This window comes from Furipterus horrens, unplaced genomic scaffold, assembly GCF_987537825.1.
Source record: "Furipterus horrens unplaced genomic scaffold, mFurHor1.1.pri manual_scaffold_13, whole genome shotgun sequence".
NCBI classification, from domain to species: Eukaryota; Metazoa; Chordata; class Mammalia; order Chiroptera; family Furipteridae; genus Furipterus; species Furipterus horrens.
The window spans coordinates 59,760,292-59,904,470 of NW_028327183.1; the positions used below are offsets into that span (position 1 = coordinate 59,760,292).

Genomic DNA, 144,179 nt, shown 5'->3' on the forward strand with positions numbered 1-144,179 from the left:
TCTGCTGCATGGGCAACAGCAGACCCTCCATATTACCCTGCCCAGGCTCTGTAGCTTCAGGGTCATCACAAGATGTCGATTCAACACGGGAGGAGACAGATACCATGTCACTCCCGAGTCGGACTGCACAGCCATTCTCGCCGGTGCAGATAGACTCTTAAGAAGCTACACCATAGTCTCTCGAGACGGACGGCTGCCGACGACGATTTATTTTTTATGATATTATTTTAATTATTCATAGAGAGAGTCAAAGAGCAGGAGACAGACAGGGAGAGAGACATCAAATAGTTGCATCTTGCACACCCCAAACCAGAGACAGCCCGCTACCCTGGCATGTGCCCAGACTGGGAATCAAACCAGCAATCTTTTGGTTTGCAGTTCAGCAAAAATCCACTGAGCCATGCCAGCCAGAAGAAAACAAGTCTGTGACTTGGTTGATAGCATTGTACCAATATTAATTTACTAGTTTTGATTATTTCATGGCTACTCTTTAACATCATGGGAACTAAAGTTAAAGGCTATATAAGTACATTCCTATAAATATATGAAAAGGACATATACGAATAGAAACTTTATTATGTTTGCAACTCTTCTATAAAGTTACGGTTATTTCAAAATTAACAAAAAAAATTATATGTCAAAAAATTTCCCTCAGGCTGAATGAAGCCTCTGACAAAAATACCAGCTGGTACACTGATACAGATGGACACCTAGAACACTCATCTAGTGAGGAAAGCCTCTTGTACAATGGGCCCACACTGCATAACTAAATTCAGTATTTTTGGGGACCCACTCATATTCTCAGGGTCTGTGAGTCATGGTGCCAACTTATCCACTTGTTTTAGGTCTGCCTAATCTGTCCCCTCCAGATTTCTTCTACAAAATGTGTAGAGTATTGTTGCTACCATTGCTGAGCAAGCACACCAAACCTCTCTGTTTAATATCTTTGCTCCCCAGTTAAAAAAGATGAAGCATATTAACTTTTTCAATGAATCTTTGTCTGTAAAGCCACTGTTGGATATGCATTTCTGACCTTTTCAAAGCATGATCTGTGAAAGGATCTCTAGAAGTATTTTAATAACGTACCTGCATGACTGTGGGTATAAAATCTTTGGGTAGGACTTAGTGAGACACCAAGGCACACTTGGAAAACTCGTCCATAAAAGGTTGAAAAACACAAGGAGCAATGTAACCAAGCATGTAAAGGCTGGATATGAAGTTAGAGTTCAATAAGAGATCAAGCTGTGCCTGCAAATGAACTGACACCTGATGCCGCTTAGGGGGCCTTAGCTGAGACATGGGGTTATTCTCCTTAACATGGCCTGCACAGCCTTTAGTATATAGGTCGCATCTTAAAATGTGTACTTGTTTCTCTCCAGTAACAGGGAAAATCAGTTTGACTTACGACTAGCGAGCAATAGGTGACCATGAAAATGCAATGACAACAAAATAACGCTCACGTGTCAGGTAATTAACAAGGGCTGCTCAGGGGTGATCCCTCTGTTGAAAATGGACAATCACTCACATTTAGAAGGGCTTTAAAAATTCAGCACTAATCCAAGACATTATATTGACAGCAGTAAGGAGGAAATGACAAGGGAAAGGAGGTCCACTTTCAGAGTGTCCACACAGGCCACCTGGTTCCCTTCAATGGATTGTGTTGTTTAGGAACATATCCTAACAGCAGAGTGCCAATTATCACCAAGGATGCTGGGGCCTCACCCTCTTCTCTGAAAAAGCCCATAAGCATAACAATGCTAACTGGGTCCTGCACAGACCCAATCTGATTTGGCCCATTGGCTCATCTTGAGCAAACAGGAGTAAGAATCTCAGTTGTGTCCAGAGTGTACCTGAAAATGGAATGAGTTTATGTTCAGAAGGACATTTCCTGCCGAAAGATCTCTGGTGCAGACACGGGAGGCTGGAAAGGAGGATGTGGCTCCGGAACAAGGTCAGGGCTGCAGGGAGTAGATGGTGAGCACCTCTGTCTGCTCCAGCCAGTCCTGGACAGAGTACAGGATCAGGGGACACTGAGTTCCTTGTATGAAGAAGAGGTGAGACCTCCACCAGGGAGATAATAAAACTAGAGGTCTCTAGTATCTCTTCTGAATACGACCCAGGTATCACATCCATTGTCCTCAATACTGCGCAGACACGTCAGGGAATGTACCAAAAACACCTGAAGGGTAAAAATGAGGCTTCACATCGACCACAGTGGATACAATCGAAGCCCCTCATGCACAAGATAAGTGAACATGCAGAAAGACAAGGACAAGGCTTAATTTGTCATGGTAGATTGCCTCCAGGTCTGAAGCCAGACTCATGAGTTTGAATCCAGCCTCTTAATCCTGATATTTCTCTGTGACTTTGAAAAACCCCCTTCCTCTTCCCAATTCTAATTTCCCCAGGTATATATAAGTTCCTAATCCCCAAGGTGCTGTTAGCATTAAAAAAAAAAAAAAGTCAGAAACCAAATCCTAGATTAGTATTTGTAAGGGTTCGGTGAATTTCATTAACTCTACCTTTTTAAGGGCCAGAGTTAGTGCCTTCATTAATTTCATATCAGTCACTGAATTGAGTTTTGGAGACATTTATTGTCATACAGAGATGCTCCAATGGGAGATTTATACTCAGAATAAGGAACCCTGAAACCATCTTCTCCATGGGTTGAAGTCTGTGTGGACTCTAGCAGATATGGCAAATCTGAAAAGATCCATTTATTTTCACAAACACTTCAGGCAGGTTTGACGGGTTTGTGGCTTTGAAAAGGCACCCACAGGTGATATCTGTTGGTATAGCAACTACGTTTGAAATGAGCACCAAGGTTGGGTTTGTTAGCACACTCGGTGACTTCCGTCGTCAGCAACGGTCCGTCTCGAGAGACGATGGCGTAGCTTCTTGAGAGTCTATCTGCACCGCCGAGAATGGCTGTGCAGTCCGACTCGGGAGTGACAATCCCTGCCACACTTGTTACAGGTGAAGGCAGATGGCCGTTGTTGCTGCTGTTGACGCTGCTTCTGCCTCGATCTTTTCTGGACCCCCTCCTCGTTGCGCGCAGCCTCTGCGCGTGACGCACCTTGCCTGACCGCGAGCCTCCAGGCTAGGCGGTCGTCTGCTTGAACTTCCCATGTGTTGAGATTGATGGAGCATTGTGTCATGTCCTTTTTGCAGATGTCTTTGAACCGCAGTTTTGGGCGCCCTGTCATCCTCTTGCCTTCTGCTAGCTCGCCGTAGAGGAGGTCTTTGGGAATACGGCCTGCATCCATTCTTTTGACATGGCCGAGCCACCTGAGGCATCTCTCACTAAGAACTGCATGCAAACTGCTCATGTTGGCTCGCTTCAGCACCTCGGTGTTGGGGACCTTATCCTGCCAGGCGACATGCAGGACGCGTCGCAGGCACCTCATGTGGAAGCTGTTGAGTTTCCTTTCGTGCCTTGCGTAGGTGGTCCACGTCTCGCTGCCATAGAGGAGAGTGCTGAGTACGCAGGCTTGGTAGATGCGCAGTCTGGTTTTCTCAGTGAGGCTGGAATTGTTCCACGCTCGCCGGTTCAGTTTGGCCATAACTGTGGCTGCCCTGGCGATTCTCCGGTTGACCTCCAAGTCGACTGACAGAGAGCTCGAGATGGTGGACCCGAGGTAAGTGAAGTCGTTGACAACCTCCAGGGTGTATCCGTCGATGGTGATGCATGGGGGAGTCCCCGTGCCTTGAGCCATAACGTTTGTCTTCGTCAGGCTGATGGCTAGTCCGAACTCCTTGCATGCGTGGGAAAGGCAAGTGACTAGCTGCTGGAGTCCCTCTTCGGAGTGTGATGTCAAAGCTGCGTCGTCGGCGAAGAGCATCTCACGGATGAGCACCTCTTTGACTTTGGTCTTGGCTCAAAGACGGGCCAGGTTGTAGAGCTTGCCATCGGATCTGGTGTGAATGAAGACACCCTCGCTGCAGTCCTTAAAGGCGTATTGGAGGAGCATGGAGAAGAAGATTCCGAACAGCGTAGGCGCGAGGACGCAGCCCTGTTTTACTCCGCTGCTGACTGGGAAGGCCTCAGAGGTTGCGCCGTTGTAGGACACCGTGCTGTGCATGTTGTCGTGAAAGGACGTGACCACAGCAAGCAGATGTGGTGGACAGTCAATCTTCCGTAGCAAGCTGAAGAGACCGCTTCGACTGACCGGATCAAACGCCTTCGTGAGGTCGATAAAGGCGAGGTAGAGTGGTTTATGCTGCTCGTGACACTTCTCCTGCAGCTGGCGTAGGGAGAAGATCATGTCCACTGTTGATCGGCCAGCTCTGGAGCCACACTGGGGCTCTGGGTAGACGCGGGAAGCAAGGGTCTGCAGGCAGGCAAGAGCGACCCGGGCGAATACTTTGCCGACGACGCTGAGGAGAGAGATGCCCCGATAGTTGTTGCAGTCGCTGCGGTCTCCTTTGTTCTTGTACATGGTGATAATGTTGGTGTCTCTCATATCCTGGGGGATGTAACCCTCCTTCCAGCAGAGACAGAGTAGATGGTGGAGCGGCTGAGCACCAGGAAGCGACGGAATCCCTCCAGAAATCCTAAAGAGCGGGAAACTCGGTGACTTAGGCAGTGAAATTTCACCAAGAAAATGCAGAGCCATATTTTATTCCTTTCCATGTAAAGAGATGGACTAAATGCATGAGAGGCAGGACTCCTGGTGAAAGGGTGGGACTTTTTAATTGGGTGATAAAGGGTGGTCGGTTTGCCTCTGGGTAATCTTGGCAATAAGTTATAAAACTGGAAGTTTGATTCTGATTGTGCAAGGCTCAGTTTCTTCTGGTGTTATCTTTGGGTTTAGTTTTTGGGCATTTGGGTCTGGCACGTTCTGTTTGTATAAGTTTCTAAAACACCAGCATGGGGGAGGTTTTCCGTAAACTCTCTAGTCTTTAGAAGAGACTCAGAAAACTAACAGTTTAATCTCCTTAACTGGGTCAAGAAATGGATAGGTAACTCTGGTAAAGAGGTCCTAACAGGCGGCTTTTTGTCCTTTCTGGATGAGGGTTGTTCCTTTTAAATAAAAGTATTTCATTCTGTCCTGGCTGGTGTGATTCAGTAGATTGAGTACAGGCGAGAGAGGCAAATAGACTCTGGTTTGATTCCCAGTCAGGGCACATGCCTGGGTTGTGGGCCAGGCCTCCAATTGGAGGCCAGTGAGAGGCAACCATTGATGTTTCTCCCTCTCTCTTTCTCCAATGTGTGAGTGAAAAATCAATTCTTTGCCTCTCACACTCCCCTCACTGGGGACCTGTTCCATAAACCAGGCACGTAAACTGACCAGGGATTGAATCTGCAGCCTTTCAGATTGGGGGACAACACTCAACCCACTGTGTACTGCAGCCAAGGCAAGGTACTTTAGGTCCCTATTTTACGTGCGAAAATACAGAGGCCCATAGAGTGTACCACTTTTCTGTAATCTTAACTATGGTCAATAAGATTTAAAACTAGGTTGCATAGCCCAAGGTATGAGAAGTCTAATCACTGATTTCTTCTCTTGGGCTTCCGAGAGGGCTTTCAGGCTCAACAAAAACCTGTCCAAACTCATACCACCTGGTGAAACTACAAGTCCTGCAGCAGTCAGCAAACCACAGGTGACAGACCATAAATATGGGTGAATGATAAAAAGCAAGACTTATATTACTAAATGTTTGAATTTACAGAAGCGATAGAACGTGTTATTAATGCAGATTCTTCTTTCAAGTGTATATGTACCCAGCACATTGTGTACAGCATGAAAATACAAATAATTTTGATGTTTTGTTCTATTGAAAAATTCATTCCAAAAACATTATTCGCTAAAGTAAAAATAACCTGTTATTCAAGAAGTGAATATCGGTGACATTACAACATAGATGATTCTTTTGTCACTGTCCTATTCATTACATGAGAGTAGCCCAAATTAATGAAAGGATAGTTAAATTATGTGAGTGCGCAGTTTAATAAAAACATACCAGTAGTATGTTTTTATATCCTCTACAAATGCTCATCATAAACCTTTGGAAAAATGCAACAACAGAGAAAGCATAACAAATACATGAAAAGGGCTAAAAGTATACAAATTAGACGAACACCACAGACTTTAAGAATGCATAGAGGCACAATTTAGATCATATTGGTTTAAATCTACAAAATTTAAACATTAAACATCTAAGACTTGTGAATACATTAAACTAAACTCACACGCTTCCTCAAAAGTTTTCATCAGTTTCACTACACTGAAAAATTAGATTTCCTAAAATCTATTTACACAGTGAGAATTCTCAAATGTCAAAAGGGAACAGACTTATGGCTAAAGATTTCCCAAGTTCACATGATGCCTGAAGCTTTCAAGCAGTGTGAGATATGATTAAGATGGACTTCGATCTGAGATAAGTCTTTCCACATTTGATATCTCCAAAGGTCTATGTCCGGTGTAAAGTCTCTGATAGTATGAAAGGAGAAAGACTCAGAAAAAAATTTCTCCCATTCCCTGTACTCATAATGCCATTCACTGAGTAAAATTCAATATAATTAAGGCTACTGCTAGAAAAAAAAAATCTCATATTGCATGCATATACAAAAGCTTTCTCCTGTGTGACTTGTCAAAAGATAACAAAAGCAATGGATAGAAAATAATTCTCAAATCTTAAGTTATAAGAACTTAGACATTATATTATTTAATGACAAAGAAGGCAATAGTCAGGTACAAGCAGTTTCATTTTCCCAGCACTCAAAATATACTTTACAGTACTGACTCAACCATACTAGGAAAAATGACTGATACAAAAAGAATTTCCCACATTCATTGCAAATACATATATTTCTCTAGTGCGAACTCTCTGAGGACAGGTCCAGGACAACCAGAGATAAAGTCTTTCCATTTATACTGCACTCACAATGCGTTTGTCCAGTGTGAAGCCTCTAAGGATAACGAAGGCTACTGACAAAATGAAATTTTACACATTCCCTGAAGCCACAAAACTTTTCTCCTGTGTGTAGTCTCTCACAACAATGAAGGTTAATACTACAGGGAAAATATTTCCAACATTTGTGTTACTTTGCTTTGAAGACTTTGAAGGTAAAGAAAGTGACTGCTGCAGGTAAAGGATTACGCATATTCAAGCACTCATAAGACCTTTATCCAGTGTGAACACTTTGAAGACAATGAGAAGCAGAGTTCCAGGTACAAGATTTCCCTCATTAACTGCACTTAGAAGTCCTTTTTCCAGTGTGAACTCTGTGATGCCGGCAGAGATGAGAACTACTGGTAAAAGACTTCCCACATTCACCACACTCATAAGGCCTTTCCCCAGTGTGAACTCTCTGATGATAACGGAGGGCGGGGCTACTAGTAAAAGATTTTCCACATTGAGTGCACTTATAAGGCCTTTCGCCAGTGTGAACTCTATGATGAAGATGGAGGGCAGAGCTATTGGTAAAAGATTTTCCACATTCACTGCACTCGTATGGCCTTTCTACAGTGTGAACTCTCTGATGACAACGAAGGGCAGGACTACTGATAAAAGATTTTCCACATTCACTGCAATCATGAGGCCTTTCCCCAGTGTGAACACGCTGATGAACACGGAGGTAAGAGCTACTGGTAAAAAATTTCCCACATTCATCACACTTACAAAACCTTTCTCCAGTGTGAAGTCTGTGGTGATAACGGAGGGCTGAGATATGGATAAAAGATTTTTTACATTCACTGCACTCATGAGGCCTTTCCCCAGTGTGAACACGCTGATGAACACGGAGGTAAGAGCTACTGGTAAAAAATTTCCCACATTCATCACACTTACAAAACCTTTCTCCAGTGTGAACTCTGTGATGATAACGGAGGGCCGAGATAGAGGTAAAAGATTTTCTACATTTACTGCACTCATAAGGCCTTTCTCCAGTGTGAAGTTTCTGATGAACACGGAGGGAACAACTTTGGTTAAAAGATTTTCCACATTCGGTGCACTCGTAAGGCCTTTCTCCAGTGTGAAGTCTTTGATGTTCACTAAGGTTATACCTACTAGTGAAAGATTTTCCACATTCAGTGCACTCATAAGGCCTCTCTCCAGTGTGAACTCTCTGATGAACCTGAAGGGATGAGCTACGGGTAAAAGATTTTCCACATTCAGTGCACTCATAAGGCCTTTCTCCAGTGTGAACTTTCTGATGAACACGGAGGGAAGAACTTAGGTTAAAAGATTTTCCACATTCGGTGCACTTGTAAGGCCTTTCTCCAGTGTGAAGTCTTTGATGTTCACTAAGGTTAGACCTATTAGTGAAAGATTTTCCACATTCAGTGCACTCATAAGGCCTCTCTCCAGTGTGAACTCTCTGATGAACCTGAAGGGATGAGCTACGGGTAAAAGATTTTCCACATTCAGTGCACTCATAAGGCCTCTCTCCAGTGTGAACTCTCTGATGAACCTGAAGGGATGAGCTACGGGTAAAAGACTTTCCACATTCAGTGCACTTGTAAGGTCTTTCTCCAGTGTGAACTCTGTGATGTACCTGAAGCGAAGATCTATTGGTAAAAGATTTCCCACATTCACAACATACAAAGCACGTACTTCCAGTAAGGACTCTCTGGTCCTCAACAAGTGCATCGTCACATTCAATGGCTTTCGTGCGTTCTCTGGTGGTGTAATATTGTTTTCTACTTTGAAAACTCATTCCAGGCTTAGAGATTTCCTTTGCTCTGTGCATCGTATGAGTAGCCAGTTCCTCATTATGTCCAGAGCTGTTGAGAAAGCATTTTCCAACATGAGTGGAGGTACAAGGCTTCCGTGACACATGGAAATTGTAAGTTTTTGCAAGGGAAATTCTGTCCACACTGCTTATGAAACAATTTTTTGTTTTGTCCTCCTCCTGGTGCTGATGACTCTGTGCACTGAGATAAAATGGTTCTGCACATGCCCCACACCTCAGCAGTGTCGGGCTCTGTTGTGTTCCCTGCTGCTCAACCAAGAGGAAAACGTCTCTCAAGATGGGCCCACAACGGTCACAGGGGTGGCTCTTCTGGACACACAGCACTGACTTGGGATTCTTAATGTGCGATTCCCTTCCAGAAATATCCTGTCCAATGGGTGTCTCCACAGCCTCTGCTCCACAGCAGCAACCTGAACAGATACAAACACTAGTAAATACATAGTGACCTATAGGGAGGGGGTCTTCTCATCACAAATTTGCATGTGTAACATCTGACATGCACCTACATGGTCATTTCCCAGACTAATGAGATAGACTGTGAGAAAGGCCCTCGGTTCAGTAAATAATGGGCACCTCACTAAATGAAAGATATTAGGATAGAATGGGACACAAGGAAGAGAGGCGGGTCGTACAAGTTGTCCTCAGATAATAGCTGCCTAAAAAACCAGTCTTGCTTGTGACGTAAGACTGTGTAGAGGAATGGGAATGTGCCTCAAACCATCAACATCAACCGCAGCACAGCAGATGCTGTGCAGGTTTTGCATAGAAATTCTTGTGCACTTCAAGTCCAAACAGGTACTGATCAAAACTGGAGAGCACACCAAAGAGACTCCTCAGAGAAATGGTTGTGTCGTAGATGTTGAGAGGCAGAGATTATCCATGGCTAGAACTCAGAGCTCAAATGAAAACTACTGAGAGTAAAAACTGGCAATGTGCCAACACTGGTAAAGGACAAGTAGATAAAGGTATGGCCACTACCAATAATGATAAATACATTTAAAGAGAACTGGTTCCTCATTACTTGGAATAAAATTCTCCCCAATTTCCCTTCGCCAATGCCAGACACCCTCTGTGAACATCCTGTCAGGTCATACACACGGGACTTTACCACTTCCTTCCCAGTTCAGCAGTTATGTGCAATACAGATGATAGAACTCCAAAGAGAAAGCAGAAGACATGATAACCAGCACTGTCATAGAAGAACTGAGTACAAACCAATAAAATGGAAAAGATCTATGTTGTGATGACAGCCAGACAGCATTAATAAAAAATACAAATATTCAACCCCCTTCAAGAATAATCACACAATTATCCATGATAAAGAGCATCTCTTAAGGAAAGCGGGAGAGGCTTAAGAGAACAGTTATCACAAAGTGCTACAAAGTGGTGTATAATACAGAGAACTACACAGAAGAAGAGAGGGAAAGTAGCTTTAGCAAACGTGTTGAGTTTTTAAATACAGAATACTTGTCCCAGAGAGTGCCGTGTGCTACCATTGACTCTAGTGGCCTGTTTTGTGCCACCAAAGACTTATTAGAAATGGAAAGAAAAAAAGAAACTTGCAGCTGAAATAAAGGCATATTAAATACAAACAGAAAAATGTCGGAAAGTGAAAAACTTTCTGGAAAGCCAGTAATGTCATCAAGTTCACATACTAAAATACTTCATTGGTGCAGTGTGCTTCAATTAACTCTAAAGTATAGGATACATAAAGTGTATTACTAATAACAGTAGTGAGAATTTGTGAAATGATGAACAATATATAAAGATGTGAACTATGACATCAAAACGTATATAGGGGTGGTGTGGAAGAGGAAAGACTATAATTTTTCCATGCAACTGAACCTTTTTTTGGATACAATGAACTATTAAGAGTATGAGTAGTTTTGTAGAAGTCTAATAAAAACAAACCACAAGCACATTTCCTATAGAAGGGACAAACAAAAGAGAATGGAATCAAATCACACAGAAAAGACAGCAAGATATGAAAACAAAGAAAGAAGTACAAAAGAGCAGAAAACTATGACAAGGTGGCAACAGTAGGTCCTTAAAGAAATTCTCCAATCAAAAGACAGAGAGTAGCTGTAGGGATAAAAAGCACAAGACATAAAAGCATTCAAGACTTTGCTTCAGGCCATTGTTATCAGTTTAGCACAAATAAATGCATGAAAACTCTCACGATGGGTGAAAGAGTGAAGGAATTAGAAAGTACAAATTGGAAGTTACAGAATACTCATGGGGATGTAAAGTACAGGCTAGTAATTATGTATGTCAGATGGATGTGAGATTTATTGAGATGTATAGTGTTTAATTATGAAACTAATATAACGTACTTCATCAGTATTTAAAATTAAAAAATTTTTTCAAAAAAATAAATAGTCCACACTGGTGTGGCTAAGTGGACTGAGTGCCACCCTACAAAACCAAAGGTTGCTGGTTCAATTCCCAGTCAGGGCACATCCCTGGGTTCCAGGACAGGTGCCATTTGGAGGTAGGCGAGAGGCTACCAATCTATTTATCTATCGTACCTTGATATTCTTCTCCCTCCCTTTCTCCATTAGTCCTTTCTAAAAGTGAATAAAATCTTTCAATTAATGAATTAATTAATTGAGGTCATGCAGGACTTATCCTGTTTTCAGAAATCAAAAACAAAATTATCCCCAGCTAGTGTGGCTCAATGGACTGAGCGCCAACATGTTAACCAAAGGGTTGCTGGTTTGATCCTCAATCAGGGAGCATGTCTGGGTTGTAGGCCAGGTTCCCAGTTGGGGCATACGAGAGGCAACCACACATTGATGTTTCTCTCCTCTTTCTCCCTTGCTTCTCCTCTTTAAACAATCAAACCAAAAATAAATAAATAAACCTCCCACAAGACACAATATATGCTGCTTCCAAGACACTCAGTAATCTTTATGGACATAAATATGCTGAAAATAAAGAGATGTTAAAAATATCCCATGCTAATAACACCAAAGACTTCAGGAAGATAACAATTTAATTACTATGCACACAACCACTGAGCACGTAAGTAACATTGAGCAAAAAACATAAGATCTGAAGGTAGAAAACACAATGCACTGTACTAGGGACATCAAATATTCCCCTTTCAGAATGGGTAGATCAGCCCGTTCTAAAGAAATCAGGAGTTATTCATGTTTGAGAAGACTACAGTATTCCCTACTTATTGCGGGTATTACGTTCTAGGCACCCCCGCGATAGGTGAAAATCTGCAGAGTAGGAGCCTTACATTTATTTTACTATTTATATATATTTTAAGGCTTTATAAACCCTTCCCTCACACTTATAAACCGTTCCCAGTCCCTTATTAACCTTTCCCACTCCCTCATTGACCTTTTCCACACTTTTATTAACGCTACTTATATTCTTAAACATATTCTTAAACATACATTTATTTTACTATTTATATATATTTTAAGGCTTTATAAACCCTTCCCTCACACTTATAAACCGTTCCCAGTCCCTTATTAACCTTTCCCACTCCCTCATTGACCTTTTCCACACTTTTATTAACACTACTTATATTCTTAAACATATTCTACTCTTACACCTACGTAAATTTACCAACATACGTAGACAGTATCGCAAATTCCGTGATATAGCAAAAAATCCACGATAAATAAATATATTTTCTAAAATCTCGACAATAAGTGAACCGCAATATAGAGAGGACCACTGAATTGAGAAAACAGAACTAATGAATATATGCATAATATTTGCTACAACACTGATCAAGTGGCTTATTAATTTGAGCACTGTCCCAAGCAAGACTACAGGTTTGATCCCCTTCTAAAGGTACAAACTAGAGGCAACCAACAGATGCTTCTCTCTCACATTGATGTTTCTCTTTCTCACTTTCTTCTTCTAATAATCAATAAAAATACTCTACAGTGAGAATAAAATATATATCTGTAGAAATGGTCAACAGGTATACAAAAAATGCTTTTTCTCATTAATCAATGAGAAATGCATTAGGCTTGTGGCAACACTACTGACCTCAGATCCTTCCCTGTGAGGCTTCAGTTCAGCAGGTGCTGGGGCTGCAGGGAGAGGAGCGGGCAGTGCAAGCAAACCAGCCCTGCCAAGACCAGGACCGGCCCAGAGAACTGGGAAAGCGGGCAGTGCCCACAGTCCACATGTGAGAACAGAGGGCACCCTTGGGAACACAAGGCAAAAAGGACCCCTGGACATAATCAAGGGTCAGCTTGTTCGTGGGAAGAGACTGTCCAGCAAAGCAGTGAGGACGAGGGAGATGTGTCTTACCCATGACCTTAGCAGTCCTGAGCCCGGTCACATAATAGGCCCCATAGTAACGCCCGGTGTTCTGAACAGGACAAGAAACACCATGCTAGCATAGGAGCAGGGAAGCCCTTTAAGTTCTATGTATCATTTTCATTGCGTGGGACAGAAAGCCTTTGAAACTGTGTAATCATGCCAGGGCCTGGTTGGCAGGCAGGAGGGGCTCCACAGGGGCCAAAGAAGAAGTTTCATAAAACAACTTTCATTAACTGCCTGTCTGTGATCACTCTCTCTTTTAGCAGGGGGTCCCTAGGGCTTAGAGAAAGAGCTCATAAATGTATCTGCTTTAACTGCCTCCTGAGAGGTTTCTGTTTTGCAACAAGATGGCAAAATATGGACGGGAGCAAAATGAGAATTTGAGCTAATACTGCCCCCCGCACCCCAAAACTCTACATGCCTAAATTAAGGTAATCAAGTCCCGACCCGGGAGAGAAAACTGACACAACCTTTACCTGACAATCAATACGTAACTCCCTTACTCCATCCCTCCAGGAAAAGCGTCTCAGGAAAAAGGACCTGATGCTTTTTGCCACCCTTGCTGTTGCCGCACTGAACCTATGCCTCTCATCCCCACCTCGGCAAGGCCCCATCTCTGACCTGAGAATGTATCACTATAAACTCTCCTGCATGCTAGTAGATTGCTAATCTGTAATTCATTGCTGTATCAGAAAAAAATAACCCGTCTCTCCCAGAAAAAGCCTAAGACTGCTGTTCATTGCTCCCTGGGTACAAGTCTGGTCAGGACCCTTAGGACTTAGAATAGAAACAAAGCAATCCTGAGAAAATGGGAGCGCAGGAGTGCCCAAGAACAGGGCACTGGGAGAGACGGTCTTACCCAGCGAAGATATAAGAGCGTAGTTCTCCAGCATCACATTCAGGTACAGCGATCTCTGAGCTTCACCAAGAAGACACCATTCTGTCCTGGAGAAACACACGGCGACATCCTCAAAGGTCACAACAACCTGACAGAATTAACACAAATAAATCTGGAAAAGTCTTTCTTAGGCACAGCATTCCCACAATGCCCCACACGCAACCCACTGCAGGGCCCACTATACAGAAAAAGCAGCAGCCCTTGGTGCCTGAGCTGCCTGCTGTCTCACCACAGTTTGATTAATCACTCAGATCACCCTCAGTAAAAGCTGGTGGGGTAAGAGAAAGTGGGGCAGGTTAATGCCATCTAATCTCAGGGCGGAGGCTGCAGGTTCCCATTCTTCCTGCTAAGATATTTCACTGAGTCTCCCACTTCATGACTCAAAGGACAGCCAAATACGGTGTTATGTTGTTTGACCCTTAGATCTGTACACCAGGTTCCCAGGACCACCAGCTCACACTGCCTCTAGCTGTGCATAATTGGGTGATGTTTACCTGCTTCACAGACTCAAAACCAAGTTGACACCTTCAGCTCTGCCATCTTTGCCTACAGGCACAAATGCTCTCCCCATTTTGTTTTACTCCATCCTCAAACATTCAGCAGATTACTAGACTCATGTTTCAGCTGCTCACAGGTTTCCACTCACTGCTTTTTGAAACTTTTAAAAGTGTGAACCAAACAAACCATCTGATATTCCTAGAGAGAATTAACCTACCACCATCTTCCCCAGTCCAGCTGATGGAGCCTCCACGGCTTCAGCTGCTACAACCAAAAACGCTCGGGTGGTTTTGAACCCTTTATCTCTCCCAGCTGCACAATCTAAATCTCTAGGACAGCTGGTGTGGCTCAGTGGACTAAGTGTCAGCCTGAGAACCAAAGGGTTTCTGGTTCTATTCCCGGTCAGGGCACACAGTTCTGGGTTGTAGGCTGGGGTCCTCGGTGGGGAATGTGCAAGAGGAAACCACACATTGATGTGTTTCTCCCTTTCGTTCCCCCTCCCTTCCACTCTCTGTAAAAAAATTAATAAAGAAAATATATATTATTTTAAATCTCAAACTCTTTGTGTCCATCTTCAATAAAATGATGGGGAATAGGAGTGAAGGTAATGGAAGAGGGTGAGGAGGAAAAACAGTAATTGAAAAAAATACACACACACAAAAAAAGGTCCAACAATCCAACCTTTTCTTCTACCTCTGAGGCCCAACTCTGGTTCACCATCTCTCATAGGATGACAGAATTTACCTGGTCCTGGGCTCTATGCCTCCTGTTTTACTCCCATAATCTGTTTCCCACTAGCTGCAAAATGGAGCCTGTTAAGCCCAGGAGAGATCAACTCCTTTCTTTTAGCAAGTGCCTCATTATATGCTTGAACCAAATTCTCATTTGACCGTTTTACAAGTCTGATTTTTAACCCCTTTTTCCTTGTTTTTCACAAACACAAAAGGTAACTGAGGTAACTATTCCCAATTCTGTGGAACCTCGAAGCATTTGGAAGTGCTTGAGTCTCTCCCTAGATAATCTTCCATAACTATTCCCACTGGTAGCCAGTGTGGATGAAAAAGAATAGGGGCCCCACCCTGGCTGGTGTGCCTCCGTGGATTGAGTTCCAGCCTGCTAACCTAGGGGTAGATGGTTCCATTCCCTGTCAGGGCACATGCCTGGGTTGCAGGCCAGGTCCCCAGTTGAGGGCATGTGAGAGGCATCCAATTGTTTCTCTCACACATCTACGTATTTCTCCCTTTCTTTCTCCCTCCTATCATAAATAAATAATCTTTTAAAAAATGCAGGTGGTGGGGTTGTTAGAGAGCAGGGTCCCCCAAATTCTCCATAGCCCATGGTTTGGGGATGGGAGATGGAACTCAGTGGAACACAGACATTTTCCAGAAATACTTAATTTTTCAATGCAAATTCCACAGAGAGAGGAGGGGCTTGGACCATAGAATAGTGACAAAAATGTTACGTGTCCTGTCCAAAATTCTACAAGTGACCGTGACTGGTCGCCACATACTGTGTCACAGGCTGTGGTCAGGCATTTAAAAATAAGGCAACAGACATTAAGGGAGGGAGCCATGAGGGTTGAAAGAGAAACGAAGCATCTCACGAACCAGTCTTAAGGTCAGGTGGGAAAGAAGGGGCCACATGTTTCTGCATTAAGAGCTGAAAAACACAACACAGGCAAAACCTCTCTAATCAGGCACAACTTACTGGGAGCTGCCGGTAAAGCTGAACTGTGTCTGGGAAATACAAAACCCGAGACTCCTAGTTTCCTAGAGCAAAATTGTTTCTCTGACTTTTCTATTCTAAAACTAACTACTTTGGCAGGGAAGGCCAGAACTCTGTGTCTCAGTGTTTTAAAGAAAGTAAGACTTAAGGAAAACAATCCGCCATTAATCGAAATCTGTATACGCTTTAAAAAAACAACTCCTTTTCCTTTTCGCCAAACTACGGTATTCAGAGTTATGCTTTTTGGTGGTGGGAAATCATGCCTCTCATAACTGAACAGCCTGTGGGCTCTGTTTCAGGGGCCACATGCTAACCCTGATCAGTTTGGGGAAGTCCATCATGATGGCCTCACAAACTGAGAGACCGAGAATACCCAGAGATATACGGTCAGAAATTAAAACTTCCCACTAAAAGCTATTCATGGACAGGATTCTTGTCCTAGGCCAGTAACTTCTGTGAGGAAGGTCAATTTTTACCTTAACTGAGTCCATCTATCTATTTTTGCACTTAAGTTAACATACTTTGGAATGTCAGGATAATTTCCTTTTTTCTTACCTCTCTGGGGACATCCTCTGCACCAGAACAGAGACCAAACAACCCCTTATTGTTCTTATTATTGTCTTAAGTAATTAAATATTTAACTATCCTATATCCACCAATGTAAAAGGGCATTTTTAATTTTTATCTAATATCAGACTTTCCTTTTCTTTTCTCCTATCTCACTAACCTATCACCAATGGAGTACAAGTTCCCCCTTCTGTCTTCCCTTTTCTCTGAGAGACACAATAAAGGCTAAAACTGCCATTTTATGAAGCATTATTTCACTGCATTGAGATTGTTTCCTGGCAGTCATCATCAGTTTGGCTAAAATAAACAGTAAAAACAGTTTCTGCAGTTGGACTGTTTCTTTCGTTGACACCACACATGGGAGCACCTGGATATTACCTGTGACCTGCACTCAAGTCTGTGGTATCCACAGGGTCCTCACACCCCAGAGCGGGGAAACCATCAAGGAAAGAGTCTTACGTCACCATAAGTTAGTGTCACCACCAGGGAGGGGCTGGGACACCCTGTCCTTCCTCGTCTAGTTCCATAATGGTTTTCCACTTCAGAACCTCCGGGAACACGCAGGCACCCACCTGCACCTCCAGCTCAGCGGGTCTCAGCTGTATCCCGGCCCCGCCCTGCGGTCTGGGGACCTCAGGTAAGAGTCTGTCCTCAGTGGGGCCTCTCACCAGCCCTCTGACCTGGAACGAGGGCCCCTCTCCCTGAGCCTCTCTCTCTCATCACCGGACCCCAGCAGGTTTCTGTCTCAGCAGGATGGAAAAGCCTTGGAAACCCAGACACAGCACGTGGCCCCTCTCGGTCACGGCCTTCCCTGGCAACGCCTCCCCCTGCTCCACCTCAGACTGTTTAAGGCCGATGCAGGGCGGCCGCCAGGACTGCGCGTCCTTCAGGGTCAGCGGCACCTGCGCGTCCTTCCACGGCGGCCCCTCAGCCCGTCACCCACCTCACCCCGTGACACCCTTGTCACCCACGGCGCCTCACGACCCGGAAGCGGTGGCCTCGGCTGCAGGACAGGACGGGCACCGCGCACCCGGGTGCGGGGCTCGGTGGGGGAGGGGAGGGCCCGGGACGCGCACTCACCTCAGCCCGGCGCCTCAGTGCGGCCCCCGCCGCCGGACGCTGTGGGCGGACCGGGCCGGAAGCGACGGGCGAGGCGGGGGCGCAGGGCACCGCGGTCCCCATCCCGGAGCAGGGGCAGGTCACCTGAGCGGAGACACGGAGACTCACAATCGCGTTTATACCGCGGCGACAACGGGTATCTCCATTAAACCACTGACCGGTGAGACGATCCTGAGTTAAGGTAAAATGCCAGCCACTGGGCGACGGAAGTCCCGCCCACAAGCGCTCCGCCCTAACGGAAATGCCTTTTCTGAGCCTCCATTGGCTCAGCCCTGAACAGCCTTCTGGGTACCGTGGTTCCTACTGTCCGAACGCTACAAAGTGGTTTCCCACCTGATTGCATGAGGAAATACCGAGGTTCACCAGGGAAAGTCCTGAGAAATAAGACGTCCTGGTCCAAAAGAGAGCTTGAAAATGACAAAAGATGTCGTCTGTTCCTGGTGAAGGGTCTTTCGTGCCTGTAGATGAACGTGCATCATCTCTGCAACTCCATAGTCAGTCATAGTAAAAGGAGGTATTCCTGCATTACAGGGTCGAAAAAAAATTCATAAATGACCTAATTACACCATCACATATATGACAGAGGTAACACAAGAATGTAAGACAAACGTTTGATACAAAAAATTACAAAGAATATAAACCGAAATGGAAGATTATTGTTTAGTTATAAAAATCAATTAAGAAAAATACTTATTTGAAAAAGTGGTAAATTTTCATTGTGACAGTTATCTGTTATTCAAATTTCAAAATGATACTGTAATTATCATAGGACATATTTAAGATCAGAGGAGACATGCTTCTTGCATTCCTAATGGAATACAGTGAACCTATGTATAAATTATATTTAGAATAAATAATGTACATATTCATACTCATCCTTTGTGTACCTCAAAGACATAAAAAGCGCATTAAATCTTAAAATCATCAAAAAATAGGGACATATATGTGCAATAATATTAAAAATGAAAAATACAGATTAGGCCAGCATTGCTCAGTGGATTGAGCAGGACAACAAAGAGGGGATTGATGGGGTGAGAGGAGAGAGTCGGGTGAGGGGGACAAAATGTAGGAGAAAAGAAATTGGGAAAACTGTAATAGAATAAACAATAAAAAAATAAATGCAATGTAGAGCCTAAATCAGATCCTGGAACAGAAAGTGGACATTAGTTGAAATCGGGTGATATCCTAATAAAGTCGGTTTATTTATTTTTTATGATATTATTTTAATTATTCATAGAGAGAGTCAAAGAGCAGGAGACAGACAGGGAGAGAGACATCAAATAGTTGCATCTTGCACACCCCAAACCAGAGACAGCCCGCTACCCTGGCATGTGCCCAGACTGGGAATCAAACCAGCAATCTTTTGGTTTGCAGTTCAGCAAAAATCCACTGAGCCATGCCAGCCAGAAGAAAACAAGTCTGTGACTTGGTTGATAGCATTGTACCAATATTAATTTACTAGTTTTGATTATTTCATGGCTACTCTTTAACATCATGGGAACTAAAGTTAAAGGCTATATAAGTACATTCCTATAAATATATGAAAAGGACATATACGAATAGAAACTTTATTATGTTTGCAACTCTTCTATACAGTTACGGTTATTTCAAAATTAACAAAAAAATTATATGTCAAAAAATTTCCCTCAGGCTGAATGAAGCCTCTGACAAAAATACCAGCTGGTACACTGATACAGATGGACACCTAGAACACTCACCTAGTGAGGAAAGCCTCTTGTACAAGGGGCCCACACTGCATAACTAAATTCAGTATTTTTGGGGTCCCACTCATATTCTCAGGGTCTGTGAGTCATGGTGCCAACTTATCCACTTGTTTTAGGTCTGCCTAATCTGTCCCCTCCAGATTTCTTCTACAAAATGTGTAGAGTATTGTTGCTACCATTGCTGAGCAAACACACCAAACCTCTCTGTTTAATATCTTTGCTCCCCAGTTAAGAAAGATGAAGCATATTAACTTTTTCAATGAATCTTTGTCTGTAAAGCCACTGTTGGATATGCATTTCTGACCTTTTCAAAGCATGATCTGCGAAAGGATCTCTAGAAGTATTTTAATAACGTGCCTGCATGACTGTGGGTATAAAATCTTTGGGTAGGACTTAGTGAGACACCAAGGCACACTTGGAAAACTCGTCCATAAAAGGTTGAAAAACACAAGGAGCAATGTAACCAAGCATGTAAAGGCTGGATATGAAGTTAGAGTTCAATAAGAGATCAAGCTGTGCCTGCAAATGAACTGACACCTGATGCCGCTTAGGGGGCCTTAGCTGTGACATGGGGTTATTCTCCTTAACATGGCCTGCACAGCCTTTAGTATATAGGTCGCATCTTAAAATGTGTACTTGTTTCTCTCCAGTAACAGGGAAAATCAGTTTGACTTACGACTAGCGAGCAATAGCTGACCATGAAAATGCAATGCCATCAAAATAACGCTCACGTGTCAGGTAATTAACAAGGGCTGCTCAGGGGTGATCCCTCTGTTGAAAATGGACAATCACTCACATTTAGAAGGGCTTTAAAAATTCAGCACTAATCCAAGACATTATATTGACAGCAGTAAGGAGGAAATGACAAGGGAAAGGAGGTCCGCTTTCAGAGTGTCCACACAGGCCACCTGGTTCCCTTCAATGGATTGTGTTGTTTAGGAACATATCCTAACAGCAGAGTGCCAATTATCACCAAGGATGCTGGGGCCTCACCCTCTTCTCTGAAAAAGCCCATAAGCATAACAATGCTAACTGGGTCCTGCACAGACCCAATCTGATTTGGCCCATTGGCTCATCTTGAGCAAACAGGAGTAAGAATCTCAGTTGTGTCCAGAGTGTACCTGAAAATGGAATGAGTTTATGTTCACAAGGACATTTCCTGCCGAAAGATCTCTGGTGCAGACACGGGAGGCTGGAAAGGAGGATGTGGCTCCGGAACAAGGTCAGGGCTGCAGGGAGTAGATGGTGAGCACCTCTGTCTGCTCCAGCCAGTCCTGGACAGAGTACAGGATCAGGGGACACTGAGTTCCTTGTATGAAGAAGAGGTGAGACCTCCACCAGGGAGATAATAAAACTAGAGGTCTCTAGTATCTCTTCTGAATACGACCCAGGTATCACATCCATTGTCCTCAATACTGCACAGACACGTCAGGGAATGTACCAGAAACACCTGAAGGGTAAAAATGAGGCTTCACATCGACCACAGTGGATACAATCGAAGCCCCTCATGCACAAGATAAGTGAACATGCAGAAAGACAAGGACAAGTCTTAATTTGTCATGGTAGATTGCCTCCAGGTCTGAAGCCAGACTCATGAGTTTGAATCCAGCCTCTTAATCCTGATATTTCTCTGTGACTTTGAAAAACCCCCTTCCTCTTCCCAATTCTAATTTCCCCAGGTATATATAAGTTCCTAATCCCCAAGGTGCTGTTAGCATTAAAAAAAAAAAAAAGTCAGAAACCAAATCCTAGATTAGTATTTGTAAGGGTTCGGTGAATTTCATTAACTCTACCTTTTTAAGGGCCAGAGTTAGTGCCTTCATTAATTTCATATCAGTCACTGAATTGAGTTTTGGAGACATTTATTGTCATACAGAGATGCTCCAATGGGAGATTTATACTCAGAATAAGGAACCCTGAAACCATCTTCTCCATGGGTTGAAGTCTGTGTGGACTCTAGCAGATATGGCAAATCTGAAAAGATCCATTTATTTTCACAAACACTTCAGGCAGGTTTGACGGGTTTGTGGCTTTGAAAAGGCACCCACAGGTGATATCTGTTGGTATAGCAACTACGTTTGAAATGAGCACCAAGGTTGGGTTTGTTAGCACACTCGGTGACTTCCGTCGTCAGCAACGGTCCGTCTCGAGAGACGATGGCGTAGCTTCTTGAGAGTCTATCTGCACCGCCGAGAATGGCTGTGCAGTCCGACTCGGGAGTGACAATCCCTGCCACACTTGTTACAGGTGAAGGCAGATGGCCGTTGTTGCTGCTGTTGACGCTGCTTCCGCCTCGATCTTTTCTGGACCCCCTCCTCGTTGCGCGCAGCCTCTGCGCGTGACGCACCTTGCCTGACCGCGAGCCTCCAGGCTAGGCGGTCGTCTGCTTGAACTTCCCATGTGTTGAGATTGATGGAGCATTGTGTCATGTCCTTTTTGCAGATGTCTTTGAACCGCAGTTTTGGGCGCCCTGTCATCCTCTTGCCTTCTGCTAGCTCGCCGTAGAGGAGGTCTTTGGGAATACGGCCTGCATCCATTCTTTTGACATGGCCGAGCCACCTGAGGCATCTCTCACTAAGAACTGCATGCAAACTGCTCATGTTGGCTCGCTTCAGCACCTCGGTGTTGGGGACCTTATCCTGCCAGGCGACATGCAGGACGCGTCGCAGGCACCTCATGTGGAAGCTGTTGAGTTTCCTTTCGTGCCTTGCGTAGGTGGTCCACGTCTCGCTGCCATAGAGGAGAGTGCTGAGTACGCAGGCTTGGTAGATGCGCAGTCTGGTTTTCTCAGTGAGGCTGGAATTGTTCCACGCTCGCCGGTTCAGTTTGGCCATAACTGTGGCTGCCCTGGCGATTCTCCGGTTGACCTCCAAGTCGACTGACAGAGAGCTCGAGATGGTGGACCCGAGGTAAGTGAAGTCGTTGACAACCTCCAGGGTGTATCCGTCGATGGTGATGCATGGGGGAGTCCCCGTGCCTTGAGCCATAACGTTTGTCTTCGTCAGGCTGATGGCTAGTCCGAACTCCTTGCATGCGTGGGAAAGGCAAGTGACTAGCTGCTGGAGTCCCTCTTCGGAGTGTGATGTCAAAGCTGCGTCGTCGGCGAAGAGCATCTCACGGATGAGCACCTCTTTGACTTTGGTCTTGGCTCAAAGACGGGCCAGGTTGTAGAGCTTGCCATCGGATCTGGTGTGAATGAAGACACCCTCGCTGCAGTCCTTAAAGGCGTATTGGAGGAGCATGGAGAAGAAGATTCCGAACAGCGTAGGCGCGAGGACGCAGCCCTGTTTTACTCCGCTGCTGACTGGGAAGGCCTCAGAGGTTGCGCCGTTGTAGGACACCGTGCTGTGCATGTTGTCGTGAAAGGACGTGACCACAGCAAGCAGATGTGGTGGACAGTCAATCTTCCGTAGCAAGCTGAAGAGACCGCTTCGACTGACCGGATCAAACGCCTTCGTGAGGTCGATAAAGGCGAGGTAGAGTGGTTTATGCTGCTCGTGACACTTCTCCTGCAGCTGGCGTAGGGAGAAGATCATGTCCACTGTTGATCGGCCAGCTCTGGAGCCACACTGGGGCTCTGGGTAGACGCGGGAAGCAAGGGTCTGCAGGCAGGCAAGAGCGACCCGGGCGAATACTTTGCCGACGACGCTGAGGAGAGAGATGCCCCGATAGTTGTTGCAGTCGCTGCGGTCTCCTTTGTTCTTGTACATGGTGATAATGTTGGTGTCTCTCATATCCTGGGGGATGTAACCCTCCTTCCAGCAGAGACAGAGTAGATGGTGGAGCGGCTGAGCACCAGGAAGCGACGGAATCCCTCCAGAAATCCTAAAGAGCGGGAAACTCGGTGACTTAGGCAGTGAAATTTCACCAAGAAAATGCAGAGCCATATTTTATTCCTTTCCATGTAAAGAGATGGACTAAATGCATGAGAGGCAGGACTCCTGGTGAAAGGGTGGGACTTTTTAATTGGGTGATAAAGGGTGGTCGGTTTGCCTCTGGGTAATCTTGGCAATAAGTTATAAAACTGGAAGTTTGATTCTGATTGTGCAAGGCTCAGTTTCTTCTGGTGTTATCTTTGGGTTTAGTTTTTGGGCATTTGGGTCTGGCACGTTCTGTTTGTATAAGTTTCTAAAACACCAGCATGGGGGAGGTTTTCCGTAAACTCTCTAGTCTTTAGAAGAGACTCAGAAAACTAACAGTTTAATCTCCTTAACTGGGTCAAGAAATGGATAGGTAACTCTGGTAAAGAGGTCCTAACAGGCGGCTTTTTGTCCTTTCTGGATGAGGGTTGTTCCTTTTAAATAAAAGTATTTCATTCTGTCCTGGCTGGTGTGATTCAGTAGATTGAGTACAGGCGAGAGAGGCAAATAGACTCTGGTTTGATTCCCAGTCAGGGCACATGCCTGGGTTGTGGGCCAGGCCTCCAATTGGAGGCCAGTGAGAGGCAACCATTGATGTTTCTCCCTCTCTCTTTCTCCAATGTGTGAGTGAAAAATCAATTCTTTGCCTCTCACACTCCCCTCACTGGGGACCTGTTCCATAAACCAGGCACGTAAACTGACCAGGGATTGAATCTGCAGCCTTTCAGATTGGGGGACAACACTCAACCCACTGTGTACTGCAGCCAAGGCAAGGTACTTTAGGTCCCTATTTTACGTGCGAAAATACAGAGGCCCATAGAGTGTACCACTTTTCTGTAATCTTAACTATGGTCAATAAGATTTAAAACTAGGTTGCATAGCCCAAGGTATGAGAAGTCTAATCACTGATTTCTTCTCTTGGGCTTCCGAGAGGGCTTTCAGGCTCAACAAAAACCTGTCCAAACTCATACCACCTGGTGAAACTACAAGTCCTGCAGCAGTCAGCAAACCACAGGTGACAGACCATAAATATGGGTGAATGATAAAAAGCAAGACTTATATTACTAAATGTTTGAATTTACAGAAGCGATAGAACGTGTTATTAATGCAGATTCTTCTTTCAAGTGTATATGTACCCAGCACATTGTGTACAGCATGAAAATACAAATAATTTTGATGTTTTGTTCTATTGAAAAATTCATTCCAAAAACATTATTCGCTAAAGTAAAAATAACCTGTTATTCAAGAAGTGAATATCGGTGACATTACAACATAGATGATTCTTTTGTCACTGTCCTATTCATTACATGAGAGTAGCCCAAATTAATGAAAGGATAGTTAAATTATGTGAGTGCGCAGTTTAATAAAAACATACCAGTAGTATGTTTTTATATCCTCTACAAATGCTCATCATAAACCTTTGGAAAAATGCAACAACAGAGAAAGCATAACAAATACATGAAAAGGGCTAAAAGTATACAAATTAGACGAACACCACAGACTTTAAGAATGCATAGAGGCACAATTTAGATCATATTGGTTTAAATCTACAAAATTTAAACATTAAACATCTAAGACTTGTGAATACATTAAACTAAACTCACACGCTTCCTCAAAAGTTTTCATCAGTTTCACTACACTGAAAAATTAGATTTCCTAAAATCTATTTACACAGTGAGAATTCTCAAATGTCAAAAGGGAACAGACTTATGGCTAAAGATTTCCCAAGTTCACATGATGCCTGAAGCTTTCAAGCAGTGTGAGATATGATTAAGATGGACTTCGATCTGAGATAAGTCTTTCCACATTTGATATCTCCAAAGGTCTATGTCCGGTGTAAAGTCTCTGATAGTATGAAAGGAGAAAGACTCAGAAAAAAATTTCTCCCATTCCCTGTACTCATAATGCCATTCACTGAGTAAAATTCAATATAATTAAGGCTACTGCTAGAAAAAAAAAATCTCATATTGCATGCATATACAAAAGCTTTCTCCTGTGTGACTTGTCAAAAGATAACAAAAGCAATGGATAGAAAATAATTCTCAAATCTTAAGTTATAAGAACTTAGACATTATATTATTTAATGACAAAGAAGGCAATAGTCAGGTACAAGCAGTTTCATTTTCCCAGCACTCAAAATATACTTTACAGTACTGACTCAACCATACTAGGAAAAATGACTGATACAAAAAGAATTTCCCACATTCATTGCAAATACATATATTTCTCTAGTGCGAACTCTCTGAGGACAGGTCCAGGACAACCAGAGATAAAGTCTTTCCATTTATACTGCACTCACAATGCGTTTGTCCAGTGTGAAGCCTCTAAGGATAACGAAGGCTACTGACAAAATGAAATTTTACACATTCCCTGAAGCCACAAAACTTTTCTCCTGTGTGTAGTCTCTCACAACAATGAAGGTTAATACTACAGGGAAAATATTTCCAACATTTGTGTTACTTTGCTTTGAAGACTTTGAAGGTAAAGAAAGTGACTGCTGCAGGTAAAGGATTACGCATATTCAAGCACTCATAAGACCTTTATCCAGTGTGAACACTTTGAAGACAATGAGAAGCAGAGTTCCAGGTACAAGATTTCCCTCATTAACTGCACTTAGAAGTCCTTTTTCCAGTGTGAACTCTGTGATGCCGGCAGAGATGAGAACTACTGGTAAAAGACTTCCCACATTCACCACACTCATAAGGCCTTTCCCCAGTGTGAACTCTCTGATGATAACGGAGGGCGGGGCTACTAGTAAAAGATTTTCCACATTGAGTGCACTTATAAGGCCTTTCGCCAGTGTGAACTCTATGATGAAGATGGAGGGCAGAGCTATTGGTAAAAGATTTTCCACATTCACTGCACTCGTATGGCCTTTCTACAGTGTGAACTCTCTGATGACAACGAAGGGCAGGACTACTGATAAAAGATTTTCCACATTCACTGCAATCATGAGGCCTTTCCCCAGTGTGAACACGCTGATGAACACGGAGGTAAGAGCTACTGGTAAAAAATTTCCCACATTCATCACACTTACAAAACCTTTCTCCAGTGTGAAGTCTGTGGTGATAACGGAGGGCTGAGATATGGATAAAAGATTTTTTACATTCACTGCACTCATGAGGCCTTTCCCCAGTGTGAACACGCTGATGAACACGGAGGTAAGAGCTACTGGTAAAAAATTTCCCACATTCATCACACTTACAAAACCTTTCTCCAGTGTGAACTCTGTGATGATAACGGAGGGCCGAGATAGAGGTAAAAGATTTTCTACATTTACTGCACTCATAAGGCCTTTCTCCAGTGTGAAGTTTCTGATGAACACGGAGGGAACAACTTTGGTTAAAAGATTTTCCACATTCGGTGCACTCGTAAGGCCTTTCTCCAGTGTGAAGTCTTTGATGTTCACTAAGGTTATACCTACTAGTGAAAGATTTTCCACATTCAGTGCACTCATAAGGCCTCTCTCCAGTGTGAACTCTCTGATGAACCTGAAGGGATGAGCTACGGGTAAAAGATTTTCCACATTCAGTGCACTCATAAGGCCTTTCTCCAGTGTGAACTTTCTGATGAACACGGAGGGAAGAACTTAGGTTAAAAGATTTTCCACATTCGGTGCACTTGTAAGGCCTTTCTCCAGTGTGAAGTCTTTGATGTTCACTAAGGTTAGACCTATTAGTGAAAGATTTTCCACATTCAGTGCACTCATAAGGCCTCTCTCCAGTGTGAACTCTCTGATGAACCTGAAGGGATGAGCTACGGGTAAAAGATTTTCCACATTCAGTGCACTCATAAGGCCTCTCTCCAGTGTGAACTCTCTGATGAACCTGAAGGGATGAGCTACGGGTAAAAGACTTTCCACATTCAGTGCACTTGTAAGGTCTTTCTCCAGTGTGAACTCTGTGATGTACCTGAAGCGAAGATCTATTGGTAAAAGATTTCCCACATTCACAACATACAAAGCACGTACTTCCAGTAAGGACTCTCTGGTCCTCAACAAGTGCATCGTCACATTCAATGGCTTTCGTGCGTTCTCTGGTGGTGTAATATTGTTTTCTACTTTGAAAACTCATTCCAGGCTTAGAGATTTCCTTTGCTCTGTGCATCGTATGAGTAGCCAGTTCCTCATTATGTCCAGAGCTGTTGAGAAAGCATTTTCCAACATGAGTGGAGGTACAAGGCTTCCGTGACACATGGAAATTGTAAGTTTTTGCAAGGGAAATTCTGTCCACACTGCTTATGAAACAATTTTTTGTTTTGTCCTCCTCCTGGTGCTGATGACTCTGTGCACTGAGATAAAATGGTTCTGCACATGCCCCACACCTCAGCAGTGTCGGGCTCTGTTGTGTTCCCTGCTGCTCAACCAAGAGGAAAACGTCTCTCAAGATGGGCCCACAACGGTCACAGGGGTGGCTCTTCTGGACACACAGCACTGACTTGGGATTCTTAATGTGCGATTCCCTTCCAGAAATATCCTGTCCAATGGGTGTCTCCACAGCCTCTGCTCCACAGCAGCAACCTGAACAGATACAAACACTAGTAAATACATAGTGACCTATAGGGAGGGGGTCTTCTCATCACAAATTTGCATGTGTAACATCTGACATGCACCTACATGGTCATTTCCCAGACTAATGAGATAGACTGTGAGAAAGGCCCTCGGTTCAGTAAATAATGGGCACCTCACTAAATGAAAGATATTAGGATAGAATGGGACACAAGGAAGAGAGGCGGGTCGTACAAGTTGTCCTCAGATAATAGCTGCCTAAAAAACCAGTCTTGCTTGTGACGTAAGACTGTGTAGAGGAATGGGAATGTGCCTCAAACCATCAACATCAACCGCAGCACAGCAGATGCTGTGCAGGTTTTGCATAGAAATTCTTGTGCACTTCAAGTCCAAACAGGTACTGATCAAAACTGGAGAGCACACCAAAGAGACTCCTCAGAGAAATGGTTGTGTCGTAGATGTTGAGAGGCAGAGATTATCCATGGCTAGAACTCAGAGCTCAAATGAAAACTACTGAGAGTAAAAACTGGCAATGTGCCAACACTGGTAAAGGACAAGTAGATAAAGGTATGGCCACTACCAATAATGATAAATACATTTAAAGAGAACTGGTTCCTCATTACTTGGAATAAAATTCTCCCCAATTTCCCTTCGCCAATGCCAGACACCCTCTGTGAACATCCTGTCAGGTCATACACACGGGACTTTACCACTTCCTTCCCAGTTCAGCAGTTATGTGCAATACAGATGATAGAACTCCAAAGAGAAAGCAGAAGACATGATAACCAGCACTGTCATAGAAGAACTGAGTACAAACCAATAAAATGGAAAAGATCTATGTTGTGATGACAGCCAGACAGCATTAATAAAAAATACAAATATTCAACCCCCTTCAAGAATAATCACACAATTATCCATGATAAAGAGCATCTCTTAAGGAAAGCGGGAGAGGCTTAAGAGAACAGTTATCACAAAGTGCTACAAAGTGGTGTATAATACAGAGAACTACACAGAAGAAGAGAGGGAAAGTAGCTTTAGCAAACGTGTTGAGTTTTTAAATACAGAATACTTGTCCCAGAGAGTGCCGTGTGCTACCATTGACTCTAGTGGCCTGTTTTGTGCCACCAAAGACTTATTAGAAATGGAAAGAAAAAAAGAAACTTGCAGCTGAAATAAAGGCATATTAAATACAAACAGAAAAATGTCGGAAAGTGAAAAACTTTCTGGAAAGCCAGTAATGTCATCAAGTTCACATACTAAAATACTTCATTGGTGCAGTGTGCTTCAATTAACTCTAAAGTATAGGATACATAAAGTGTATTACTAATAACAGTAGTGAGAATTTGTGAAATGATGAACAATATATAAAGATGTGAACTATGACATCAAAACGTATATAGGGGTGGTGTGGAAGAGGAAAGACTATAATTTTTCCATGCAACTGAACCTTTTTTTGGATACAATGAACTATTAAGAGTATGAGTAGTTTTGTAGAAGTCTAATAAAAACAAACCACAAGCACATTTCCTATAGAAGGGACAAACAAAAGAGAATGGAATCAAATCACACAGAAAAGACAGCAAGATATGAAAACAAAGAAAGAAGTACAAAAGAGCAGAAAACTATGACAAGGTGGCAACAGTAGGTCCTTAAAGAAATTCTCCAATCAAAAGACAGAGAGTAGCTGTAGGGATAAAAAGCACAAGACATAAAAGCATTCAAGACTTTGCTTCAGGCCATTGTTATCAGTTTAGCACAAATAAATGCATGAAAACTCTCACGATGGGTGAAAGAGTGAAGGAATTAGAAAGTACAAATTGGAAGTTACAGAATACTCATGGGGATGTAAAGTACAGGCTAGTAATTATGTATGTCAGATGGATGTGAGATTTATTGAGATGTATAGTGTTTAATTATGAAACTAATATAACGTACTTCATCAGTATTTAAAATTAAAAAATTTTTTCAAAAAAATAAATAGTCCACACTGGTGTGGCTAAGTGGACTGAGTGCCACCCTACAAAACCAAAGGTTGCTGGTTCAATTCCCAGTCAGGGCACATCCCTGGGTTCCAGGACAGGTGCCATTTGGAGGTAGGCGAGAGGCTACCAATCTATTTATCTATCGTACCTTGATATTCTTCTCCCTCCCTTTCTCCATTAGTCCTTTCTAAAAGTGAATAAAATCTTTCAATTAATGAATTAATTAATTGAGGTCATGCAGGACTTATCCTGTTTTCAGAAATCAAAAACAAAATTATCCCCAGCTAGTGTGGCTCAATGGACTGAGCGCCAACATGTTAACCAAAGGGTTGCTGGTTTGATCCTCAATCAGGGAGCATGTCTGGGTTGTAGGCCAGGTTCCCAGTTGGGGCATACGAGAGGCAACCACACATTGATGTTTCTCTCCTCTTTCTCCCTTGCTTCTCCTCTTTAAACAATCAAACCAAAAATAAATAAATAAACCTCCCACAAGACACAATATATGCTGCTTCCAAGACACTCAGTAATCTTTATGGACATAAATATGCTGAAAATAAAGAGATGTTAAAAATATCCCATGCTAATAACACCAAAGACTTCAGGAAGATAACAATTTAATTACTATGCACACAACCACTGAGCACGTAAGTAACATTGAGCAAAAAACATAAGATCTGAAGGTAGAAAACACAATGCACTGTACTAGGGACATCAAATATTCCCCTTTCAGAATGGGTAGATCAGCCCGTTCTAAAGAAATCAGGAGTTATTCATGTTTGAGAAGACTACAGTATTCCCTACTTATTGCGGGTATTACGTTCTAGGCACCCCCGCGATAGGTGAAAATCTGCAGAGTAGGAGCCTTACATTTATTTTACTATTTATATATATTTTAAGGCTTTATAAACCCTTCCCTCACACTTATAAACCGTTCCCAGTCCCTTATTAACCTTTCCCACTCCCTCATTGACCTTTTCCACACTTTTATTAACGCTACTTATATTCTTAAACATATTCTTAAACATACATTTATTTTACTATTTATATATATTTTAAGGCTTTATAAACCCTTCCCTCACACTTATAAACCGTTCCCAGTCCCTTATTAACCTTTCCCACTCCCTCATTGACCTTTTCCACACTTTTATTAACACTACTTATATTCTTAAACATATTCTACTCTTACACCTACGTAAATTTACCAACATACGTAGACAGTATCGCAAATTCCGTGATATAGCAAAAAATCCACGATAAATAAATATATTTTCTAAAATCTCGACAATAAGTGAACCGCAATATAGAGAGGACCACTGAATTGAGAAAACAGAACTAATGAATATATGCATAATATTTGCTACAACACTGATCAAGTGGCTTATTAATTTGAGCACTGTCCCAAGCAAGACTACAGGTTTGATCCCCTTCTAAAGGTACAAACTAGAGGCAACCAACAGATGCTTCTCTCTCACATTGATGTTTCTCTTTCTCACTTTCTTCTTCTAATAATCAATAAAAATACTCTACAGTGAGAATAAAATATATATCTGTAGAAATGGTCAACAGGTATACAAAAAATGCTTTTTCTCATTAATCAATGAGAAATGCATTAGGCTTGTGGCAACACTACTGACCTCAGATCCTTCCCTGTGAGGCTTCAGTTCAGCAGGTGCTGGGGCTGCAGGGAGAGGAGCGGGCAGTGCAAGCAAACCAGCCCTGCCAAGACCAGGACCGGCCCAGAGAACTGGGAAAGCGGGCAGTGCCCACAGTCCACATGTGAGAACAGAGGGCACCCTTGGGAACACAAGGCAAAAAGGACCCCTGGACATAATCAAGGGTCAGCTTGTTCGTGGGAAGAGACTGTCCAGCAAAGCAGTGAGGACGAGGGAGATGTGTCTTACCCATGACCTTAGCAGTCCTGAGCCCGGTCACATAATAGGCCCCATAGTAACGCCCGGTGTTCTGAACAGGACAAGAAACACCATGCTAGCATAGGAGCAGGGAAGCCCTTTAAGTTCTATGTATCATTTTCATTGCGTGGGACAGAAAGCCTTTGAAACTGTGTAATCATGCCAGGGCCTGGTTGGCAGGCAGGAGGGGCTCCACAGGGGCCAAAGAAGAAGTTTCATAAAACAACTTTCATTAACTGCCTGTCTGTGATCACTCTCTCTTTTAGCAGGGGGTCCCTAGGGCTTAGAGAAAGAGCTCATAAATGTATCTGCTTTAACTGCCTCCTGAGAGGTTTCTGTTTTGCAACAAGATGGCAAAATATGGACGGGAGCAAAATGAGAATTTGAGCTAATACTGCCCCCCGCACCCCAAAACTCTACATGCCTAAATTAAGGTAATCAAGTCCCGACCCGGGAGAGAAAACTGACACAACCTTTACCTGACAATCAATACGTAACTCCCTTACTCCATCCCTCCAGGAAAAGCGTCTCAGGAAAAAGGACCTGATGCTTTTTGCCACCCTTGCTGTTGCCGCACTGAACCTATGCCTCTCATCCCCACCTCGGCAAGGCCCCATCTCTGACCTGAGAATGTATCACTATAAACTCTCCTGCATGCTAGTAGATTGCTAATCTGTAATTCATTGCTGTATCAGAAAAAAATAACCCGTCTCTCCCAGAAAAAGCCTAAGACTGCTGTTCATTGCTCCCTGGGTACAAGTCTGGTCAGGACCCTTAGGACTTAGAATAGAAACAAAGCAATCCTGAGAAAATGGGAGCGCAGGAGTGCCCAAGAACAGGGCACTGGGAGAGACGGTCTTACCCAGCGAAGATATAAGAGCGTAGTTCTCCAGCATCACATTCAGGTACAGCGATCTCTGAGCTTCACCAAGAAGACACCATTCTGTCCTGGAGAAACACACGGCGACATCCTCAAAGGTCACAACAACCTGACAGAATTAACACAAATAAATCTGGAAAAGTCTTTCTTAGGCACAGCATTCCCACAATGCCCCACACGCAACCCACTGCAGGGCCCACTATACAGAAAAAGCAGCAGCCCTTGGTGCCTGAGCTGCCTGCTGTCTCACCACAGTTTGATTAATCACTCAGATCACCCTCAGTAAAAGCTGGTGGGGTAAGAGAAAGTGGGGCAGGTTAATGCCATCTAATCTCAGGGCGGAGGCTGCAGGTTCCCATTCTTCCTGCTAAGATATTTCACTGAGTCTCCCACTTCATGACTCAAAGGACAGCCAAATACGGTGTTATGTTGTTTGACCCTTAGATCTGTACACCAGGTTCCCAGGACCACCAGCTCACACTGCCTCTAGCTGTGCATAATTGGGTGATGTTTACCTGCTTCACAGACTCAAAACCAAGTTGACACCTTCAGCTCTGCCATCTTTGCCTACAGGCACAAATGCTCTCCCCATTTTGTTTTACTCCATCCTCAAACATTCAGCAGATTACTAGACTCATGTTTCAGCTGCTCACAGGTTTCCACTCACTGCTTTTTGAAACTTTTAAAAGTGTGAACCAAACAAACCATCTGATATTCCTAGAGAGAATTAACCTACCACCATCTTCCCCAGTCCAGCTGATGGAGCCTCCACGGCTTCAGCTGCTACAACCAAAAACGCTCGGGTGGTTTTGAACCCTTTATCTCTCCCAGCTGCACAATCTAAATCTCTAGGACAGCTGGTGTGGCTCAGTGGACTAAGTGTCAGCCTGAGAACCAAAGGGTTTCTGGTTCTATTCCCGGTCAGGGCACACAGTTCTGGGTTGTAGGCTGGGGTCCTCGGTGGGGAATGTGCAAGAGGAAACCACACATTGATGTGTTTCTCCCTTTCGTTCCCCCTCCCTTCCACTCTCTGTAAAAAAATTAATAAAGAAAATATATATTATTTTAAATCTCAAACTCTTTGTGTCCATCTTCAATAAAATGATGGGGAATAGGAGTGAAGGTAATGGAAGAGGGTGAGGAGGAAAAACAGTAATTGAAAAAAATACACACACACAAAAAAAGGTCCAACAATCCAACCTTTTCTTCTACCTCTGAGGCCCAACTCTGGTTCACCATCTCTCATAGGATGACAGAATTTACCTGGTCCTGGGCTCTATGCCTCCTGTTTTACTCCCATAATCTGTTTCCCACTAGCTGCAAAATGGAGCCTGTTAAGCCCAGGAGAGATCAACTCCTTTCTTTTAGCAAGTGCCTCATTATATGCTTGAACCAAATTCTCATTTGACCGTTTTACAAGTCTGATTTTTAACCCCTTTTTCCTTGTTTTTCACAAACACAAAAGGTAACTGAGGTAACTATTCCCAATTCTGTGGAACCTCGAAGCATTTGGAAGTGCTTGAGTCTCTCCCTAGATAATCTTCCATAACTATTCCCACTGGTAGCCAGTGTGGATGAAAAAGAATAGGGGCCCCACCCTGGCTGGTGTGCCTCCGTGGATTGAGTTCCAGCCTGCTAACCTAGGGGTAGATGGTTCCATTCCCTGTCAGGGCACATGCCTGGGTTGCAGGCCAGGTCCCCAGTTGAGGGCATGTGAGAGGCATCCAATTGTTTCTCTCACACATCTACGTATTTCTCCCTTTCTTTCTCCCTCCTATCATAAATAAATAATCTTTTAAAAAATGCAGGTGGTGGGGTTGTTAGAGAGCAGGGTCCCCCAAATTCTCCATAGCCCATGGTTTGGGGATGGGAGATGGAACTCAGTGGAACACAGACATTTTCCAGAAATACTTAATTTTTCAATGCAAATTCCACAGAGAGAGGAGGGGCTTGGACCATAGAATAGTGACAAAAATGTTACGTGTCCTGTCCAAAATTCTACAAGTGACCGTGACTGGTCGCCACATACTGTGTCACAGGCTGTGGTCAGGCATTTAAAAATAAGGCAACAGACATTAAGGGAGGGAGCCATGAGGGTTGAAAGAGAAACGAAGCATCTCACGAACCAGTCTTAAGGTCAGGTGGGAAAGAAGGGGCCACATGTTTCTGCATTAAGAGCTGAAAAACACAACACAGGCAAAACCTCTCTAATCAGGCACAACTTACTGGGAGCTGCCGGTAAAGCTGAACTGTGTCTGGGAAATACAAAACCCGAGACTCCTAGTTTCCTAGAGCAAAATTGTTTCTCTGACTTTTCTATTCTAAAACTAACTACTTTGGCAGGGAAGGCCAGAACTCTGTGTCTCAGTGTTTTAAAGAAAGTAAGACTTAAGGAAAACAATCCGCCATTAATCGAAATCTGTATACGCTTTAAAAAAACAACTCCTTTTCCTTTTCGCCAAACTACGGTATTCAGAGTTATGCTTTTTGGTGGTGGGAAATCATGCCTCTCATAACTGAACAGCCTGTGGGCTCTGTTTCAGGGGCCACATGCTAACCCTGATCAGTTTGGGGAAGTCCATCATGATGGCCTCACAAACTGAGAGACCGAGAATACCCAGAGATATACGGTCAGAAATTAAAACTTCCCACTAAAAGCTATTCATGGACAGGATTCTTGTCCTAGGCCAGTAACTTCTGTGAGGAAGGTCAATTTTTACCTTAACTGAGTCCATCTATCTATTTTTGCACTTAAGTTAACATACTTTGGAATGTCAGGATAATTTCCTTTTTTCTTACCTCTCTGGGGACATCCTCTGCACCAGAACAGAGACCAAACAACCCCTTATTGTTCTTATTATTGTCTTAAGTAATTAAATATTTAACTATCCTATATCCACCAATGTAAAAGGGCATTTTTAATTTTTATCTAATATCAGACTTTCCTTTTCTTTTCTCCTATCTCACTAACCTATCACCAATGGAGTACAAGTTCCCCCTTCTGTCTTCCCTTTTCTCTGAGAGACACAATAAAGGCTAAAACTGCCATTTTATGAAGCATTATTTCACTGCATTGAGATTGTTTCCTGGCAGTCATCATCAGTTTGGCTAAAATAAACAGTAAAAACAGTTTCTGCAGTTGGACTGTTTCTTTCGTTGACACCACACATGGGAGCACCTTGATATTACCTGTGACCTGCACTCAAGTCTGTGGTATCCACAGGGTCCTCACACCCCAGAGCGGGGAAACCATCAAGGAAAGAGTCTTACGTCACCATAAGTTAGTGTCACCACCAGGGAGGGGCTGGGACACCCTGTCCTTCCTCGTCTAGTTCCATAATGGTTTTCCACTTCAGAACCTGCGGGAACACGCAGGCACCCACCTGCACCTCCAGCTCAGCGGGTCTCAGCTGTATCCCGGCCCCGCCCTGCGGTCTGGGGACCTCAGGTAAGAGTCTGTCCTCAGTGGGGCCTCTCACCAGCCCTCTGACCTGGAACGAGGGCCCCTCTCCCTGAGCCTCTCTCTCTCATCACCGGACCCCAGCAGGTTTCTGTCTCAGCAGGATGGAAAAGCCTTGGAAACCCAGACACAGCACGTGGCCCCTCTCGGTCACGGCCTTCCCTGGCAACGCCTCCCCCTGCTCCACCTCAGACTGTTTAAGGCCGATGCAGGGCGGCCGCCAGGACTGCGCGTCCTTCAGGGTCAGCGGCACCTGCGCGTCCTTCCACGGCGGCCCCTCAGCCCGTCACCCACCTCACCCCGTGACACCCTTGTCACCCACGGCGCCTCACGACCCGGAAGCGGTGGCCTCGGCTGCAGGACAGGACGGGCACCGCGCACCCGGGTGCGGGGCTCGGTGGGGGAGGGGAGGGCCCGGGACGCGCACTCACCTCAGCCCGGCGCCTCAGTGCGGCCCCCGCCGCCGGACGCTGTGGGCGGACCGGGCCGGAAGCGACGGGCGAGGCGGGGGCGCAGGGCACCGCGGTCCCCATCCCGGAGCAGGGGCAGGTCACCTGAGCGGAGACACGGAGACTCACAATCGCGTTTATACCGCGGCGACAACGGGTATCTCCATTAAACCACTGACCGGTGAGACGATCCTGAGTTAAGGTAAAATGCCAGCCACTGGGCGACGGAAGTCCCGCCCACAAGCGCTCCGCCCTAACGGAAATGCCTTTTCTGAGCCTCCATTGGCTCAGCCCTGAACAGCCTTCTGGGTACCGTGGTTCCTACTGTCCGAACGCTACAAAGTGGTTTCCCACCTGATTGCATGAGGAAATACCGAGGTTCACCAGGGAAAGTCCTGAGAAATAAGACGTCCTGGTCCAAAAGAGAGCTTGAAAATGACAAAAGATGTCGTCTGTTCCTGGTGAAGGGTCTTTCGTGCCTGTAGATGAACGTGCATCATCTCTGCAACTCCATAGTCAGTCATAGTAAAAGGAGGTATTCCTGCATTACAGGGTCGAAAAAAAATTCATAAATGACCTAATTACACCATCACATATATGACAGAGGTAACACAAGAATGTAAGACAAACGTTTGATACAAAAAATTACAAAGAATATAAACCGAAATGGAAGATTATTGTTTAGTTATAAAAATCAATTAAGAAAAATACTTATTTGAAAAAGTGGTAAATTTTCATTGTGACAGTTATCTGTTATTCAAATTTCAAAATGATACTGTAATTATCATAGGACATATTTAAGATCAGAGGAGACATGCTTCTTGCATTCCTAATGGAATACAGTGAACCTATGTATAAATTATATTTAGAATAAATAATGTACATATTCATACTCATCCTTTGTGTACCTCAAAGACATAAAAAGCGCATTAAATCTTAAAATCATCAAAAAATAGGGACATATATGTGCAATAATATTAAAAATGAAAAATACAGATTAGGCCAGCATTGCTCAGTGGATTGAGCAGGACAACAAAGAGGGGATTGATGGGGTGAGAGGAGAGAGTCGGGTGAGGGGGACAAAATGTAGGAGAAAAGAAATTGGGAAAACTGTAATAGAATAAACAATAAAAAAATAAATGCAATGTAGAGCCTAAATCAGATCCTGGAACAGAAAGTGGACATTAGTTGAAATCGGGTGATATCCTAATAAAGTCGGTTTATTTATTTTTTATGATATTATTTTAATTATTCATAGAGAGAGTCAAAGAGCAGGAGACAGACAGGGAGAGAGACATCAAATAGTTGCATCTTGCACACCCCAAACCAGAGACAGCCCGCTACCCTGGCATGTGCCCAGACTGGGAATCAAACCAGCAATCTTTTGGTTTGCAGTTCAGCAAAAATCCACTGAGCCATGCCAGCCAGAAGAAAACAAGTCTGTGACTTGGTTGATAGCATTGTACCAATATTAATTTACTAGTTTTGATTATTTCATGGCTACTCTTTAACATCATGGGAACTAAAGTTAAAGGCTATATAAGTACATTCCTATAAATATATGAAAAGGACATATACGAATAGAAACTTTATTATGTTTGCAACTCTTCTATACAGTTACGGTTATTTCAAAATTAACAAAAAAAATTATATGTCAAAAAATTTCCCTCAGGCTGAATGAAGCCTCTGACAAAAATACCAGCTGGTACACTGATACAGATGGACACCTAGAACACTCACCTAGTGAGGAAAGCCTCTTGTACAAGGGGCCCACACTGCATAACTAAATTCAGTATTTTTGGGGTCCCACTCATATTCTCAGGGTCTGTGAGTCATGGTGCCAACTTATCCACTTGTTTTAGGTCTGCCTAATCTGTCCCCTCCAGATTTCTTCTACAAAATGTGTAGAGTATTGTTGCTACCATTGCTGAGCAAACACACCAAACCTCTCTGTTTAATATCTTTGCTCCCCAGTTAAGAAAGATGAAGCATATTAACTTTTTCAATGAATCTTTGTCTGTAAAGCCACTGTTGGATATGCATTTCTGACCTTTTCAAAGCATGATCTGCGAAAGGATCTCTAGAAGTATTTTAATAACGTGCCTGCATGACTGTGGGTATAAAATCTTTGGGTAGGACTTAGTGAGACACCAAGGCACACTTGGAAAACTCGTCCATAAAAGGTTGAAAAACACAAGGAGCAATGTAACCAAGCATGTAAAGGCTGGATATGAAGTTAGAGTTCAATAAGAGATCAAGCTGTGCCTGCAAATGAACTGACACCTGATGCCGCTTAGGGGGCCTTAGCTGTGACATGGGGTTATTCTCCTTAACATGGCCTGCACAGCCTTTAGTATATAGGTCGCATCTTAAAATGTGTACTTGTTTCTCTCCAGTAACAGGGAAAATCAGTTTGACTTACGACTAGCGAGCAATAGCTGACCATGAAAATGCAATGCCATCAAAATAACGCTCACGTGTCAGGTAATTAACAAGGGCTGCTCAGGGGTGATCCCTCTGTTGAAAATGGACAATCACTCACATTTAGAAGGGCTTTAAAAATTCAGCACTAATCCAAGACATTATATTGACAGCAGTAAGGAGGAAATGACAAGGGAAAGGAGGTCCGCTTTCAGAGTGTCCACACAGGCCACCTGGTTCCCTTCAATGGATTGTGTTGTTTAGGAACATATCCTAACAGCAGAGTGCCAATTATCACCAAGGATGCTGGGGCCTCACCCTCTTCTCTGAAAAAGCCCATAAGCATAACAATGCTAACTGGGTCCTGCACAGACCCAATCTGATTTGGCCCATTGGCTCATCTTGAGCAAACAGGAGTAAGAATCTCAGTTGTGTCCAGAGTGTACCTGAAAATGGAATGAGTTTATGTTCAGAAGGACATTTCCTGCCGAAAGATCTCTGGTGCAGACACGGGAGGCTGGAAAGGAGGATGTGGCTCCGGAACAAGGTCAGGGCTGCAGGGAGTAGATGGTGAGCACCTCTGTCTGCTCCAGCCAGTCCTGGACAGAGTACAGGATCAGGGGACACTGAGTTCCTTGTATGAAGAAGAGGTGAGACCTCCACCAGGGAGATAATAAAACTAGAGGTCTCTAGTATCTCTTCTGAATACGACCCAGGTATCACATCCATTGTCCTCAATACTGCACAGACACGTCAGGGAATGTACCAGAAACACCTGAAGGGTAAAAATGAGGCTTCACATCGACCACAGTGGATACAATCGAAGCCCCTCATGCACAAGATAAGTGAACATGCAGAAAGACAAGGACAAGTCTTAATTTGTCATGGTAGATTGCCTCCAGGTCTGAAGCCAGACTCATGAGTTTGAATCCAGCCTCTTAATCCTGATATTTCTCTGTGACTTTGAAAAACCCCCTTCCTCTTCCCAATTCTAATTTCCCCAGGTATATATAAGTTCCTAATCCCCAAGGTGCTGTTAGCATTAAAAAAAAAAAAAAGTCAGAAACCAAATCCTAGATTAGTATTTGTAAGGGTTCGGTGAATTTCATTAACTCTACCTTTTTAAGGGCCAGAGTTAGTGCCTTCATTAATTTCATATCAGTCACTGAATTGAGTTTTGGAGACATTTATTGTCATACAGAGATGCTCCAATGGGAGATTTATACTCAGAATAAGGAACCCTGAAACCATCTTCTCCATGGGTTGAAGTCTGTGTGGACTCTAGCAGATATGGCAAATCTGAAAAGATCCATTTATTTTCACAAACACTTCAGGCAGGTTTGACGGGTTTGTGGCTTTGAAAAGGCACCCACAGGTGATATCTGTTGGTATAGCAACTACGTTTGAAATGAGCACCAAGGTTGGGTTTGTTAGCACACTCGGTGACTTCCGTCGTCGGCAGCCGTCCGTCTCGAGAGACGATGGCGTAGCTTCTTGAGAGTCTATCTGCCCCGCCGAGAATTGCTGTGCAGTCCGACTCGGGAGTGACAATCCCTGCCACACTTGTTACAGGTGAAGGCAGATGGCCGTTGTTGCTGCTGTTGACGCTGCTTCCGCCTCGATCTTTTCTGGACCGCCTCCTCGTTGCGCGCAGCCTCTGCGCGTGACGCACCTTGCCTGACCGCGAGCCTCCAGGCTAGGCGGTCGTCTGCTTGAACTTCCCATGTGTTGAGATTGATGGAGCATTGTGTCATGTCCTTTTTGCAGATGTCTTTGAACCGCAGTTTTGGGCGCCCTCTCATCCTCTTGCCTTCTGCTAGCTCGCCGTAGAGGAGGTCTTTGGGAATACAGCCTGCATCCATTCTTTTGACATGGCCGAGCCACCTGAGGCGTCTCTCACTAAGAACTGCATGCAAACTGCTCATGTTGGCTTGCTTCAGCACCTCGGTGTTGGGGACCTTATCCTGCCAGGCGACATGCAGGACGCGTCGCAGGCACCTCATGTGGAAGCTGTTGAGTTTCCTTTCGTGCCTTGCGTAGGTGGTCCACGTCTCGCTGCCATAGAGGAGAGTGCTGAGTACGCAGGCTTGGTAGATGCGCAGTCTGGTTTTCTCAGTGAGGCTGGAATTGTTCCACGCTCGCCGGTTCAGTTTGGCCATAACTGTGGCTGCCCTGGCGATTCTCTGGTTGACCTCCAAGTCGACTGACAGAGAGCTCGAGATGGTGGACCCGAGGTAAGTGAAGTCGTTGACAACCTCCAGGGTGTATCCGTCGATGGTGATGCATGGGGGAGTCCCCGTGCCTTGAGCCATAACGTTCGTCTTCGTCAGGCTGATGGCTAGTCCGAACTCCTTGCATGCGTGGGAAAGGCAAGTGACTAGCTGCTGGAGTCCCTCTTCGGAGTGTGATGTCAAAGCTGCGTCGTCGGCGAAGAGCATCTCACGGATGAGCACCTCTTTGACTTTGGTCTTGGCTCGAAGACGGGCCAGGTTGTAGAGCTTGCCATCGGATCTGGTGTGAATGAAGACACCCTCGCTGCAGTCCTTAAAGGCGTATTGGAGGAGCATGGAGAAGAAGATTCCGAACAGCGTAGGCGCGAGGACGCAGCCCTGTTTTACTCCGCTGCTGACTGGGAAGGCCTCAGAGGTTGCGCCGTTGTAGGACACCGTGCTGTGCATATTGTCGTGAAAGGACATGACCACAGCAAGCAGACGTGGTGGACAGCCAATCTTCCGTAGCAAGCTGAAAGACCGCTTCGACTGACCGGATCAAACGCCTTCGTGAGGTCGATAAAGGCGCGGTAGAGTGGTTTATGCTGCTCGTGACACTTCTCCTGCAGCTGGCGTAGGGAGAAGATCATGTCCACTGTTGATCAGCCAGCTCTGAAGCCACACTGGGGCTCTGGGTAGACGCGGGAAGCAAGGGTCTGCAGGCGGGCAAGAGCGACCCGGGCGAATACTTTGCCGACGACGGTGAGAGAGATGCCCCGATAGTTGTTGCAGTCGCTGCGGTCTCCTTTGTTCTTGTACATGGTGATAATGTTGGCGTCTCTCATATCCTGGGGGATGTAACCCTCCTTCCAGCAGAGACAGAGTAGATGGTGGAGCGGCTGAGCACCAGGAAGCGACGGAATCCCTCCAGAAATCCTAAAGAGCGGGAAACTCGGTGACTTAGGCAGTGAAATTTCACCAAGAAAATGCAGAGCCATATTTTATTCCTTTCCATGTAAAGAGATGGACTAAATGCATGAGAGGCAGGACTCCTGGTGAAAGGGTGGGACTTTTTTAATTGAGTGATAAAGGGTGGGCGGTTTGCCTCTGGGTAATCTTGGCAATAAGTTATAAAACTGGAAGTTTGATTCTGATTGTGCAAGGCTCAGTTTCTTCTGGTGTTATCTTTGGGTTTAGTTTTTGGGCATTTGGGTCTGGCACGTTCTGTTTGTATAAGTTTCTAAAACACCAGCATGGGGGAGGTTTTCCGTAAACTCTCTAGTCTTTAGAAGAGGCTCTGAAAACTAACAGTTTAATCTCCTTAACTGGGTCAAGAAATGGATAGGTAACTCTGGTAAAGTCCTAACAGGCGGCTTTTTGTCCTTTCTGGATGAGGGTTGTTCCTTTTAAATAAAAGTATTTCATTCTGTCCTGGCTGGTGTGATTCAGTAGATTGAGTACAGGCCAGAGAGGCAAATAGACTCTGGTTTGATTCCCAGTCAGGGCACATGCCTGGGTTGTGGGCCAGGCCTCCAGTTGGAGGCCAGTGAGAGACAACCATTGATGTTTCTCCCTCTCTCTTTCTCCAATGTGTGAGTGAAAAATCAATTCTTTGTCTCTCACACTCCCCTCACTGGGGACCTGTTCCATAAACCAGGCACGTAAACTGACCAGGGATTGAATCTGCAGCCTTTCAGATTGGGGGACAACACTCAACCCACTGTGTACTGCAGCCAAGGCAAGGTACTTTAGGTCCCTATTTTACGCGCGAAAATACAGAGGCCCATAGAGTGTACCACTTTTCTGTAATCTTAACTATGGTCAATAAGATTTAAAACTAGGTTGCATAGCCCAAGGTATGAGAAGTCTAATCACTGATTTCTTCTCTTGGGCTTCCGAAAGGGCTTTCAGGCTCAACAAAAACCTGTCCAAACTCATACCACCTGGTGAAACTACAAGTCCTGCAGCAGTCAGCAAACCACAGGTGACAGACCATAAATATGGGTGAATGATAAAAAGCAAGACTTATATTACTAAATGTTTGAATTTACAGAAGCGATAGAACGTGTTATTAATGCAGATTCTTCTTTGAAGTGTATATGTACCCAGCACATTGTGTGCAGCATGAAAATACAAATAATTTTGATGTTTTGTTCTATTGAAAAATTCATTCCAAAAACATTATTCGCTAAAGTAAAAATAACCTGTTATTCAAGAAGTGAATATCGGTGACATTACAACATAGATGATTCTTTTGTCACTGTCCTATTCATTACATGAGAGTAGCCCAAATTAATGAAAGGATAGTTAAATTATGTGAGTACGCATTTTAATAAAAACATACCAGTAGTATGTTTTTATATCCTCTACAAATGCTCATCATAAACCTTTGGAAAAATGCAACAACAGAGAAAGCATAACAAATACATGAAAAGGGCTAAAAGTATACAAATTAGACGAACACCACAGACTTTAAGAATGCATAGAGGCACAATTTAGATCATATTGGTTTAAATCTACAAAATTTAAACATTAAACATCTAAGACTTGTGAATACATTAAACTAAACTCACACGCTTCCTCAAAAGTTTTCGTCAGTTTCACTACACTGAAAAATTAATTTCCTAAAATCTAACTATTTACACAGTGAGAATTCTCAAATGTCAAAAGGGAACAGACTTATGGCTAAAGATTTCCCAAGTTCACATGATGCCTGAAGCTTTCAAGCAGTGTGAGATATGATTAAGATGGACTTTGATCTGAGATAAGTCTTTCCACATTTGATATCTCCAAAGGTCTATGTCCGGTGTAAAGTCTCTGATAGTATGAAAGGAGAAAGACTCAGAAAAAAATTTCTCCCATTCCCTGTACTCATAATGCCATTCACTGAGTAAAATTCAATATAATTAAGGCTACTGCTAGAAAAAAAATAATCTCATATTGCATGCATATACAAAAGCTTTCTCCTGTGTGACTTGTCAAAAGATAACAAAAGCAATGGATAGAAAATAATTCTCAAATCTTCTTAAGTTATAAGAACTTAGACATTATATTATTTAATGACAAAGAAGGCAATAGTCAGGTACAAGCAGTTTCATTTTCCCAGCACTCAAAATATACTTTACAGTACTGACTCAACCATACTAGGAAAAATGACTGATACAAAAAGAATTTCCCACATTCATTGCAAATACATATATTTCTCTAGTGCGAACTCTCTGAGGACAGGTCCAGGACAACCAGAGATAAAGTCTTTCCATTTACACTGCACTCACAATGCGTTTGTCCAGTGTGAAGCCTCTAAGGATAACGAAGGCTACTGACAAAATGAAATTTTACACATTCCCTGAAGCCACAAAACTTTTCTCCTGTGTGTAGTCTCTCACAACAATGAAGGTTAATACTACAGGGAAAATATTTCCAACATTTGTGTTACTTTGCTTTGAAGACTTTGAAGGTAAAGAAAGTGACTGCTGCAGGTAAAGGATTACGCATATTCAAGCACTCATAAGACCTTTATCCAGTGTGAACACTTTGAAGACAATGAGAAGCAGAGTTCCAGGTACAAGATTTCCGTCATTAACTGCACTTAGAAGTCCTTTTTCCAGTGTGAACTCTGTGATGCCGGCAGAGATGAGAGCTACTGGTAAAAGACTTCCCACATTCACCACACTCATAAGGCCTTTCTCCAGTGTGAACTCTATGATGAAGATGGAGGGCAGAGCTATTGGTAAAAGATTTTCCACATTCACTGCACTCATGAGGCCTTTCCCCAGTGTGAACACGCTGATGAACACGGAGGTAAGAGCTACTGGTAAAAAATTTCCCACATTCATCACACTTACAAAACCTTTCTCCAGTGTGAAGTCTGTGGTGATAACGGAGGGCTGAGATATGGATAAAAGATTTTTTACATTCACAGCACTCATGAGGCCTTTCTCCAGTGTGAACTCTGAAATGTTGACAAAGTGCAGACCTAAACATAAAAAATTTTCCACATTCACTGCACTCATAAGGCCTTACTGCAGTGTGAACTTTCTGATGAACACTGAGGGAAGAGCTTTGGTTAAAAGATTTCCCACAGTCATTGCACTTAAAAGGCCTTTCTCCAGTATGAACTCTGCGATGCCTACAAAGTTCAAAGCTTTTGGTAAAAGATTTTCCACATTCACTGCACTCATAAGGTCTTTCACCAGTGTGAACTTGGTGATGATAATGGAGAGAATAGATACGGGTAAAAGATTTTCCACATTCAGTGCACTTGTAAGGCCTTTCTCCAGTGTGAAGTCTTTGATGTTCACTAAGGTTAGACCTACTAGTGAAAGATTTTCCACATTCAGTGCACTCATAAGGCCTCTCTCCAGTGTGAACTCTCTGATGAACCTGAAGGGATGAGCTACGGGTAAAAGATTTTCCACATTCAGTGCACTCATAAGGTCTTTCTCCAGTGTGAACTTTCTGATGAACCAGGAGGTGTGAGCTCTGGGTAAAAGACTTTCCACATTCAGTGCACTCGTAAGGTCTTTCTCCAGTGTGAACTCTTTGATGTTTAGTAAGTTTAGAGCTACTAGTGAAAGATTTTCCACATTCAGTGCACTCATAAGGCCTTTCTCCAGTGTGAAGTTGGTGATGATAATAGAGGGATGAGCTACGGGTAAAAGATTTCCCACATTCAGTGCACTCATAAGGCCCTTCTCCAGTGTGAACTTGGTGATGATAATGGAGGGATGAGCTACGGGTAAAAGATTTTCCACATTCAGTGCACTCATATGGCTTTTCTCCAGTGTGAACTCTCTGATGAACCAGAAGGTATGAGCTCTGGGTAAAAGATTTTCCACATTCAGTGCACTTGTAAGGCTTGTCTCCAGTGTGAACTCTCTGATGAAGCAGAAGGGATGACCTCTGAGTATAAGATTTTCCACATTCAGTGCACTCAAAAGGCCTTTCTCCAGTATGAACTCTCTGATGAACCTTAAGGGAAGAGTTATTGGTAAAAGATTTCCCACATTCAAAACATATAAAATACTGACTTCCAGTAAGGACTCTCTGGTCCTTAAGAAGTGCATTGTCACATTCAATGGCTTTCTTGCATTCTTTGGTGGTATAATAATATTTTCTACTTTGAAAAGTCATTCCAGATTTAGAGATTTCCTTTGCTCTGTAAATTGTGTGAGTAGCTAGCTGCTCATTATGTCCAGAACTGTTGAGAAAGCACTCAGTGGAGGTATAAGGCTTCTGTGACAACTGGAAATTGTAGCTTTTTGCAAGGGAAATTCTGTCCACACTGCTTATGAAACAATCCTTTGTTGTGTCTTCCTCCTGATGCTGATGACTCTGTGCACTGAAATAAAATGGTTCTGCACATGCCCCACACCTCAGCAGTGTCGGGCTCTGTTGTGTTCCCTGCTCCTCAACAAAGAGAAAAATATATTTCAAGGTGGGCCCACAACGATCACAGGGGTGGCTGTTCTGGACGCATAGCAGTGACTTGGGCTTCTTAATGTGCGACTCCCTTCCAGAAATATTCTGTTCGATGGCTTTCCCCACATCCTCTGCTCCACAGCAGCAACCTGAAAGAAACAAACACAAGTCAAGACATAGTGATCAATAGGGAAGGGGTCTTCTCATCACAAATTAGAATGTGTAACATCTGACATGCACCTACATGATCATTTCCAAGACTAGTGAGATAGAGTCTGAGAAAGGCCCTCGGATCAGTAAATAATGGGCATCTCACCAAATGAAAGATATTAGGATAGGATGGGACACAAGGAAGAGAGGCTGGGTTTACAAGTTGTCCTCTGCTATGACTGCCTGAAAAACCAGTCTTGCTTGTGATGTAAGATTGTGTAGAGGAATAGGAATGTGCCTCAAACCATCAATATCGATCAGGACAGAACAGATGCTGTGTAAGGTTTGCATAGAAATGCGTGTGTACTTTAAGTACAAAGAGGAATTGACCAAAATTGGAGAGCACACAAAAGAGACTCCTCAGAGAAATGGTTGTGGTGTAAATGTTGAGAGGCAGTGATTATCCATGGATAGAACTCAGGTGAAATGAAAACTGTTGAGTAAAAACTGCCAATTTGAAGGCATTGGGAAAGGAAAAGTAGATTAAGGTATGGCCACTACCAATAATGATAAAATACACTTAAAGAGAACAGTTTCCTCATTACGTCTTGGAATAAGATTCTCCCCAATTTCCCTTCACCAATGCTAGACACCCTCTGTGAACATCCAGGAATTTCATAAACACGGTACTCTTCCACTTCCTTCCCAGTTCAGCAGTTATGTGCAATACAGATGATGGAACTCCAAAGAGAAAGCAGAAGAGATGATAACCAGCACTATCATATAACAACTCAGTACAAACAAAATGAAAAAGATCAATGTTGTGACAACAGCCAGACAGCATTAATAAAAAATAGAAATATTCAACCCATTTCAAGAAATATCACACAATTATCCATGATAAAGAGCATCTATTCAGGAAATCAGTAGAGGCTTAAGAGACCAGTTATTTGTTTTTTTGTTTATTTACTTATTTTTAGAGAAAGGGGAAAGGAGAAAGAGAGGGAGAGAAACATCACTGTGTGGTTGCCTCTCACTCGTGCCCCCAACTGGGGACCTGACGTGCAACCGAGTCATGTACCCTGACTGGAAATTGAACCAGCGACACTTGGTTCGCAGGCAGACACTCAATCCACTGAGCCACAGCAGCCAGGGATATAAGAGACCAGTTATTATCAAGAGCTACAAAGTAGTGCATAATACAAAGAACTACAGAAAAGAAGAGTGGAAAAGCAGCTTTAGCAAACATGGTTAGTTTTTAAATACAGAATACTTGTCCCAGACAGTGCGCTGAGTTACATTGACTTTAGTGGCTTGTTTTCTGCCACCAAAGATTTACTAGCAATGGAAAGAAAAACAAAACAAAACAAAAACCTGTAGCTGAAATAAAGGCATACTAAATACAAACAGAAAAACGTGGTAAAGTGAAAAACTCTCTAAAAGCCAGTCAGGTCATCAAGTTCACATACTAAAATAAAAATAGTTCATCAGTGGAGTGTGCTTCATTGAACTCTAAGGTATAAGATAAATAAAGTGTATTACTAATAACAATGGTGAGAATTTGTGAAATGATACACAATATATGAAGATGTGAACTGTGACATCAAAACATACAGAGGGGTGGTGTGGCAGAGGAAGGCTATAATTTTTCTATGCAACTGAAGCTGTTTTCAGGCTACAATGAACTGTTAAGGTATGAGTAGTTTTGTAGAAATCTAATAAAAACAAACCACAAGCACAATCCTATATAAGGGACAAACAAAAGAGAATGGAATCAAATCACACAGAAAAGACAGCAAGATATGAAGACAAAGGAGGAAGTACAAAAGAGACAGAAAACTATGACAAGGTGGCAACAGTAAGTTCTTCAAAAAATTCTCCAATCAAAAGACAGAGAGTAGCTGTCAGGATAAGAAACACAAGACATAAAAGCATCTGAGACCTTGCTTCAGGCAACTGTCATCAGTTTAGCACAAATAAACACGTAAAAACTCTCACGATGGGTGAAAAAGTGAAGGGATTAGAAAGCACAAATTGGAAGTTACAGAATAGTAATGGGGATGTAAAGTACAGGCCAAAAAATATAGTTAATAATAGTTTACTAATTATGTATGTCAGATGGATGTGAGATTTATTGAGATGTATAGCCCTGGCTGGTTTGGCTCAGTGGATTGAGCGTCGGCCTGCGAGCTAAGTGTCGCTGGTTCGATCTTCCAGTCAGGGCACATCAGAGAAGGAAAACTCTGACTCCAAAAAACCTCCGCTGCCTTGCGGCATACCTCTTCAGGGGAAAGGCTAAGGGAGTAAACCCCGACAGAAAATCCGGAGCTGGAGTCCCTAAGGCGGTTTGACGTTGTAGTCAACACCGGCAACTCCTGCGGCGCACCTGAACCCAAGCTGTATTGACTCTGTCTTTCCCTTGGACCCTTCAGCTGCGAAGAGAGGGGGGGGTCTGCTGCATGGGCAACAGCAGACCCTCCATATTACCCTGACCAGGCTCTGTAGCTTCAGTTTCACTGTAGAGGACACTCCAGCGTCATCGCAAGATGTCGATTCAACACGGGAGGAGACAGATACCGTGTCACTCCCGAGTTGGACTGCACAGCCATTCTCGGCGGTGCAGATAGACTCTTAAGAAGCTACACCATCGTCTCTCGAGACGGACGGCTGCCGACGATAGCGTTTCATTATGAAATTAATATAACGTATTTCATCAGTATTTAAAATTAAAAAATTTTTTCAAAAAAAGTAATAATCCACACCGGTGTGGCTAAGTGGATTGAGTGCCACCCTACAAAACCAAAGGTTGCTGGTTCGATTCCCAGTCAGGGCACATCCCTGGGTTCCAGGACAGGTGCCATTTGGGTGTAGGAGAGAAGTTACGAATATATGTATCTAACGTACATCGATATTCTTCTACCTCTCTTTCTCCCTTAGTCCTTTCTAAAAATGAATAAAATCAAAAAAATAAAATAAAAATGAATAAAATCTTAAAATTAATTACTTAATTGAGGCCATGCAGGGCTTAACTTGTGTTCAAAAAAAAAAATTCTCCCCAGCTAGTGTGGCTCGGGGGATTGAGCATCAACATGTTGACCAAAGGGTTGCTGGTCTGATCCTCAATCAGAGCACATACCTACATTGCGGGCTAGGTCCCTAGCTGGGGCATATAGGAGGCAACCACACACTGGTATTTCTCTCCTTCTCTTTCTCCCTTGCTTCTTCTCTATTTAAAATTAAATAATCAAACAAAATCGTAAAAAAAAAAAAAATCCCCCATAAGACACAATGTATGCTGCTTCCAAGACAGTCACTAAATCTTTATGGACACAAATATGCTGAAAATAAAGTGATTTTAAAAATATTCCATGCTAATAACACCGAGTGCAGGAAGATAACAATTTTAATTACTATGCACACGACCACTGAGCACCTAAGTAACATTAAGCAAACAGTATGGATATGAAGGCAGAAAACACAAAGCAAGTGTACCAGGCACCTCAAATAGTTCCCTTTCAGCAATGGGTAGATCAGACCATTCTAAAGCAATCAGGAGTTATTCAAATTTGAGAACACAATATTGAGAAAACAGAACTAATGAATATACACATAATATTTCATACAACTATGATGAAGTGGCTTATTAATTTGAGCACTGTCCCATGCACGACTGCAGGTTTGACCCCCTTCTAAAGGTACAAACTAGAGGCAACCTACAGATGCTTCTCTCTCACATTGATGTTTCTCCTTCTTACTCTTTTCTTCAATAATCAATAAAATATCTTACAATGAGGATCAAAAATATATATATATAGCTATAGAAATCGTCAACAGGTATACAAAAAATGCTTTTCTCACTAATCAAAGAAAAATGCACTAGCCTTGTCACAACACTACTGACCTCAGATCCTTCTCTGTGAGGGTTCAGTTCAGCAGGTGCTGGGCTGCAGGGAGAGGAGGGGGCAGTGTAAGCACAACAGCCCTGCCAAGACCAGGACCTACCCAGAGAACTGGGGAAGCGGGCAGTGCCCACAGTCCACACATGAGGACGGAGTGCACCCTCGGGAACACAAGGGAAAAAGGACCCCTGGACATAATCAAGGGTGAGCTTGTTCACAGGAAGAGAGTGTCCACTGAGGGAGGAGGAAGAGGTGGACCTGTCTTACCCACAACCTCAGCAGTCCTGAGCCTGGTGACATAATATGTCCCATACTATCACCCAGTATTTTGAACACCTCAAAAAAACACCATGCTACCATGGGAGAAGGGAAGCCCTTGAAATTCCAGGTATTATTTCCACTGTGTGGAACAGTAAGCCTCTGAAACTGTGCATTCATCAAAGGGCCTGGATGGCAGGCACAAGGGGTTCCCCAGGAGCCAAAGAAGAAGTTTCATAAAACAACTTTTGTTAACTGCCTTTCTCTGATCACTCCCTGTTTTACCAGCGGTTCCGTAGGGCTTAGAGAAAGAGCCCCAAAATGCCTCCACTTTAATTAACTGTCTCATGACAGGTATCCGTTTTCAACAGATGACCAAATGTGGACTGGAGGAAAATGAGAATTCGAGCTAACACCGCCCCCCCACACTCCCTCACCTAACATTACCTACATTAAGGTAATCAAATCCTGACCCGGAAGGAAAAATGACACAATCTTTACCTGACAATCAGTACATAATTCCCTCACACTCATCCCACAGGAAAAGCGTCTCAGGAAAAAGGACCTGCAGCTTTTTGCCACCCTTGCTGTTGCCGCACTGAACCTATGTCTCTCATCCCCACCTCGGCAAGGTCCCATCTCTGACCTGAGAAGGTATCACTATAAACTCTCCTGCATGCTAGTAGACTTGCCGATCTGCAATTCTTTGCTGTGTCAGAAAGAAAAACCCAGTATCTCCTGTAAAAAGCTCAAGACTGCTGTTCATTGCTTCCTGGGTACAAGTCTGGTCAGAAACCTTACAATTTAGAGTAGAAGCAAAGTGCAATCATGAGGAAATGGGGGTGCAGGAGTGCCCAAGAAGAGGGCACTGGGAGAGAGGGTCTTACCCAGCGAAGATATAAGAGCGTAGTTCTCCAGCATCACATTCAGGTACAGCGATCTCTGAGCTTCACCAAGAAGGCACCATTCTGTCCTGGAGAAACACACGGTGACATCCTCAAAGGTCACAACAACCTGACAGAATTAACACAAATAAATCTGAAAAAGTCTTTCTTAGGCACAGCATTCCCACAATGCCCCACATGCAACCCACTGCAGGGCCCACTATATAGAAAAAGCAGCAGCCCTTGGTGCCTGAGCTGCCTGCTGTCTCAGCACAGTTTGATTAATCACTCAGATCACCCTCAGTAAAAGCTGGTGGGGTAAGAGGAAGTGGGGCAGGTTAATGCCATCTAATCTCAGGGCGGAGGCTGCAGGGTCCCATTCTTCCTGCTAAGATATTTCACTGATTCTCCCACTCAAAGGGCAGCCAAATACGGTGTTATTTTGTTTCACCCTTAAGATCTGTACACCAGGTTCCCAGGACCACCAGCTCACACTGCCTCTAGCTGTGCATTAATGGGTGATACTTACCTGCTTCACAGCCTCACAACCAGGTTCACATCCTCATCTCTGCCATCTTTGACCACATGCACTAAAGATCTGCCCATTTTGCTTGACTCCATCCTTGTACCATCCCCAGACTACCAGACTCAAATTTCAGTTGCTCACTACATGGTTCCACTCACTGCTCTTTGAAATTTTTAAAAGTGTGAACCAAAAAAACCATCTAATATTCCTAGAGAGAATTAACCTACCACCATCTTCCACAGCCCAGCTGACGATGCCTCCACAGCTTCAGCTGCTACAACCAAAAACAGTGGGGTGGTTTTCAACCCTTTATCTGTCCCGACTGCACAATCTAAATCTCTAGGCAAGCTGGTGTGGCTCAGTGGACTAAGTGTCAGCCTGTGAACCAAAGGGTTGCTGTTTCTGTTCCCAGTCAGGGCACAGTTCTGGATTGCAGTCGGGGCCCTTGCTGGGCAGTGTGCAAGAGGCATCCAAACGCTGATGTGCTTTTCCCTTTAATTACCCCTCCCTTCCCCTCTCCCTAAAAATATTAATGAAGAAAATATATACTTTTTGAAATCTGAAACTCTATGTGCCCATCTTCAATAATTGATGGGGAAAAAGAGTGAAGGTAATGAAAGAGTGTAAGGGGAAAAACAGCAATGAAAAAAAAATTTTTTTTTAATGGTGCAACAATCCAACCTTTTCTTCTACCTCTGAGGTCCAACACTGATTCATCATTTTTCCTCGAATCACAAAACTTGCCTGGTCCTGGGCTCCATGCCTCCTATTTTATTCCCATAATCTGTTTCCCGCTATGTGCCAGATAGACTCTGTTAAACCCAGGAGAGATCAACTTTTTTTTCAAGGCAAGCACCTCATTATATCCTTGAACCAAATTCTCATTTAACCATTTTACAAGTCTGATATTTGACCTCCTGTTCCCTGTTTTTAACAAACACAGAAGAGACCTGAGGTAACTATTCCCAACTCTATGGCACCTCGAAGCATTTGGAGGTGCATGTGTCTCTCCCTACATAACCTTCCATAACTTCTTCCACAGGTAGTCAGTGTGGATGAAAAAGAGTAGGGGACCCGGCTCTGGCTGGTGTGGCTCAGTGGACTGAGTGTCGGCTTGCTACCCTAGGGGTAGGTGGTTCCATTCCCTGTCAGGGCACATGCCTGGGTTGCAGGCCAGGTACCCAGTTGAGGGCATGTGAGAGGAACCCAATTGTTTCTCTCACACATCTACGTTTTTCTCCCTTTCTCTCTCCTTCCCTCCATTAATAAATAATATTTTTAAAAATGCAGGTGGTAGGGTGGTTAGAGAGCGGGGTCCCTCAAAATTCCCCATGGCCTGAGGTTTGGGGATGGGGGATGGGACTCACTGGAGCACAGACATTTTCCTGAGAGATACTTAATTTTTCAATATGTAAAGAGCTAGGGCATTCCGTGGGCCAAGGAGAGAGGAGAGGCTTTAACCATAGAATGGTGGTGAAAATGTTACACGGTCTGTGCAAAATTCTACAAGTGGCCATGACTGGTCATTGCATACTGTGTTACAGGTTGTGGTCAGGCATTTAAAAATAAAGTGACAGTCATTAAGGGAGGGAGCCATGAGGGTTGAAAGAGAACTGAAGCATCTCACCAGCCAGCCTTAAGTTCCGGTGGCTGAGAAGGGGCCACGTGGTTCTGAATTAAGAACTGAAAAACACAACATAAGAAAACCTCCCCAATCATGCAGAACTTATTGGGAGCTGCCAGTAAAGCTGATCTATGTCTGGGAAATACAAAGTCCCAGACTCCTTGTTTCCAAGAGCAAAACGATTCCTCTGACATTTTTATTCTAAAACTGGTTAGTTTGGCAGGGAAGGCCAGAACTCTGTGTTTGTCGGTGTTGTAAAGAGAGTAAGACTTAAGGGCAGTGATCTGCCATTAATTTAAATCTGTATACACTTTAAATAAACAACTCCTTTCCTATCTGCCAAACTCCGGTACTGAGAGTTATGCTGTTTGCTGACAGGCAATCGTGCCTCTCAAAACTGAACAGCCTGTGGGCTCTGTTTCAGGGGCCACATGCTAACCCTGATCAGTTTGGGGAAGTCCATCATGATGGCCTCACAAACTGAGAGACCGAGAATACCCAGAGATATACAGTCAGAAATTAAAGTTTCCCAACTAAATGCCATTCATGGGAAGGATTCTTGTCCTAGGCAGGTAACTTCTGTGAGGAAAGTCAAGTTTTACCTTAACTGAGCTCATGTATCTATTTTTGCACTTAAGTTAACACACCTTGGAATGTCAGGATAATTTTCTTTTTTCTTACCCCTCTGTGCACATTCTCTGCACCAGAACATGAGACCAAATAACCCCTTATTGTTCTTATTATGCTGTTATGTAATTAAATATTAACTATTCTATACCCATCAATGTAAAAAGACATTTTTAATTTTTATCTAGTATAAGAACTTCTTTGTTCATTTTCTCCCGTCTCCCTAACCTATCACCAATGGAGTACAAGTTCCCCCCTTCTGTCTTCCCTTTTCATCTGAGGGACACAATAAATGCTAAAATTGCCATTTTCTGAAGCATTTTGTCACTGCACTGAGATTGTTTCCTGGCAGTCGTCATCAGTTTGGTTAAAAGAAACACTAAAAAAAGATTCTGCAGTTTGAATGTTTCTTACGTTGACACCACAAATGGGAGCACCTTGATATTACCTGTGACCCGCACTCAGGTCTGTGGTATCCACAGGGTCCTCACATCCCAGAGCAGGGAAACCATCAAGGGAAGAGTCTTACGTCACCATAAGGTAGTGTCACCACCAGGGAGGGGCTGGGACACCCTGTCCTTCCTTGTCTAGTTCCATAATGGTTTCCACTTCAGAACCTGGGGGAACACGCAGGCACCCACCTGCACCTCCAGCTCAGCGGGTCTCAGCTGTATCCCGGCCCCGCCCTGCGGTCTGGGGACCTCAGGTAAGAGTCTGTCCTCACTGGGGCCTCTCACCAGCCCTCTGACCTGGAACGAGGGCTCCTCTCCCTGAGCCTCTCTCTCTCATCATCGGACCCCAGCAGGTTTCTGTCTCAGCAGGATGGAAAAGCCTTGGAAACCCAGACACAGCACGTGGCCCCTCTCGGTCACGGCCTTCCCTGGCAACGCCGCCCCCTGCTCCGCCTCAGACTGTTTAAGGCCGATGCAGGGCGGCCGCCAGGACTGCGCGTCCTTCAGGGTCAGCGGCACCGGCGCGTCCTTCCACGGCGGCCCCTCAGCCATCTCACCCCGTGACACCCTGTGTCACCCACAGCGCCTCACGACCCGGAAGCCGTGGCCTCGGTTGCAGGACGGGACGGGCACCGCGCACCCGGGTGCGGGGCTCGGTGAGGGAGGGGAGGGCCCGGGACGGCACTCACCTCAGCCCGGCGCCTCAGTGCGGCCCCCGCCGCCGGACGCTGTGGGCGGAGCGGGGCGGAAGCGACGGGCGAGGCGGGGGCGCAGGGCACCGTGGTCGCCATCCCGGAGCAGGAGCAGGTCACCTGAGCGGAGTCACCGAGACTCACAGTGGCCTTTGCGTCACCGCGACAACGGGTATCTCCACTGCGCCTCTGACCTGTGAGGAGAACCTGATTGAAGACAAAAGGCCCGCTACAGACAGACGGAAGTCCCGCCCCCGAGCGCTCTGCCCTAACGGAAGTGCCTTTTCTGAGCCTCCATTGGCTCAGCCCTGGACAGCCTTCTGGGTACTGTGGTTTCTATTGTTGAAAAGGGTAGAAGGGGTTTCCCACCTGATCCGGAGACGAACGAACTAGATTTACCCGGGAAAGTACTGAGAAGTAACGCGTCCTGATCCAAAAGAGACCTTGAAAATGATGAGATGTCATCTGTATCAGAACATGGACGCAGCTGGAATGCACACCTGGACCTTTAGTATATACTCATCAACCTGGTCCTCGCTGGCGTTCCTGAAGGAAATGGTGACGGCCTTAGTCCGGTCGGAGGGAAAATGTTAATAGACCTATCCCAATTTGTTAACTAACTTGGTTGGGGGTGGGAGGTGGGAGGCGGAGGGAGCAATGAGATATAGATGACCTATTGAATATGCTGATAAGCAAACTCACCCTCACTGAAATGTGTGTTGGACAAGTATAAAAGGGTTCATGCAGAAGTCTATACCGGGGATTCCTATGGGCCCACCAGGAGGACCAGGAGTCTCCATTCCCCCATACCCTTGCTCCTAGGGGCCCTTGAGTTGAGTTTGGGAGTTGCTTCTCACCTTAACCCCCTTCCCCCTTTTTTTGATCTTTCGGTAAACACGTTTTAATAATCACGTCTCAGGGTGATTATTCAGAGCAGGTCTGCCCTGACAATGTGTTCATGGTGAAGGGTCTTGTGTGCATGAAAATGAACATGAACCATCTCTGCAACTCCATACAGCCAGTCATAATAAGAGGAGGTACTTCTGCATTACAGGGTCTAGAAAATTTTATCAAATGACCTACTTACACCATCACATATATGAGAAAGATAACACAAGAATGTAAGACAAACGTTTGATACACAAAATAATAAAGATACAAAATACAAACTTAAATGTAAGTTTGTTTAGTTACAGAAATCAATTTAGAAATAAACATTTTTGAAACAATGGTAAAATTGAATTCTGACATTTATTTGGGCTAATTTCAAAATCATATTGTAATTATCATAAGAAAAGAGATGTCGTACTCTCCATGTTACAGAAACCCTGGGCTGCTCCAATTGAAACAGAACTCATGGGCTGTTTAATTAGGGGCCTGATTGCCCGCCGCCAGAATTATAACTCTCAATACCAGAGTTTAGTGAAAAGAAAAATATTGTTTATTTAATAGTTATATAGAATTAGGTTATTTGTGGATTTCTGCCATTAAGTTTTATGTTCCTTAAAACACCCATAAACATATATTCTTGCCTCCCCCTACCAAACCAGGCTAGTTTTATAAGTTAGAGATATCGTTTCCCTACTTTCTAAACACAGTTCAGCTTTACCAGTAGCTGCCGATCATTCAATTCTGATTGGGGGGACCTCGTCTGTGTTATGGTATCCACCAGCTTTTAATCCAGAACCTTGTGGAGTCTTAGCCTCCTTTCCAAAACCACAAAGGTATTCCCCCTTCGCCAAGTCACAAGGTGTTCTCAAAACCCCATGGTCAGTCCTTTGTAATCCACATGGTCAGTCTGGTTAAAATGTCTGCCGCTTATTTTTAAATCCCTGACTGCGTCCTTTGCCGCACTGGGCCTCGCACCCAGTTCTGACCATTCACAGAACCTCAAGCAGGCTCTGTGTGCTTTTTCTATACTATCCCAGGGTCCAAGACCCCTTCCATCTCCTTGAGGCCTTGGATACATTCAATCATTTGCATAACAAAGACACTAGCCCCTAGCCTCAGGCATGTGAAGGCATCCTGAAATCTGCTTCCTTCTCCCCATCCCCCAGCCTCAAGGTCTAGGGGTTTTTGGACTCCCCAATTTCTGTAACATGGAGACACATTTAAGATCAGAGGTGACATGGTTCTTGCATTCCTAATGGAATAAGATTAACCTATTTATAAATTATTTTGAGTAAATAACGTACATATTCATACTCAGCCTATGTGTACCTCAGAAGTGTAAAAAGCACATAAAATGTTAATATTAACCCCCAAAATGGACATATATGTGCAATAATATTAAAAATAAAAACTACTGCAAGGCCAGTGTCACTCTAAACTCTGCATCTGATAGATTATCTCCATTTTGTTTCGTTCTTTTTCTGGAGTTTTAATCTGTTTTTTCATTAGTCCATGTTTCTTTGTCTCCTCATTTTGGCAGCCTCCCTGTATTTGTTATTGTGCATTAGGAAGGGCTGATTTGACACCTTGTCTTAGTAATGTGGATTAATAAAGTAGGTGTCCTGTAGGTCCAGTGGCAGAGCCTTTCCTATCACCCAAGCTGGGTATTCCAAGTGTGTCCTTCATGTGGGCTGACTACACCCTCCTCTTGTATAGTTGAGACTTCGTTGCTGTTGGGAGATCAATAGGAGGGATTTACCCGATCCAGTCAGCTACATGGACTGGCTGTGAACGCTGAACACCAACCTCTGCCCTCCAAGGAGGATCAGCTGTGCAGGATCAGGGCAACCAGTTGTTGCTTGTTTCATACTTAAGACTCAGAAAGTTGTGAAGCATGAGCCAAGACCAGCCATTCATATGGAAAAGTAGCTTGGGTGGGCTGGGAAGTTTCGTAAGGCAATGTAATTGGGGATCTCCAATGCGGGGGTCAGTGTTAGCCAGGTTGATGGACTCTCAGATATGGCACCAGCTTGCTGGCTCTCTTGGGGGAGGGTTTAGCACAGGGGCAATGGCCTCTGCTCACCTTGATACAAGAAATTTCAGTTCCTCCCTGTACACACTGATCTTTCATGCTGCTACCCTGGTGCTGGAGCTCAGAGGGAGTGGGTCTTAGTAGGTAAGTCTCTGTGTGAATTCTATAAGAGGAATTGCTTGGGCCTCCCTAAGTTTCTTCCACTGACTCAATGCCCACTGGTTTTTCCAGCCAGGATTTGTGGGGACTTATATTCCAGGCAGCAGATACCTGGGCTAAGGGGCCAGCTGTGGAGCTGAGACTCCTCGTTCCCAAGATATCCCTCCTGAATTTTTATCCACCACACGTGGGTGTGACCAGCCCATTCCACCTCTGTGCCCCTCTTACTCATCTGGATGGATGTGGTTTCTTTAATTTCAGTTGTCAGACTTTCGACTCACACTCGATTTCATAGTTGTCAGATTTCCATTACATTTGATTTCTGACAGTTCTGAGTGATGATTGTTCTTTAGTTTTCATTGCAATTTTGATGAGATAGGGCAAAGGGAAGCCACATCTGCCTATGCTGCCATCTCTGGGAGTCTATACTTGTTTTCGTTCACATGACCTACGCTTAATTTTTCTTATTTCTTAATATTGATATTAAAGAGAAGGAAGAGTGAGAGAGAGGCACCTATCCGCTGCCTCCCACAGGTGCCCTGAGAGAGGACCATACCCACAAATCAGATATGCGCCCTAAGTGGAAGATGAACCCATGCACCTGATTCTCCAACCGAGCCAAGCTGGACAGAGGTAATTTTTCTTATATACCTTATGCTCTAAAAAGTGCATTTGTATCTGCTAACTGGAATCCAGAGTAAGGATTTCAGTTGTGGTCAGTGTGCTGGGAGCTGGAGTCAACATTTGTGTTCACGAAAATCATCCCAAAACAAACATCCTTGGTGCAGACAGAGGGACAATACAAAGGATGATGTGGGATCATAAGATTAGGGTTGCATGGAAGACATGGTGAGCACTGTTTATAAATCCACTTTGAACATATGTTATGGGGCATTTACGAGCAAAGAGGACACGAGGAAATTTAGAAACAAATTTATGGCCTTTATTTACCTGGCCAGGGACGGGTCTTCCCACTTTCAGAAGCAGAAGTTGGGAGAGCTGCACCGCCTTACAGACTAAAAGGTTTTTAAAGGCAAAAAACTAGACTCATGTCCTTGGAGCTGCCAGATAATAGCAGCGGGCGGGAGAAACTACACATACACACTTCTCTAATTTAGAAGGAGCTTCAGCTGATAAACACTTGGTGCACCTGGGGTTGAGATAACAGCCAGGGCGAGCTAGCAAAGGGGACTCAAGGTTGCTGGGATAAGTGAGCAAAAATAACCTGCCACTGGAGTAAAAAGCAAAAATGGCAAAATAGCAAAAAAAGAAAACCTTATCACACATAGAGGACAGAGTGACATAAGCAGTGGGGCCCTCCCAGTGAGATCACAATAACTGAGCTCACCAGCATCACTTCTGAATATGAGGTCCCAACTTTCACATATTGTTGTTCCTTATATTGCAATCAAAGTCAGAGCCATGTACCAAATACACCGAGACTGAGGTATTAACTTCACCTCAAAGGATGATGTCACAGCCTATCACCCAAAGATGGGTGAAATGCAGAGACCCAGCCCAAATGACACAGCTCTCCTGAGGGTCATACTCCTTGCTGGGCTCAAAGAGGCACACAGATTGCAGCTCAGACTGAGATAAAATATTCCTCTTGAAAAACCACCAGAGCTGATAGATAATGGCATTACCATTAAGCATGGGGGGCATAGGGTAAGTGCTCTGGAGTACTAGAGAAATGGGAGAGGGGAAGGAGAATTAGAATGGCAGCAATGGCAACATCACCTTCACTTGAGCCTCCAGGTTGTTACATGTAGCGCCCAAGTGAGGGCTTCAAAAACAGTGCTGGAGATTGTCCCTGGTTTAGGAGTCAGAATCCCAGGTTAAAATCCAGCCTCTTCAATCTGACACTTTTCTGTTGTGTAAATTTAAGGAACCTACTTCATTTCTCTGATTTTCTCCGCAATTGAAAACTTCTTTCACTCCCCAGGGTTTGAGAATTAAAAGGGAAAAGGCTCAAATAGCTAACCCTGAAATCCTGGCGCTGACAAGTACTCATTTGTTAGTTATTGATCCTCAGAGGACAAGGTAAACGCCAGCATCACCTCCCTACAGGCCACATTGAGCCAACCAACACTCAAGAGTTTTAGTGAGTCACTTAACAATTTCCAGATGGAGACCTCACACTGAGGCTTCAGTGCCCAGTAGGACCTGCCTCCTCCAGACAACTCAGATTTGTGAAAGAGCAAGTATTTTACTCAAATTCCATGGCCTTGTGGGTATCGGAGGAATAAGGAATTCCTGGTCTGTGGAAGTCTCTGTGGTCAGAGCCTGGAGTAGCTAGAGCCTGGCTACAGGGACAGCTGCTGCACAGTGAATAAGCACCATAGCTGCTGACCTCCTCCAACAGCGCAGAGATGGAGACATACCCTTTACCCATTGTACAAAGGGGAAAAATGAAGCTCAGCATGTGGGAAACAGTTCTATTCCTGCTAGTCCCTATAAAATTCTGAAATAAAAATTCAAATCCAGGGTGCCTGACCCAGGGCATTTCAAATCTGATAACTATCCTCTATTTCCCACTGTACTAAACTTTGGGACCTCAAAACACCCTGCCCATCAGTATGTTATCTAATCCCCCTGAGCTTTGTTAAAAGCAGTACAGTAGTCCCTCTCTATATCGCAGTTCACTTATCACAGCCTTACTGTATTGTGGGATTTTTAAAAATATATTTAATTATTTATCGCTGATTTTTCACTATATCGTGGGATTTTGCGGTACTATATATGTATGTTTTTAAGTTACGTGGGTTTAAGAGTGTAGAATATGTTTAAGAACATAAGTAAGTGTTCATAAAAGCGAGCAAAAGGTTAAGGGACTAGGAAAGGTTAATAAGGGACTGGGAACAGTTTATAAGTGTAAAACCTTAAAATATATATAAATACTAAAATAAATGTAAGGTTCCTACTTCGCGGATTTTCACCTATTGCAGGGGTGGTCTAGAATGTAATACCCGGGATAACTGAGGAAATATTGTATTCCTCATGATAGCAAACCAAAAAAAAAAAAAAAAAAAGGGAAAACACACAAACCAAAAGCTTATTGTATTTCCCTATGTCTAATATTCTAAATGTGAGTGCAACGTTAACAGTGTGGTCTAAATTGTTAAGTGTCCATTATTTGTGCATAGCATTTAAAAAGTAAAAACTATTACAACATATTATTCCAATATAAAAATTACTTGTTCTATAAAGCCAAAAGGCACAAAAGGAGTGAAATTTCAACAAGCATCTTTTTGGTTTTTTGTTCTTTTGTTAAATAAAATTGACAAAATTCATCACAGATTTGGCAGAACATATGATCGGACATATTTTACAAAAGATAAAGAAATAGGAAGTACTCATCTTAGAAAACCATTCTTTAAACCCTTAGAGAAATGAAGTCATAGTGAGGTAGCACAACAGTTATTTTATAAAGTTTAAATAACCATTCACCAAACCAACTTTGTCTAGGATGTGGAGAAATCCAATGTCTCGTACACTGCTCACTGAATAAAAAAAGGTACAAAGACATGCAACTACGGAAATTCAACCTAGAAGTTGCTTGTAAAGTTCAAGACCAACAAACTGATTATGCTAATAAACTTAGTCACACTAACTTGTTTCGAAGCACACATTGTAGTCTGTTAAATATCCAGTATCATATTATTAGGTCAAAAATAACAATATACGTACTTAATTTTCTTAGATTTTACTTCTTTATTTTTATAGAAAGGGGGAGTGATAGAGGGAAACACCAATGTGTAGTTGCTTCTCACACACCTTCAACTGCACACCTGGGCTTCAACTCAGTCATGTGCCATGACTGGGAATTGAACCAGCAACCCCTTGGTTTGCAGGGTGACACTCAATCCACTGAGCCACAGCAGCCAGGACTACAAGCACACTTATGACACTTTTCCAGTGTGAACTCTCTGATGTCTGCAGAGGTCAGAGCTACAGATAAAAGATTTCCCACACTGACCACACTCATAACGTCTTTCTCCAGTGTGAACTTTCTGATGAACACTGAGGGAAGAGCTTTGGGTAAAAGCCTTTCCGCATTCACCACACTTATAAGGCCTTTCACCAGTGTGAACTCTGTGATGTTTACAAAGCTCAGAGCTACGGGTAAAAGATTTTCCACATTCACTGCACTCATAACGCCTTTCTCCAGTGTGAACTCTGTGATGATAATTGAGGGAAGAGCTACGCGTAAAAGATTTTCCACATTCACCGCACTCATAAGGCCTTTCTCCAGTGTGAACTCTGTGATGATAACGAAGGGCATAACTACGGGTGAAAGATTTTCCACATTCTCTACACAGGTAAGGCCTTTCACCAGTGTGAACTTTCTGATGGCAACGGAGGGCATAGCTTTGGGTAAAAGACTTCCCACATTCACTGCACTTATAAGGCCTTTCACCAGTGTGAACTCTGCGGTGTTTACCAAGTTCAGAGCTACTTGTAAAAGATTTACCACAATCACTGCACTTATACGGCCTTTCTCCAGTGTGAACTTTTTGATGAAAATGGAGTGCAGAGCTTTGGGTAAAAGATTTCCCACATTCACTGCACTCATAAGGCCTTTCTCCAGTGTGCACTTTCTGATGACAACTGAGCGCAGAGCTTTGGGTAAAAGATTTTCCACATTCACTGCACTTATAAGGCCTTTCACCAGTGTGAACTCTGCTATGCTTACAAAGTTCAGAGCTACGGGTAAAAGATTTTCCACATTCACTGCACTCATAAGGCCTTTCTCCGGTGTGAACTCGGTGATGATAATGGAGGGATGAGCTATGCGTAAAAGATTTTCCACATTCCATGCACTCGTAAGGCCTTTCTCCAGTGTGAACTCTTTGATGCTTACTAAGTTTAGAGCTATTAGTGAAAGATTTTCCACATTCACTGCACTCATAAGGCCTTACTCCAGTGTGGACTGTCTGATGAACCTGAAGGGAAGAGCTACTGGTAAAAGATTTCCCATATTCGCAACATATAAAACATTGACTTCCAGTAAGGAATCTCTGGTCTTCAAGAAGTGTATTGTCACATTCAATGGCTTTCTTGCATTCTTTTGGGTTGTTATAACATTTTCTACTTTGAAAAGTCATTCCAGACTTAGACATTTCCTTTGCTCTGTGCATCGGGTGAGTATCCAGTTGCTCACAATGTCCAGAGCTGTTGAGAAAGCATTTTGCAACCTCAGTGGAGGTACAAGGCTTTTGTGACACATGGAAGTGGTAGCTTTTTGCAAGGGGAATTCTGTCCACATTTCTTATGAAACAATCCTTTGTTGTGATCTCCTCCTGGTCCTGGTGACTCTGTGCACTGAAATAAAATGGTTCTGCACATGCCCCACACCTCAGCAGTGTCGGGCTCTGTTGTGTTCCCTGCTGCTCAACCAAGAGGAAAACGTCTCTCAAGATGGGCCCACAACGGTCACAGGGGTGGCTCTTCTGGGAAGACAGCACTGACTTGCGTTTCTTAACCTGCGATTTTCTTCCAGAAATATTCTGTTCAATGGGTGTCTCCACATCCTCTGTTCCACAGCAGCAACCTGAACAAAAACATATACTAATTAAGTACATAGTGACTTATAGGGAAGGAGTCTTCTCATAAAAAATTTGAATCTGTGACATCTGACATGCATGTATGTGGTGATTTCCACAACAAGTGAACAGACTCTGAGAAAGGCCCTCGGTTCAGTAAATAATGGGCACCTCAATAACGAAGGATATTAGGATGGGACGGGACACAAGGTAGAGAAGCTGGGTTGACAAGTTGTTCCTCTGCTAATGGTTGCCTACAACCCTTTTCTGCTTGTGATTAAAGAGCGTGCAGAGGAATATGAAAGCTGGAATATCAACCACAGCAGAGTAGATGCTCCACAAGGTTCATACAGAAATATGTGCACACATCAAGGTGCAACCGATACTGATCAAAACTGGAAAGCACACCAAAGAGACTCTGCAGAGTAATGGTTGTGGTGTAGAGGTTAGAGAGAAAGACATTATCCGTAGCTGGAACCCAGAGTCAAAATGAAAACTATTAAAAAGAAAAAACTGGCGATGTACCAACACTGGGGAAGGACAAGTAGATTCAAGTGTGGCCACTGGCAATAGCGATAAAATATAGTTAATAAGAACAGGTTCCTCATTATGTCTTAACAAAGCCTGGGAATCAAATTCTCCCAAATTTTCCTTTACCAACGCCAGACACCCTCTGTGACCATCCTCTCATGTGATACAAAGGGGACTGTTTTACCTTCCCCCTAGTTCAGCAGTTATGTGGAATACAGATGATGCAACTCCAAAGAGAAAGCAGAAGAGATGATAACCAGCACAGTCATATTATAATTCAGCAAAAACAAATGGAAAAAGAAAGATCTATGTTGTGATGACAGCCAGACAAAATTAATAAAAAATACAAATATTCAACCCCCTTCAAGAATATCACAATTTTCAGTGATAAACAGCGTCTCTTCAGGAACTGTGGAGAGGCTTAAGAGACCAGTTATTACAAAGAGCTACAAAATGGAGCATAATACAAAGACTATACAAAAGAAGAGTGGGAATGCATGCTTAGCAAACATGGTTAGTTTCTAAATACAGAATACTTGTCCCAGAGAGTGCAGTGTTCTACCATTGACTCTAATGGCCTGTTTTGTGCCACCAAAGACTTAAGAAATGAAAAAAGAAAAAAATCAGCGGAAATAAAGGCATACTAAATAGAAACAGGAAAACATGGGAGAGTGAAAAACTCTGGAAAGCCAGTAATGTTATCAAGGTCACAATACTAAAACAGTTCATCGGTGGAGTGTGCTTTATTTAACTCTAAGGTATAGGATAAAAATAAAGTGTATTAAAAATAACAATGGTGACAATTTGTGAATAGATACACAATATATAAAAATGTGAATTGTTACATCAAATATATAAAGTGGTGGGGTGGCAGAGAGGAAAGGGTAGAATTTTTCCATTCAACTGAAGGTGTTTTCAGGTTACAATGAACTGTTAAGAGTATGGTTGCTTTTTGTAAATCTAAAAAAACAACAACAAAAAACCATAAGCAAAATCCTGTATAATGCACGAATGCACAAAAGAGAAAAGAATTAAAAAAAAAAAGATAGCAACATATGAAGACAAAGAAGGAAGTACAGAAGAGACATAAAACTATGACAAGTTGGCAACAGTAGGTCCTTCAAGAAATTCTCCAATCAAAAGACCGAGAGCAGCTGTCAGGATAAGAAACACAAGACATAAAAGCATCTGAGACCTTACTTCAGGCCACTGTCATCAGTTTAGCACAAATAAACACATAAAAACTCTCACAATGGGTGAAAAAGTGAAGGGATTAGAAAGCACAAATTGGAAGTTACAGAATAGTCATGGGGATGTAAAGTACAGGCCAAAGAATATAGGTAATAACAGTCTACTAATTATGTGTGTCAGACAGATATGAGATTTATTGAGATGTACAGTGTTTAATTATGAAACTAACATAATGTATTTCATCAGTATTGAAAAATAAAAAATTTTATTCAAAAAATAAGAGTCCTGCTTAGTGTGGCTCAGTGGATTGAGTGCCACCCTACAAACCCAAAGATTGCCGGGATGTGTCAGGACATATCCCTGGGTTCCAGGGCAGGTGCCCAATTGGGAGCAGGTGAGAGGCTACCAATCTATGTATCTATCATACATTGATGTTTCTTTCCCTCTCTTTCTCTCTTCCTTCCTTTCCAATAATGAATAGTCTTTAAATTAATTAATTAATTAATTGAGGCCTGGCTTGGCTTAACTTCTGTTAAAAAAAAAAAAAAAAATTCCTCCCTAGCTGGTGTGGCTCAGTGGATTGAGCGCCAGCATGTAAACCAAAGGGCTGCTAGTTTGAGTCCCAGTCAGAGCACATGCATGGGGTTGTGGGCCAGGTCCCCACTAGGGGTATACTAGAGCCATCCACACATTGATGTTTCTCTCCTCTTTTTCCACTCCTGACCCTCTCTATAAAAATAAATTTTAAAAATCTTTATTTGTCCCCCACTGTGGGGAACTACTCCTTGTGGTTTAGGGAATTGTAGCCCCAGCCTGAGCATGACCTGCCACCATCACCCCAGCTGTGCTTGACTTTAAGTCTCAACAATGGCTGCGTGGGAGACATACCCGAAAACCATTCAGACAGTTTCTGTGGGGATTGAATTTAAATAATATTAATATGCTTTAGATCTTGCTCTGCTTTCCTTTATGTTATAATTAAATATAAGATCTGAAGGCAGAAAAGACAATGTAACTGTACCAGCCACCTTAAATATTCCCATTCAGCAATGGGTAGATCAGCCCATTCTAAAGTAATAAGGAGTTATTGAAGTTACTTTTGAGAAAACCAAACTAATGAATATATGCATAATATTTGATACAACCCTGATCAAGTGGCTTAGTTAAATTGAGCACTGTCTAAAGCATGGTTAGATTGCAGGTTTTACCCCCATATAAAGGTACAAACTGGAGGCAACCTACTGATGCTTCTCTCTCACATTAATGTTTCTCCTTCTCACTCTCTTCTTCTCTCTAATAATCAATAAAAATATTTTCCAGTGAGGATGAAAAAATATATATAGCTGTAGAAATGGTCAACAGAAATAAAAAAATGCTTTTTCTCACTAATGAATGAGAAATGCATTGGGCTTCTGGAAACACTACTGACCTTAGATCCTTCCCTGTGAGGGTTGACGTCAGCAGGTGCTGGGGCTGCAGGGAGAGGAGCGGGCAGTGCAAGCACAACAGCCCTGCCAAGGCCAGGACCTACCCAGAGAACTGGGGAAGCGGGCAGTGCCCACAGTCCACATGTGAGCATGGAGCACACCCTAGGGAACGGAGGGCTCCAGGGAAATGCAAACCCTGGTCAATGTCATCAGGAGAGTGTGAGCATATGTTTTTCCTTTTTTTTTTTTTAAATGTAAGTTACTTTATTCGATTTTAGGGCAATGAAGCAATAAGGACTCCTGGGCATAATCAAGGGTGAGCTTGTTCGGGTGAAGAGTGTCCCACAAAAGCAGGGAGGATGAGGGGGACGTGTCTCATCGACGGCCTCAGCAGTCCTGAGCCCAGTCATATAGAAGGCCCCATTCTATTGCCCCGTGTTCTGAACAGCACAAAAAACACCATGCTAGCATGGGAGGAGAGAAGCCCTTGAGTTCTATGTATTATTTCCACTGTGTGGGACAGAAAGCCTCTGAAACTGTGTAATCATGCAAATGCCTGGTTGGCAGGCAGGAGGGGTACCATAGGGGCCAAAGAAGAAGTTTCATAAAACAATTTTCGTTAACTGCCTCTCTCTGATCAGTCTCTGTTTCACCAGGGGGTCCCTAGGGCTTAGAGAAAGAGCTCATGAATGCATCTGCTTTAACTGCCTCCTGACAGGTATCTTGTTTTGAAACAAGATGGCGAAATGTGGACTGGAGCATAACGAGAATTTGAGCTAACACCTCTCCCCTGCACCCCCCCACCCCCACCCGACATACCTACGTTAAGGTAATCAAGTCCCGACCCAGGAGGGAAAACTGACACAACCTTTACCTGACAAGCAATACGTTCCCTCACCCTATCCCTCCAGGAAAAGCGTCTCAGGACAAAGGACCTGAAGCTTTTTGCCACCCTTGCTGTTGCCACACTGAACCTATGTCTCTCATCCCCACCTCGGCAAGGCCCCATCTCTGACCTGAGAAGGTATCACTATAAACTCTCCTGCATGCTAGTAGATTGCTAATCTGTAATTCTTTGCTGTGTCTGAAAGAAGAACCCAGTCTCTCCTGTAAAAAGCTCAAGACTGCTGTTCATTGCTCCCTGGGTATAAGTCTGGTCAGAAACCTTACAACTTAGAGTAGAAGCAAAGTGCAATCCTGAGGAAATGCGGATGCAGGAGCACCAAAGAAGAGCGTGCTGGGAGAGAGGGTCTTACCCAGTGAAGATATAAGAGCATAGTTCTCCAGCATCACATCCAGGTACAGCGATCTCTGAGCTTCACCAAGAAGGCACCATTCTGTCCTGGAGAAACACACGGCGACATCCTCAAAGGTCACAACAACCTGACAGAATTAACACAAATAAATCTGGAAAAGTCTTTCTTAGGCAGAGCAATCCCGCAATGTCCAACACTCAACCACCTGCAGGGCCCACTATACAGAAAAAGCAGCAGCCCTAGGTACCAGAGCTGCCTGCTGTCTCACCACAGTTTGATTAATCACTCAGATCGCTCTTAGTAAAAGCAGGTGGGGTAAGAGGAAGTGGGACAGGTAAATGTCATCTAATCTCAGGGCCGAGGATGCAGGGCCCCATTCTTCCAGCTAAGATATTTCACTAAGTCTCCGATATCATGCCTCAAAGGACAGCCAAATACATTGTTTCACCTACAGGTCCATACACCAGGTTCCCAGGACCACCAGCTCACACTGCCTCTAGCTGCGCATTAATGGGTGATATTTACCTGCTTCACAGCCTCACACCCAGGTTCGCATCCTCAGCGTTTACACCTTTTTGCCCACAGATGCAAATGATCTCCCCATTTTGCTTTAATCCATCCTCGAACTTCCGCAGATTACCAAACTCATGTTTCAGCTGCTCACTATGTTTCCTCTTACTGCTCTTTGAAAGTTTTAAAAGTGTGAACCAAAAAAACCATCTGATATTCCTAAAGAGAATTAACCTACCACCATCTTCCCCAGCCCAGCTGATGGAGCCTCCACTACTTCAGCTGCTACAACCAAAAACGCTCGGGGGGTTTTGAACCCTTTATCTCTCCCAGCTGCACAATCTAAATCTCTAGGACAGCTGGTGTGGCTCAGTGGACTAAGTGTCAGCCTGAAAACCAAAGGGTTGCTGGTTCTATTCCCAGAAAGGGCACAGTTCAGGGCTGCAGGCTGGGTCCTCTGTTGGGATTGTGCAAGAGGCAACCACACATTGATGTGTTTCTCCTTTTCGTTCACCTTGCCTTCCAGTTTCTCCAAAAAAATAAATAAGAAAAAAAATTTTTTTAATCTGAAACTCTATGTGCCCATCTTAAATAAAATGACGAGAAAAAGCAGTGAAGGTAATGGAAGAGGATAAGGGGGAAAAACAGTAATGGAAAAAATTATAATAAAAAAAATGGTCCAACAATCCAACTTTTCTTCTACCTCTGAGGCCCAGCTCTGGTTCATCATCTCTTCTTGGATCACAGAACTTGTTTGGTCATGGGCTCCATGCCTCCTATTTTACTCCCATAATCTCTTTCCCACTAGGCACCAGATGGAGCCTTTTAAATCCCCGAGAGACCAACTCCTTTCTCTTATGCAAGTGCCCCAATATATCCTAGAAATAAATTCTCATGTGACGACTTTATAAGTCTGATATTTGACCTCTTCTTCCTTATTTTTAACAAACAGAGGAAACCTGAGGTAAAACTATTCCCAGCTCTGTGGCACCTCCTAGCATTTGGACGTGCACATGAGTCTCCCTAGACAACCTTCCATAACTTCTTCCACTGGTAGCCAGTGTGGATCAGAAAGAACAAGGGGCCCTGCCTTGGCTGGTCTGGCTCAATGGATTGAATTCCGGCCTGCTAACCTAGGGGTAGCTGGTTCCATTCCCTGTCAGGGCACATGCGTGGACTGCAGGCCAGGTTTCCAGCTGAGGGCATGTGAGAGGCAACCAACTGTTTCTCTCACACACTTATGTTTTTCTCCCTTTCTTTCTGCTTCCTTTCTCCTCTTTTTAAAAGTAAATATTCTTTTTTAAAAAATGCAGGTGCTGCAGTTTTTACAGAGCAGGATCCCCCAAAATTCCCTATTGCAAGAAGTTTTGGGATGGGAGATGGGACTCACTCGAGCACAGACATTTTTCAGAAATACTTAATTTCTCGGTATGTAAACAGCTATGGCCATTTCAGGCACCTAGAAGATGGGAGGGGCTCTGACCATAGAATGGTGACGAAAATGTTACAACGTCTGTGCAAAATTCTACAAGTGGCCGTGACTGGTCACCACATATTGACTGTGTCACAGGCTGTGGTCAGGCATTTAAAAATAAGGCGGCAGACATTAAGGGAGGCAGCCATGAGGGTTGAAAGAGAACCGAAGCATCTCACCAGCCAGCCTTAAGGTCGGGTGGGTAAGAAGGGGCCACGTGGTTCTGGATTAGGAGCCAAAAAGCATAACACAGGCAAAACCTCCTAATCAGGCACCATTTTCTGGGAGCTGCTAGTAAAGCTGAACTACTTCTGGGAAATATAAAGCCCCAGATTCCTATTTTCCTAAAGGGAAATGGTTTCTCTGACTTTTTATTCTAAAACTACCTAGTTTGGCAGGGGGAACCAGAACTCTGTTGGTGTTTTAAAGACAGTAAGACTTAAGGGCAGCAATCCGCCATTAATCTAAATCTGTATACACTTGAAATAAACAATTCCTTTTCCTTTTAGCCAAACTCTGGTATTGAGAGTTATGCTGTTTGGTGGCAGGCAATCGTGCCTCTCATAACTGAACAGCCTGTGGGCTCTGTTTCAGGGACCACATGCTAACCCTGATCAGTTTGGGGAAGTCCATCATGATGGCCTCACAAACTGAGAGACCGAGAATACCCAGAGATATACGGTCAGAAATTAAAGTTTCCCAGCTAAATGCCATTCATGGGAAGGATTCTTGTCTTCAGCCGGTAACTTCTGTGAGGAAAGTCAAGTTTTACCTTAACTGAGCTCATGTATCTATTTTTGCACTTAAGTTAACACACTTCGGAATGTCAGGATAATTTCGTTTTTTCTTACCCCTCTGGGCACATCCTCTGCACCAGAACAGAGACCAAACAACTCCTTATTGTTATTATGGTGTTAATTAATGAAATATTAACTATCCTATATCCACTAATGTAAAAAGACATTTTTAATTTTTATCTAGTATGAGAGTTTCTTCTTTCGTTTTCTCCCACCTCACTAACCTATCACCAATGGAGTACAAGTTCCCCCCTTCTGTCTTCCCTTTTCATCTGAGAGACACAATAAATGCTAAAACTTCCATTTTATGCAGCATGATCTCACTGCACTGAGATTCTTTCCTGGCAGTCGTCATCAGTTTGGTTAAAAGAAACAGTAAAAAAAGATTCTGCAGTTTGAATGTTTCTTACGTTGACACCACACATGGGAGCACCTTGATATTACCTGTGACCCGCACTCAGGTCTGTGGTTTCCACAGGGTCCTCACATCCCAGAGCGGGGAAACCATCAAGGAAAGAGTCTTACGTCACCATAAGGTAGTGTCACCACCAGGGAGGGGCTGGGACACCCTGTCCTTCCTCGTCTAGTTCCATAATGGTTTTCCACTTCAGAACCTGCGGGAACACGCAGGCACCCACCTGCACCTCCAGCTCAGCGGGTCTCAGCTGTATCCCGGCCCCGCCCTGCGGTCTGGGGACCTCAGGTAAGAGTCTGTCCTCACTGGGGCCTCTCACCAGCCCTCTGACCTGGAACGAGGGCCCCTCTCCCTGAGCCTCTCTCTCTCATCACCGGACCCCAGCAGGTTTCTGTCTCAGCAGGATGGAAAAGCCTCGGAAACCCAGACACAGCACGTGGCCCCTCTCGGTCACGGCCTTCCCTGGCAACGCCTCCCCCTGCTCCGCCTCAGACTGTTTAAGGCCGATGCAGGGCGGCCGCCAGGACTGCGCGTCCTTCAGGGTCAGCGGCACCTGCGCGTCCTTCCACGGCGGCCCCTCAGCCATCTCACCCCGTGACACCCTGTGTCACCCACGGCGCCTCACGACCCGGAAGCCGTGGCCTCGGCTGCAGGACGGGACGGGCACCGCGCACCCGGGCGCGGGGCTCGGTGCGGTGGTCGGGGGGGCGGTGTGAGTGGGGGAGCCAGGACGCCCACTCACCTCCGCCAGGGTCCTCGGCTGGGCATCCGCCATCGGGCTGAGGGCGGAGCGGCTGGCGAGAAGGGGGCGCAGGGCACCGCGGTCCCCGTCCCGGAGCAGGGCAGGTCACCCAGGCGGGGTCATGGAGCCTCACAGTCGCGTTCGTACCACGCGGCCAGGTTTCTCTGATTTCTTGTCAAGGGGCATCTCCACTGCCTCTCTGACCCGGAGACTCGATCCTTTGAAAAGACAAAATGCCCGCCAGGAAGGCGACGGAAGTCCCGCCCACAGACATTTGGCTCTAACGGAAGTGCCTTTTCTGAGCCTCCATAGGCTCAGCCCCGAACAGCCTTCTGGGGACTGTGGTTCCTAGAGTCCAAGGAGGTACAAAGTGGTTTTCCATCTGATTCCAAAAGTAACGACCCAGGTTTACCAGGAAAAGCACTGAGAAATACAGGTCCTGGTCGAAAAGAGATCTTGAAAATGACAAAAGATGTCTGTTCCTGGTCAAGGGTCTTCCGTGAATGGAAGTGAACATTCACCATCTCTGCAACTCCACACAGCCAGTCATAGTAAAAGGAGGTACTCCTGCGTTACAGGGTCAGGAAAATTTTATCAAATGACTTATTTACACCATCATATATGTGACAGAGCTAACACAGGAATGTAAGACTAACCTTTGGTACAGAAAAGAACAAAGATACAAAATATAAACTTGAACGGAAGTCTAGTGTTTATTTATAAACATCAATTAAGAAAAATATATTTTTGAAATAGTGAGAGAATTGAATTCTGACAAAGTTGTTTCTGTTATTTTAATTTCAAAATGACATTGTAGTTATCATAGAAAAGAGATTCTGTACTTTCCAGACACAGTTAAGATCATAGGCAACATGTTTCTTGCATTCCTAATCAAATAAGATGAACCTATTAATTAATCATACTTAGAGTAAATAAAATACATATTCATACTCACTTTTTGTGTACCTCAGAAACATAAAAAGCACATAAAATGTTAAAATTAACCAAAAATATGGGCCTATATATGTGCAAGAATATCAAAAATAAAAAATAAGAAGTCTGTTTTATTTTAAAAATTTAGAGCAAACATCACACTAAAATATAAACGAACAAACCAAAGGGTCACAAGTTTGATTCCCAGTCAGGGCACAGGTCTGGGATGCGGGCCAGGTCCCCAATTTGGGCATGCGAGAGGCAACCACACACTAATGTTTCTGTCCCTCTCTTTTTCCCTCCCTTCCCGTCTCTGTAAAAATAAATAAAATCTTTTAAAAATCTGTCATTTATAAAAATATATAAACTTGAAAAACATTAAAGCTAAGTAACATAAAAGAGGAATTGAAAAAATCTAAAAACTTACTAGATATTACTTAAAAATCACTTTTCAAAAAATAAAAAAGATACAGTATTTCCAGTACCTTGCAACTGGCAGTGATCATAGCAAGGGTCTGAACCTGAAGCCCAGTTGAAAACATGGAAACATTGTGCTACATTTTTATTGTCCATGGAACACCATCCTGATGGAATCAAATCTTTCTCCCCTGTTTCAATGAGAGCTCTTAAAATAATCAGGATCCACATAGCTGTCATTTTGTAGTGCTGCTTTTTTCATGTTTCAATAGCACCTAATTTTAGGCCTAAGACCTATGTTCCAAAAATTTGGTATAATTTTAGCAAGCCCCATTAAATCTGTATCCTGCTCAGTAACTGCTGATGTTAGTAACTACCTGTGTCCTTCTAAGATATCTTAGCCTGTTGGCAAGGCCTGTGTCCTTCGAAGATGTCTTAGCCTGTCAGAAAAAAATTTAGTAACTTTTCTGTTTTAGTTAGCCTCTCTGTTTTCAGAGCCAACTCCCTCAAAGCCATCTACAGAGAGTCTCTTCAATGCCCTCCACCCTTATTCCCTTTAAAATCCCTGCCTTCCTTTTGTTCACTGTTGACACTTCAGGGTCTCAACTCCCCTGTTGCAGCTGGACAAATAAATCCTTTTAAACTCATGGCTTTTTCTCCTGTCCCATTTCCTCACAATCTTGCCTGACCTAACACCTATCATGTTAAAATTCAGTACAACATAAAATATTTTCTTTTTGATTTTTTGGCTAGCCTTCAACAAAAGCTGTGAGGAAAACAGGTTACAAACACAGTTATTTACTCATAGTTATATAACACAGAACTAGAAGAGCCTCTGAATCAGATGAAATATAATAATCACTAAATGAGTGTTGCAGAAATGAAATATCACACCATGTCTTTTCTTCGACTCTTAATTTTTCTGCTAAAAGCTTGCTATCCTTGTCACCTAAATATATTTTCCTCAAGTTCTCATGAATGAAAAGGACTCACACTTTGTAGAAACAAAAATTTCATGGGAGCCAAGTTTCCAGCAGAGTCATAGCTCAGGTTAAATCGCTCATTCTTAAAGTCAGTGTCCTTTATTTAACATTGATTGTGTCTTACCTGTTCTCAGGCTTAATTTATTCTTTTCTAGCTATTCAAATAATTTTCATTGTATACCTCCATTAATCAACGGGAATACCTTCCCGTAGTTTGATCTAATTCTCTTCCAGGAATAATCTGCAGTCTCCATGCAGATAATCTCAATGCATTTACAGCAGAAGTGATCATCATATCCAGGGTAGGTGGTTAAATCTCAAGTTCAGGTGCCCACTTTCCACACAATATAAATGCCAACACAGTAACCATTCTGGCAGCAAATCTAACATTGGGACGTAACTCTTATTCCCAGATACTTGTCATATTCTTAGAAGTTAGGAATAATACATATCTGAGAAAATTCTGTTAAAAATGTCATCTGATAAGAACAGGTGAATATGTAACTATTCCCTGACAAGGAGATCAAATTTCTGAATGCAAAATCTTTTTCTCAGGTTCAGATTCCCATCTTTCACAACTTGGGTGTCAACAAATGTAAACTGGCTATCTCACCATATTCCCATATATACTGAGCAAACGATCTATACCTCAGAAAGTTTCGTAACAATTGTTATGAAGGAAGACAGATAATTTCTGTGACTGGAATACAAAGTCAAAAAGCCAGATAAAATAAACTCTGAGGATGTGAAATGTATGGTTTCAAACCATCCACATTATTTTAGGGCTGCCTGATATCTCCCCTTCGTGATCCCTCCACCTCTGTTTACCTTTTACTCATTGTACAAATGAGTGACTGAAGCCCAGATTATTGAAGGGGTCCTATTCCTGTGAGTCCCTATAAAATTCTTCAATAAAAATTCAAATCCAGGCTGCCTGATCCAGGACATTTGGAATCTGATAACTACCCTCTAATTCCCATGGCACTGAACTTTGGGACTTCAAAACACCCTGCTCATCTGCACGTTATCTAATCCCCCTGAGAGTTTTTTTCAATGCAGTATTCCTCATGACAGCAGACAAAACACAAACAAACAAACAAACAGGAAAAACAGACAAACCAAAAGCATATTGTATTTTCCAATGTCTAATCTTCTAAACGTGATGCATAATGTTAACAGTGCAGGTCAAATTTGTAAGTGTCCATTACTTTGTGCATAGCATTTAAAAAGTGAAAATATCAGAACATACTATTCCAATATGAAAAAGTCATTCCATAAAGCAGAAAGGCACATAAGGAGTGAAATTTCAACATGCATCTTCGTTGTTTTGCTGTCTTTTTGTCAAAGAAAACTGACAAAATTCATAGCAGATTTGGCAGAACATATGATCAGACATATTTTACAAAAGATACAGAAATAGCAAGTACACATCTCAGAAAGCCGTTCTTTAAAACACGTAGAGAAATGCAGTCAAACATAGTGAGGTGGCACAATAGTTATTTTATAAAGTTTAAATAAATAAAGAACGACAGACCAAACCAAATATTGCCTAGGATGTGGAGGAATCCAAATGTCTTGTACACTGCTGATTAAATGAAAAAAGGTACAAAGACATGCAGGTGCAGGAATTCAACCCAGAAGTTGCATGTAAAGTTCCAGACCAACGAGCTGAGTATGCTAATAAAGCTAGTCACACTAATTTTCTTCAAAGTCCACACTGTAGTCTATTAAATATCTAATATCGCTCCTGCTGCTCCTGGAACCACTAGAGAGCTACACTGGTTGGCCAAAGCGATGCCAGTGGTAGAGGCTGTCAGTACTGCCAGGAAACAGAGCTTAGCAGGAGAGGAGAGCCAGAGAAGCTACAGGTTACAGCAGATCTGTGAACTCAGCCAAGCACAAGGGAGGCAGGGCCTAGCTGCTACAAAGACATGTTTTAGCCAATACTCATGCGAATGGGCCAAACACTCGAGGGCCATATTTGAGACAAATTTTACAACAAAGGGTCTTTATGTCACTGTTTTGCACCCATGCTGTTGAATGCTATATTAAAAAATCTGATTATGATGCTGAGTAAATGTTTTTTAAAGAAATAATTAATTTTTATTTGCTTATTTGTTACAGACAGGGGAAGGGGAGAAGAGAGAGAACGCCCTGGCTAGTGTGGATCAAAATAGGAGCATTGTCCAGTAACGAAAAGGATGTGGGTTTGATTCCTGGACTGGGCACATACCTAGGTTGCAGGTCATCCCCAGTGTGGGTGCAGGCATGTGAGATTCCTCATTTGGACACGTACCTATGATACCCAGTCTGGCGTAGGTCCCCAATTTGGGTGCATACAGAGGCTACAAATTGATGCTTCTGTGACACTGAGGTTTCTCTCTCTCAAAAAGATCAAAATGAAAAAAGTTCTCAGGTAGGATAAAAAGAGAGGAATATCAATGTGAAAGAGAAACTTCCATAGGTTGCCTCTCGCATGGTGCCTTGCCCATGAACACAACCTGCAACCTAGGTTGTCTTCTGACTAAAAATCAAACTTACAACCTTTTGCTTAGCAGGACAGTGTCCACCTAACTGAGCCACACAGGTCAGGGCTAAATGTGTGTGTTTTTTAATGTGCTGTGTAAAGTTAGTCTACTCTGAAGCCTTGGAGTAATATACTCCAACAGTGTGAGGTTAGAATTCCTTCAGGATGGTGTCAGGTTTCATTTCAAATTTATTTACAACCAACTTGGGCACACAAGCCATCGTCTTCAGAAACCTTGGTGTGGTTGAATTGGTCATTACTGTGTTATGACCTGGAATTTGTCTTTAAGAACATCATTCAGAGTAATGGAGTTAGCATGGTTATTATTGATTGTTGGCACATCCTATGAAATGTATCTAAATTCAATTATGGTACCAGATAAAATTATATTTGGAAATGAAGTATGTGTATGACCCATTATCAAGTATAATCAATAAACAATTTAATATCCTCTTTAAAAAAAAAAGTACTAAAAGAGGAAGCAGGATATAATCTGAGGGTCTAGGAGCCATGGTGCCAACTCATCTTCTTACTTTAAGGATCACTAATACATCTCCAGGTTTCCTCTACAAACTGTGTGAAGGATTGTTGCTTTCATTGCTAGCAAACACACTGAAATTCCCTCTGTTCTTTGTAAAAGCATTGCTCCCCAATAAAAAAAGGTAATGTGTTACTAAATTTTGGGGTGAATATCAATCTGTCAAGCCATTATTGGATATGCATTTTTGACCTCTTCAGAGCATGATTTGCAAAAGGATTCTGTAATAGTATTTTAATAATGTCTTTATTAGGGTGGGTGTAAAAACTTTTTGTCGTATTCAGTGAGACACCAAGACACACACTTGAAAAACATGTCAATAAAAGCCTGTAACTACAAGTAGCGATATAATCCAGGCTGTGAACAAACTGAAAGCTAAAGGCTGCGGATGATGTTAGAACTCTATAAGAGGAGATAGAACTGTGCCTGCAAATGACTTGACACCTGATCTCTGCTTAGGGGAACATACATGTGCCCATGGTAGTTATTCTCCTTAACATGGCCTACATTTAATTTTTCTCATATCAATTGTTTCCTAAAAAGTGTACTTTTATCTCTCCAAAAACTGGGAAATAAGTTTGACTTATGACTAGCGATACGTGATCAAGAAAATGCAATGACATCGCCCTGGCTGGTGTGGCTCAGTGGATTGAGTGCTGGCCTGAGAACCGAAGGTCACCGGTTCGATTCCCAGTCAGGGCACATGCCTGGGTTGCAGGCCAGATCTCCAGATGGGGGCACACAAGAGGTAACCAAACATTGATGTTTCTGTCCCTCTTTCTCCTCCCTTCTGTTCTCTCTAAAAATAAATGAATAATAAAGATAAATAAAATAAAAAAATAAAATAGTACTACTCTAAAAAAAAATGCAATGACATCAAAATAATGCTCTAAATTCCAGGTAACTTACAAGGGCTGTTCCCTCTGTTGAAAATGGACAATCGCTAACATTTTGAAGGGCTTTTAGGATTCAGCACTAATCCAAGGCATTCTACCGAGAGCAGTGAGGAGGAAACAAGGGAAAAGGGGTCGATTTTCCATGTCCATACAGGCCACCTGGTGCCTTTCAATGGACTGTGTTGTTTAGGAAAAGGCCATGGAAGCGGATTGCAAATATCACCAAGGGTGCTCCGGACAAACTGTTTCTGTGAAAAAGTCCATGAGCCATAACTCTGCTACTGGGCCATGGAGACATTGCCTCAACCTGTTTTGGCCAACTGACCCATCTGGAGCAATCAGGAATAAGAACCTCAGTGGTGGCCACAGTGTACTGGGCAGTGGAGTGAGGGATTTTGTTCAAGACTTGTTCCTACACAAAGATCTCTGGCGGAGACATGGGGCGGCTGGAAAGGAGGATGTGGCTGTGCAACAAGGTCAGGGCTGCAGGGAGAAGATGGTGAGCACCACTGTCTGCTCCAGACAGTCCTGGACAGAGTACAGGATCTAGGGGACACTGAGCTCCCTGCATGAAGAAGAGGTGAACTCTCTGCCAAGGAGATATTATAATTCTCCAACATTACTTCTGAGTATGTCCCAGGTATCATATCCAGCTGCCCTCAATACTGCAGTGTGCACATCAGTGACATGTGCCAAAAACACCTGAAGGGTCAACCTGAGACACTGCATTCACCACAGTGGCTTAAAATAGAAGCCTCTCAGCAAAAGATACGTGAATGTGCAGAAGTCTTGGCCAAAAATCACAGGGTGTCTCCTTAGTGCCGAGCTGTGTGCTTAGTTCTAAAAGGAGGTAGACAAAATGCAGCTAAGGTTAGAAAAATTTTGCCCAGGAGCAACCACTGCAAATGACAGGCAGTGTTCCCATGAAGAATGTGAGGAAGAGGTTAAGATATCAGAAAAATGCTGAAAATTCATAATTGCAACAATGAAAATAGCAGCAAGAGCTGAGCCCTGAAGCCACCTCCTCCACATGGTGGAATATGTGTGGAATGAAGGCGATATGGGGGATCAGAGAAACCCCACTTATTTCACAAGCACTTGTGGCAGAAGGACCCAGAGGTGTCTGGCTTGTGGATGGCATCCACAGGTGATAACTAATGGCATAGTCACTATTTTTGAACTAAGCACCCCAAGTGTCCTAGCTGGTGTGGCTCAGTGAATTGAGTGCCGGTCTGAGAACCAAAGGGTCCTAGTTCCATTCCCAGTCAGGGGACATGCCGGGATTGCAGGCCAGGTCCCCAGGGAGGGGCACAGGAGAGGCAACCACATACTGATGTCTCTCCCTTTCTCCCTCCCTTCCCCTCTCTCTCTCAAAATAAATAAAATCTTTAAAAAACCCACCACAAAACATGACACAACCTCCGTGCTCCTCGGGTCACGACATTACCAGGCTCTCAGGACTGTCAGAACGAAGGTGCTCGTCAGCACCCCGGCCGGTCACCCTCCGCCACCCCGTCACACCGTGTGTCACCCGTGAGCGCCTCACGGTCCAGGGCGCCGGGGCCTGGGCTGCACGACGTGACAGGAGCCCCGCACCCGCTCGATGGGGTGACGGGGCCCGGGGGCCGCGCACTCACCTCAGCCGGGCGGGCGGCTGTGCGCGGCCGCCGCCAGGCGACTTTTGGGCGGGGTGGCCGCGGTTACCGTCCCAACGCGGTCGGCGGACGCCCTGGCGCCTTCCGCTTTCCCTTCTGTGACCTAAGATGCTGATTGGATATGACGAACCTGAGCAGAGAGAATGCGCGCCGGGAGACCGACGGAAGTCCCGCCCCACAGGAGAGCCCAAACGGAAGTGCCTCTTCTAGGCCTTGACTCGCTTAGCGTCGTGATCGTCCATGGGCGCCTCCTGGGTAACGGAGGTCTTAAACTCCAAGGCCAGGGTTTTGTCTCCCCAGCTGTCCTCAGCAGGGAGTTTCCGGATTTACATCCCAAGAGGACCCTGAGAATACCAAGTGTGCTCTGCCACCCCCTCCCCCCCCCAGTGGATATCATTTCATGGTCTGTGGTAAGTCTGCAAAGCCTTTGTTCAGGCCATGGGGCATGTGTGTCCTTCTTTAAGAATGTGGTTGGGGGAGGTTGCTCCAGTCCCTGATGATACTTACCCTGCATCAATGGAACCCACCATGCAAAGTTAATGTAATAAAAAATACACGGATACCTAAGAGCCTCTGTGCCTGATGCAGCCAGAACAGGTGATAACTGCTGATACATTTTTCAAGTAAGCACCACGGCCGGAATTGTTAGTGTGGCCGGTGACTCGGGCTGTGAGAGAATCCACCAAGAGCAGAAAAGGCAGAGAGCAAAGTTTTACTCACCTTCCAAGAGAGGAAAGGGGCCTAAGTGCACGACAGGCAGCGATCGTGGTGAAAGGCTGGGCCTGTGAGCTTTTATCGGGTGATAAAGGGTGGGCTGTTTGCAGCTGCATAGTTGTGGCAGTTAGTTATAAAACAGGAGGTTTCAGGCCTCTTGTGCAAACTTCAATTTGTTGTTATCGTTGGGTTTTGGATACGAGTGTTTGGATATGGTATGCCCTGTTTGTGTAAATTTTTAAAACGCCTGAATGGGGGGTGAGTTCAGTAATCTCTCCAGCCTTGACAAACAGACGTTCAGAAAGCAACAGTTAATTGTGCCTGATGAGGTCAAGGAATGGCCAGGTAGCTCTGGTAAAGAGCCTCAAATGGGGTTTGTTTCCTTTCAGGGATGAAGCCTGCTCTTTTTAAAATATATTTTATTAATTTATATTCACTTATTTTTTGAGAGCAGATAAGAGAGGGAAAAAGACAGGGAGAGAAATATCACTCTGCAAAAAAACATCAATTCATTGCCTCTGGCACTCCACTAACTAGGGACCTAGTCCAAAGCTCAGGCAAGTGCCATGACCAGGAATTGAACCTGCATCCTTCAGTTTGCAGGACAACACTCAACCCACTGTGCCGCTCAACCCAGAGCAAGGATGCCTTTTATCCGTATTTTACACAGGAAAATCCTGAGACCCGCGAAGTGCATCATTTTCCTGTAATTATAACAATAGTCAATTATCTAAGATGTAAACCCCGGAAGCATGGCCAAGGTCCAGGTGGTCTAATCACTGTTGATTCTGTTTGGCTTCCAGAACGGCTCTGAAGCTCCACAAATACCTGTTCGTCCTCACACACCACCTGGTGCACCTTCAGTCCTGCTGCAGCCCAGCAAGCGCCAGATGACAGACCACAGAAATGGCAAAAAACTAAAAACCAAGGCTTTTTATCGTATTACTAAATATCTGAATTTACAAAAGCGATGATGTGTATTAATAATGGAGATTATTCTTTAAAGTATATGAAGTGTATCTACTGCAACGTGTACAGCAAAAAATAAAAATAAAATAATTTGGATATGTTTTCCACTATTAAAAACAATTATTCCATAAAAGTTATTTCATAAAACAGAAATTATGTTACTCAAGGATGAAAATGGGTGACATTACAACACAGATCTATGTTGTTTCACTGTCCTATTTGTTAAAGAGTAGTCCAAATTAATGAAATAAGTAAATTATGAGCATACATTTTACTAACCACGCATCAGTAGTACATACACTTCCAAAAATGCTCATCACAAAACCTTAGGGAAATACAACTAAAACAACAGAAAGAGCATGACATTATATAAGAACACAGCTAAAATCATAAATATTAAATCAAGATTTTTTTTAAGAGTGGGGAAATGCAACCCTCACACTGAGTAAGAATGCATAAAGGCACAATTAGTTTAGATTGTACCTTGTTAAGTTCTTCAAAACATAAAAATTAAACTTCTGAGATGTTCATTCCGTGAACATGTAAATTTAGTCACAGATGTTTTATCAGAGTTTTCTTCAGTGTCATTACATTGAAAAAAAGGTATACATTTCTGAAATCTACCATTTACACAGTGAGAATTCTCCAATGTCAAAAGTGTAGAGACTTACGGGTAAAGATTTCACATGTCCACCTCATTCTTAAAGCCTTTAAAGAGTGTGAACTATGATTAAGATGGCCATGGCTACGAGGTAAGTCTTCCCACATCTGATGTCCCCATAAGGCCTATCTCCCGTGTAAAATCTCTGATGATAAGAAAGGAGAAAGGATCAGGAAAGAATTTTCTCCATTCCCTGTACTCATAAGGCCTTGCACCAAGTATAACTCAGGATAATGGAGGCTAGTGGTACAAAAAAAAAAAATTTCTCGAATTGCATTCATATATAAAAGCTTTCTCCTGTGTGACTTGTAAGAAGATAACAAAGGCAACGGATAGAAAATAAAAGATTTCCCAAACTTTCTTAAGTTATAATAACTAGACATTGTGAATCCTCTAATGACAAGGCAGGAATGGCTACAGTTAAAACATTTCCCATGTTCACATCACTCAAAATGCATTTCTACAGTATAAACTATCATACTAGTGGAAATCACTTGATACAAGAAAAACATTTCCCATATTCACTGTAGGCATAAGGCCTTTCTCCAGTGTGAAGTCTTGGATGACAACAGAGGGGACTGCTACATGTAAAGGACTTCCCACACTCGCTGCACTCATAAGGCCTTTAGTGAGTGTGAACTCCATGATGTTTACGAAGTCCAGAGCTACTGGTATAAGATTTCCCACACTCACCGCACTCATAAGGCCTTTCTCCTGTGTGAACTCTCTGATGACAACGAAGGGCAGAGCTACCAGTAAAAGATGTCCCACATTCACCGCACTTATAAGGCTTTTCTCCAGTGTGAACTCTGAGATGATAACGGAGGGCAGAGTTACTGGTAAAAGATTTCCAACATTCACTGCATTCATGAGGCCTTCCTCCAGTATTAACTCTCTGATGCTGATGTAGGGCAGACCCCTTGATAAATGATTTCCCACGTTTACCACTATCTTGTGGCCCTTCACCAATGTGAACTTTATGATGATTATACAGGGTAGAGCTATGGGTAAAAGCTATCCCACATTCACCACACTTATAAGGTCTTTCCCCAGTGTGAACTCTCTGATGACGACGGAGGGCACAGGTACCAGTAAAAGATTTCTCACATTCCCCGCACTTATAAGGTCTTTCTCCAGTGTGAACTCTCTGATGATAACGGAGTGCAGAGCTACTGGTAAAAGATTTTCCACATTTACCACACACATGAGGCCTTTCTCCAGTGTGAACTATGCGATGTTTACAAAGGTCAGAGCTACTGGTGAAAGATTTTCCACATTCACTGCACTTATAAAGCCTTTCTCCAGCGTGAACTCTATGATGATAAGACAGTCCTGAGCTACTGGTAAAAGATTTTCCACATTTACCACATACATAAGTCCTTTCTCCAGTGTGAACTCTGCGATATTTACCATGGTCAGAGCTGCTGGTGAATGATTTCCCATTAAGCCGTTTTCCAGTGTGAACTCTCTGGTGAACATGGAGGCAAGAGCTATTGGTAAAAGATTTCCCACATTCACAACACACAAAACACTGTCTTCCATTAAGGAATTTCCGGTCCTCAACAAGTGTGTTGTCACTGTCAATGCCTTTCTTGCATTCCCCTGGGGTATAATAATATTTTGTCCTTTGAAAAGTCATTCCAGACGAAGAGATTTCCTTTGCTCTGTGCATCATGTGAGCAGCCAGTTGCTCATAATGTCCAGAGCTGATGAGAAAGCATTTTCCAAACTGAGTGGAGGTACAAGGCTTCCGTGACACATGGAAATTGCAGCTCTTTGCATGGGAGGCTCTGTCCACACAGCTTATGAAACAATCCTTTGTTGAGTCCCACTCCTGCTGCTCATGACTCTGTGCACTGAGATAAAATGGTTCTGCACACGTCCCACACCTCAGCAGTGTCGGGCTCTGTTGTGTTTCCTGCTGGTCAATCAAGAGGAAAATGTCTCTCAAGACGCGCCCACAACTCCCACAGGGGTGGCTCTTCTGGGAAGACAAAGCTGAGTTGGGATTCTTAGCCTGTGAGACTCTTACAGAAACGTTCTGTTCACTGGGTATCTCCACATCCTCTGCTCCACAGCAGCACCCTGAACAAAAACAAACATTAGTGAAGTACACAGTGATGTATGGGGAGGGGGTTTTTCATCACAAATTTAAATCTGTAACATCTGGCATGTTTCAGCGTGATAATTTCCAGACAAGTGAGACAGACTCTGGAATAGCGCCTTAGGTCAGAAATAACGGGCACCTCATTAAACGAAGGCCATTACGACCGGATGGGACACAAGGAAGAGAGGCTGGGTTTACAAGTGGTTTCTCTGTTAGTGGCTGCCTGTAAAGCCCTTCCTGCTGTGATGTAAGATGGTGTAGAGGAATATGAATGTGTCCCAAACCATAAATATCAACTGCAGCAGAGCAGAGGCTGTGCAAGGTTTGTATCAAAATATGTGTATACTTCAATGTCAAACATATATTGACCCAAACTGGAGAGCACACCAAAGAGACTCCTCAGAGAAATGGATGTGGTGTAGAGGTTGAGGCAGACATTATCCCTGGTTGGAACTCAGAGCTGAAGTGAAAACTATTAAAAGTAACAAATTGTCAATGTGCCAACACTGGGGAAAGACAAGTACACTTTCAATGGTGACAAAATACAGTTACAGAGAACAGCTTCCTCATTATGTTTTCACAAAGCCTCGGAATTAAATTCTCCCAACTGCCCTTCACCAATGCCAGACCCCTGTGAGCCCATCCTCACATGACTGGATTCATGTTCTACTTTTGATACACAAGAGAATCTTCCTATTCACTTTCAGTTGAGCAGTTATGTAGAAAATTGATGATGCAACTCCAAAGGGAAAGCAGTGTCGCAGAACAACTCAGCAGAAACCACTAAATGAAAAAGATCTATGTGACTGATGACAGAAAGGTAGGAGAATAAAAGATACAACTATTCAATTCCTTCACAAATAATCAGACAATTATCTATGATGAATAGCAGCCCTTCAGGAACCAGGGAGAGAGTTAAGAGACCAGTTAGTTATTCCCTCACCTATCGGGGGTATTATGTTCTAAACGCCCCTGCAAAGTAGGAACCTTACATTTATTCTACATTCTTAAACCTATGTAACTTTAACAACATTCATATACAGTATCGCAAAATCCCACGATATAGCGAAAAATCCGCAATAAATAATTAAATACAATATTTTTTAAAATCCTGTAATACAGTAAGGCCGCGATAAGTGAACCGCCATATAGAGAGGGACCACTATATTACAAAGAGCTAATAAGTGGAGCATAATACAAACAGCCACTCAAAAAAGAGCAAGAAAGACTGGCTTAGCAAACATGGCAGATTCAAAACACAGGGGTGAGAATTTCTACAAGACACTGACTTATGCTACTATTGACTCTAGTGGCGTATTCTGTGCCATCAAATACTCCAAGAAATCACTAACTATTTGGTAAACCACAGCCCTTCAATCTTCACTATGCTGAACTCAGCTCATGGGGCAGAGAATGGAAAGTGAAACTTGTTATCAGCCCAAAACACAACACACCACCTACCAAGCATCTCGTATGTACACGCAGATAAAACGACTTCTCTAAACAGAATTGATCCATCAAGTTCAAAATAGTAACTGTTTCATCTAATATCAAACATCAACACTAAGACAAAGGGAAATATGAAAAAAAAAATCACAAAAGGACCATTACTATTTTAAAGTGAATTAAAACAAAAAAGTGCAATATAAGTTGCCAGAAAAATAATTCAAATAAGTGTTTTTAAAAACTTCTGTGTGATACAAACGTTATACATGGAACACAACATAATTAAGAAATAAATATGGGAACAAAACATGGGGTTCAAAATACAGACATCATTAACAAAATGAAACAGAAATTTGGGAGCTGAAGAATACGACGAATAAGATGAAAAACGCAAGAGTTTCAAGAGAAGACAAGATCGAGTAAAATGAATATGTCACCTCAGAGGAAGGTTATTTAAAACCATTCATGTAAAAGAAAAAAACCAAGGACAGTCAGTATAAATTTTGGAACACATATAAATTACCTATTCTTGCATTATAGAAGTCACAGAGGAAAGGAAAGAGAAAAACGATAGATAAAAGGGAGGGGAAGGAGAAATGTAAAAATTTTATTTTAAAAGTTGAGCTAAAGATTGACTTCTAAATATGAGAAAGAAACGTGAACAGCCATGTTCGAGATCCTGCCAGGTCCCTGCACAGATTCAAGTGCAAACAGGACTTAAGCAAGACACATTATAATAAGTGTCAAAAATCAAAAGGATAAAATAAATAAATAAATTTGAAAAACAAGAGACTAAAAACTCCTATTAGGTTATCAGTAATTTCTCTGAGGAAACTTTGCAGGCTTGGAGATTATCAAATGATATATTGAAAACACTAAAAGAAAACACCTGCAAACTGACAATACTTTATCCAGAAAACTTCTACCTCAGAAATAACGAGAGAGAAAAAAAAAACTCTCAGGAAAGACAAAAAGTGAAGAGCTAATTTCCACTTATCTCGACTTACTAGAAATGCCAATAAAGAAATAAAGATCTTTTTGCTGAAATAAAGGGATACGACATAGCAACAGGAAAATGTGGCATAGTGTAAAACCTTCCGGTAATGCCAGGAATGTCATGGAGTTCACAATATCAAAACAGTTCATTTTGAAGTGTACTTTATTTAACTCTATTGTACAGGATAAAAATAAAGTGTATTGAGAATAACAATAAGCCCTGGCTGGTGTGGCTCAGTGCATTGAGGGACGGCCTGTGAACCAAAGGGTTGCCAGGTCAATTCCCTGTGAGGGCACAAGCCTGGATTAAGGGCCAGTTCCTGAGTTGCGGGCCCTTGAAAGGCAACCACACACTGATGTTTCTCTTCCTCTCTTTCTCTCTCGCTTCCCCTCTCTCTGAGAATAAATACAGCCTTTAAAAAAAACAGACTAACAATAAGTGAAATAAGATTAATGAAAACTTGTGAATATACATATATATAAAAATGTAAACTGTGATATCAAAACATATAGAGAGGCCTGGCTGGTGTGGCTCAGTGGATTGAGAGCCAGCCTGCAAACCTAAAGCTTGCAGGTTCAATTCCCGGTTAGGGCACATGCCTGGGTTGTGGGCCAGGTCCCCATTTGGGGGCCTGCGAGAGGAGCCGATCGATGAATCTCTACCACATGACATTTCTCTCCTTCTCTTTCTCCCTCCCTTCCCCTCTCTCTAAAAAAAGTAAATATATAAAATCTTCAAAAAAAAAAAAAAAAACATAGAGGGGTGGTGTAGCAGAGAGTCAAAGGCTGGAATATTTGTATACAATGAAGCAGTTTTCAGGTTACAATGAACTGTTAAGAGGATGAGTTGCTTTATGTAAGTCTAATAAAAACCACAAGCACATCTTATACAATACACACACAAAGAGGAAGGAATCAAAGCATACCACTAGAGAAAAGGATCAAATCACAAAAAAAGACAGTAAGATGGGAAGACAAAAAAAGGAAGTACAAAAGAGACAGAAAACAATGACAAGGTGGCAACTGTAGGTCTTCCAAGAAATTCTCCAAAGGACAGAGTGGCTGAAGGGATAAAAAAAAAACAGACACAAAAGCATTTGAGACCTTGCTTCCTGGCCATTGTCATCAGTTTGGCTATAAGGTGAACTAGGATTAAAAAGTACAAATTGGCATTTACAGAACAGTCCTGGGGATGTAAAGTTCAGACAAGGGAATAGAGTCAATAACATTCTACTAATTATGTGTGGTGTCAGATGGATGTGAGATTTCTTAATATGATGACTTAGTAATTTATACAATGTCTAATGAAGAAACTAATAGAATATTAATGTACGTTAACCGTATTTAAAAATTTTTTAATTTATAAAAATAAATAAAAACTGGAGGCCTGGCGGCGCTTACCTTGTATTACAAAAGAAAAAAATAATCACCCTGACTGGCGTGGCTCAGTGGATTGAGCACCAGCCTGCGAAACCAAAGGGTCACCAATTCGATTACCAGTTAGGGCACATGCCTGGGTTTCAGGCCCAGTCCCGAGTGGGAGGCGCACGAGAAGCAACCACATATAGATGTTTCTCTCCCTCTCTTTCTCACTCCCTTCCTACCTCTAAAAACAAATAAATAAAATCTTAAAAAAAAAAAAAGAAAAATTAAAATCCCCACTAGACACAGTATATACTGCTTCCAAGAGACTCACTAAATCTTTATGGACACAAATATGCTGAAAATAAAGAGATAAAAAATATTCCATGCAAATAACACCAAAGAGAGCAGGAGGATAACAACTTTAATTACTATGCACCCAACCACTGAGCACCTAAGTACATTAATCAAACATGAGATCTGAAGGCAATAAGGAATTATTGAAGTTCAAAACCACTATTGTGAAAACAGAGCTAATAAATATATGCACAGCAATTTATACAGCTCTAGCCAAGTGGCTTAATTAATCTGAGCATTTTCCTGTACAAGAGTAGGTTGCGGGTCTGATCCCTGTTAAAGATTCATATTAGAGGCAACTTATGGATGCTTCTCTCTCACAATGACATTTCTTCTCTCCTTCCCTTCTTCTAACAATCAATAAAAATATTTTCCAGTGAGGATAAAAAATATACAGAATTATAGAAATGGTCAACAAGAATATAAAAAATGCTTTTTTTCACTAATGAATGAGAAATGCATTAGGCTTCTGGCAACACTACTGACCTCATATCCTTCCCTGTGAGGGTTCAGTCCAGCAGGTGCTGGGGCTGCAGGGAGAGGAGCGGGCAGTGCAAGCACAACAGCCCTGCCAAGGCCAGGACCTACCCAGAGAACTGGGGAAGCGGGCAGTGCCCACAGCCCACATGTGAGGGCAGAGCGCACCCTCGGGAACAGAGGGCTCCAGGGAAATGAAAGCTCTAGTGAAGGTAACCAGGAGAGCACAGGGTTTGGTTTTGGTGAGTTAGTTCATTAAAGTTTGAAGCAATGAAGTTAAAAGGACTACTGGACATAGTCAAGGGTGAGCTAGTCAGGTGGAATACAATTCCACGACCTCAGCAGTCCTGAGCCCAGTCCCACAATAATGCCCGGCGTTCTGAACACCACAAAAAACACCATGTTAGCATGGAAGAAGGGAAGCCCTTGAAATTCTATGTATCATTTCCACTGTGTGGGACAGAAAGCCTTTGAAACTGCGTATTCATTCCAAGGCCAGGAAGAAAGGCGAGAGGGGGTCCACAGTGCACAAAGAAGAAGGTCCATAAAACAACTTCGGTTAATTGCCTATCTCAGGTCACTGTGTTATGAGAGGATCCCTAAAGCTTACAGAAAGAACCCATAAACAACTGTGGGTAACTGCCTCAACTTTAATTAACTGCCTCCTGACAGGTTATCTCTATTACAAGATGAACAAATTTGATCTGGAGCAAGATAAGAATCCGAGTTAATAACCCCCACTCTGCCCCGCACAGTACTATATTTGGAATGCCACCTTTACCTGATAATCAATATGTATCTCCCTCACCCGTCCCTCCAAAGATAAAAGTCCTTAGGACAAAGGATCTGATGCTTTGTGCCACCCTTGCTCCTGCCACGCTTACCGTGCCCTGCCCTGAACCTGTGCCTTTCACCCCAACCTCGGCAAGGCCTGTAGTCTTCCATGAGAATGTATCACTAATAAACTCTGTTTGCGAGCTAGTAGACTGGCAAATCTCTAGTTCTCTACTGGGCCTACCATCTCATCACAGTCTCATTAAGCACTACCATCAACCTCACCTAAGGCTGGTAGGATAAGAGGAAGAGGGGCAAATAAATGCCATCTATTTCAGGGCCGGACTGCACAGCCCCATCTTTCCTGCTAAGCAATTTCACTGAGTCTCCATGTCATGCTTCCAAGACACAGCCAAGTCTGGTCAGGACCCTTAGAGATTAGGGTACAAGAAGGAAACAGCAACCCTGAGGACTTGGGGTCCCAGGCATGCCACAGAAGAGTGGGAGGGAGAGGGTCTTACCCAGCGAAGATATAAGAGCATAGTTCTCCAGCATCACATTCAGGTACAGGATTCTCTGAGCCTCATCAAGAAGGCGCCATTCTGTCCTGGAGAAATACACGGCGACATCCTCAAAGGTCACAACCACCTGTCAGAATTAACATAAATAAATCCAGAAAAGTCTGTCTGAGATCCCACAATCCCATACTTCCCCATGGCCAGCCCCTTGCAGGGCCTACAGTGAGGAAAGCACAGCAGCCCTTGGTGCCTGGCCTGGGCTGCCTACTGTCTCATCAGCCTCATTAATCACTAACATCGCCCTCAGTAAGGGCAGGTGGAATAAGAGGAGGTGGGGCAGAAAATATCATCTAATATCAGGGCTGAGCCTGCAGGGCCCCATTCTTCTTGCTAAGCAATTTCACTGAGTATCTCAGATCATGCCTCCAAGACAATGACAAACATGGACTTATGCTTCACCTTTATGTCCCCATCCCTGGCACCCAGACCATCAGCTCACACTTCCTCTAGCAGTGTACCATTGTGTGAACTTCACCTCCATCACAGCTTCACACCCAGGTTCACACCCTCAGGTCTACTGCACTTGCCCTCATGCACAGATTTCCAGATCTATGTCTTCAGCTGCTAACTATGTTTTCAGTCACTGCTCTATGAAACCTTTTTTTTTTTAAGATTTTACTTCTTTATTTTTAGAGAGAGGGGAAGGGAGGGAGAAAGGGAGAGAAATATCAACATGTGCTTGCCTCTCCCACACTCCCAACTGGAGACCTGGTCCGCAATCCAGGCATGTGCCATGACTGGGAATTGAACTGGCGACCCTTTGGTTCACAGGCTGGCGCTCAATCAGCTGAGCCACACCAGCCAGGGCTCTTTGAAACTTCTAAAAGTGTGAACCAAAAGGACCTTCAAATATTCCCAAAGAGTGTTAACCTACCACCATCTTCCCTAGTCCAGTAGATGGAGCCTCCACTGCTTCAGCTGCTAGGAATAAAAACACGGGTAGTTTTGAAAACATACAATAAAATAATGGTCGAAGAATCGAACCTTTTCTTCTACCTCTAAGGTCCAACTCTGGATCATCATCTCTCCTGAGATGATAGAACTCTCCTGGTCCTGGGCATCCTGCCTCCTCTTTTACTGCCATCATGTTTTCCACTAGCAGCCAGATGGAGCCTGTTAAAATCCAGAGGAGACCAACTCCTTTCTCCTATAGAAATGCCCCATTATCTCCCTCAACCAGTTATCATTGGGCCACTTTACAAGTCTGATTCTTATTTTCAACACAAAGACAGGAGACTTGAGGTACCTAATCCCAGCACTGCGGCACCTCCAAGCATTTGCAAGTGCAGGTGTCTCTCCCTGGATAGCCCTCCAGAACTACTTCTACCGGCTGCCTGTGTGGATCGTGAAAAAACGCAGGTCACATGCTAAACGTGACCAGCTCAGGGAAGTCCTCCATGATGGCCTTACAAACTGAGAGACTGAAAATACCCATATAGATGGTCTGAAGTTAAAACTTTCTACTAAAAACAAGTCACAGCAAGGAGTTTTGTCTAAGGCTGGTAAGTTCCATGAAGAAAGTCAGTTTTTACCTTAACTGAGCTCATCTTTGTATTTTTGTACCTAAGTTAACATACCTTTGAAATGTCAGGTTAGTTTCCCTTTTTCTTACCTGAGGGCAAAACCTCTGTACAAGATGAGATCAAACACTACCTCACTGTTCTTACTGTTGTGTTAATGAATGAAATATTAACAATGCTATATCCAACAATATAAAAGAACATTTTTACTTTTTATCTAATGTTAGGGATTTTCCTGCTTTCTTTTCTCCTGTCTCCTGAACCTACCACCAACGGACTTCAAGTTCCCCAATTATGTCTTCCCTTTTGATTCTGATGTACAAAATAAGTGCTAAACCTGTTATTTTCTGAAGCATTTCTTACTCTGAGATTGTTTCCTGACAATCGTCATCAATTTGGCTAAAAAATAAATTAATTAATTAAAAAACTCTCTAAAAGTCTGACTGTTTCTTTCACTGACAGCAAAATAGGGCTACCTTGATATCACCTGTGACCTGCGCTAAGGACTGCGGTATACCCACGGTCACCAAACTGAAAGCTGGGAAAATACCAAGGTAAGATCTTTAGACACAATAAGATAGTGTCACCACCAGAGAGGGACGGGGACACCCTGTCCTTCCTTGTCTAGTTTACAAAATCGTTTTCAACTTCAGAAGGTGTAGGAACGCGCAGGCACCCATCCTTCAGCCCCAGTAAGCAGGTCCGAGCCGGCCCAGCCCCGCAGTCAGGTGACCGTCAGGGCAAGTGTCTCTCCCTCTGTGACGTCGAAAAAGGACTCCTCCTCTTGGGCCTCGCTGTCCTCATCACCTGACTCCAGTCGGTTTTCTGTCTCAGCAGGACGTATGAAGCTTTGCAGACCATGACGCAGCCTGTGTTCCCTCTCCGGTCACGACCTTCGTGGGCTCCCAGGACCCTGCGATGAAGGCGCAACCCCTCCGCCTCGCAGTTAGGACGCGGCTCCGCCATAAACTGTTTAAAGCTGATGTAACGCGGACGCCAGGTGTGCGGGCCCTTTCGGGTGAGTAGCACCTGCGTGTCGTTACACAGCGGCACCTCATTCCGTCAGAGCGACGACCGCCTCACGACTCGGACTCCGTGGCCAGGGCTGCAGGACGTGACAGGCGTCCCACACCCGGGCTGCAGGGATCGGTGGGAGGAGGCGGGAGCGGGAGGGCCCGGGGGACGCGCACTCACCTCAGCCGGGCGCCTCAGAGCTGCCGCTGTCATCAGAGCGAGGCGGGGGCCCGGGGACGAGGGGGCGCCCGGCACTGCAGTTCCGATCTCCGCGGCAAACTCACAATCGCGTGTAAGCGGCGGCGTCTACGTCTCTCGGATTTCTTGTCACCGACATGTCCTCGGAACATCGGACCGCTGAGGTGATCCTGAGAGAAGACAAAAGGCCCGCCAGCTGGGCGACGGAAGTCCCGCCCACAAGCGCTCTGCCCTAACGGAAATGCCTTTTCTGAGCCTCCATTGGTTCAGCCCCGAACAGCCTTCTGGGGACTGTAGTTCCTAGAATCCAAGGAGCTGAAAAGGGGTTTCCCACCTCATTTCAAGATAAAAGAACCACACACGCCAGGAAAGATAATGGAAGATAACTGTCTTGGTCTAAAAGAGATCTTGAAAATGATAAAAGATGCCATCTGTTCCTGGTGAAGGGTCTTGCCTGCATGAAAATGAACATGCATCATCTCTGCAACTCCACACAGCCACTCATAGATAAAGGAGGTCCTCCTGCATTAGACGGTCTGGAAAAATATATCAAATCACCTACTCACATCATCACATATACGAGAATGGTAACACAAGACTGTAAGACAAACATTTAATACAAAAAAGAACTAAGGTACAAAATATAAGGTTAAATGTGAAGAGGGAATCAAGAAGGAAAGCACCTGGGGGCTTACACACAAGCCCCAACATCCAGGTGCCTTGTGACCCATCGGCCCTGACTTGCACATGAGTCCCCCTGATGCCAGCAGCTGCACACAGCTCCTGGTGGCCGGATCACAAGCCTCTGAGATCAAAGAAGCAAGAACAGTGTCTCCTTTCCCATAGTGATAACATATCTTGTGGAACGGACCCCTATGCTTTACTGCTTTGCTTTGTAAATTTGCAAAATTAACATTTACCTCCATTCCATGGGAAGAATGTATGTTAGACACTTAAGCTTTTCTTTTTTTCTTCATTCTATTTTTAGTAACGTTTCTAACTCAATAAAAGGAACGGTTGGACTGTTAGTTTTTGCTGATAGCCTGAGCGAGCTGCAACACTCCGTTCGTTATTGATCACACATTCTGTCTCCTGGATTTTACCTCCACATCTTCATTCCACAAACTACAGAAACATAAATGGAAGTCAAATATTTAGTTATAAACATTAAGAGAAATACATTTTTGAAAAAATGTAAGACTTAACATCTGACAAACTTATTCCTGTTATTTTAATTTCAAAATGATATTTTAATTATCTTAACGAAGCACATTTTGTACTGTCAAGACATATTTAAGATAAGGGCGACATTTTCCTTGCTAATAGATAAGAGGAACCTATTGATTCATTATATTTAAAGTAAATAAAGTACATATTTGACTTAACTTATATATACCACAGAAACTTAAAAAGCACATAAAATATTAGAATAAACAAAAATAGGAGCATATATATATGAAATGATATCTAAAATCAGTAATACTGTAAAAAGCTTGTCTTATTAAAAAATCTAGAGCAAACATCACACTAAAATATAAACCAATCAGGAAAAATATTAAAAGTAAACATGAGTGTTAAAAAAGACAAAAACTTACCAGATATTACTTAAAAATAATAAAAATACAGTATTTCCAGCACCCTGCAACTCAAACAATGATCACAATAAATGGTCTGATACTCTAGTCAAGTTGCGAACATGGGAAAATTGTACATTTTTATTTCTCTTGGAACAGTATCCTGATTTAATCGAATCTTTTCCCCCTTTCAATGAGACCTCTTAAAATACTCAGGATCCACAAACTAGTGTATTGGTGTGCTTTTTTCATGTTTCAACAGCACCTATCACCTTAAAATTTAGTATAACATAAAATATATTTTCTTTTTGACTTCTTGGCCAGCCTTCAAGAAAGAAAGGCTTTGAGGAAGCCAGGTTGCAAACACTATTATTCTTTGATATATAACACAGACTAGAAGAGCCTCTGAATCACATGAAATGTAATAATCACTAAATGATTGTTGCAGAAATGAAACACAATGCCATGTGTTGTCTTCAATTCTTCTTAATTTTTCTGCTAACAACTTGCTATCCTTGTTACCTATTTTTCCTCAAGTTCTCATGAATTAAAAGGACTCACCCTTTGTAGAAACAACAATTTCATGGTAGCCATGTTTCCAGTGGAGTCACAGCTCAGGTTAAATGTCTTCTTATTAGAAGGCAGTGTCCTTTGTTTACCACCCATTGTGTCCTCAGTAGGGACGTGGGCCACAACTCAGTCATGTGCCCTGACCAGGAAATGAACTGCAACCCTTTGGTTTGCAGGTGGATGCTCAATCCATTGAGCCATACCATCCAGGGCTCAATGACAGAAATTTAAACCTGACTCATGTTGTGTACTAGCCATGACTATACTTATTTTCTTTAATGTGACATACATTTAATTTTTTAATTCCTTAATATTGATATTAAAGATAAGAAAGAAACAAAGACAAAGACACCAATCTACCACCTTCACCAAGTGCCGTGAGACAGCACCAAACCTACAACCCAGATATGGGCCCTAAGTGGAAAATGAGCCCCTTCACATGAATCTCAAACCGAGGCAAGCCGCCAGAGGTCATTTTTCTTATAAACCTTATGCTCTAAAAAGTGTATTAGTATCTTTCTGATGAACGGAATCTGGGTTAAACTTCTGACTTGTCGCCAGTGTGCTCGGAGCTGGGATCAGGATTTGAGTTCACAAAAATCGATGTCCCAAAACAAAGATTCTTGTGCAGACAGAGGAGCACCAAAAAGGATGACGTGGGCTAAAAATATGGTCAGGGCTGCATAGAACAATCAGAAAATGATTGTTGAAAAATGAAACAATATGCCATGGTTAGCACCACTGTCTCTAAATCCACTTTCAACAGAGGACAGAACCACATGAGCAGTGGGGCCCTGTCATGGAGAGGTGACCTCTCACCCAGTGAGATCACGGTAACTGAGCTCTCCAGCATCACTTCCGAATATGAGGTCCCAACTTTCACATCTTGTTGTTCCCTATATTGCAGAGTGAAAGTCAGAGCCATGTACCAAAAAAAACCTGAGACTAACTGAGGTATCAACTTCACCTCAAAGGATGATGTCTCAGCCTATCACCCAAAGATGGGTGGAATGCAGAGACCCAGCCCAAATGACGCAGCTCTCCTGAGGGTCATACTCCTTGCTGGGCTCAAAGACGCACACAAATTGCAGCTCAGACTCAAATCCAATACTCCCCTTGAAAAACCACCGCAGCTTACAGATGATGGCATTACCATTAAGCCTGAGGGGCATAGGGTAAGTGCTTTGGAGTACTAGAGAAATGGGAGTGGGAGGGAGAATCATAATGGCAACAATGGAAACAGCACCTTCATCTGAGCCTCCAAGTGAGGGCTTCAAAAACAGTGCTGGGAGGATTGTCCCTGGCTCAGGAGACTGAATTCCAGGTTAAAGTCCAACCTCCTGAATCTGACACTTCTCTGTTGTGTAAACTTAAAGAACCTACTTCATTTCTCCAAGTCTGATTTCCTTAGCAACTGAAAACGTATTTCAGTTCCTAGGATTTGAGAATTAAAAGGAAAATGCTCAAATAGCTAACCCTGAAATCCTGGCGCTGACAAGTACTCATTTGTTACTGTTATTGATCCTCAGAGGCGAAGGTAAGTGCCAGCATTACCTACCTGCCAGCCACATTGAACCAACTGACATTCAGGAAGTTCTAGGGAGTCACTCAACAATTTCCAGATGGAAACCCCACACTGAGGCCTCAGTGCCCAGTAGCACCTGGGGCCTACAGGCGACTCAGCAGGTTCCTGAAAGACCAACTTTCTCACAAACTCCCCAATCCCATGGCCTTGTGGGTATAGGAGGAGTTCCTGGCCTGTGTAAGTCTCTGTAGTCAGAGCCTGGAGTAGCTGGACCCCGGGCAGGCTACACGCACAGCTGCTGCACAGCGAATGAGCACCAACAGCTCTTGACGCTCTCCAACAGCTCAGCGACGGAGACATAGCTTTCACCCCTTGTCCAAACGAGTAATGAAGCTCAGCTTATGGAAAGGGGTCCTATTCCTGCAAGTACCTATAAAATTCCGAAATCAAAATCTCAAATCCACGGTGCCTGACCCAGGGCATTTAAAGACTGAAAAGTGCCCCATATTTCCCACGGCACTGAACTTTGGGACTTCAAAACACTTTACCTATGGGAAGCTGCAGTGCTTGGTGATGGCAAGTGCAGCTCCGCCCCAGATCTGGAAAAACACTGGGAGCAGGGCAGCACACAGGACCCACTCCATACACCGGTTTTCCTGTGGGGAATCATGCCTGCATTTCTATGATAGCTTAAAAGCTTGCTTTCTGCCAAAGGACCCCCTCATCCTGGGCTAAGAACAGATGCTCAGCGTGTAACCTTGAAGCAGTTTCTTAGCACCTCTTCTGGGCCTATTTTTCAGAACAGGATGTGGCTAGATGAGTTAATCTTATCATCTATGCATGAGTGACATTCTTTTCTGTTATATAAAAGTAACAATCATATAAGGCAATAATTGACACAATGATTCATAACTTTCTTGGATGTAATCCACCTAAATCATTAATAAAAGCCTGTTCAGGGAGGGGCAAACTGCACTTTTTCTCAAGAGTGGCCAGTTTTGTCCGGTCTTCTCCACAGCGTTCTTGCAGTTCCTGTGCATTTACTCATTTCATTCACAAGGCCGTGGACCCTGCTAGTTGGAGGTCCGCGACACTTGCCCATCAGCACATTATCTAATCCCCGAGTTTTGCTAAAAGCAGTAGTTCTTGTGATATCAAACCAAAAATATGGAATAACACACAAACCAAAAGCTTATTGTATTTTCCAATGTTTAATCTTCTAAATGTGATGCAGAATGTTAACGGTGTGGGTCATAATTGTAAGTGTCTATTACAATTTTAAACTCATAGCATTTAAAAAGTAAAATATGTTACAACATATTGTTCCTGTATGAAAAACAATTGTTCCATAAAGCAGAAAGAAACAAAAGGAGTGAAATTTCAACATGCATCTTTGTTTTTCTGTCCTTTTGTTACAGAAAAATGACATATTAATCAATTGGGAGAATATATGAGGCATATTTTGGAAGATACAGAAATAACAAATACACATCTCAAGAAATCTTTCTGTAAATCATTTGAGAAATGCAGTCTAACATAGTGAGGTAGCACAACAGTTAAAGTTTTATTAAAGAACAATTCACCAAACCAAGCATCATCTAGGATATGGAGGAATCCAGTCTGATACAGTGCTGAAAGAATGAAAAAATCAGTTTGGATCACAAATTGCTACCCTTTAATTTATACATTAATTTAGGTAATGACTGTGAGGATACACTGAGGTATTGATAAATGCAACATGTATCTATATTAAGAATTATAAACAAACATTTCTAAGGGCTTTTCCTTTTTTTAGAGACTTTAATTTTAGAGGGAGCAAAAGGGAAGGAGAAAGAGAGGGAGAGAAACATCAATGTGTGGTTGCTTCTCCCACACCCCCAACTGGGTACCTGGCCCGCAACCCAGAAATGTGTCCTGATATCGTATCGAAATGGCAACACTTTGGTTCACAGGTCAGCACTCAATCCACTGAACCACACCAGCCAGGGCTCTTCCAGATTTATTTTCAAAAGTCACAAGTTAGAAATAACCCAATGCCTATGAACAAAGTAACGGATAAACAAATGTCAATATATTTAAAGATAAGAACATTTCTTAGCAAAGGATGAGCTACTACTGTATCATAAATGAACGTCCAACTATTTATGCAACATAAATGAAAGCAAAAGAAATACCTTTATTCCCATCACATAAATTCTTGGAAATGAAAAGTTACCTATTAGGGTGAATAGTAAGTCAGAGGTTCCTTAGAGTACTGTGAAAGGAAGGGTGACAGAAATTATATAAAGACCTGAGGTAAACACACAGTGACAGATACAGTCAGTGTTATGAGTGTGGTGATGGTTTCACACTCATGCATATGTAAAGACTCATCAAATACTATTCATGAAATATATTGTTCGCTAAATCTTTTTTAAAAAATGGTTCAACATAATAAATCTATATACCCAACACTTTTTAGAAATAGGTTTGGAAATGATATTCAATCCACGTTGTCATGCACTCACTATAAGGGTAGTACTTCTCCCTGACAATGTATGAAACAAGGAAGATCTTTCACAGGAAAGTTGACTGGGTCAACAAAAAGCGCATTCTTGGACATAAGATACCACTTTTCTCTAACACCAATCATCTTCAGGTGAACATCTAAGAAGGCAACGAAATCCCCAAAATCTTGTGATGATTTTCAATGACAATGACTTTGGCCATAAGTATAAACATACCTGGAGAGCATCACATCTGTGCACACAATGATCCGACAGTATTTTTCACAGAAAAATTTCTGGGTGCACATTTAGAAGAGGCACATTATATCTAGTTGACTGCAGTCTCCTCCAATCTCTATTAGAACAGTGACTGCATAGTAATCATGGTTTCCCATAACCCCTGTGTTCCTACAGCAAGTAACCTACACTGACTGTACTGTAGACATTAGGACTTAGGGTTGATTCCAAGAGTTTCTGAACAATTCCCTTGGAAAGTAGTGCATTTCCGACAGAGAAAGTAAGTCACTCTGATCCCAGGTGCAACCGAAGTTGTCACCCCTACCCATCCTGAAACTGAGCTGTGAGTCTCCTCACACACAGAGCATCCGGGCTTCGAGTATCTCAGAGCTCTGCAATCTGACCTAGGAGGTTGTGGACAGCAATTCAAATTTAGCCAAAACCAGTGAGCTACTTTAGGCACCATACCGCCACCTCAAAGGCAGAGAAAATCTGAAACCGCCATAAAAGTTGTTCACTTCTTTGTGCTTGTACAGCAAAAATCTGCTTTTATGCTACCCCACACAGTAAACAGAACATCCAAAATTAAGGGGCTTTAAACAAAAACAAATATTTATTATTTTATACAGCAAGGAAACATGGACCTCTCCTTCCATGCCTGTGACTTCAACACTGGAAATATTCACCAGAACTATCTAAAAAAGACGTTTCCCTGAAGTTTTTTTTACCAGCTGCCAGCTGAACTGCAACGGTGTTTTCTGGTGTCAACACTGAGTCATGTTCATGCCACAACTAGTCAAGAGTGGAGAAAATACAGCTCTGCTAAAGGCTGAGGGTACTCATTTCCTACAACAAACCAAAGAACAAAGTCAGCTTCCCTGAGGACAGTAGAACAGTGACTGATGAAAACAGAAGATTTAAAAAAAAAAAGGGGGGCAGCGCCCTGCTAGGTGGTACAGGTGAAATAGCTTCAGCCACGGAAATATGCACTGACGTAAATCTGTCAAGAGCCCTGGGCAGGTTAGAACATGTACACATATACATGCTTTCCCATGATCCATGTGGTTCAGCTGGTTGTGTCATCATCCAGCAATGCAAAATGTCCCTGCTTTGATTCCTGTTCAGGGCACAGCAGGGGTGCAGGTTCAGTCCCTTCACTGGGGTGCGTTCAATTCATCCTGATAGTTATGTTATTAATGTTTGTTGTCTCACTCTCTTTGTCCTGTCCCTTCTCCTTAAGAATAAATAAAATTCTTCTTAAAAAAAAAGTGCTTTCCAGAGAACTAAAGATTATCTCAATCTAACCTCCACTGATGTTTGGATGTAAGCGATTAAATTCAGAAAAATGATGCGGGGTTTCCTCCAAGGTTGTTAAACTGAACAAAGAAACTGTATTTTCTACACACCTAAAAACTTCTGCCAAAGGGAGCCTTCATGTGTCCAAAGATGATATAATTTTGGCTAAAACATTACTCACATTTACCACACTCAAAAAGTCTTTGTTCTGTTTGAACTCTGATGATAATGTTCTTTTGTGTGAGTTTTCTCATGATAACAAAGTGCAGAGTTCCTGATAAAAGATTTCCCACATTCACTGCACTCATAAGGCCTTTCTCCAGTGTGAACTCTCATATGATAAAGGAGGCTAGAGCTCCAGGTAAAAGATTTCCCACATTTATTACACTTATATGACCTTTCTCCTGTGTGAACTCTCTGATGATAACGAAGGTCACCATACCTGATAAAAGATCTACCACACTCACTGCACTCATTAGGCCTTTCCCCTGTGTGAACTCTCTCATGATAACGAAGTTCGCTTTTCGTGATAAAAAATTTCCCACATTCACTGCACTCAAAAGGCTTTTCTCCAGTGTGAATTCTCTGATGACAAAGAAAGTGGCCTTTCCTCTTAAAACATTTTCCACAGTCACTGCACTCATAAGGCCTTTCTCCAGTGTGAAGTCTCTGATGACGATTAAGGCCAGAGATTCTGGTAAAATATTTCCCACATTTCTTGCACTCATATGGCTTCTCTCCAGTGTGAACCCGTTGGTGTTGACTGAGGCTTGAACTTTGGCTAAAGCATTTTCCACATTCACCACACTCGTAAGGCTTTTCTCCAGTGTGGACTCTCTGGTGTATAGTGAGGTTTGAACTTTGTTTAAAGGACTTCCCACATTCACCACACTTATAGGACTTTTCTAAAGAGTGAAATTTACAGTGTCGAATAAGGACACTGCGTTTTCTAAAGCATTTCCCACATTCACTGCACTTAAATGGTTTTTCCCCTGAGTGAACTTTCTGATGATAACGAAGCTCAGAGATTCCTAGAAAACATTTTTCACATTCATGGCATGCAAAACACTGTCTTCCAGTTTGGACAGCCTGGTCTGGAAGACATGCGTGTTTGCAGCCAATGGCTTTCTTACATTTCTTTCTTTTGTGATAATGTTTTCTTCTTTGAAAACCCACCGCCGATTTTGACATTTCATTTGTCCATTCCCTGGTGTGACTAGCCTGTTGTTGGATATTTCCAGTGCTGGTAAAAACATTCTGCCCAAGCTCCCTGCAGCTAAAAAGTCTTTGGGACTCATTGAGATTGGAGCCCTTCCCAAGTGAGGCCCTGTCCGCACCGTTTATGGAAGGCTTCTCTCTCACGTGCTGCTCCGGGAGCTGGTGGTGCTTTGCAATGAAGTAAAATCGTTTTTCCCATGCACCACACCTGAGAAATTCCTGGCTGTGCTGTGTTCCCTGCTGCTCAACCAAGTGGAAAATGTCTCTCAAGACGCGCTCACAACTCTCACAGGGGTGGCTCTTCTGGGAAGAAGCTGCCTTGGGATCCTTTGCCTGCAACACTTGTATAGAAAGGTTCTGTTCATTAGGTGCCTCCACATCCTCTGCTCCACAGCAGCACCCTGAAGAAAAGGACACACAAGGGAATTTAATGTTGACAATACAAAAGGAATATTTCCATCACAAATGTCCGTCTTGCACAGCTAAGCATGATTCCATGGGATGATTCTGAAGAAAGCTCAAAGAGTTAAGACTATCAGGAAAAATGTGTTGTATATTATTTGGTCCCCAAAGTCAATAAATGGTGAAGACCTCACCAAAAAAGACACAGATATAGATTGGGAAACAGAGAAAGGAGGCAGAGTCTACTAGTTATTTTTCCACAAGTGGCTTCCTGTAGGACTTTTTCTTTAGTAGGACCTTTTTTATTTTTCCAGATGATAAGAAGCTATGTGGAAGAATTTAAACGTGCCCTAACACATAAAAATCAACTGCATTAGAGTACACCATATACAAGATCCATTTAAGAAATGGGACCCTTGGCTAATGTGGTTCAGTTGCTTAGACCATCATCACGTACACCGAAAGGTTGTGTGTGCAATTACTAGTCAGGGAACATACCTAACCTGCACGTTCGATCCCTATTCCCAGATGGGGTGAGTGCGAGAGGCAACAAATTAATGTCTTTCACATTTCTCTCCCTCTCTTCCTTTCTCACTCTAAAACCAACAAAGATATCCTCATGTGAGGATTAAAAAATAATGGAAAAAAAAGGAATACGGGCACACTATGAGGATCTGCAGGCACTGATCCAGGTTGTTGAAAATTAAGCAAAGATGTGAGAAAAATGGTTGAGGTGAAGGATTTAGAAAAGTGGAGATTGTTCATGGGCTGTGAATCCTTGGAGAAATGATAACTGCTAAACTGAGTAATTGGAAAAGTGTCAACAATAAGCAAGTTCAAGTACATTAAGGTGTGGGACAGAGATAATGGTAACACACACTGTTAAGTAAATGAGTTCCTAATTATGATCTCAACAAGGCCCTCCCTTTAAACCTTCAGCAGTTGCCACTGAAAAAGTCAAAACCCCCTCTAGCCCACCCAGCCATGAATCAAGTCACAGGAATGGCTTGTCCCTTTAACTCTCAGTTGAGCCATTTCATGAGATTCGGATAAAAAATCCCAAGAGAGAAACTAAAGACATGGAAGGCAAGAACTATGATAGAACAAGACAGCACAAACAGAATCCAGTGAAATGATCTCTGTGAGTGATGTCTGCAAATACCAGAACAGGAGATATGAGAATTCACCTCCTTGCCAGGGACTTGTAGGCAGCTATCCACAATCAAACACAGGCCTAGCCCACAGGTGTGTGGCTAGGGGCTCTGAGCATCATGCTACAAACCAAAGTATCACCAGTTGGTTTCGCAGGGAACGTGCCTTGGGGGTGGGCCACATCCCTAGCTGAGGGTTTGCAAGAGGGAACTAATCAAGGTTTCTCATAGACATCGATGGTTCTCTCCTTCTCTATTTTGTTCTCGTTCCCTTCCTATAAAATAAGTAACTACAATCTTCAAAAAACGACAAACAGGCCTAGGAGAGATGAACAAGACTTTAATTAAGGCAACGTGCAATGAAGGAAAGCAAAAAATGCAGAACTGCTGAGAAAGATTGAATAAGAAGACTGAATGTGCAAAGCTATGTGCAGATGGTGACGTACAGAAGACAAGGGTCAAAGGTACCTCTGTTAGCCACGGTATTTTACTGCAGCATTGGCACTAATGACCGCTTCGGAGAAAAATGCTATGAAACTTTGTTATTAAGTACCACAGGACTGCCCTGGCTGGTGTGGCTCAGTGGATTGAGTGCTGGCCAGTGAAGCAAGGGTCACCAGTTTGATTCCCAGTCAGGGGGTATGAGTAGGTAGCAGGCCAGAACCCCAGTTGGGGGTGCACAAGAGGAACCACACATTGATGTTTCTCTCCCTCTCTTTCTCCTTCCCTTACCCACCCACTAATAATAAATAAATAAAATAATTTAAAAAAAAAGAAAAAGAAGAACACAGGACTACTGTGGCTGGTGTGGTTCACTGGATTGGGTGCTGGCCTAAGAACCAAAAGGTTGCTGGTTTGATTTCCAGCCAGGGCACATGCCTGGGTTGCACGCTGGATCCCCAGCTGGGGGTGTGCAAGAGGCAATCAGTCAGTGTTATCTAACACACATTGATGTTTCTCTTCCTCTCTTCCTCCCTTCCCCTCTAAAAATAAATAATAAATCTTAAACAAACACATCTGAATTTATTAATTTCATGTTTAAAAAATATTTTCTTTATTTATCTTTAGAGAGCAGGGAAGGGAGGGAGAGAGAACTGGAAAGAAACACCAATGTGTGGCTGCCTCCTACACAACCCCAACTAGGAACCCAGCCCAAAACCCAGGCACCTGACCTGACTGTGAATCGAACCAGCGGCCCTTTGGTTCACAGGACAGCACTCAATTCACTGTGCCACACCAGCCAGGGCAAAACATCTGAATACAAAAAAAAAATAAAGGAGAACCACATGACCTCCAGCCAGGATGCAGAAATAGGTGGATACACTTTGCCTCCTTGTAGAACCATAAGAATCACAATTAACCTCAAAACAAGAAACAAGCAGAAATGCCATAAAGTTGAACTGTATGGAAGTCCAACCACCACCAAGGATTTAACTAAGAAATACTCATCCTGATGGATAGTGGATAGGAGGGGCAGTTAACATGTGTGGATAAAAGCCAGGAGGGACACTTGGGGAGCGAGTCAAGCCCAGGGCCAGACGACAGCCCAGAGCAGGGAAAATAAAGCCTCATAGCTTCTATCTGTAAGAACCAGTGGGGATTAGGGCAATGGAAGAAATGTGACAGTCTCTCAAAGTTTAGAGGATCCCCATGGCAACTGCAAGAACGGAAGGAGGGGCAAGAAGTATTCAAAGTGGTGAAAAGCAAGGACCTACAACCAAGATAAAGCTATTGTTTAGAATAAAAGGACAGATAAAATGCTTCCCAGGCAAGGTAAAGCTAAAGGAGTTCATCATCACAAGCCATTATTATATGAAATGTTAAAGGGACTTATTTAAGAAAAAGAGGATCAAAATTATGAACATTAAAATGACAAGAAAATGACAATTATAAACAACCAAATCTAAACAATAAAAACAAAATCCACCTAAAGAAATCAGAATAGAAACAGAATCATAGGTATGATCACCAGGAGGGTTATCAGCTGGGAGGGGGAATGTGAGAAATGGGGAAATGGTGCAGGGATTAAGAAGCATAATCGGTTGATACGAAATAGGGGGAAGTTAAGAATGATATAGGAAAGGGTGAAGCCAAAGAATGTATATGCACAACCCATGAACATGAACTAAGGGGGAAGGAATTGTTGGAGGGAAGGAGGGTACTGGGCAGAGGGGAGCAAAGGGAAAAGAAATTGGGAACACTGTAACTACATAATCAATAAAATATACTTTGAAATAAAAAAACAAACACCAACAAACTCAGTAGTAAATTCAGCCAATCACGTGAAAGGTCTGTACACTGAACACTAGAAGACATTGATGAAAGAGGTAGAAGAAAACAGAAATAAATGAAAATACATCTTGTGTTCTTGGGTTTAAAAACTTGATGTTGTTAAAATGTCTATACTCCCCAAAGCAATCTACAGGTCAAATGCAATCCCAATCAGAATTCCAATGTTATTTTAAACAGAATTTTTTTAAAAAAGAATCCTGAAATGTAGGAAACCTCAAAAGACCTCAACTGGGAAAAGCAGTCTAGAGCAAGAACAGTTCTAGAAGTATCACACTGTAATAGTATTTGTAATACTTCAGAGTATTATGCAGCCCAAGCAACCAAACAGTATGTTATTCACATAAACAGACACACACCAATAGGACAGAATAGATTAAAAAACAAAAATAAAATAAAAACTTAAACCCAGGCACATCGTTCTATTAATCTTTGAAAAAAACCAGAAGAAACATATGAGGGAAAAGATAGTTTCTTCTATGAATGGTGCTGAGATAATTACCTATTCCTATGTAAAACAACAAAACTGGAAAGCACTGATAAAAATTAGGTCTCAAATGATCAGAAAATTAAATGTCAGTCCGGAAACCTTAAAATCCTTCAAGACACCTAGAGAACAAGCTTCAGAGCTTTGTATTGGCAATAATTTACTGATTGTGAAACTAACCACCAGGTAAAAAAGCAAAAATAAACAGATTCTACTACAACAAATGAAAACCTTCTGCACAGCACAACAGCAGTTAACAAAATGAATAGGACATCTACAAATGGGAAAAAATACTTGGGAATCATGTAAAGATATCCCTAGGAAATATTTTTCATTCAGTTCAGAGGACCACAATGAAGCGAATATCACGATATAGAAAAAATGTCACAATTTTTTATTTCCAAGTGAATAAAAAAGTTGTATTTACATTACACTGTAGTCTAGTAACACAACAGCTTTGTCTAAGAAAATCTACATAACGATTAAAATTCTTCACTGAAAATTGCTAATCAGAATCTCAGCCTATTAAAATAGCAGCAGTCGATTTGCTGATCAAAGTGTTTCCTAAAGTATCCAATTTGTAAACAAAACAAAACACAGTACCTGGGAAGTACAAAAAAGCGAAGTGAAAAACATGTGTACCTGATTCGGATAAGAAACTAATTCAGGAAATATACAGGGCACCCTGGAGCACGGTAGATCAGTTGGTTAGTGACATTCTGACCCCCAAGGTTGTGGGTTCCATCGCTGGTCAGAACACATACAAGCATAAACAACTAAAAGCATAAAAAAGTGGAACGGCAAAATCAATGTTTCTTTCTCGCTCTCTCCAAAGGGTCCGTGTTAGTGGTCTTGCAGGTGTTGGGGCCACAGCAAGAGAAGCGGCAGCGCGGACGAGGCAGCCCCGCCACGGCCAGGACCTACCCGGGAAACCGGGGACGCGGGCAGTGCCCACAGTCCGCACGTGAGCACAGCGCACCCTCGGGAGCAGAGGCTCCGGGGAAATGCCGACCCTGCTCGAGGGCGCCGGGAGAGAGCGGGGTCTTACCCTGCGAGGATGTAAGAGCGAAGTTCTCCCGCATCACACGCAGGTACAGGCGTCTCTGCGCCTCGTCCAGGAGGCGCCATTCACTCCTGGAGAAACACACGGCGACATCCGCAAAGGTCACGACAACCTGTCGGGATGAACACAAATGAGCCCGGGAGTCTGTCTGAGACCCGCAATCCCACTCGATACAAAACTTCCCCACGTTCCACGTGCTCCCAGCTCAGAGCGGACAACCCCCTCTGCGCTGCGCCCCGACTCAGAACGTTTCATGCCGGCCCGGGAAGGGCCCCGGGGTCGCGGCTCCGCCCGGGGGAGGCGCCCCTGCACGTGCTTACATAGCGGCCCCTCGGCGCTCACGCGTCCGCAAAACCGCACGACAGCCTTGCGGTCCGAGAGCTCCGTCGGGGCCTGCGCTGCAGGACGTGACCGGCGCCCCGCACTCGGCCAGCCGGGCTCGACAGGGGAAGCGGGGAGGCCCCGGGGCACGCGCACTCACCTCAGCCGGGCGCCTCAGCGCGGCCGCCGCCATTACACTCCGTGGGCGGAGCGGGGCGCGAGCGGCGGCCGACGAGGGGGCGCTCCGGTCCCCGCGGTCCCCGCTGCGGCCCCGTGCGCGTCACCCAGGCAGCCTCGCGGAGCCTCGCGCGCGCATAAGGACCCCGCTGCCTTCTTCCTGGAACTCAGCCTCGGCCGCCGCGCGGCAGCCACTGAGCACCTGAGCTGACACTGAGCGAAGGCGAAACGCCGGCCGGAAACGGCTCTTCTGAGCCCCGCGTGGTCAAACGTGGGTGTCGTCCACGCACAGCCTTCTGGGGAATGTAGTTCCTACAGTTCAAGGCGGGATCCTGTCATTCTGAGCTAACACCAGCGAAAAAGGGGCAGTTTTCCCCGGGAGTAGCGCCAGAAAATTGAGTGTCTGTCCAAAAGAAGTATCGGAAATGGTCAGAAAAGGCGCGTTTATCGGGTTCTTTCCTCACGCTGCAGTGTAGGGTAAACAAATATAAATTTAAAACTTGTCTTCTTTATAAGTGATTTCTGTGTAATAAATGCCGCTGCCCTGATAAAGTTAGGTAGAATAGAGAGAGACCCAGAACATAAAATAATGGATTTCACAAATGACCATCAACCAAGTACTTCAACAAAATACCTTCAATAACAGCTGGCACAACGGATAAAAGTCCCAGTAGATAAACACATTGGATGAAAAACCCTAATAATAGTTACAACGTCTGCTGACTCTGGCCAGTGGGTTTAGGAAAGTGGATCTCAATTCTAAACTTGTTTGTCCTCTACTTCAAGTGAAAGAACTGAAAGGCAAGATCATTGCAGAAGCAAATGGGGTGTGGGCTCTCCCAAGTCTGACTGGTGGGATGGAGTGAGGGGTTGGGATCTTTATCCAGGTTTGTTTCCAAGTAAAGGAAATGTAAGAAAGAGATTTACAAAGAAGGTAACAGCCCTTCCCGGTGTGGCTCAGTGGATTGAGTGCTGGCTGTCAGATCATGTACACCTGCACTTCGGTAATCGACCTGGCCCTGGACTTAGCATTTCCCAAAAGATATGTTAATAGACTGAAACTTTCCCTGGGGAAATGCTAATACCCGAAATGTTAACTAAGCTGGTGTGGGAGGGGGAAAGCAATGAGATGTAAATGACCTCGTCGTCGTTGGCAGCCGTCCGTCTCGAGAGACGATGGTGTAGCTTCTTAAGAGTCTATCTGCACCGCCGAGAATGGCTGTGCAGTCCGACTCGGGAGTGACACGGTATCTGTCTCCTCCCGTGTTGAATCGACATCTTGCGATGACGCTGGAGTGTCCTCTCCAGTGAAGCTGAAGCTACAGAGCCTGGGCAGGGTGATATGGAGGGTCTGCTGTTGCCCATGCAGCAGACCCCCCCTCTCTTCGCAGCTGAAGGGTCCAAGGGAAAGACGGAGTCAATACAGCTTGGCTTCAGGTGCGCCGCAGGAGTTGCCGGTGTTGACTACAACGTCAAACCGCCTTAGGGACTCCGGCTCCGGATTTTCTGTCGGGGTTTACTCCCTTAGCCTTTCCCCTGAAGAGGTATGCCGCAAGGCAGCGGAGGTTTTTTGGAGTCAGAGTTTTCCTTCTCTGATGTGCCCTGACTGGAAGATCGAACCAGCGACACTTAGCTCGCAGGCCGACACTCAATCCACTGAGCCAAACCAGCCATGGCTTGTAAATGACCTACTGACTAAGTAAATAAGCAAACTCCCCCTTACCGAAAGGTGTATTAAAAAAGTGCCAGTGGCGATTCCTATGGGCCCAGGAGGAGGACCAGGAATCACCCTCCCCTAGTCTCTTGCTCCTACGGGCCCACGAGGAGGACCGGGAGCTACTCCCACCCCTTCCGCCGCTGTTTCCTTTGCTCCTGCTGGCCATTGAGTCAGTCCAGGGAATTGCCTTTCCTCTTAACCCCCTTCCCCCTTCTTTTGTTCCCGCAATAAACCCGTTATCTCTTCCCACAGCAGTCTCCGGGCGATTTCTCAGAGCAGGGCTACCCCTGACACTGGCCTGTGAACCAAAAGGTTGCTGGTTGGATTCGCAGTCAGGGCACATGCCCAGGTTGTGAGCCAGGTCTCCAGTTGTGGGTGTGCAGAGTTGACTGATCAATGTTCCTCTCCTGTTTTTCTCCTTTCCTTTTCCTCTTTCTAAAAATAAATAAAATATTTAAAAATAAAAATAAAGATAGGGCAACAGATCCATGTTTCTCTCCTGCAGAGATTTTTCTCTCCTTTCTCTCCATTGCCCTCTCACTTAAAAAAAAATTAATAATCATGTGTTCAGGTGAGGATTAAAAACAAAGTATTTCTTATATCCAATTTATCCTAAAAAGTGTCATTTTATTTCTACACTCAGAAAACCAGTTTGATTTGCCTGAAGTGGTAGTTTACAATGAAAACGTTACAGAGTGGGGTGCCCAAAATTCCCCAGAGCCTTCGATTTGAGGAGTGTGGAATGGGACTCAGTGGAGCACAGCTGTTTTCTAAGAGATACTTTGCATATCTACAGCAGGTAGCTAGCTTCTTAGTGTCTTATTTTGCAAATAGTTTGGTTCTTCCAAGGTGACTGAGGTGGGAGTGGCTTTGTACATAAAACGGTGATGAAAGAGCATAGGAGAGGCCTGCACAAGGTTCTACTAACTGTCAGAACTCGTTACCACACCCACTGCATCACAGGCCACTCTCAGGGACTTAAAAATAAGGCAGCAGCCATTTGCACAGAGAGAACCATGTGGTTTTGAAAGGGTGCAAAGCCATCAGTCTGAAAGACATCGTACCCTAGATCCTGAAGGAGAGAGCTGATGGATAAGGCATGGTGAACTTCTGGGCATGTTTTTGGCTTATAGCCTTTTGCGGAGTAAGGGAAGTGCTGGGTCCCCTGGGAGAACAGGGCTCTGAGCAGGAGTGCTCACAGCCCCCACCAGGTTGGAATATTGTAAACAAAGACCTGTTTTTCTCAACACTAAGCTGCCAAGTGAAAGAACCCATTTTGCTCAGAAACAAAAATACAATAAAATCAAAATAATGTTCTGCAGCTCCTGGGGCTTGCACATGGCTCCTACCTCTGTTGAAAAGGGAAATCAGTAGGAGTAATGTTAGAAACAAGGACATAGTGACTCCCAAACCAGTGAAAAGTCATTAGTAACAAAGGGCAAATGTAATTAGAGGGTCTCTGAGAAAGGAGCTGACAGCACTGGCATATGTACAAACCACAGAAGGGGCATTTAGATAACCGTGTTAGATTGTAACTCCGGAGTAACCAGTAATGGGGAAACGGGGAAGGAGAGGGGAGGGGGAGCTAATTGCGTTAGGGCGGGGAAGCTAATCGCTCTCACTTTAGGGCAAAAAAGATAATCACTTTAGGGTGGCAATTTCAGGGTGGAAAAGATAATCACTTTAGGGTGGCAATTTCAGGGTGGGGAAGCTAAGACTATAAAATCAGTTTCCTTTGTCTACTTGGCGCGCACATTCTCCTGGCTGTGAGGGTGCGCCCGGCTCTGCAGACTCGTGAATAAAGGCCTCGTTTTACTGCTCAAGTCCTGTGTCCTGGTTTTATTGTGAGCGTTTCTCACAATTTGGGGGCTCGTCCGGGATCCTCCGCCTGTGTGCGGGAAGGGCTCTGAGCCAAGGTGGGGAGACGCGTCCTACCCGCTTTTGGGTGGCCCGCTTGACCCAGGGCCCACCCGCCTCAGTGTCCGGAAATGACCCGAGACTTCTTGTTGGGACAGCAGTGGATCGACGCAGGGGGAAACAAAAGCAAACACCGCGGCAACAAGGCAACCTCGTGCACGGGCCAAGGTAGGAAAATTGGACTTAAGTACTGCCTTGGTGGTTGGGCATCCTCGGGAAGCTGATTGTGCGTGTGGCTGGTACGAGTTGTGCGTGTGGCTGGTACGAGTTGTGCGTGTGGCTGGTACGAGTTGTGTGTGTGGCTGGTACGAGTTGTGGAGTCCCTCTCCGCTGGGTCCGCTGTCCCGTGAGGGAGACGGCCGGAGTGCACCTCCGCTGGGTCCATTGTCCTGTGAGGGAAGCGGCCGGAGACGAACGAAGCATCTCGGTCTGTGTGCAAGTAAGCGAGTGTGGAGTGCCCCTCTGTTGGGTCCGTTAGGTTGAGAACACAGCCGGATTCAGCCACGGGAATCAGCTGAGGATGGGAAATGGAAATTTTAGGCCTAGGGGTGGGGACCAAAAGTAAGGAAAACCAGACAATGGCAAATTATTGTTGTTTCCTTTGGCCAAAGGAACCCATTTAGGGGAAATCTGTCTTCTAGCCCCGATTTGGGTCTGATGAATGTTGGGTTTGTCAAGCCCTGGTCTTATATGTGTGTTCAGCTTTTTTGGATTGTTTGTTTGTTTGTTTGTTTTTGGAGAAAGAAGAGAGGGGCATCGCTGTGTGGTTGCCTCTCGCTCGTGCCCCCAGTTGGGGACCTGGCGTGTGGCCTGGTCGTGTGCCCTGACTGGGAGTTGAACTGGCGACACTTGGTTCGCGGGCTGGTGCTTGGTCCACTGGGTCACAACAGCCAGGGCCAGGCATCAGCCTTTAAGGAAGAGAGGGAATATACTCTCTGCTGATCACCACCTACCAGCAGATCCGCAGGTCTCTTCCCTGTAAAAAAGAAAAAGATGAGGCCTGGGACCCTCTGTCCTGTCTCCCATTGCCTTATAGCCCTGGCCAGCCGGCAGCCAACTGGGCAGAGGCACCGTGGACAGACAGTACAGATGGAAGAGGCCAGGAACACCTAGCAGATACCCCACCAGTATCCACCCCCATGACACCTACGGCGCTGGTGGCAACTTACCTAAATTAAGAAAGGAATTGAAACAATGTAAGCAAGACCTAAAGAACTTCCCCGTTCCCTCAGAGCAGCCGGTTTCCCCTTAGGGAGGTCTCCATGGGTCCAGGACATATTAGATATGTCAAATGCTCCTTCAACAAGCACTGAAGTTAGAAACTTCAAACGCAATATGAAGCGCTTGGTAAAGGACCCCCTTGGACTGGCAGAATAATTAGATCAGTTCCCCGGACCCAGCATACACATGTGGACAGAATTAATGTCTATACTAGACATCTTCAGTGGGGAAGAGAAGGGAGTGATCAGACGGGCTGCTATGAGGATATGGGAAAAGGAACATCCCCCCGGTCAGGAAATTGTCCCGGCCTAACAGAAATTTCCCAGTATAGACCCTGATTGGGATAACAGGCCGGAGGCTAGGGCTCAAATGAAAGACCTTAGGAGCTTCGTCATCAGGGAAATCAAGGAGTCCGTTCCCCATGCACAGAATGTCTCCAAGGCATTGGAAATACAGCTCCATCAGATCCCTGCAGAAGCTCAGGGACAAAATGAGGAAGTATTCTGGTCTAAATCCAGAGAATGCTGTGGGACAGGGACTCTTAAAAGTCACCATTGTAACAGAAACTGGCCAAATATTTGTAAGAAATTGCAAAAAATAAGTGAATGGGCCAATTAAAGCAACTGAAAAACTCTTCAGGAAAGCTCAGAAAGCGTATGTTAGAAGAGAGGAGGAGAAGCAGGAACTTAAAAAAGCTGCAGAATATCTCTGCAAATCTAGGAACTTTTAGCTGCCAGATACTGAGTTTGAGTATAGTCCTTCACAGTGTGGAAAAGAACAAGGATTAGAAGCAGGTTATGGTTAAATCTAAAGTAGTAAAGGGTATTTAGAAAGTTTGTGAATGTTGCAGAAGGTCTGAGGAAAGTTGTAATTATAAAAAAGAAAGAAAGTTATAGAAGCTTTAAACTTGGGAAAAGGAAACCTCAGCTGCTTGTGTTCTGTTTATGCTCTGAAAGGAAGAATTGAGGTTTCCCAGGGAAATTTTAAAACTTCACATGAAAGAAAGGGAACCAGGAAAGGTGTAAGGCATGTAAATAAAAAGGTTGGTTAGAAATTTATAAAGGTTTTGAGAAGAAATTGTATGGTTTTAGTAATAGAAGGTATAATGCATGGAAATGCAGTTTTGAAGGACAAGGATTTTCCTTCACGCCTTTATATTTTTCTCCCTACGGGAACCCTCCAGTATTTGGCATTGTAAAGAAGTAAGAAGTGACATAAGGTTCCTTTGCATAAAACTAATAAGACCAGTTGCTAATGGTGGTTTTTGTCAGCCGAGGCTTTGACTGGAATGTCATGCCTGAAGGAGGCATGCCTAGGCTAATGCAAGCCCATGAGGGAAAGGCCTAGCACCTTGGGTGGTTGTGCGGTCCATGGCAATCTTTCTAGGGAAGGAACGAAGGTTGCTTCCCTGATAAATGGCTAGGAGGAAACTTTAGGCACAATGGAAAGCTTGAAGAACTTGTAAAAAGCATGGGTTTTACAGGCAAGGCCAGATGGCAGGTATGTGGCTCAGCTTCTGTGCCCTGATGGGCAGACTAAAAGTCAACATGAAGGTTCCTTGTATAAGTTCCAGCAAAGCAGACTTAAAAGATTTATGCTATCAATGGCTGCTCTTGTTGTATTTATGCAAATGAACAGGCTAAATTAAAACTGGACTTAATGCAGTCCCTTTAATAACGAGGAGGGTAATATTAGGGAGAAAAATCGTGATTTGAGGAAAATCACAATGATCAGTGGTAGACTATAAACTAGTGCAGCTGTGTCTATAAAGTTTATTTTAATTAAAAGTTTGTTTTCATTCAAAAGTTAAACCAGGTCTGTGACATTATCAATAATGCTTAATTTACAGGCAAGAAGAATATCAAATGCCTTGCAACTGGATATCTTCCCAATAAGACAGTCTTGCAAATTTAAAGACTGGTTTGTGAATTGTGTTGTGTGAATTAACATGTGTGTCTTTCTGTTTTCATAGGGCATAAGCCTATGATCTAATTTCCTGAGTGGTTGTCTGTACATACAAGCCGCACTTAAGAAGCCCATCTGCATTGCTGCCTCCTGAGACTCAACAGTTTGGCTGAACTAAGTGGTTGGGTTGGCGAAGTATGGGTTGGTCAATGGGCTTCATTTTAAAACTGGTCTCTCTTTTGCTTAAAATAACTTTCACCAAAGTGCTCCTTCCCCAAACTGCCAGCCTCTCCAGTGCAACCCTCTTCTAACACTTAACCAGCCACAGGCCTTAAGTCAGAAACCCCATGTGGCTACCAGAGTTTATGGCTTAGGAGTGGATGTATCTGGCATAGATCCAGTAGGATGGCTAGGTCTTCACTTAGTGACAACTCCTCCTTCCCTAGAAAATCTAACTTCTCTCAGCTAGACCTCAGCTACACCTCAGAAAAGAATCCAGAATAATCCAGCCAAGGTAAAAGTTTTTAAGGTATTAGATCTCAGACAAACCTTAGAGATAGAGACTGGATACGGGGATGCAAATGCTTGGGTAGAATGGGTCCAATTTGCTGTTAATTCCCTGAATAAAAGCAACTGTTATGCTTGTACCACAGGGAGACCCCAGGCACAGGTCGTACCATTTCCACTAGGCTGGGACTCTGACCCCTCGGGAATGGCCTGTATGCTCGCTCTCTACCAGGATGAGAATGCATGGGGAAATGGGACTTGCAGAAGCTTGTCTCTCCTCTTCCCTCTATAAGGAGTAATGGGACTCAATCCCTCCCTCCATACTCAGTGGGGCCCATGAATTACTCTTCTTGCCTCTCTAGGTGGGAAGCGAATTTGGGTACCCCTGTGGAAGAACTCCTAATATGCACTCATACCAGAAATGCGAGACAGCTTTACAGTGGGGCCGGCAACTATATTCCCCTCCGAATCCCCAAAACAGATGTCTGGTGGTATTGTGGGCAGAGGAGTCTCTGGAAAATCCTACCTAACAAGTGGAGTGGAACCTGTGCCCTGTTCAATTGGCTATCTCATTTACCCTAGCATTTCCAAAACCGATCCAGACTGCCCCTGTTAGAAAAAAAGGAAAAAAAAAAAAAAAAAAAAAAAAAGGTCAGTGGCGCCCGGTGAATCCTATAATCCTCATATCTATAGTGACACCATTGGAGTCCCCAGAGGAGTACCAGATGAGTTTAAACCTAGAAATCAGATAGCAGCAGGGTTTGAGTCAGTGCTCTTCTGCTGATTAGATAAACTATATTTATTATAACCAACAGAGGTTTATCAATTATACTAGGAATACTATAGAAGGAATCGTTCAACAATTAGATGCCACCAGTTGAGTGGCTTGGGAGAACAGGATGGCACTGGATATGATGCTGGCAGAAAAGGGAGGTGTATGTGTAATGCTCGGGGGCAGTGTTGCACCTTTATCCCTAATAATACAGCCCCTGATGGATCTATCACTAAGGCCCTGCAGGGACTAACTACCTTAGCAAATGAGCTGGCGGAAAACTCAGGTATTGACAATCCCATAACAGGATGGTTAGAAAACTGGTTTGGCAACTGGAAAGGAGTGATCTCATCAGCTCTGGTATCCCTCATAGTGGTGGCAGGTGTCCTCACAGCTTTAGGCTATTGTATTATTCCATGCGTCAGAGGTTTGGTTCAAAGGCTAATTGAGACTGCACTAACTAAACAGATGCCAGCAACTTTTCATAATCTCCTCCAAGAGACCAAAGGGAATCCTAACTATAAGGAAGAAAGTTGAGAAATCCTCCTTAAATTTGAAGGGATAAATAGAATGGTTTGAGTAGTCAATTTTCCAAAAGAGACAGGGGGGAATTGTTAGAAACAAGGACATAGTGACTCCCAAACCAGTGAAAAGTCATTAGTAACAAAGGGCAAATGTAATTAGAGGGTCTCTGAGAAGGGAGCTGACATCACTGGCATATCTACAAACCACAGAAGGGGCATTTAGATAACCGTGTTAGATTGTAACTCCGGAGTAACCAGTAATGGAGAAATGGGGAAGAAGGAGAGGGGAGGGGGAGCTAATTGCGTTAGGGCGGGGAAGCTAATCACTCTCACTTTAGGGCAAAGAAGATAATCACCTTAGGGTGGCAATTTCAGGGTGGGGAAGCTAAGACTATAAAATCAGTTTCCTTTGTCTACTTGGCGCCACATTCTCCTGGCTGTGAGGGTGCGCCCGGCTCTGCAGACTCGTGAATAAAGGCCTCGTTTTACTGCTCAAGTCCTGTGTCCTGGTTTTATTGTGAGCGTTTCTCACAGTAATGGAGGCCTTTGAGAGGAAGCACTAATCCAACACTTTCTGATAGCTGAGAAGGGAACATGAGGGGAAAGTGTCGTTGGTGTTCTGAAGGTGTCCACGTCTGCCAGCTGGTGCCTTTTTACTGAAATGTGTTATTTAGGAAGAAGCCTGGGGATGCTCCCTGACTCACCTTCTTCGTTTATTTAGAATAGTTCCTCAACTTCACTAACCGGGCCAAGGAGACATTGATTGACCCATCCTGCTTTACCAAGTTGGTTCACATATCAGGGAATCTGGAGTAAAAAATCTCAGTTGTGGTCAGACTGTACCGGGTACAGAAGTCAGAGTTTCTGTTCAGGACTATTTTTTTCCACAAGGATCTCTGGTGCAAACACAGAAGGAATGGAAAGGAGAACGTGCATCCAGAACATGGTCAAGCCTGCAGGGAACACATGGTGAATGCCATTGTCTCATCCAGCCACCACAGACATAGACTACAGAACCACCTGGCAGTGTGTACCCTGCATTGGGAAGTGAGCACCAATCCAGCGAGACCAGGATCCTGCAGGTCTCAAACATCATTTCTGAATATCGGGTCCCACTGTTCATGTCCAGCTGCCCCACTCATGCAGGGTGAATGTCAATGCCATGTACCAGAACACCTCAAAGAATCAAACTGAGGCATCACATTCACCACAGTGGCCGGGATCACATCCTGTCACCAAAAAGTGAGGGGAAGAGAGACTCAGGCCCAAATCTCCTGTAGGAAAACTCCATCCTGGTCTCAGAGGAGAGGCAGACAAATACAGCTCTGGCTCAAAGAAGTTGCCCCAGGCATTCAGCCCAGAAATTCCATGTAAAGTCCCAGACCAACAAAGTGAATATACTAATAAAGCTAGTCACACTAACTTATTTGTTCCCAAGTACACATTGTAGTATACTAAATATGCAATAATATCAGGTAAAAAGTAACAATATACATCACTCAATTGAAAAATACTTTAATAATTAAAATTTTAAACAATTTTCTGAGCCATCTTTGAGTTGCATGCAATCTTTTTGCAGGTAGATAGCCTTGCCTTCCTGTTGATCAAAATGTGTGATCTCTGAAGCTAAATAAAGCACATTATAATAAAAGGAATATGCCCAAATGAAAAAATCTGGGAAACAGACTAGTAACCTAGTTACCCCATCATACATATGACAAATATGTCACAAGAATACAGGACAAAACTTTGAAAATAAAAAAAGGAAGCATAACAAAAACAGGAGCCTATTTACTTGTAATTTGAACATCAATTAAGATAAATTAATTGTTGGAAAAGTGGAAGAAATAAATTATGACAAAGTTATTGGTATTTTTGTTAGTGTGGAAACGGTATTGTAATTATCATAAGGAGAGAGCTGTGAATAACGGACAGAGGTAATGATTCATAGGTGAGATGATGATGATGAGTATGGCATTGTCAATGCAATAAGATTAGGAACATGTTAAAGAATTATAGTTAAGAGAAAATAAATACATATCTATATTAAATTTTAATCTATTTTAGCTGAGAATTATTTTACATTACACAAAGTAGAGTGAAAAAACGAGAGTAAATGCCCTGGCCAGGTAGTTCAATTGGTTAGAACATCAACTCTACACACCAAGGCTGTGGGTTTGACTCCCAGCCAGGGCACGTATAAAAACTAACCAATGAATGCATAATTTTAAAATTATACGTTATGCATATATGCAATAAAAATTTTAAATCAATAGTAGTAATTCTGCAACAAGTTTTTTCCTATTTAAAAATTTAAAGTGCTTTTCTTCCTGTTTCTCATTGCAGTAGGTGTTCAAGTCTGTCTGGAATCATCTTGCAAATCTGGAGCAGCTCAGGTTGCTGCAGGTTTTAAAGGATTGCAAAGTTATGGTACCCTTGATCCAAGATATCCCCTAGGGTTGATGGAGTCTCCTTGGAAATGCTGAGCACTGTCAGGATATGTCCTACCGGTCATTTAACTAAGGAGATCTTGGCTAACAAGACAACAGACTGCATGAGCCACATACCAAGACACGTATTAGTAACTCCCTCAGTTTGGTGGTGAAGTCAATATGCTTATATACATGAGGAGGCTGAAACTGTACCCTGCTGGTGGGCACAGACGGCCTACCAACTGTTTAGATGAAATTTTCATAGCAGAACCTCAGCACAAAGATCCAAAAACAGATAGTAGTTGAACCTGCAGAAGCTGCCTAGAAGCACCAAGGATAGATTGAACACACATGCCAGTGGGAAAACTTCCAGCTGTGGCTGCTGTGGCTCAGTGGATGGAGCGCTGGGCTGCAAATCCAAAGGTTGCTGGTTCACTTCCTGTCAGGAGACATTCCTGGATTTTGGCCCAGATGCCCAACTGGGGGCATGTGTGAGGCAACCTATCCAAGTTTCTCACCTTCTCTATCTCCCTCCCTTCCCCTCTCTCTAAAAATTAGTGAGATCTTAAAAAAAAAAAATTCCCAAAGACCTGATATCTCCTTAACTGTGAAGATTTTTGTCAGTGGTACAATAAGAAGACACTGGAAAACATCACCTAAGAGATTACTTTTAAACAATATGGGAAAGTTAAAGCGATTGAAATCGTGACTGATCAAGGCAGTGGCAAAAAGAAAGGCTTTGCTTTTGTAACATTTAATGATTATAACTCTGTAGACAAGATTGTCACTTAGAAGTATCATACTGTGAATGGCCACAATTGTAAAGTTAAAAAAGCCCTATCTAAGCAAAAGACGGTTGGGGCTTTACCCAGCCAAAGAAGTCGAAGTGGTTATGGAAACTGCAGAGGTGGTGCAAGTGACAACACTGGTCATGGAGGAAACTTGTCATCGAGGTGGCTCCCGTGGTGATGGTGATGCTGGTGAACGTGCTGGCAGTGAGGATCGCTATAATGGCTTTGGTAATGATGGAAGCAAGTTTGGAGGTGATGGAAGCTACAATGATTTTAGCAATGACAACAATCAATCTTCAAATTTTGGACCCATGAAAAGGAGGAGACTTTAGAGGCAGAAGTTCTTGTCCCCATGGTGATGAAGGCCAGTGCTTGGCCAAACCAGGAAACCAGTGTAGCTCTCTAGTGGTCCTAGGAGCAGCAGGAGCAATGGCAGTGGTAGAGGCTGTCAGTACTGCCAGGAAACAGAGCTTAGCAGGAGAGGAGAGCCAGAGAAGCTACAGGTTACAGCAGATCTGTGAACTCAGCCAAGCACAAGGGAGGCAGGGCCTAGCTGCTACAAAGACATGTTTTAGAAAAGTCATGAAAATGGACAAAAACCTCAAGGACGGTATTTGTGACTAATTTTACAACAGGTTAATTTAGTTTCTCATCTACAAAAGTGTAAAGCATTCCACAAGGGTTTTAATGCCGGGATTTTTGGTTTGTTTTTTTTTCACTCATGCTGTTGAATGCTAAATGAAATAGTCTGATTATAACACTGAATAAATCTCTTTTAAAATTTACTTCTTTACTTGCTTATTTATTTTTAAAGGGGAAGGGAGAAAAGGAGAGAACCCTGACCAGTGTGGATCACTGGTAGAAGCATTGTCCAGTAACCAAAGGGATGTGGGTTTGATTTCTGGTCAGGGCACATACCTAGGTTACAGGTCATTCCCAGTCTGGGTGCACGTGCATGGGAGTCAGAAACCTATGACCCCAGGTCTGGCGTTAATCCCTGGTCTGAGTACATATGGAGGCAACCAACCAATGGTTCCATGACATTGATGTTTCTCTCTTCCTTCCTCTATCCATTCCTCTCTCTCTCTCACACACACACACCCTCTCTCTCAATCAATATGAAAAATGTACTAGGGTGAGAATTTTTAAAAAAGAGAACGGGAAAGAAGCACCAATGTGTTTTGTACACGGCCCAAACACAAACAGAACCTGCAACCTAGGTATGTGCCCTGACACAGAGACAAACCTACAACTTTTCACTTAGCAGGACAATGCCCATCAAACAATGAAGTCAGTCAGGGCTAAACATGTGTCTTTTTTTTTTTTTTAATGTGCTGTGTAGTTAGTCTACTCTGATGCCTCCTTGATAATTTATTCCAACAGTGTGAAGTTAGAATTCCTTCAGGGTGAAGCCAGATTTCATTTCAAGTTTATTTACAACCAACTTGGGCACACAAGCCATCATCCTAAGAAACCTTGGTGTGGTTGAATTAATCGTCACTGTGTTATGACCTGGAATTTGGCTTTAACACATTAAGTGCCAAGCCTGTTCTGTCTTCCTTTCCGTTTAAGCCACGATATGCGATTTCACCAATACGCTGGCAGCCAAAGGTATGTGTAAGGTTGTGAGAACATTGCATGTATATCTTTATATATATTTTTTTGTTTTTTTCTTAAAGTATATTTGATTATGTTGTTACAGTAGTCCCAATTTTTTTCCTTTTGTTTCCCTCTGCCCAGTAACCCCCTTCCCTCCAGCAATCCCAACCTCCTTAGTTCATGTCCATGGGTTGTGCATATGTTCTTTGGCTTCACCCTTTCCTATATTATTCTTAACTTCCCCCTATCTGTTTTGTACTAACCAATTATGCTTAATCCCTGCACCATTTCCCCATTTCCCCCCCTTATCCCTCTCAGCTGATAACTCTCCAAATGGTCCCCATACCTATGATTCTGTTACTATTCTGGTTTGATTAGTTGGATCTTATTTTTTAGATTCATTTGTTGATAGCTGTAAGTTTGTTGTCATTTTAATGTTCATAATTTTGAGCTTCTTTTTCTTAAGTTCCTTTGACATTTCATATTATAATAGCTTGGTGATGATGAACTCCTTTAGCTTCACCTTGTCTGGGAAGCACTTCATCTGCCCTTCCATTCTTAATTAAAGCTTTGCTGGATAGAGTAATCCTGGTTGTAGGGCCTTGCTTTTCATCACCTTGAATACTTCTTGCCAGTCCCTTCTTGCCTGCAAAGTGTCTTTTGAGAAATCATCTGACAGTCTTATAGGCATCCCTTTGTAGGTAACTCTTTGCTTTTCTCTTGCTGCTTTTAAGACCCTCCCTTTATTTTAGTTATGATGTGTCTTGGTGTGGTCCTCCTTGAGTCTAGATTGTTTGGGACTCTGTGCTTCCTGGTCTTGTATGTCTATTTCTTTTGCCAAATTTGGTAAGTTTTCCTTCATTATTTTTTCACTTAAACTTTCGATTTCTTGCTCTTTCTGTTCTCCTTCTGGCACCCCTATGATTCGGATGCTGATATGTTTAAAGTTGTCCCAGAGGTTCCTAAGTCTCCCATTTTTTTCAATTCTTATTTCCTCATTTAGTACTGGTTGATTTTTTTTCTTCCTTATGTTCCAAATCATTAATTTGAACCTTGGTTTCCTTCCCTTCTCCATTAGTTTTGTGTGGATTTTCCTTCATTTCATTTAGCATAGCCTTTACTTCTTCCCTTATGCATCTGCAATACTTAAAGCATATCTGTTAAGCCTGTGAGCATCCTTATCACCAGTGTTTTAACTCTACGTCTGTTTGGTTGGCTAGCTCCTTGTCGCTTAGTTCTCCCACTGGAACCTTGATCTGTTCCCTCTTTTGGGCCATACTTCTTTCTCATCTTGACAGGCACCTGTGTTTATTTGCTTCTGTGTCTTAGGTAGAGCTGTCTCACTTGTTATGTTGTAAGGGGTGGAGCCTTAGGCATTCCTGAGTATAGGGCGACCAGTTTCACCACACTGTGGTGCTGTATGTAGGGGAGGGGTATGAGAGGGACCAATGCCGCTTGCTCAGCACTCACCACTTTTCCAGGCAGTTTTCCCACTTCCGTATGGAACTGGTGCCTCTCTAGCTATTGCCCTGGCCATAATTCCCAGAGTGGGTGGGTCTGTGATGTTCTAGGACCATGGGAGCCCTTTAAACAAATGAACTCTGCTGAGACCGGCAGTTTCTTCCTCTGCCCCACCCCCACTGGTTTGTACAGTCAATATCATTGAGGCTTTGTTTTCCCCAGTGCTGGAACCCTGAGCTGTGTTCTGGTCTGGGGCTGGGAGTGCTCCCCAGGTGTCCCTCCCCACTAAAATGTGTGACTGCACTTTCCGCAGGGCTGCTACTGCTCCGGACTCACCATCCTCCCTGAAAAAGCTCATGAGCCCTAACTCCACTAACTTGGCCATGGAGACATTGATTCATTCTAACACAGCCTGTTGGCCCATCTGGAACAATCAGGAGTTAAGAATCTCAGTTGTGGCCACTGTGTACTGGAAATGGAATGAGTTTATGTTCAGGACTTTTTCCTGCCCAAAGATCTTTGGTGCAGACATGGGGACACTGGAAAGGAGGATGTGGCTGCAGAACAAGGTCAGGGCGGCAGGGAGTAGATGGTGAGCACCACTGTCTCCTCCAGCCAGTCCTGGACAGAGTACAGGATCTAGGGGACACTGAGCTCCCTGCATGAAAAAGAGGTGAGCACTCCTTCAAGAAGATAACAATACTATAGGTCTCCAGCATCACTCTGAATATGTCACAGGTGTCACATCCAGCATCCTCAATACTGCAGAGGATCTCAGCGACATGTACCAAAAACACTTGAAGGGTCAAACTCAGGCACCACATTCACCACAGTGGATAAAATCAAAGTCTGTCATGCAAAAGATACGTGAACGTGCAGAAGAACTACGCCCTCAATCACCAGGGTATCCTTAGTACCAACCCGCCTGCTAAGGTTGAAAAGGAGGAAGATAAAATGCAGCTGAGGCCCAAAGTTTCCCCTGGAGAAACCACTGGAACTGCAACAATGTAAACAGCAACAGCTGAGTTTCCTGTTTTCTTCGTATTTGCTGTTCTCCTGCCCTGTGCTGAGGCCTTTATATGCCACAGTAGGGAAGGTCCCCAGCTCTGGGACCAGATGTAGAAGCCTGAAGCCAGCCTCTTGCCCCTTCACATTCGTCTGCTGTGTGACCTTGGAAAAACCCATTTTTCTTCCTGATCTTTGATTTCCCCAGAAGTATAATAAGTTATTAAACCACGGGATGGGGTTGAATTAAAAAAATAGTAATAATAATCAAAAAGCAAATCTTGGAATACTAGTACCAGTTAGTGTTTACTGAATTTCGTTACCTCTATTGATACTCCCAAAGGCCATGGTTAGTGCATTAATTAATTCCCTATCGGTCACTGAAGTTAGTTTTGGGGAGTTTTATTGTCATTGAGAGATGGCCAGGTGGAGAATCCATAGATACCTAAGAGCCCTGAAGCCATCACGCCCACGTGGTATAGCCTGTATGGACTGCAGCAGGTATGGGGAATCTGAGAAACTCCATTTAATTTTCCCAAGTATTTGGGGCAGAAGGTTGCAGGGTTTTTTGGCCTATGATGGATGGTACCCAAAGTTGATAACTAAATGTATAACCACTGCTTTTGAACAAGCACCAAGGTGGGGATCAAAGCTGTTCTTTACCCCTATTTTACAAGAGAAAACACTGAGGCCCATACAGAACATGATTTTCCTGTAATTATAACCGAAGTGTATAAACACAGTCAAGCTATAAACACAGGTTGCATGGTCCAAGCTATGCGGAGACTAATCACTGATCTCCTATTTTGGGCTTCTTGGAGGGCTCAAGAAACAGTTGTTCATCTTCATACCAGCCAGATCACCTTCAGGTCATACTGCAGCCCAGCAAACCACAGATGACAGGTCATAAAAATGTGTGAACGCTAAAATGCAAACCTTTTTATTATATTACTAAATGTTTGAACGTACAAAAGTGATAAACTGTTAATAATGCATATTATTCCTTAAAGTATACATGTACCTTCTACAGTTTGTACAGAAAGAAATCCGAATAATTTGGAAATACTTCCCACTATTAAAAACAACTATTCCAAGAAAAGAATTATTCCATAAAGCAAAAATTAGTTACTCAAAGTGTGAAAGTGAGTGACATAGCAACACATATCTAAAAACATATCAGTAGTGTGTACACACCTGCAGAAACGGGAATCATAAATCATTAGGGAAATGCAACTAAAACAACAGAAAGCATGATGAACATATAAAAGAAGCTAGAGTTGGTAAAATTAAACAAATCAAGATCATGTTCGATGGGGAAAACCCTTACATACTATGAGAAAAAATGCATAAAGTGCCCTGGCTGGTGTGGCTCATCAGTGGATTGAGTGCCGGCCTGTGAACCAAAGGGTCATCAGTGCGATTCCCAGTCAGGGCACATGGCTGGGTTGCGGGCCACGTCCCCAGTTGGGGGCATGTGAGAGGCAACCACACATTGATGTTTCCCGCTCTCCATCCCTTTCCTTCCCTCTATAAATAAATAAATAAATATTTTAAAAAAATGCATAAAGTAACAATTAGTTTAGGCTATAATTTGTTAGGTTCTTTAAAACTTAACTTTAAATTCTGATAAATGTATGCACTGTGAACATAGAAAATTAGAGGTTTCCTCCGGAAGTTTTCTAGGTGTCATTACATTGCAAAAAATAATTTCCGCAACAAAAATGCATTTACGCAGTGAGAACTCTCAATGCCAAAAGGGTACAAACTCAGAGCTAGATATCTCCCATGTTCACTTCACACTTGAAGCTTTTAACCAGTTTGAACTATGGTTAAAGTCACCATAACTCTGAGAGAAAACATCTCTTAAATTTGGTGTCCCCATAAGGCCTATCTCCTGTATAAGCTCTTTGATAATAAGTAAAAAGAAAGAACAGAAAAAGAATGTCCCACATTCATTGTACTCATAAGGCCTTTTCAGAGTGAAATCTCAGAATAATGGAGCTTAGTGCTAGAAGAAAAAAATTTCTCATATTGCATGTATATATAAAACCTATCGCCTGTGTGAACTCTCTAAGATACCAAAGGGAATGTCTAGAAAGAAAAGATTTTCCAAATGTCCTTAACTTATAGGTATTTATTCATTGTGAATTCTCTGATGAAACAAAAACCTTGGCTACGGTTAAAATTTCCCATATTCATAGCCCCAAAAGGCATTTCTACAGTATCAATTCTCATAATGGAAGTTAGTGATACAAGAAAAAGACTTCCCAAATACACAGAGGGCACTAGGCCATTTTGCAGTGTGAACTCTCTGATGACAAAAGAGATGACTGCTATAGGAAAAAGATTTACCACATTCGCTGCACTCATAGGTCTTTCTCCAGCAGGAAGTTTCTTAGGATAATGAAGTTTAGTGATTTAAAAAATTTCCCACAATCACTACAGCCAAAAGGCCATTCTCCTGTGTGAACTGGGTGTTGACCATGAAGGTTAATGCTACAGATAAAAGATTTTCCACATTTACTGTACTCATAAGGACTTTCTTTCATGTGAACTAGTTGATGCTAATACGCATGATTGTTACAGGTAAAGGAGGTCCTACATTTAGGGTACTCATAAAGCCTCTCTCCATTGTGAACTTGATAATAACAGAGAGCCAAATTACTAGTAAAAGATGTCCCAACTTCACTGCCTTTATTCAGTGTGAATACTTCAATGATAAAAAAAGGCAGCTATTCATTTAAGTTTTTCCAATTTACTGCACTTATATGCCTTTTCTCCAGAATGGACTCGATAGTGTTGAATAAGGGCAGAGCTTTGTCTAAAACACTTCTTACATTCACTGCATTCATAAGGCTTTTCTCCACTATGAACTCTCTGATGAAAACGAAAACCATTCCTACTGGAAAAACATTTCCCACATTCACTGCACTCGTAAGGCCTTTCTCCAGTGTGAACTCTCTGATGAATACGAAGAACAGAGCTACTGGTAAAAGATTTCCCACATTCACCACACTCATAAGGCCTTTCTCCAGTGTGAACTCTCAGGTGACAGCGAAGGTCAGAGCTATAGGTAAAACATTTCCCACATTCACTGCACTCATAAGGCTTTTCACCAGTGTGAACTCTCTGATGCTTCAGAAGGGCAGAACTCATAGTAAAAGATTTCCCACATTCACTGCACTCAAAAGGTCTTTCACCAGTGTGAAGTCTCTGATGAGAATTACAGTTTTCTTTCCTCTTAAAAGATTTTCCACAATCACTGCACTCATAAGGCTTTTCTCCAGTGTGAACTCTCTGATGACAAATAAGGTAAGAGCTAGAGGTAAAAGATTTCCCACATTCAGTGCACTCATAAGGCTTTTCTCCAGTGTGAACTCTCTGGTGACAAATAAGGTAAGAGCTGCAGGTAAAAGATTTCCCACATTCACCACACTCATAAGGCTTTTCCCCAGTGTGAACTCTCTGATGACAATTAAAGTGATACTTCCTTTTAAAAGATTTCCCACATTCATGGCACTCATAAGGCTTTTCTTCAGTGTGAACTCTCTGATGATCATGGAGGGCAGAGCTACTGATAAAAGATTTCCCACATTCAGTGCATTCATAAGGCCTTTCCCCAGTGTGAACTCTACGATGACAATTAAAGTAATATATCCTCCTAAAAGATTTTCCACATTCACCACACTCATAAGGCTTTTCTCCAGTGTGAACTCTCTGATGATCATGGAGGGAAGCACTACTGATAAAAGATTTCCGACATTCAAGGCACTCATAAGGCTTTTCTCCAGTATGAACTCTCTGATGTTCATGGAGGGCAGAGCTACTGGTAAAAGATTTCCCACATTCACCACACTCATAAGGCTTTTCCCCAGTGTGAACTAGCCGATGGTAACGGAAGGAAGAGCTACTGGTAAAATGTTTCCCACATTCACCACACTTATAAGGCTTTTCTCCAGTGTGAACTCGCTGATGGTAACGGAGGGCAGAGCTACTGGTAAAAGATTTCCCACATTCATCGCACCCATAAGGCCTTTCTCCAGTGTGAAGTCTCTGATGATAACAAAGGGCAGAGCTACTGGTAAAGAATTTTCCACATTCACTGCACTCATAAGGCCTTTCTCCAGTGTGAACTCTCTGATGACATTTAAAGTCATATTTCCTTTTAAAAGATTTCCCACACTCACCGCACTCATAAGCCTTTTCTCCAGTGAGAACTCCCTGACGATGATGGAGGGCAGAGCTACTGGTAAAAGCTTTCCCACATTCAACGAAATCATAAGGCCTTTCTCCAGTGAAAACTCTATGAGGATCACGGAGGGCAGAACTACTGGTAACAGATACTCCACATTCACAACACACAAAACACTGTCTTCCAGTTAGAAACTCTTGGTCTTTAACAAGAGTGTGGTCACAGCCAGTGACCTTCTTGCATTCTCCTGGGGTGTAATAATATTGTGTATTTTGAGAAGTTATTCCAGACTTAGAGATTTCCTTTTCCCTGTGCACGGTGTGAGTAGCCAATTGCTGAGGAGGTCCGGAGCTGATGAGGAAACATTTTCCAACCTGAGTAGAGGTACAAGGCTTCTGTGATACACTGACATTGCAGCTCTTTGCAACTGAGACTCTGTCCACATTGCTTCGGAAACAATTCTCTGTTGTGTCCTGCTCCTGATGATGGTGACTCTGTGCACTGAAATAAAATGGTTCTGCACATGCCCCACACCTCAGGAGTACCGGCCTCTGTTGTGTTCCCTGATGGTCAACCAAAAAGAAAATCTCTCTCAAGACGGGCCCACAACTCTCACAGGGGTGGCTCTTCTGGGAAGACAAAGATGACATGAGATTCTTTGCCTGTGAAACCAGTACAGAAACGTTCTGTTCAAAGGGTGCCTCCACATCCTGTGCTCCACAGCAGCAACCTGAACAAAAATAAATAAATAAATAAAAAACACACTGGTGAAGTACATAGTGACCTTTATGGAGGGGGTTTTCTCACCACTAATTTCCATATGTCATATCAAGGCATGATTCTATGCAACAATTTTCAACATGAGACAGATCTGAAAAAGTGGTGTTCGTGCAGTAGTAGGCCAGTAAGGTCAGTAAATAATGGAAACTTTATTAAACAAAGGACACTAGGATAGGATGGGTCACAAGAAAGAGATGCAGGGTTTACAAGTTGTCCCACTACTAATGGCTGCCTACAAAACCCTTCCTGTTGATGAAGTAGGGTTGTGTAGAGGAATGTGAATGTGCCCAAAAGCATGAAAATCAATCATGTAGAGCAGATTTTGTACAAGGTTCGCACAGAAATACGTGCACACTTCAAGGCACAACAGGCCCTGACTGAAATCGGAAAGCACACCAGAGATTCCTCAGAAAAATGGTTGTGGTGTACAGGTTACAGAGGTGCAGATCAGACCTGGCTGGAAGTCAGAGTGGAAATGACAACTATGAAAACAAACAGGCAAAGTGCGAACACTGGGAAAGAACAAGGAGGTTAAGGTCCGTCCACTGGCAATGGTGACAAAATACAGTTAAAAAGAACAGGTTCCTCATTATGTTTTATCACAGACATGGCATCAAGCCTTCCCCAAGTGCTATTCACCAACGCCAGACCCACAGTAAACCCATCATGTCATGGCCAGACTCACGTCCTTCTTTGTGATACAGCATGGACTCTTCCACATCCCTCTTAGTTAAGCAATTATGTGAAATACTGATGATACAACTAGTTAAAAGAAAACAGAAGAGATGAATAACTAGCATTGTCATAGAGCAACTGAGCACAAACAGACCAAAGGAAAAGATCTCTGTGAATGATGACAGAAAGATGGCAGAATAAAAAATACAAATATACAACCCTCTTCAGAAATAATTAGACAATTACCCATAATTAAAAACATCCCTTGAGGAAAGGGGGAAATCCTTTGGAGATCAGTTTCTCCAAAGGGCCATGAGTGGAGTATAAAACAAAGAACTGCATAGAAAGAATCACAGGGGAAACTGGTTTAGCCAAGATGGTTAGATTCAAAAGACAAGGGTGAGACAGTCATCTCAAAGTCACTGTGCGCATCTACCATGGATTCTAGTGGCCTGTTTTACAAATGGCCATGGCAACCGTCGTCACTGAGAAATTCAGGATTTCCTGTAATATCTGCATCCTCCCCACAAATTTCTCATCAAAGGAACCTGTATAATTTTTCAGCATGCTAATCAAGAGGAATTCCATTGGCCACATCTTTTATGAAGAAGTAACATCAGTATTTCCCCATCAATCTCTGCCACCAAAGACTCTAATACAGATGGTTAAGTATTTGGAATCTGCTGCCCTGGCCACTGATGATTCCTAGAATCTTCAATATTCTGACCTCAGCTCATGGGGCAGCAAGAAGAATGGTAATTGAAACTTGTCTTCAGCTCAAAACACAACACATCATCTACCAAGCTCTCTTGTATCCACATGCAGATAAAACTACTTCTAGCCCTGGCTGGTATGGATCAGTGGGTTGAATACCAAATCCCAATATAACATATGCCTGGGTTGTGGGCCAGGTCCCCATTTGGGGGCGTGCAAGAGACAACCAATCAATTATTCTCTCAGACATCAATGTTTCTCTCCCTCCATTCCCCTCTCTAAAAATAAATATCTTAAAAAAAAATTTATGGACACAGGTTGAAAACAGAGACATAAAAAACACTCCACACAAACAAAACTAAAGAACACAGAAATAGCTAAAATTCTATTAGATGAAATAGACAACCTCGAACTTAGTTACAAGTGAAAAAGGTCATTTTAAAATGATAAAGCAGTCAATTCAAGAGGAAAACAATTTCAATTACCAAGTTCCCAATCACAGAGCACCTAAGTATATTAAGTAAATAACATTAGAGCTGGAGGCAGAAAGTGCAATGCAATTCTAGTACACAACTTACATATTCCCCCTTTCAACAAAGGATAGATCTAACCAATTGAAAGCAATAAAGAATTATTAAAACTTGACTATAGTTTAGAGAAAACAGAACTAATAAATATATACAAAATACTTGATCCAGCCTTAGCGGGGTGGCTCAACTGGTTGGAGTGTTGTCTGGTGCACCAAAAGGTTGTGTCCCAGTTGGGGTGCCTCCTGGAGGCAACCGTGTGGTGCTTTTCTCTCACATTCATGTTTCTCTCTCTCCTTCTCAATCCCATGTGCTTGCTCTAACAGTCAATAAACATACACATGGGTAGATTAAATATATACATATGTAGAAATTATAAACAATAATATAAAAAATGCTTTTCCTCACTAATCAATTAGAAATACATGTATATCAGGCTTCCAGCAACATCTCTGACTTCAAACCCTTCCCTACGAAGGTTCATTACAGCTGGCAGTGGGGCTGTAGGGAGAGATTAAGGCAGGTCAAAAAAACAAGCCTTGCCAGGGACAAGGTCTTCAAAGAAAACTGCAAAAGCAAACAGCGTACACACAGTCCACGTGAGGACACAGCAGCCACTGAAGAACGAAGGGAACACGGGAAATGCAGAGCCTAGTCCAGGTCACTGGTGAGTGTGAGGGTGTTTTTTTTTTGAAAGTGAGTTAGTTTATTAAGGTTTCAGACAATGAAGCATAAAGAAGGACCACCAGAGACAGAATCAGGGGTGACCCAAGACCAACTGCAGCTATCCATTGCTCCCTGCGTACAAGTCTGGTCAAGACTCTTAGGCTAAAGATAGGAAGAAACTGCAACCCTGAGGAAAGGAGGGTGCAGGACTGCCAAAGAGCATGCAGGGAGAGTGACTGTCTTACCCAGCGAAGATATAAGAGCAAAGTTCTCCAGCATCACATCAATGTACAGGCGTCTTTGAGCCACATCAAGGAAGCACCATTCTGTCCTGGAGAAATACACGGCGATATCCGCAAAGGTCACTCCAACCTGTCAAAATTAATACAAATGAATCCCAAATGTCTGTCTGAGACCTTGTGTTCCTACTTTCCCCCACATCCAAAGACATGAGCCCTTGGTACGTGAGCTGCCTGCTGTCTCATCAATCTCATTAAATGCTCATATTGTCCTCAGCAAATTAGGAGGGATAAAAGGAAGTGGGGCAGATAAATGCCACCTAAACTTAGGACCATGCCTGCAGGGCCCTATCCTTCCTGCTCAACAATTCCAATGAGTCTCCCTGATCATGCCTCCAAGCACAGTCAAACATGGGCTTATACTTCACCCTTAAACCCCAACACCAGGTACCCAGGACATTCAGCTCATACACTATCTCTAGCTGTACACGCCCTTGTATTATTTCTACCTCTCTCACATGTTCACACTCCAGGTTGACTCCCTTAGCTCTGCCACCTTCCCTCTCATACACAAAAGAGCCATAACTTTTGTATGTCTCCATCCTCGACTCTTCCTCAGATTTCCAGACTAATGTCTTCAGATATTCACTGGATATTTCCACTCACTGCTCTTTGAAACTTCTAAAATTTTTAACCAAAAGAACCTTCTGATATTCTCTAAAAGAACCTACCACCATCTTCTCCAGCCCAGCTGATGGAGCCTCAACAGCTTCAGCTGTTATGTCCAAAAACGCTGGGGAAGTTGAATCCTTTCATTTCTCTTCCACAGCTGCAGCTGCAAAATCTGAAACTATATTTGACCTTCTTAAAAAATAGAGTGGGGGAAGTGGGTGAGTAGAGGTGGAAGATGGGTATAAGGAGGATAATAAAATGGTAATGGAAAAAAACACGATAACAAAATTGGACACAGATTCCAGCCTTTTCTTCTATCTCTGAAGCCCAACTCTGCTCTATCAGCTCTCCTCCAGATCATAGAACTTGCGTGGTCCTGGGCTTCCTTCCTCCATTTTTAACTTCCATTATCTGTTTTCCACTATGGAGCCCCATGGAGCCCAGGAGAAACTAACTCCTTCTCTTGTGCAAATACTGCATTATCTCCATAACAGATTCCCAAATTATATCTGGCCACATTATAGGTCTGATTATTGACACCCCTCCCTTCCATGCTCATTTTTAACACAAAGAAAGGAGACCCAAGGTACCTATACCTATTCTCAGCTCTGAAGCACCTCCAAGAATTACACGTGCAGATGTCTCTTCCCCAAGATAAGCGTCCATAACTGCTTGCATTGGCTGCCAAAGTGGACAGAAAAAAAGGGGGCAGGGGTGGCACATGCTAAACCTAACCAGCTTAGGGAGTCCTCGATGATGGCCTTACAAAATGAAACTGAAAATACCTATGTAGATGGTATGAAATTACAACTTTCTAACTAAAAAAGAGTCATGGCAAGGAGCCATGTCCTAGGCCGCTATCTTCCCTGAGGAAGGTGAATTTTCACCTTAACTGAGCCTATCTTTGTATTTTTGCGCCTATGTTAACATACTTTTGAATATCAGTATAATTTCCTTTTACTAACCCATCAGGGCACAAACACTGCAACAGAGCAGAGACCAAAAAATCCCTTATTGTTCTTATTATTGTGTTAAAGATTCACTAGCCTATACCCAAAAATGTAAAAGAAGTGTTCTAGTCATTTTTACTTTTTATCTAATATCAGAAATTCCTCTCTGTTTCTCCTGCCTCCTTAGCTTATCACCAACGGATTTCAAATACCCAACCTATGTCTTCCCTTTTGATTCTGATGTATGCAATAAGTGGTAAAACTGGCATTTTCAAAAGTATGTTCTCACTCCATGGAGATTTAAAATGTCTCTACAGGTCTGAATGTTTGCAACACTGACACTGGAAATGGAAGCACCTTGTACTACCTGTGACATGCAATCAGGGCTGGGTTGTACCCAGGCTCACCATGTCCAAGAGCTGGGATAATATCAAAGGAAGAGTCTTTAGACACCATTAAGGTAGTGTCACCACCAGGGAGGGGCTGGGACACCCTGTCCTTCCTTGTCTAGTTCCATAATGGTTTTCCACTTCAGAACCTGGGGGAACACGCAGGCACCCACCTGCACCTCCAGCTCAGCGGGTCTCAGCTGTATCCCGGCCCCGCCCTGCGGTCTGGGAACCTCAGGTAAGAGTCTGTCCTCAGTGGGGCCTCTCACCAGCCCTCTGACCTGGAACGAGGGCCCCTCTCCCTGAGCCTCACTGTCCTCATCACCTCACCTAAGTCGGTTTTCTGTCCCTTTGGCTCCCGACCTTCCCGGGCTCCCACGACCCTCAGAATAAAGTTGCAACCCCTCTGCCTCCCTCCCAGTCAGGACGTGACTCCACGTTAGACCGTTCAAAGCAGCTGTAAGGCGGTCCCCAGGATTGGGGTCCTCCCGCGTCAGGGACCTGTGCGTCATTAAACAACGGGCCCTCAGTCCGTCATATTCTCCCACCACCGTCTCACAGTGTGTCACCGAAGGGCGCCTCGAGATCATGGATGCCGGGGCCTGAGCTGCAGGACGTGACAGACGCTCTGCACCCAGGCCGCAGGGCTCGGTAGGGGTAAGGGGGAGGAGAGGGAGGGGGAGGAGGGAGAGGGGGAGGAGGGGGAGGAGGGGAAGGGGAGGGATGAGAGGGAGGGAAGGAGGACTGGAAGCGGGGAGCAGAGAAGAGGGGGAGGGCCCGGGGACGCGCGCTTACCTCAGCCGGGCGCCTCAGAGCTGCCGCCAGCGGACTCTGCGCGTGGAGCGGGGCGGGAGCAGCGGGCGAGAAAGGGTCGCAGGGCACCGCGGTCCCCATCCTGGACCAGGTGCGGGTCACCCGGGCAAGTCACGGAGCCTCACAATCGCTCGTGACCAGGTTTTTCCGATTTCTTGTCACAGAACCTCCAATGGAGCCGAGGGCTTAGCCGCCTCTGCCCACTGAAACCTTCAGGAGTAGAGACAAAATGCCCGCCAGCAGGGCGACGGAAGTCCCGCCCACAAGCGTTAGGCACTAACGGAAATGCCTTTTCCGAGCCGTCATCGGCTCAGCCCCGAACAGCCTTCTGGGTACTGTGGTTCCTAGAATCCAAGAAAGTGACAAGTGGCTTTCCTCCTGATTCCAACAGAAAAGTCCCAGACTCACCGGGAAAGACACTGGGAGATAACGCGTCCTGGTCCAAAAGCGATCTGAAAAATGACAAAAGATGTCGTCTGTTCCCGCTGAAGGGTCTTGCGTGCATGTAGATGAACGTGCATCATCTCTGCAACGCCACACAGCCAGTCATAGTAAAAGGAGGTACTCCTGCGTTACAGGGTCCGGAAAATTTTATCAAATGACCTACTTACACCATCACATATATGACAGAGGTAGCACAAGAATGTAAAACAAATCTTTGTAAAGAAAATGAGGTAGAGCACGAGAGGCGCCATGCGAGGCGGAGGTGTTCGCGGGTCTCTGCGAGGGTCTGGGCGCGGAGTGGGGCGGCTGCGACGCGGGCATCATGTCAGACAACGAGGACAATTTTGATGGCGATGACTTTGATGACGTGGAGGAGGACAAAGGACTAGATGACTTGGAGAATGCTGAGGAGGAAGGCCAGGAGAACGTTGAGATCCTCCCCTCTGGAGAGCAACCTCAGGCCAACCAGAAGCGAATCGCCACGCCCTACATGACCAAGAACGAGCGAGCTCGCGTGCTGGGCACCCGTGCCCTCCAGATCGCGATGTGTGCCCTTGTGATGATGGAGCTGGAGGGGGAGACTCATGCCTTGCTCATCGTCATGAAGGAGCTCAAGGCCCGAAAGATCCCATCATCTTTCGGTGCTACCTGCCAGATGGGAGCTATGAAGACTGGGGGGTAGACGAGCTCATCATCAGCGACTGAGCGGGAGTCATCTCCCCAACTGTGCCTCATCCCCAGCTTCTCACATTTTTTATACGTATAAATAATAAACTATTCAACCTTTCCAAAAAAAAGAACTAAGATACAAAATATAATCTTGAAATTGAAGTCAATCGTTTATAAATAAAACATCAATTAAGAAAGATAAATATTTGAAAAAGTGGGAGACTTGAGTTCTGACAAAGTTATTGGTGTTTAATTTCAAAATGATATTGTAACTATCATAAGGAAATTTTGTACTCTCCAGATATATTTAAGATCAGAAGTGACAATATTTCTTGCATTCCTAATGGAATAACATATTCATAAATTATATTTAGAGAAACTAAAGTACGCATTCATTCTAAAGTTAACCTATGTATACCTCAGAAATTAGAAAAGCGCGTAAGAGATTAGAATTAACACAAAATATGGACATGCATATGTGCAATAAATATCAAAAATCATTAATTCTGTAAGAAGCCTGTGTTATTTAAAAATTTAGAGCAAACATCACACTAAAATATAAACCAAAACTTGAAAAACATTAAAACCAAATAACATTAGAGTTGAAAAAAATCTATAAATTACCAGATATTATTTAAAAACCACTTCTCAAAATATAAAAAAATACAGCATATACAGCACCCTCCAACAGGCCCAATGGTCATAGAAGTGGTCACTCTATCCAAGTTACAAACATGGGAAAATTGTGCTAATTTTTAATTTCCATAGAACTGCATTCTGGTTGAACAAAATCTTTCTCCCCTTTTTCAATGAGAGTTCTTAAAATTCTCAGGATCCACATACTTGTCATTTTCGTGTGCTTCCTTCACATTTCAACAGCATCTATCCTCTTAAAAGTTACTATAATATGAAATATTCTTGCTTTGATTTCTTGGCTAGCCTTCAAAGAAGGCTTTCACAAAATCAGGTTGCAGATACCTTTATTTACTCACTGATATGTAACACCGAGGAGCCTCTGAAGCTGATAAAAAAACTAAAAGATGATTTATGGAAAATGATTATTTTTTTAAAGATTATATTTATTTACTTTCAGAGAGAGGGGAAGGAAGGGCGAGAGGGAGAGAAAAATGAAACATTATTCCATGTCTTTCCATCCACTCTCCTAAATTCTTCTGCTCACAACTTACTATCTTTGTCACCTATTTTTCCTCAGGTTCCCATGAAAGAAACAGACTCACACTTTGTAGAAACAACAATTTCATGGTAGCCAAGTTTCTAGCAGAGTCATAGCTCATGTTAAATCTGTTGTTCTTATAGGTAAGTGTCCTTTCTTTACCACCCATTATATCTTACCTGTTTTCAGGCTTAATAGAGCCTTTTCTTTTCTAGCTCTTCAGGTAATTCTCACTGTATAACTCCATTAATCAACAGGAATGCCTTTCTGTAGCTTGATCTAATTCTTTTCTGGAAATAATCTGCATTGTTCCCTTAAGAGCAATTCAGATCTCTGAATGCAAAACCTTTCTCAGTTTCATATGCCCACTTTCCACACCTTCTAGGATGCCAACACATGTAAAGAGGCTATCTAAGCATATTCCCAGACATACTTAGAAAACAATAAGGATGCCTCAGTAAGTTTCATAAGAACTGTTATGGAGAAAAACAAATAATTTCTGAGATCAGAACACAAAGTCACAGAGCCAGGTAAAATAAACTCTGAGGAAGTAAAAGGTAGGTATCACACCATTTTCTTGTTTTAGGGCTGCCTAATTCTCTGCTCCATGATCCCTCCACACCAGTCTAAAGTATTTTTACTCTCATCTGAGTGAACACAGCTAGCCTCCTGATATTCACTTGGAGAGCTTTGCTCCCCATGAAGTGAAGAGCAGGAAGACTATATTCAGTTTTTGAAGGAACCTTAGTGTCTTTATAGCAATAGTCGCATGTACATTTCTGACATTTTCAGTGCATTATTTATAAATGGATTCTGTAACAGTATTTTACTTACATGTCTATGATGACTGTGGGTGTTAAAACTTTCTCCGAGATTTAGTCACAGTAATACATACGTTAAAAATAGGCCAATAAGAGTACTTCCAGCCAATATGGAGGCATAGACAGACACGCTGCATCTCCCTCCAAAACTAAGAAGGACTACAACTACCTCAAAACCAGAAACAACCAGAAGTTCCAGAAAATCAAGCTGCATGGAAGTCCAGCAAACAAAAAAAAAAAATGAAGAAATACTCATCCAGACAGAAAGAAGTGGCTGATACTCAATGGACTTTATAAATAAGATGCTCTCAGGAGATGCCCAAATGGGAGCTGAACAAAGTATGCATCATGACGAGTTTGCAGAGGGCACTTCGGGGATCCTGCTGACCTCCCAAGACAGTGTCAAAGATTTTATTAATTTTACAATCATTATAAAAAGAAGAAAACAATAATGGAAATATAACAATTACTAAAATATGATAATAATAAAGAAAATTAATTATTAATGGCACAATTTAAAAAAATAGGCCAGTAAGACTTTATAGAATATCGCTCTGGCTGGTATGGCTCAGTGGATTGAGTGCTGGCTTGCAAATCAAAAGGTAGCCAGTTCAATTCCTAGTCAGGGCACATCCCTGGGTTGCCAGCCATGTCCCCAGTTGGGAGTGTGTGAGAGGAAACCACACAATGTTTCTCTTCCTCTCTTTCTCCCTCCCTTCCTCTCTCTCTAAAAATAAATAAATAAAATCTTTTTAAAAAAGGCTTTGTAGACTATGAATAGTAAGATAATCAATAAGGTTAAAAAGAAATCTCAACAGAAAAAAATGGGGGTGATGTTAGATTTCATCGAATGCAGTTTAAACAGTGCATACAGCTGACCTCACAGCAGTTCAGTCCATAGGGAACCTTAGCTGTTACTGTGCTTATTATTCTCTTTAACATGACCTACATTTAATTTTTCTTATTTTAAAAAATATTTATTGACGAGAGAGAGGAGGAGAGACATATACATTGATTAGTTGTGTCCCGCATGCACCCCGGCATGGGAAGAAACCCACAACCCAAATATATACCCTGACTGGGAATCGAACCAGTGACACTCTGGTGCACAAAATGATACTCTAACCAACTGAGTCGCACAGGTCAGACCTAATTTTTCTTATATTCATTGTTTACCAAAAAGTGTATTTGTATCTCACTGTTAACTGGAATCTGGAGTAATGGTGTCCCTTGTGGCCAGAGTGTGCTGGGTGCTGGGATTCAAGAAAACCTGTGTTCCAACACAAAGCTCTGTGGTGCAGACAGAGGGAGACTGCAAAGGATGACTTGGGTTTAGAATATGGTCAGGGCTGCATGGAAGACATGGTGAACACGAATGTCTGTAATCCACTCTGAACACAGAGGACAGAATCACATAAGCAGTGGGGCCCTGTAATGGAGACAGATGACCACTAACTCAATGAGATTATGACACTGAGGTCTCCAGCATCACTTCAGAATATGAGGTCCCCAAATTCATATCTGATTGTCTCCTACACTGGAGGGTCAATGTCAGAGCCATGTACCCAAAACAACCTAAGATACTACCTGAGGTATAAATTCACCTCAATGGATGGTATCTTAGCCTGTCATCTAAAAGGTGAGTGAAGGGGCAGTGACCCAGCCCAAATTACCAAGGTTTCCTGAGGGTTACACTCCATGCTAAGCTTAAAGAGGAGGCAGACAAATTTCAGTTCAGACACTAACATTCCACTTGAAAATCCACCAGATCTGAGAGATGATGACGTTTCCATTAAGACTGGGGGTATATGGACTTCCGGTTAAGATGGAAGCCTAGACATACACGTTGCCTCTCCCTCCTCAACTAGGAAGGAATAAAACTACCTCAAAACTAGAGACAACGAGAAGTTCCAGAAAATCGAGCTGCATGGAAGTCCAACAAAGATATAAAGAAGAAATACTCACCCAGACAGGTAGGAGTGGTGGAGCCTGGGCGGAGAGGACGCACTGTGGTAGGGGCAGCAGCGGTGGGCCGGTTGAAAGTGCAGTCACATGTTTTAAAAAGTAACGAGGGAAACCTGAGGAGTGCTCTCAGCACCAGACCAGACCATGTAGCTCACAGTCCCAGCAACAGGGAAAATAAAGCCTCACTGCTTCTGACTGTGAAAACCAGTGGAAGTTGGGGCGGAGGAAAAAACTGTTGGTCTCTCAGCATAGTCCGCTTGTTTAAAGGGCCTCCAAAGTCCCAGAAGGCCTGCAGACCGAACCCACTCTGGGAACAACAGACAGGGCACCAGCTAGAGAGACACCAGTCCCATACGGAAATGAAAGAAGTACCTGGAAAGGGGGCAAGTGCTGAGCAAGCGGCATTGTTTCCTCTCAGACCCTTGCCCCACATATAGTGGCACAAGGTGGTGAAATGGATCGCCAGTACTGACAAATATCTAAGGCTCCGCCCCTTACAATGTAACAGGTGCAACAGCTCTTCCTAACACACAGAGGCAAACAAACAAAGGAGCCTGTCAAGATGTGAAGACAGAGAAGTATGGCCCAAAAGAGGGAATGGATCAAGGTTCCAGTGGGAGAACTAAGTGACGATGAGATACCCAACCTAACAGACATAGAGTTCAAAGCACTGGTGATAAAGATGCTTACAAAGTTGACAGATATACTTGAGTACAGCTAACGCATAAGGGAAGAAGTGAAGGCTATGGTAAATGAAATGAAGGAAAATGCACACGAAACCAATGGTGAGGGGAGGAAAACCGGGGTTCAAATCAATGATTTGGAAGATAAGGAGGAAAAAAGTCAATTAGTACAGAATGAGGAAACAAGAATTGAAAAAAAGGAGGAGAGGCTTAGGAACCTCTGGGACAACTTTAAACATACCAACATCCGAATTATAGGGGTGCCAGAAGAAGAGGAAGAGCAAGAAATAGAAAACTTATGTGAAAAAACAATGAAGGAAAACTTCCCAAATTTGGTGAAGGAAATAGATATACAAGTCCAGGAAGCACAGAGAGTCCCAAACAAGCTAGACTCAAGGAGGAACACACCAAGACACATCATAACTAAAATGCCAAACGTTCAAGATAAAGACAGAATCTTAAAAGCAACAAGAGAAAGGCAGAAAGTTATCGACAAAGGGAAGCCTATAAGATTGTCAGCTGATTTCTCAAAAGACACTTTGCAGGCAAGAAGGGACTGGCAAGAAGTATTCAAGGTGATGAAAAGCAAGGACCTACAACCAAGATTACTCTATCCATCAAAGCTATCATTTAGAATCCAAGGACAGATGAAGTGCTTTCCAGACAAGGTAAAGCTAAAGGAGTTCATTATCACCAAGCTATTATTATATGAAATGTCAAAGGGACTTACTTAAGAAAAAGATCAAAATTATGAACATTAAAATGACAACAAACACAACTATCAACAAATGAATCTAAAAAATAAAAACAAAAGTCCAACTAAGCAAACCAGAATAGGAACAGAATCATAGGTATGGGGATTATTTGGAGGGTTATCAGCTGGGAGGGGGAAGGGGGGGAAATGGTGCAGGGATTAAGAAGCATAATTGGTTGGTACAAAATAGGGGGAAGTTAAGAATAATATAGGAAAGGGTGAAGCCAAAGAGCTTATATGCACGACCCATGGATATGAACTAAAAGGAGTGGGATTGCTGGAGGGAAGCAGGGTACTGGGCAGAAGGGAGCAAAGGGGGAAAAATTGGGACTACTGTAACAACAATCAAAATATAGTTATAAAAAAGATTGGGGGTATATGGTAAATGCTCTGGAATGCTAGAGATATGGGATGGGGGAGGGGGAAGAATCATAATTGCAACCATGGAAACAGCACCTTTAGCTGGGCCTCCCTGGTTGTGAACACTACAGCTTCCCTAATAGGGCTTCAAAAACAGTGCTGGAAATTGTCCCTGGTTCAGGAGCCAGAATTGGAGTCCAGCCTCTTCAGTCTGACAGTTGTCTGTTGTGTAAACTTAAGGAACAAACTTCACTTCCCTAAGTAAGAATTTTCTCAGAAACTCAAAATTTATTACACTTCACAGGTTGCTGTGAGAATTAAGAGAAAACGTTCGAAGTGCTAACCCTGAAATCCTGGCACTGAGAAGTGCTCATTTATTAGTTTTATTGATTCTCAAAGGCCAAGGTAAGTGCCATCCTCACATTGAGCTGAGATTTAGGGAGCTCTAGTGAGTCATTTAAAAATTTCCTGATGGAGACCGCACACCGAGACCTCGGTGCCCAGTACCACCTGTCTTCCACAGGTGACTCAGTATTTCTTGAAAGCACCATTTTTTTCTCCCAAACACCTAAATCCCAGGGACTTGTGGGTATTGGAGGAGTAAGGAGTGTTTGGTCTGGGAATGTCTCTATAGTCAGAGCCTGGAGTAGCTGGAGTCCGGTCAGGCTACAGGCACAGCTGCTGCACAGCGAATGAGCACCATAGCTCTTAACTTCCTCCATCCTCAGGGATGGAGACATGCCTTTTACCCATTGAACGAAGGAGAAAACTGAAGCCCAGATTATGGGAAGGGGTCATAATCCTGCAAGTCCCTATAAAGTTCAGAAATCAAATATCCAAACCCAGGCAGCCTGACTCAAGGCATGTGGAGTCTAATAACTGCCCTCTATTTTCCACTGCACTGAACTTTTGAGACTTAAAAAAGACTCTGCCCATCTGCTAGGCATGCACTGCATCTGAGTATTTTGTTCGAACCCAGTATTCCTTATGATAGCACCTCAGGAAAATGGAAGAACATTACAAAGCAAAAGCTTATTTTATATCCAATGTCTAATTTCTAAATGTGATGGAGAATGTTACAATGCAGGTCAAAATATTAAGTGTCCATTAATTTGTGAATAGCATTTAAAAAGTGAAAATATAAAAATAAATTATTCCAATATGAAAAACAATTATTCCATAAAGCAAAAAGGCACAGAAAGAGTGAAATTCCAACATGCATCTTTGTTGTTTTACTCTTCTTTTGTAAAATAAAGTTGAAAAAATTCATAACATTTGGCAGAACACATGATCAGACATTTTACTAAAGTACAGAAACAGGAAATACACATCTGAGAAATGCTTTCCATAAATCCTTAAGCAAATGCAGTCAAACAACAGTGAGGTAGCACGACAAAGTTATTCTTAAAAGTTTAAATAAAAAACAATTGACCAAACCAAATATTGTCTAGGATGTGGAAGAAGGGAATGCCTCATACACAGCTAGAAGAATGAAAAAGGTACAATCACTTTAGATCACAACTTGCTATTTTCTTTAAGTTAAACATTCTTTCTTTCTTTCTTTTTTTAAGGATTTTATTTATTGACTTTTTAGAAAGTGGAAAAGGGATAGAGGGAGAGTAACATCAATGTGCGATTGGATGCCTCTCTCACACCCCAAAGGAGGAACTTGGGCTGAAACACAGTCATGTGCCCTGATGGGAATGGAACCTGCAATCTATGGTTTGCAGGCCTGCGTGCTCAATCCACTGAGCCACATCAGCCAGGGTTAAGTTAAACATTCTTTTAGCTTATGATTCAGATGATACACTGAGATATTGACAAAGACAAATGAAACATATATCCATATAATTATACAGAAATCTTTCTACCAGCTTTATTTTCAAGTCAATAATTAGAAATAACCCAGTGCCCATGAAGAAATTAATGGATAAATGTTGATATATTCAAAAAGAAGATTTCTCAACAAAATAAAATGATGAGCTATTCTTGTATCATTAATGAATGTCCAAGTATTTAGGCAACATAAATGAAAGAAGAATACTTTTATTCCCATTATATAAATTTTAGGATATGCAAAGCTATCTGTTAAAGTCCAAAATAAATCAATGGTTACTTAGAGAGCTGCGAAGGGAGATTAAAACTACAAAAGACATGAAGTAAACACAGTGACAGATATGATCAGTGTTATGACTGTGGTGATGTTTACACTTTCATG

The 144,179-nt window shown here is 43.2% G+C and overlaps 6 protein-coding genes and 1 pseudogene across 7 annotated transcripts; 1 reads left to right on the plus strand and 6 right to left on the minus strand.

Annotated features, from left to right (window-relative positions):
* Positions 1–6,642: 6,642 nt before the first annotated feature.
* LOC149995709 (uncharacterized) lies at positions 6,643–18,317 on the minus strand. Its single transcript, XM_090259947.1, has 3 exons — positions 17,760–18,317; positions 13,851–13,977; positions 6,643–9,108 (listed from the first exon to the last, which is right to left on the minus strand). Exons 1-3 carry the CDS (start codon positions 17,859–17,861, stop codon positions 7,193–7,195), a joined length of 2,145 nt encoding a protein of 714 aa, XP_090116073.1. The 5' UTR covers positions 17,862–18,317; the 3' UTR covers positions 6,643–7,192.
* Positions 18,318–25,435: 7,118 nt separating this feature from the next.
* Positions 25,436–37,110, minus strand: LOC149995710 (uncharacterized). The gene is made up of 3 exons (XM_090259946.1): positions 36,553–37,110; positions 32,644–32,770; positions 25,436–27,901 (listed from the first exon to the last, which is right to left on the minus strand). Exons 1-3 carry the CDS (start codon positions 36,652–36,654, stop codon positions 25,986–25,988), a joined length of 2,145 nt encoding a protein of 714 aa, XP_090116072.1. The 5' UTR covers positions 36,655–37,110; the 3' UTR covers positions 25,436–25,985.
* Positions 37,111–43,834: 6,724 nt separating this feature from the next.
* Positions 43,835–52,434, minus strand: LOC149995711 (uncharacterized). The gene is made up of 3 exons (XM_090259289.1): positions 52,360–52,434; positions 51,817–51,943; positions 43,835–46,771 (listed from the first exon to the last, which is right to left on the minus strand). Exons 1-3 carry the CDS (start codon positions 52,432–52,434, stop codon positions 44,781–44,783), a joined length of 2,193 nt encoding a protein of 730 aa, XP_090115415.1. The 3' UTR covers positions 43,835–44,780.
* A 10,072-nt stretch (positions 52,435–62,506) lies between these two features.
* LOC149995712 (uncharacterized) lies at positions 62,507–72,738 on the minus strand. Of its 2 annotated transcripts, none has more exons than XM_090259949.1 (3): positions 72,706–72,738; positions 68,768–68,853; positions 62,507–64,370 (listed from the first exon to the last, which is right to left on the minus strand). In XM_090259949.1, exons 1-3 carry the CDS (start codon positions 72,729–72,731, stop codon positions 62,719–62,721), a joined length of 1,764 nt encoding a protein of 587 aa, XP_090116075.1. In that variant the 5' UTR covers positions 72,732–72,738; the 3' UTR covers positions 62,507–62,718. The 2 variants fall into 2 exon arrangements, with proteins under 2 accessions (XP_090116075.1, XP_090116074.1); XM_090259948.1 differs by having other exon boundaries at positions 68,768–68,894.
* Positions 72,739–82,751: 10,013 nt separating this feature from the next.
* LOC149995713 (uncharacterized) lies at positions 82,752–108,796 on the minus strand. The gene is given in 9 exon segments (XM_090259290.1): positions 82,752–85,083; positions 91,039–91,165; positions 91,970–92,242; positions 93,423–93,644; positions 93,699–93,935; positions 101,717–103,134; positions 107,908–107,982; positions 108,111–108,237; positions 108,607–108,796. Coding segments are annotated over 9 exon segments (4,107 nt in total). The 5' UTR covers positions 108,640–108,796; the 3' UTR covers positions 82,752–83,488.
* An 18,532-nt stretch (positions 108,797–127,328) lies between these two features.
* LOC149995714 (uncharacterized) lies at positions 127,329–135,513 on the minus strand. Its single transcript, XM_090261034.1, is given in 4 exon segments — positions 127,329–127,433; positions 127,436–129,396; positions 132,274–132,400; positions 135,074–135,513. Coding segments are annotated over 4 exon segments (2,223 nt in total). The 5' UTR covers positions 135,173–135,513; the 3' UTR covers positions 127,329–127,397.
* LOC149995715 (DNA-directed RNA polymerases I, II, and III subunit RPABC2 pseudogene) lies at positions 135,313–136,476 on the plus strand (annotated as a pseudogene).
* The last annotated feature ends 7,703 nt before the right edge of the window (positions 136,477–144,179 follow it).

Coding starts and splice junctions, on each gene's coding strand:
- LOC149995711 (XM_090259289.1), bottom strand. CDS start 52,434: ATGGAGTCAAGCAAAATGGGCAGATCTTTAGTGCATGTGGTCAAAGAT. Junction 51,944..52,359: donor ATGAGGATGTGAACCTGGTT/GTGAGGCTGTGA, acceptor TAATTCTGTCAG/GTTGTTGTGACCTTTGAGGA. Junction 46,772..51,816: donor CGCTCTTATATCTTCGCTGG/GTAAGACCCTCT, acceptor TGTTTCTTTCAG/GTTGCTGCTGTGGAGCAGAG.
- LOC149995710 (XM_090259946.1), bottom strand. CDS start 36,654: ATGGGGACCGCGGTGCCCTGCGCCCCCGCCTCGCCCGTCGCTTCCGGC. Junction 32,771..36,552: donor CACTGAGGCGCCGGGCTGAG/GTGAGTGCGCGT, acceptor TAATTCTGTCAG/GTTGTTGTGACCTTTGAGGA. Junction 27,902..32,643: donor CGCTCTTATATCTTCGCTGG/GTAAGACCGTCT, acceptor GTATCTGTTCAG/GTTGCTGCTGTGGAGCAGAG.
- LOC149995709 (XM_090259947.1), bottom strand. CDS start 17,861: ATGGGGACCGCGGTGCCCTGCGCCCCCGCCTCGCCCGTCGCTTCCGGC. Junction 13,978..17,759: donor CACTGAGGCGCCGGGCTGAG/GTGAGTGCGCGT, acceptor TAATTCTGTCAG/GTTGTTGTGACCTTTGAGGA. Junction 9,109..13,850: donor CGCTCTTATATCTTCGCTGG/GTAAGACCGTCT, acceptor GTATCTGTTCAG/GTTGCTGCTGTGGAGCAGAG.
- LOC149995712 (XM_090259948.1), bottom strand. CDS start 72,738: ATGGCGGATGCCCAGCCGAGGACCCTGGCGGAG. Junction 68,895..72,705: donor AGCCGAGGACCCTGGCGGAG/GTGAGTGGGCGT, acceptor TAATTCTGTCAG/GTTGTTGTGACCTTTGAGGA. Junction 64,371..68,767: donor TGCTCTTATATCTTCACTGG/GTAAGACCCTCT, acceptor GTTTTTGTTCAG/GTTGCTGCTGTGGAACAGAG.